We start from the raw sequence: 144,179 nt of genomic DNA, 5'->3' as shown, positions 1-144,179 counted from the left end.
ACTATGAAACAAAATACAAAACATTTCATGAACTTTTGGCATTTCACAAACAATCTTTTTGCATATTCTTTCAAGTGTCCACATTTTATACTCTCACAAGTGTGATCAAGACTTGCAAAAATTAAAAATAAAAACACATAGAATGAATATCAAGTATAGGCCTTGCAACAAATTCCGCACTTTATACATAGACATTTTGGCCTTCATGTTATTGTCACAAAATTACGCATAGTATCGCTTTAATAAAGCGACATGCCACGCATTAGGTAAAGGTCGTCCTTCCACATCTGTGAGCTTATATGAACATGCTGCATTAATTGCCACAATTTGATAAGGACCCTCCCAGTTAGGTCCTAATTTGCCAAGTTTTTCTGCTCTACTTGCATCATTATTTCACAGTACCCACTCGCCTACATCAAAAGATAAAGCGCGCACTCTTTTGTTATAATACTTGGCAATTTGCTGTTTATTATTTGCCTCTCTGGTAGCAGCCATTAACCTTCGCTCTTCAACGAAATTCAAATTCTCGCCCAATGCATCATCGTTTGCTTCTTCCTCAAAGTTAGCGACTCTATGCATTGGCACAAGAATTTCAGCGGGTATTACTGCCTCAGAGCCATACACCAAACTAAAAGGGTGTTTCCCCAGTGCTCTTCTTGAAAGTAGTGCGATGTGCCCATAAAACATTCGGTAATTCATCCTCCCAACCAGTACGCTTTTCGCATAACCTCTTTTTAATACCGCTTACAGTATCACGGTTGGTTACTTCGCATAAGCCATCAGCCTGTGGATGTGCCACTGATGTAAACTTTTGGATTATATTTAAATCAGTGCACCATGTTTTAAAAGGATCTTTCGCTATTTGAGCACCGTTATCGCTAACTAATTCACGAGGAATACCAAATCTGCAAACAATATACTCCCACACAAAATTTCGCACTTGCACACCAGTGATAGTGTGAACCGCCTTAGCTTCAACCCATTTTGTAAAATAGTCAATTGCCACAATCAGGAATTTGACATTACCAGGTCCTGCGGGAAATGGCCCTACAATGTCAATAGCCCACTTGTGAAATGGCTATGGCGAATTAACAGGAATCATATCATGCATTGGCATCCGATTCTGCGGAGCATGCCTTTGGCAGCTTTTACAACGCTTAACAATCTTTGCAACATCACGATATAGGGATGGCTAAAAGTAACCCATCCACATAATTTTTGACGCAATAGTTTTATAGCCCGAATGCATTGCACGAGAACTGTTATGCACTTCATCAACTATCATTTCTGCTTCATTTAGGCCAACACATCGCATCATTGGACCGCAGTATGATTTGCGATATAAAATATCATTTTGAATGATGTACATTGGTGCTCGCTCTCTAACTAACCGAGCTTCGCGCTTATCATCTGGCAAAATATCATTGCGAATATATTGCAAGATTGGTTCCATCCAATTTGGCTGTTCTTCTACAACAGATGCGACCATCAAGTCGTTATCTATTGACTTGCTTGGCAAATCCTCAACCCAAACTTGTTTTTAAAAGTGCGAAAACGTTAAAACAGCCAGCTTACTCAAAGCATCCGCCTTCTTATTTTGACTCCTTGGCACTTGCGCAAGTTCAAAATGCTCAAACTGCACTGCCAATTCTTTCAACAACTACAAATATTTCTGCATTGAGGAATCATGTGCCTCAAAAGAGCCATTAAACTGATTCGCCACTAATTGCGAATCTGTATATGCTCGTAACTTGGTGATATCCATTATCTGCGCAATATTTAAACCAGTAAGCAATGCTTCATATTCCGCTTCATTATTTGTTACATCAAAATTAAAACGTAACGCGTATGTATGCTCTTCACCAATTGGGCTTGCTAACACTAAACCCGCACCAGCACCTTCTACACATGAAGCTCCATCGGTAAATAAATCCCAAGTTTCTCCAACCATTGGTTTTAACTCTGTTGGCTCATTAATCACCTTCAACTCCCCAGTCATTTAAGCGAGATAATCCGCCAAAACCTAGCCCTTTACAGCACTGCGCGGAAGGTAAGAAATTTGATAAGCACCTAACTCTACTGCCCATAATGCAAGTCTACTAGATATCTCTGGTTTTGTTAAGACTTTCTTGATCAGCTTATTAGTTAGCACGTGCACTGGATGCCCTTGAAAATATCTTCTTAACCTTCGCAATGTTAATATTAGCGCATACACAAATTTCTCAATCAGCGCATAGTTTATTTCACTCCCTGTAAGAGCTTTACTGACAAATTACACAGGTTTTTGTATTTTATCCCTTTCTGCAACTAGAACTGAGCCAAAAGCTTCATTTGATACCGATATGTAAAGCTAAAGAATTTTGCCATCAATTGGCGCAGTTAGCGTAGGCAAAGTTTTTAATAACTTCTTCATTTCCTGAAATGCAGTCTCAGCTTCATTTGTCCAAATAAAACTTTTTTGCTTCAAGCAGCCTTTTAAAGTTTTGAAAAACGGTAACTGTCTTTCAGCGGCTTTAGACAAGAAACGAGTTAATGCGGCTAATTTTTCCGTCAAACTTTGCACTTCCTTGACCGTTTTTGGTGCTGTCATATTTTTAATAACCGCAATTTTCTTTGGATTAGCTTGAATACCTTGTTCAGTAACAAGATATCCCAAAAAATTTCCTTCAGTTTCGCCAAAACTACATTTTAGCGGATGAAGCTTCATGTTAATCCTTCGCAATGTGTCAAATGTTTCCCGCATATCATCAACAATTCGCTCTTGTGTTGTGCTTTTAATTACTAAATCATCTACATAAGCTTCAAGATTTAGCCCAATTTGTTTTTCAAACGCAGTTTCAATTAAGCGTTGATATGATGCACCCGCATTGATTAATCCAAAAGGCATCATTATATAAGGGAATATGCCTTTGCCCGTATGAAAAGAGGTTTTATCTGCATCTTCTTTAGCCATTGAGATCTGATGATATCCCCTTGCCGCATCCAAAAAACATTTATATGGAAAAGCATGCAAAGATTCCACTTTCAAATTGATTTCTAGAAGTAGATAGTTATCCTTTGGCCATGATTTATTTAAATCTTTTAAGTAAGTACACATTCTCCATGAGTCATCAGGCTTTTTCACCAAAACTGGATTCGCAATCCATGATTGGTATTGCACTTCGCGCAAAATTCCAGCTCGCACCAATTTCGTTACTTCCTCGCATAGCCACTTAGCGCAGTCTGGGGCCATGCCTCTACGCTTCTGCACTACAGGTTTTAAAGCCGGATTCACATTAAGTCTGTGTTTCTCAATATGGCACGGAACACCAGTCATATCATTTTCACACCAAGCAAAAACATCCTTGTACTGCACAAGCAACTGCACATTTTGTTTCTTGGTATCCGCACTAACATTACATCCTACTTTAATTTTTTGATTGGGATTTAACGACCCGTCCTAATCCATCTGGACGAATACGTTACATTTGGTTACATCGCGAGGTATTTGACCTCTATATGATACATTTTATAAACATTGCATTCGTTTTTAAAAGACAAAATTTCATTACAATGAAAGTTGACGGCATGCATACCATTTCATAATACATTCAACTATAATTGACTTAATAATAATTTTGTTGAACTCAACGACTCGAATACAACGTCTTTTGAAATATGTCATGAATGACTCCAAGTAATATCTCTAAAATGAGCAAATGCACAGCGGAAGATTTCTTTCATACCTGAGAATAAACATGCTTTAAAGTGTCTCGCGATTTTTCATAATGCTTAGCAGAGTAGGTTCGTATCTTTTTCTCCCCCGTAGGTTGTCTCGCGGTTTTTAAATAATCGTGCACATATCTCGTGCACAAAACTAATACACATAACCTGTGTATAAAAATCATTCTCTCGATACATAACATTCATTTCGATTTCATTGATCAACATGGTAGCCAACCTTAACATATAATGCGCATCAATAATATCCCCAAAACAGAACATCTCATCTGTATAATATATAAACTTCGAAGTACTAAACACCACACCTACTAGCTCTTCCGTCTAGTGAACATTCTGGGTGGGGATGTTAAACCCGGTAGCTACCTTTAGGATTCGCGTGAATTAGGGCCATACCCGATTCTAATTCTTAGGTTACCAAGCAATAATAATCAGGGGGAAATATTCACATCAATTGGTGGCAATTATCATGTCTACATAATTCAATAATAATCCACATAACTTCTGTCTGTATAATAATTCATTCGAGGAATGTTTTGCTTGTGTTTATCTCGTCAAACATTTATAAAAGCATTTCATGTATTCGCAATTCAAAATATATTTCAAAAGCATTTAATAAAGCAGTTATAAAAACAGCGCATGCATTCTCAGTCCCAAAAATGTAAAGAGTAAAAGGGAATCAAATGAACTCACTATACTGTATTTCTTAGCAATTATGCATATGACGGCACTGAACAAGTGCTGGGTTAGCCTCGGATTCACGAACCTATATCATTCATTTATATATCAAAACATATACTTGTAATCGAACAAATATACATATTATTATTAATGATATACTTGTTATCAGACAAATATATACATTATTATTAGTGATATATTTTTTTATATTAATAAACTATGTATCTTATTAAGTATATTCATTTTATATATATTAATAAATAAGATATTAATATAGTTTTATGATGTGTATTAAGTATATTGTTATTTGGATATCATTTGTTAGTTAACTTTATGAAAATATTAAAATAAGGGTAATAATACTATTAGATTTGATAATAATAATAATTATGAAAATTTTGTATAAATTGATAATTTTAATGACACTTATAATGTTAATAATAATGGTACTTCTAGTATTAATGATAACGGTAATAATACTGATATTAATAATAACTATAAAATAACCATTTCATTACTAAAGATAATAATTTTGGTAGTAGTTCATTAAATGATACTTATATGAATAATAATAATAATAATAATAATAATAATAATAATAATAATAATAATAATAATAATAATAATAATAATAATATCAATAATAATAATAATAATAATAATAACTTGATACTAATACTATTATTAATGATAATAATAATATTTTGCGTTATTTTTGCAATAACAATAATAATAATAATCATATTCATAATAATCACACTTATATCAATGATAATAATAATAATACTATTAATACTTAATGATATTTCATAATAATAACTAAAATGATAATAATAACAAATATCCTAAATAATAATACATGCTAGTGATAATAATATTAGTAATAACCTTGTTAATATTAACTATAATTACTCTAATTATAATAATCATAATAAGTAATAAATAACAATGATAATAATTATAAGTCTAATAATAATAATAATAATAATAATAATAATAATAATAATAATAATAATAATAATAATAATAATAATAATAATAATAATAATAATTATAATAATAATAATAATAATAATAATAATAATAATAATAATAATAATAATAATAATAATAATAATAATAATAATAATAATAATAAAAATTTGGTTATTGAAAAACTACCTTACAAAGGCCAAAATAAAATAGTTACCTGCCACCAGCAGGGATCGAACCCGAGACCCCTTGTAAACTCGAAACATCCTCAAACCATCAAGCCATTTCAATTTTTCTGTTGTATAACCCAGATATAAATATATAACCCATCTACCTATGTTCTTCTTCTTCTTCTTCTTCTTCTTCTTCTTCTTCTTCTTCTTCTTCTTCTTCTTCTTCTTCTTCTTCACTTTAATTCGACCAGAATGAAATCAAACATAAAAATCAATCAACTAAACAATTTTTGATTCTTTAACTGAAACAAAAATAACCAGTATTGGTTGGTTTGGATTAATCAGTGAAAAAGAAAAATAAAAAAATTACAGAAACAAGTTCACGATGAACTTGTGAAACTCAAATATCGATTCAAATATTTAGAATGTTTTAGTTCACGATTACAACATGAAATATGTTTTAAAAGACTCTTAGAAATATTTGAATCCTCAATTGATCCTGAAACATCAAATCGGATTCAAATTTCGCGATGAACAATTTGTTTGACGTTTTGAAATTAAGGTTTGACTCGAAAATTCGAACTCGATACTAAAAATTGAAATCTGAAACTTTCCAGATAGATTGAGTGAGAGATTCCTAACAAAACTGTATTAACACATTTTGAAGTTTGATTTGTAAACGAGGTATTGGAAAATTGAAACAAAAACAGGGGCAGTCGACTGGTTTTTCAAAAAAATTCAGTTTAATTTCAATGTTTTCTTTCGAATTATGTTAGTAGATAGATATATAAAGGGCAAGTGATGTTACCACAATCATAATTACCAGATTAACAATTGTTTTGTAGCTTGATTGGCTCCACATAAAAGAAGATATTCCTTCAGGAACAAAAAAACAAATAAAAATTTCAACTTGATTGGTACGATCGGATGTAAATGTGTAACAAACTTGAGACAGAAACAAAAATTAATATAGTATGGATTGAGATGTGCAACTGAATTGGATTCTAAAGTTGTACGTGTAATTTTATATAATTATTATTAATTAATAATTATATTTATATTAAAGATAATCTAAATACTAATAATAATAATGTTAATAATATTAATAATAATAATAATAATAATAATAATAATAATAATAATAATAATAATAATAATAATAATAATAATAATAATAATAATAATAATAAAAGTAATAATAATAATAATAAAAGTAATAATAATAATGAGTCACAAAAAAATAACGATTTTTAGTAAAATTGATAATATTAACAATATTAATTATAATAATACTAATTATATTAATATTGAGAATCATATTAGTAATAATAATATATATGTATATAAATTCATATCTATATAAAACAATAATATTAATAACACTAGTATTGATATTAATATTAAAAGTAATAGCAATTATTATTATAACAACTATGTTTAATATATTAATATTACATATTTTAGATTATGTAATCTAACTATATAATATATTATATAATAATGCGTATTAAATATAATTTAATAATAATAATAATATCTAATAATAATGAAGATATAACATGTTATATGTTTCCATAACAATATTAATGATATTGATATTAATAATAATAAAAGTAATTATAACAAATATATTTTTAACTTGCAATTACATTTAATCAGTAATAGTACATATGTTGAATATTTATTATTTATACATTTTATATATATTGCCATAATATCATAATTATTAATAAGTATCATATATATATTTATTCATTTTAGTAACATCTTAATTATTCTACATGTTACTTTATATTTACACTTCATCTTATTATATTGTATTATATTAATTCCAATTAATATATACACTTATATTTATATTTACATATTTATTTACTCACACTTGTTTGTGAATCGCCGGGAGTAGTCACAGGTTAAATGACTCCATATAAACAGTTCAAGTTTTTTGAGACTCAACATTATAGACTTTGCTTATCGTGTCGAAATCATAATAAAATTAAGTTTAAATTTGGTCGGAAATTTCCGGATCATCACGGTACCTACCCGTTAAAGAAATTTCGTCCCCGAAATTTGATAGAGATTCTCATGGATAACAATAAGAATGTTTTCATGATGAATATGAGTTGATAAATAGAATTTTATCATCATTGAGTAATATGGATAAAACAATTCGTTTATGTGAAAAGTACGAGTGAAGCTATCACAAAAGAATGAAATGAGTAAATGCAGGTTTGTCTTAACCAATGACGTAATCATGGTTGATTTTCGGAATTCAAGAGATTTAAAGAAAATCTTCGAAATCTAAAAGATTTGATTCTTCAGTGAATAAGGAAATTAAGATCTCTATAATTAAATACGGTGATCTGCCTCGATTACTCTTTCTGATATTTCACTATAAATTCATGCACTTCGTTTCCTTTATATTTTGGATTTCCATACTTTTTTTCTCTTCCCGACTTTAAGTCAAGTGAATAATAGTCCAGAATTCGTAGATATGAAGTTTGGAATGAACATGGCTAAGGTTCTAAGAGAGAGATTGTAATAGTACGATCTTGATTGGTTAAATTACCAGAATTCAAGAGAAAAGATAGAATTATCAGAAAGATATATTCTTGATATGTTTATAGATTAGATAGAATGTAAGAGTCGTGTAACATGGCACATGATGACGTTATAGTCTGTGAATCATCATGTTCCATTAGAATCTCAGCATGACTTACTGTAATATAATCACGTTGATCAAGTGTCATTATATTATACTAACTCATGCTTCAATTCCCAACACTACTTCAAAAACATTCATAATTTAAATTTGAATCTTTCAGAATTTAGAAACTAAAACAGTTTCTTTTCTGATGTAATACTGATATTGCGAAGAGATTAAATGATTTCATATAATAATAGTTATGAAAATATCTTCAGAAATATCGAGGATATTTTTAATGAAAGATACGTTGATATCTTAGAATTTCTAATATCAAAGGATGATGATGAATATTTGTCCGTGAAAGTATAGAGTCAGGAGCAAGGTATTCGTTAATGACTTCGGCAAATACTGAATCATTTGGATTCCTTAAAGGCAGGTTTAGTCTTTGTAATTTGTCCACCGCTTCCTTCATGGTTTGTTCAATCCATTTTCCAGTTCCAACTTTTCTGAGCTTTGCCAACATACTATTCTTTATCATCAAATTTCTGATGGTTAAGGTCGTTTACGATTGTCTATAGTTTCTGCTGCTTTATTCAGCTTTTTCAAAAGTTGGAGTTTCGATTCGTAAACTAGGTGCTTTTCAGAAATTCAGAATTGAAGATCATAATTCTAGGAGTTAAATGTTATATGTATACATATAACCGTTGATGTAAAAACGTTGCGAGATTCAAAATACTGTTTGCTAATTTTCGATAATTGGTATGGCAATTCTTGTCACAAGGTGCGGATGAGTACTTGATAAGACTTCAATAGATAAATATGGTGATTTGTCGAAGAGATTTAAGCCAAAGAGCAACGAGGTTGCTGGTACGTCTGTTGGTAATATTGCAGAATATAAAAGGTTCCCCGGTAACAATAAAAGAGCACGCATATATGTCAAGGTTATAATAAGGTTGTTTTGAACAAACAGTCGAAGTTGACTTGCTGAAGCTGTGACAAAACTGGCTATCTCGAACAGGAGTTGCAAAGTTATTTTTGGTAATAATAACGCTAAACGAATTAGCATAGATACGTGTTAAACGTTTCCTCAGGTTCCAAGAGTTTTTCAGGTGCATAACTATATGCATCAATCTTTTCTTCCGTAGATGAAGTGCGGTTGGTTCATCCTCTCGATTGAGGTGTTTTCAAGAATCATGAAAGGTTTGAATGCAGATTGTCATCGTCAAGATACAAATGAGGTTTAAGATGAAATCAAGTGGCAAACTTGAAGAAATGTTTAGTTTTATATGTTATGATCAATATTTTAATTCATTTTAATTGTCCAATATTATTAGTCCACAGTTAGTAGTCCACAATTAGTAGTTCAACAATTCATATATAGTTTAATATATAATATTCGAATTAACTAATACATGTCGTGACCCATTATATACATGTCTCAGACTCGATCACAACTCAAAGTATATATATTATTTAGAATCAACCTCAATCCTGTATAGCTAACTCGATCATTACCACATATAGAGTGTCTATGGTTATTCCAAATAATATATATAGATGCGTCGATATGATATGTCAAAACTTTGTATACGTGTCCCGATATTTAAATGCGTAAATAACAGTATTTAAATGACGATAAATAAAGTGCGTAAAATAAATAAAAGAATTTAAATGACGATAAATAAAATTGTGAGAATTAAAATTGCGATAATTAAATGTAATAAGGAATTAACAATTAGCTAGGAACAGTTAGCTAGAATTTTGTTAGCGTGGTTTCTTAACAAAATTTCTCATAGTTAATTTCTTTGTTTCTAACAAATTTTATTTTTGTCCAATGTTTTCTTCAAAATAAAAAAAAAATTACAGAAACAGGTTCACGATGAACTTGTGAAACTCAAAATCGATTCAAATATTTAGAATGTTTTGGTTCATGATTACAACATGAAATATGTTTTAAATGACTCTTAGAAACTATATAAATCCTCAATTAATCCTGAAACATCAAATCAGATTCAAATTTCGCAATGAACAATTTGTTTGACTTTTTGAAATTAAGGTTTGACTTGAAAATTCGAACTCGATACTAAAAATTGAAAGCTGAAACTTTCCAGATAGATTGAGTGAGAGATTCCTAACAAAACTGTATTAACACATTTTGAAGTTTGATTCGTAAATGAGGTATTGGAAAATTGAAACAAGAACAGGGGAAGTCGACTAGGTTTTCAAAAAAATTCAGTTTAATTTCAATGTTTTCTTTCGAATTATGTTAGTAGATAGATATATAAAGGGTAAGTGATGTTACCACAATCATAATGACCAGATTAACAATTGTTTTGTAGCTAGATTGGCTCCATAGAAAAAAAGATATTCGTTCAAAAACAAAAAAACAAATAAAAATTTCAACTTGATTGGTACGATCAGATGTAAATGTGTAACAAACTTGAGACAGAAATAAAAGTTAATACAGTATGGATTGAGATGTGCAACTGAATTGGATTCCAAAGCTGTACGTGTAATTTTATATAATTATTATTAATTAATAATTATATTTATATTAAAGATAATCTAAATAATAATAATAATAATATTATTATTATTAATAATAATAATGTTAATAATAATAATAATAATAATAATAATAATAATAATAATAATAATAATAATAGTAATAATAATAATGAGTCACAAAAAAAAATAACAATTTTTAGTGAAATTGATAATATTAACAATATTAATTATAATAATACTAATTATATTAATATTGAGAATCATATTAGTAATAATAATATATATGTATATAAATTCATATCTATATAAAATAATAATATTAATAACACTAGTATTGATATTAATATTAAAAGTAATAGCAATTATTATTATAACAACTATGTTTAATATATTAATATTACATATTTTAGATTATGTAATCTAACTATATAATAAATTATATAATAATGAGTATTAAATTCTTATATATTTTAATAATAATACTAATAATATCTAATAATAATGAAGATATAACATGTTATATGTTTCCATAACAATATTAATGATATTGATATTAATAATAATAAAAGTAATTATAACAAATATATTTTTAACTTGTAATTACATTTAATCATTAATAGTACATATGTTGAATATTTATTATTTATACATTTTATATACATTGCCATAATATCATAATTATTAATAAGTATCATATATATATTTATTCATTTTAGTAACAGCTTAATTACTCTGCATGTTACTTTATATTTACAATTCATCTTATTATATTGTATTATATTAATTCCAATTAATATATACACTTATATTTATATTTACATATTTATTTACTCACACTTGTTTGTGAATCGTCAGGAGTAGTGTCATAACCCGACCTTAACCATAAGGACGAATACAATAACATATGATTTCATCGCGAGGTATTGACCTCTATATGCGACATTTTTCAAAAACTGCATTTGTTTTTACAATACAAACCATAGCTTTTATTACAAATACAAGGTTTAAACAACTTAATAATGATTATCGTTTAGCGATAATCTTAGACTTACAAACTTTACATGTGATAATAACAATACGACCTCCAACATATTTTACATTACAAATCCTCCGATATGCAATTTTATTTTTGACACAAATATGCATACTCAAGATCTTGCTTAAATTCAACATGTTGCAGCGGAAGCTTTTAGTTATCACCTGAGAATAAACATGCTTAAAACGTCAACATAAAGTTGGTGAGATATAGGTTTAATGCCGGCAGCGTTATAAATATAGACCACAAGATTTCATATATAAACGTTTCAATAAAAATATTCTAAGTGGTTGAGCACTTGGTAACCATACTTAACATTTAATCACGTCGCATATTCCCTTTATTATGAAATCTTACTACACTGTACCAAGTGTAGTCACCGAAACGAAGTACTGTGCAACCGTTGAATACTGGTCGTCCAGTCCGGTTGGGGTTGTCAGGCCCGATAGATCTATCAACAGGATTCGCGTTTACAATACCGCATGTAAATAGTAGTTACCAAGTTACAGGGAGATATGCCATGTAACATCCCGCATTTTTCCGTTAAATTATTTTTAACGCCGTCTTTTTTTTTTATTTTTTTTTATTTTATTTTATTATTTAATATCCTCAGTATCTTGATTCGTATCCTCCATTAGCTACATTCTTAAAATATTTTCGTTATTGGATTATAACGTCTCCCGTACTCCCGTGTAATTCAAAATATTCGTTCGGTTAATTCCCGCACCCGACTACAAACTAGAGGGACTAGTTTTGCCAAAAAGACAAAGAGGTGACTAGCACTTTGACTAGTCAACCTCCTCCCCATCTTTCTTTTTCATTTCTTTTCCAATTTCTTTTCATACTTCTCCATTTTCTCTCAATCCTTCAAAAAGGAAATCATCATCAATTTCAAATCGATCAAGCTTCAATCCAAACAAATTACATATTTGGAATCCTTGCATCTTCCTCTTCGATTCCATACCGATTTCATCAAATTTGGGTAACTTTCTAAAATCACTAGATTTCTTTAAATTCATGTTCTTGACTTAAAAGTGTGTCAATTAGTGTCTATGGCTCATTGTGATGTCGTGTATGTAATTTGTATGCTCGATTTGTTATTTTTGGTGTAACTAGCTTGAATATAAAAATTACTTGCTAAATCCTTGATTTTGGATGATCAAATGTTGTTAGATTGTTAAAGTGCATGTTTTAAAAGTGTTACTAGTATCATTAGCTTCATTTTGATGTATAGGTTGATTAAGGAAACTCCAAGAACATGATTAGTGATTTTGTGAACTTGGATTAGGGTTTGATAAGCTTTACATGAACTTTTGATGCATCAAATGCTATGATATATTGTTGTTAAGTATTTGGTTGCAATGTGTGTTTGATTACCTTCGAAACGGCATAACATACATGTAAATTGGTTGCCCGAATCATGAAATGCGTTTTTAAACTTGAAACTTTGATTTTGAACATTAATTGCGGTTTTTGGTTGTTATAAGTGTAAATTTGATTGATGATATGTGTTTAGTTGCATTCCTCATCAAAATACCTTTCCAACGATGTATGATAGGCGTTATAAGTGTTTGCGGGTCAAGAGTTGTGTTAGAATTGGTTTTGGTTCGTGACTTGGACCATTTTTCTGCAAACTGCATGATTCCCAGGTATTGCGCGCCGCGCATTTACCCGCGCGCCACGCAGAATCAGAGATCCCAGATGTTTGCCTTCTTGGTTGAGTTCTGACCAGAAATTGCACTTGGGTGCGCGCCGCGCAAAAGCCCCAGGCCACTCTCTTTTGTTTTTAAATGTCACAAAAATGTTTCCGCTTAACTAAAACTCCGTTTAACATGAAACTTGACTATTAGGCTCTTATATGACTTCTCGTCTTGGGAAAATTGTCGGATACCCGACCCGACCCCGTTGACTTTGACTTTGACCAAGTTTGACTTTTAGTCAAACTTAACCAAACGATTATACAATCGTTCTAACATACTTAACTACTTGTATCGTGCATGAAACTTGACAAATTGATTCACATGCTATATTAATCGAGTCGTAATGAGCCATAGGACTAATTGAACATCTTTGACCGTTTTGTGTTTACCGTTATTGATATAACCTATATGTTTAGGTCAAGAATAGCTTTGTCTTTGCACGCGTTTACTCGTTGAAGTACTTTATTAACTCTTGCGCTCAAGGTGAGATCATAGTCCCACCTTTTCAACAACTTTTATACTTTTAAATCGTGGGCTGAGAAAACATATACTTTGTTACATCTTGTACTACTTACTTTTATGTTTTGAACACAAGTGTGAAAACAAACATTCCACGTGCGAGTTAGAACAAAAATGCCTCAATTCGATTATCATTAGTTACACTTGCAGGGTGTAAGCGAGAACTTATATTGTGTGGCCATACGGGTTTAACAAACCCTCATTCGGACGGTTCGCTACCGTTATGCGGATGAAATATATTTTTGTGTTTTAGTGTGGGTTCTAGCACTGTGTGATGGGGTAACGTTGGTTAAGTTTTGATAATTGAGTGCTCGCGTATAACAACACTTTTGGAATGCAAATGATTTGGATAATCTACGTTATGGAAATACAAAATCTTGTGGTTCAAAAACAACGTTTAATACTTACTAAACCTATGATTTCACCAACGTTTTCGTTGACAGATTTCTATATTTTTCTCAGGTCTTGCACGATATGTGATACATGCTTCCGCTCACTTTTTGATACTTGCATTGGATGTCGAGTATACATGCATTACTTGGAGCGTCTTTTGACTTTACTTTAAACCGTGTCGCCTAGATTTCAAATGTACTTATAACCTTGTAACTTAACTTTTGGTTGAACAATTCTTGTAAACTTTGAAAACAATCTTTATTTTGAAATGAGGGTGACATATTTTGGTCAAACATTGTCATAAAGACTTATGACCAGGTGATGGGACCCACGTAGTCAACGCCGTCACTTGACGATTTGTCGGGGTCGTTACAAGTGGTATCAGAGCCTTGGTTGTAGGGATTTAGAGTTCATTTGTGTCCACCCCGAGTCATAGGGTACATAGGTGAATCTAGACTACAACCGGCATATAGACTGAAGTAGGAATTACTTGACTATTTGTGCATTTATACTCGAACTCTTCAATCATATCTAACTCGTATTCGATCTTGATCTTACGTTGATAAATTTTGTTGACACGCCACCTTGACTTTATGAGGTAATGTTAAATGCACATGAGAATCAGGGTAATATAATTTCCGGGATTATATTACGGTGATTCATATGGACATTCCGACATTATGACATAAAGAATTTAAGGCGAGTCAAGGAAAATTTTCTCTACATCATCATTCCCTATCATGATTAGTATTATTGAGAATACTAATCAACGATATTCTTGTGTCTTGAAGGAACAATGCCTCCCCGTCGCGGGCCACGTAATGAAACTTCCGAACAAGCTTTTCAACGCATGATAGCCACCGCCATAGGTGCGGCTATGGCTAGTATCTCCTCCGACATCAATAACAACCATAACCACAACAACCATGGAGCCGGTAATTCAAATGAGGGTTGCTCCTACAAAACTTTCATGGGGTGCAAACCTCACACCTTCGATGGGACCGGAGGACCGGTTGTGCTCACCCGATGGTTTGAGCAAACAGAAGCCGTTTTTAGCATAAGCGGTTGTCGGGACCAAGACAAAGTCAAATATTCCACCCACACTTTTGCCGGTATCGTCCTCACATGGTGGAATACGTATGTGCTGTCGGTGGGTATCGATGAAGCTCACACTCTCTCATGGGCCGACTTAAAGAAAAAGATGATCACCGAATACTTCCCGCGCGAAGAGACCCGTAAGCTCGAACACGAACTAAGAACTTTAAAATCGATCGGGAATGACCTAAAAGCATATAATCAACGATTTTCTGAGCTATCCTTGATGTGCCCAAACCTCGTGACCCCCGAACCTCTAAGGGTTGAACTTTACATGGATGGTCTTCCCAAGAGCATCAAACAAGGAGTAATGTCATCCAAACCCAGTAATCACCAAGAGGCCCTGAATATGGCCCGTCAATTGATCGAAATGGTAGACGAGATTGAAGTGCCGGCACCTAAAGCCGAGGATGAGTCAGGTGACAACAAAAGAAAATGGGAAGCCCCCCAATCGAGTAACTACAACAACAACTTTTCCAAGGAACCTCTCACCCCCGTCGGCAAGAAAAGTTATGCCGGGACACGACCTTTTTGCAACGAATGTCACAAGCATCATTTTGGTGAATGTGGCAAGCTAATTTGCCATCGGTGCCAAGGTAGTGGTCATATTGCCAAGTATTGTGGAAGTACCGCCCCCGTCACTCAAAAGGGGCCCGACGCACCAAAGCCGAGTATTTGCTACAAATGTGGCCAATCGGGTCATTTTAGGAATGAATGCCCAAATAAGAAAATCAACCCCAACGCACGCCGTTGAACTTTCAACATCGACACCTAGGATGCCCGAGACGACGATGGACTAGTCACGGGTAAGTTTCTTCACAACAAACCGTATATTTCATACTTATTCGATTCGTTTACCGCTAGACGTTTATTAACCAAGTCTTTGACTCGTGCTCTTTATATTCCACCTCTTTCCCCCAGATACTACTTAGACGATTTAAGTGACCGACGGAATATATTGTGTGCCTATAAATTTTATCGGAGGATATGCGTTAAGAAATTGGACTCGACACCTATAGAACTAAGGAACTCAAAACCTATTCATTAAGGAGAAATTGTTGCCCTACATTTATGTATGGATTTTTGTGAACTAAGTAACTTTCGGTTGGAAACCAATACTCTCTTCCTCGTATCCATGACCTCATGATTATTTGCGTGAAACTCGTGTGTATTCCAAATCGACCTCCGTTCCAGTTATCACCAATTGGGGGTTAAGGGAGACGATGTCTCCTAAGCCTTTTCCGAACTCGCAACGTTAGTTGTAAATCTCTCTTAGTACCGTTTGATTTATTTAGGACTCCGTCCGTATTCATGAACCTCCTAAATCACGTATGCAACTTATCTAGACAAATCTGTTATCGTATTTATAGATGACATCTTAACTTATTTAAGTAAAGAAGGAAAACGAACAACATCACCATCTTACGCTCGAACTTTTGAGAAAAGAGCAACTTTATACCAAATTCTCCGAGTGAGAATTTCTGTTGAACGAAGTCCAATTTTCTAGACCATGATGTTAATGGTCAAGGCATTACAATCAATCTCGAAATCAAGCCACATGTAATCAGGAAACTCTCCCAACTCAGACTTGTATTCGTAAAATCTTAGATCTCGTCTATTTTTTTTACCGAAGATTCATTTCTGACTTTTCTCGTGTTACACGACTTTTAAACTCGTTAACTCACTAAGGAAAACTTTAAACCTCTCCGTGTTCGAACCTTGAGCGTGATTCTTCACACCAACAATTCTAGTTAAAATCGTATAGCAACAGATGGAACTCAAACATGGAAATATTTCTACTTGAACGCCGAAAGGCATACTCTCTCGTCTCAAAAATCAACATAACTAAAATTCGTTATTTTGCACGAAGAATTCGAATCCTAAATTGTGGATCCGATCAATTTTCTCGTCATCCCGTACCACACTACCTACCTCTATTATTTCACCGTCACCGTCTAATATTACTGGAATTTAAGATAACACACAATCCAACGATACTTCACTCTTCTTTGACTTAACGTCCTTGTGTTTCTGATAATCGGCCAACTATTATTCAACCCCGAACTATACAATTACGTGTACTATCTTGTTTCTCTTCCAGACTTCAATTTTTGACAACTAGAGGCGCGTTATGGCAACCTCGAGATGCAAGCTCATCCTATTCTAAGTCCTCATTTCACTCCTATCTTTATCGCTCGCATTTCCGTTTAAAGAAACTCCTTGTAACATTTCTCCATGGATAGAGAAATTCCTCATATTACATTAGTATTCGCCACGAGGGTGAATAGTCCTAACGAACATTTTTCGAACCCTAACTGACTTATTCAAACATATCTTAAGAGATTCTACACCAACACGGTGTATCTTCGTCATTTATCACGTATCGAAATACTCGTTTCACTTCTAGTTTTGCAAGAAACCTTGGAGACCCGCTTAGACATGAGTACCGCGTACCACCCACAAACCGACGAACCGAGCAAACGAATGATTTACGTCTTGGAAAGACATGTCACAAACTCGTATTGTCACCTTTAGTAGATCACTCTTACAACAGTAGATACCACTCGTGTGTTCACACGCACTTTCCGAAACCCTATATGACCGCTAATGTCATACCCCTGTTCATTTAACCAAAGCATCAACCACCGAAATCTGAACTCCATCAAGAAACAACAATTGAGATCGTTCAAGTCCGAGAAGGGCTTGAGACAACCCATTGTCGCCAGTAGAGTTATACCAAACTTAGATGAAAACCTCACAAATCCCAGTGTGTAATCGCGTAATATTGAGGAACTGCACCTTGGAAAGGTAAAATCCATTTTAGAAAATCGAGAAGGGCTATATCTGCAATATTGAACCTTTTGAAACCTTGGGGCGTATTGGAACCGCTTCCTACCGTTTAGAACTTTCGACTCAATTAAGTTTCCGTTTACCCTACATTTCGTGTAACAAACTTAAAAACGTGTCCTGCGGAACAGGAACGTGCAATCCTGCTAGGTACATCAACTATCGATGACAAACTACTCTTCATAGGAAAACCAGTTGAAACCGGGGATCGTAAAAACCAAACCTTAATACAACGTAAAATCCCGACTATCCGAAATCGTGAAAATGTCCAAGGACGTATCCTCACTTACTTATAGCACTGACAACGAAAGGTCTCGAGCAAGAGACATCGACTATTACTTCCAACTAAATTTCGGGACGAAATTTCTTTTGAGGTGTGGATAATGTAACATCCCGCATTTTTCCGTTAAATTATTTTTAACGCCGTCTTTTTTTTTTATTTTTTTTTTTATTTTATTTTATTATTTAATATCCTCAGTATCTCGATTCGTATCCTCCATTAGCTACATTCTTAAAATATTTTCGTTATTGGATTATAACGTCTCCCGTACTCCCGTGTAATTCAAAATATTCGTTCGGTTAATTCCCGCACCCGACTACAAACTAGAGGGACTAGTTTTGCCAAAAAGACAAAGAGGTGACTAGCACTTTGACTAGTCAACCTCCTCCCCATCTTTCTTTTTCATTTCTTTTCCAATTTCTTTTCATACTTCTCCATTTTCTCTCAATCCTTCAAAAAGGAAATCATCATCCATTTCAAATCGATCAAGCTTCAATCCAAACAAATTACATATTTGGAATCCTTGCATCTTCCTCTTCGATTCCATACCGATTTCATCAAATTTGGGTAACTTTCTAAAATCACTAGATTTCTTTAAATTCATGTTCTTGACTTAAAAGTGTGTCAATTAGTGTCTATGGCTCATTGTGATGTCGTGTATGTAATTTGTATGCTCGATTTGTTGTTTTTGGTGTAACTAGCTTGAATATAAAAATTACTTGCTAAATCCTTGATTTTGGATGATCAAATGTTGTTAGATTGTTAAAGTGCATGTTTTAAAAGTGTTACTAGTATCATTAGCTTCATTTTGATGTATAGGTTGATTAAGGAAACTCCAAGAACATGATTAGTGATTTTGTGAACTTGGATTAGGGTTTGATAAGCTTTACATGAACTTTTGATGCATCAAATGCTATGATATATTGTTGTTAAGTATTTGGTTGCAATGTGTGTTTGATTACCTTCGAAACGGCATAACATACATGTAAATTGGTTGCCCGAATCATGAAATGCGTTTTTAAACTTGAAACTTTGATTTTGAACATTAATTGCGGTTTTTGGTTGTTATAAGTGGAAGTTTGATTGATGATATGTGTTTAGTTGCATTCCTCATCAAAATACCTTTCCAACGATGTATGATAGGCGTTATAAGTGTTTGCGGGTCAAGAGTTGTGTTAGAATTGGTTTTGGTTCGTGACTTGGACCATTTTTCTGCAAACTGCATGATTCCCAGGTATTGCGCGCCGCACATTTACCCGCGCGCCGCGCAGAATCAGAGATCCCAGATGTTTGCCTTCTTGGTTGAGTTCTGACCAGAAATTGCACTTGGGTGCGCGCCGCGCAACCCAGTGCGCGCCGCGCAAAAGCCCCAGGCCACTCTCTTTTGTTTTTAAATGTCACAAAAATGTTTCCGCTTAACTAAAACTCCGTTTAACATGAAACTTGACTATTAGGCTCTTATATGACTTCTCGTCTTGGGAAAATTGTCGGATACCCGACCCGACCCCGTTGACTTTGACTTTGACCAAGTTTGACTTTTAGTCAAACTTAACCAAACGATTATACAATCGTTCTAACATACTTAACTACTTGTATCGTGCATGAAACTTGACAAATTGATTCACATGCTATATTAATCGAGTCGTAACGAGCCATAGGACTAATTGGACATCTTTGACCGTTTTGTGTTTACCGTTATTGATATAACCTATATGTTTAGGTCAAGACTAGCTTTGTCTTTGCACGCGTTTACTCGTTGAAGTACTTTATTAACTCTTGCGCTCAAGGTGAGATCATAGTCCCACCTTTTCAACAACTTTTATACTTTTAAATCGTGGGCTGAGAAAACATATACTTTGTTACATCTTGTACTACTTACTTTTATGTTTTGAACACAAGTGTGAAAACAAACATTCCACGTGCGAGTTAGAACAAAAATGCCTCAATTCGATTATCATTAGTTACACTTGCAGGGTGTAAGCGAGAACTTATATTGTGTGGCCATACGGGTTTAACAAACCCTCATTCGGACTGTTCGCTACCGTTATGCGGATGAAATATATTTTTGTGTTTTAGTGTGGGTTCTAGCACTGTGTGATGGGGTAACGTTGGTTAAGTTTTGATAATTGAGTGCTCGCGTATAACAACACTTTTGGAATGCAAATGATTTGGATAATCTACGTTATGGAAATACAAAATCTTGTGGTTCAAAAACAACGTTTAATACTTACTAAACCTATGATTTCACCAACGTTTTCGTTGACAGATTTCTATATTTTTCTCAGGTCTTGCACGATATGTGATACATGCTTCCGCTCACTTTTTGATACTTGCATTGGATGTCGAGTATACATGCATTACTTGGAGCGTCTTTTGACTTTACTTTAAACCGTGTCGCCTAGATTTCAAATGTACTTATAACCTTGTAACTTAACTTTTGGTTGAACAATTCTTGTAAACTTTGAAAACAATCTTTATTTTGAAATGAGGGTGACATATTTTGGTCAAACATTGTCATAAAGACTTATGACCAGGTGATGGGACCCACGTAGTCGACGCCGTCACTTGACGATTTATCGGGGTCGTTACATGCCAGTGGTACAACTCAACGTAGAATATATTTTTAAGTACTTGTGTCTATAACGTAAATCATAAAATGCATGTATTCTCATCCCGAAATATTTAGAGTTTAAAAGTGGGACTATATACTCACCTTTTCCTTGAAGGTATTTAACTCGACTTGGTCTCTGATAGATATCACGAACCTAACCATATATATGATATATCAACATATTTTCTTTTTAAGAAATAAACGTTTCATATATATACTTTTAATACTTTTAATAATTTCTTAGTGCGTAGTTAGCAGTCCGATGTTAGTAGTCCACAATTAGTTGCTAAAAAAAATAAAGACCCCATCGTATTCATGTTGATCGGAATTAATCTTGACCCACGGTACCGTGTTGTCAAATGACGTGTTGCGTACATAAAGTACCGTGTTGTCAAATGACGTGTTGCGTACGTACATGAGGTCTTATGATTAATCTTCTCGTGTTGTTTACGGGTGGTCCTGAAATATATAAAATTAAATCATGAGTAAATATATATGAAATATCATATTAATTAGGAAAGATATGATTTATTTAATTTTTCTCCAATTATTTTCGTTGTTAAACAAGCTTTGGATACCCGATCTTATTTTAGTAGTAGTTTCTTCGTTACAACTCCGTTTTTGTTGATTCAACTTGCCACTTCCTTGGATCGAGTCAAATTTTAAGAATATGAACTGTAAATACCTTGGTTTACATTCGGAATCACAGGTTATAATCCAAACTCTAGGTGAATCTTATGAAAGTAATCATTTTTGTCATAAAAACAACATTTAATGGTCATTTTTCTAAAAATACTCATACTTTGAATTAAATCATGAAATTTTTATGTGTTAACATATTCATAGTAAATATCAATTTTCCAGAAAATAAGCCTCCAATTCAAAGTTCAAGATGGTTTTTAATTATCCAACCCAAAACAGCCCCCGGTTGTACTCCGACGACGTAAATTCAGTTTTTAAGGTGATCTTTGAAAAACCAAGTTATACCTTGTTAAATTAGCATATATTTATGATATATTACAGGTCTTGAAGTATTTTAAAAGTTAAGTTAGAAGGATCTATTTAGTTTGCAAACAAGTTTGAAATCATTCAAACTATGTTTTTGTTGTTAAAATTGTATACCATAAAATAAGATAACTATATATATATGAATCGAATAAGGTTATGAACAAAGTTACTACCTCAAGTTACTTGGACAAGATTGCTGTAAAAGAGGAGTAAAAACCTAGAACCAAAAGAGTGATGGAGTTGGATGAAAGATTGGAAGTAAAATTGTGTTCTTGGAAGGATTCTTGAAGTGTTTTTGTAAGGGTTTTCTTATGGTGATTAAGTGATGTTTTTGAAGCTAGATATTCATGGTAACTTTGCTGAATTGATTAAGGGTTTAAGGCTTATAAGTGTGTGGGTGTTTAACTAAGAAATGAAGATAGAATTTGAATCAAATGATGATCCCCCCCATGGTCTTAAAAACGTGAATCAAAGGAGACAAAGACAAGTTTTCATGTTGTATTTTTATGTAATTAGTCAAGCAATCATACAAAAGTAATTACCTTATACATAAGGCATAAACAAGGGCTGGTTGGTGGTGATTTGATGTGTATATACCAATAGTAAATACGTATAGAAGCTAGGTATGATACGAGTACATATACTCTAAATATACGTATAGAAATCTTGTGAAAACGGAACGAGGATTCAAATATAGTTATCTTTTGTGAATATACTTATATTGTTTTATGTATTTAAGTCCTTAAAAAGTGATTAAATACATTACATATACGATATATGTATAAACATTATAGGTTATAAGTATTTATATAAAAAAAAAACGTTACTTAAGGTTATCGTTTTGAAAACTTAAGTTAGTAGTTTCAAAATATACTTATAACTTATTGTTATTAATACAAAATGAGATATTAAAATATCCTTAGATCATGTTAAATATGTATATATACATATATATACAAAAACGTATAATTATCATATGTTATATAGTTCGTGATATCATCGGTCAAACTAGACGGTCAAACGTTGTGTAAAACTCTTTTCGAAAACATAAATCTCAACAATTTGGATTGCTTATCATGTTGGTAAGGTTTAATTTATGTAAATATTAATCTTATAAGTATAGAACGATCGAAAAAGTGCGGGTCATTACAGTACCTACCCGTTAAATAAATTTCGTCCCGAAATTTTAAAATCGTACCTATTTTGCGTCATCGGGAAACAAATGCGGGAATTTTTGTTTCATTTGATCCTCTCGCTCCCAAGTAAACTCGGGACCTCTTCGTGCATTCCAACGAACTTTAACGATCGGTATGTTGCTCTGCTTGAGCCGTTTAACTTCACGGTCCATGATCTCGATTGGTTCTTCTATGAATTGTAGTTTCTCGTCAACTTGAATTTCTTCAAGAGGAATGGTGAGGTCTTCCTTTGCAAGACACTTTTTAAGGTTCGAGACGTGAAATGTATTATGTACTCCGGCAAGTTGTTGCGGTAACTCGAGTCGATAAGCTACCGGTCTGATGCGTTCGATAATTTTGAACGGGCCTACATACCTTGGGTTTAGTTTACCCCTTTTTCCAAAACGTATTACACCTTTCCAAGGTGACACCTTTAACATAACCATGTCACCGATCTGAAACTCTAATGGTTTCCTTCGGACATCAGCGTAGCTCTTTTGGCGACTACGGGCTGTTTTCAATTTCTCCTTAATTTGTACTATCTTCTCGGTCGTTTCGTGTATGATCTCGGGACCAGTTAATTGTCGATCTCCTACTTCGTTCCAACAGATAGGGGATCTACACTTCCTTCCATACAGTGCTTCGAATGGTGCAGCTTTAATGCTCGCATGATAACTATTATTATACGAGAATTTTGCTAATGGTAGATATTTATCCCATCCGTTTCCAAAATCGATCACACATGCCCTAAGCATGTCTTCAAGAGTCTGAATTGTTCTTTCACTCTGCCCGTCAGTTTGCGGATGATATGCGGTACTCATATCCAAACGAGTTCCTAGGGCCTCCTGTAGTGATTGCCAGAACTTTGATGTAAATCTACTATCACGATCGGATATAATGGAAATAGGTATTCCATGCCTTGAAACAATTTCCTTTATGTATAATCGTAATAGTTTCTCCATTCTATCCGTTTCCTTTATAGGCAAGAAATGTGCAGATTTGGTGAGACGATCAACTATTACCCAAATGGTGTGATAACCCCAGGCAGTCTTAGGTAATTTTGTGATGAAATCCATGGTAATACCATCCCATTTCCATTCTGGGATTTCTGGTTGTTGAAGTAATCCTGACGGCTTCTGGTGTTCCGCTTTGACTTTGGAACAAGTTAAACATTCCCCAACATATGTTGCAACGTCTGTCTTCAAATTAGGCCACCAATAATGCGTCTTAAGATCTTGATACATCTTTCCAACTCCAGGATGTATTGAGTATCTTGTCTTATGTGCCTCATTCAATATTAACTTCCTTAATCCACCCAACTTTGGTACCCAAATACGGTTTGCAAAATATCGAATTCCATCTTCCCGCATAATGAGTTGTTTCCCATACTTCTTCATTATTTCATTTCCTATGTTTTCTTTAGTAAGAGCTTCTCGTTGAGCCTCTTTGATTTGTGAGTTGAGATTCATGAGAATTTTTATGTTCATTACTCGTACTCGAATTGGTTCTCGTTCCTTTCTACTTAAAGCGTCGGCCACTACATTCGCTTTCCCGGGATGATAGCGAATCTCACAATCGTAGTCGTTTATCAGCTCGACCCACCTACGTTGCCTCATGTTCAGCTGTTTCTAATCGAAAATATGTTGAAGACTTTTATGATCAGTAAACACAGTGCATCTAACCCCATATAAGTAGTGTCTCCATATCTTCAACGCAAACACGACTGCTCCCAGTTCTAGATCATGCGTCGTATAATTCCGCTTGTGAATCTTCAATTGTCGGGATGCGTATGCAATAACTTTCTTTCGTTGCATAAGAACACAACCAAAACCTTGTCGCGAAGCGTCACAATATATTTCAAAATCATCGTTCCCTTCAGGTAACGATAAAATAGGCGCCGTAGTTAACTTCTTCTTCAGTAATTGAAATGCGTTCTCCTGCTCCGAGGTCCATTCGTATTTCTTCCCTTTTTGCGTTAATGCTGTCAACGGCTTAGCTATTCGGGAAAAATCTTGAATAAACCTTCTATAATAACCGGCTAAACCCAAAAATTGGCGTATCTGCATTGGTGTTTTAGGAGTCTCCCATTTTTCAATGGCCTCAATTTTAGCTGGATCAACCTGAATTCCTTTGCTACTAACAATGTGACCAAGAAATTGCACTTCTTTCAACCAGAAAGCACACTTAGAAAATTTAGCGTATAGCTGTTCTTTTCTCAACAACTCTAATATTAACCTTAAATGCTGCTCATGCTCTTGCTCACTCTTAGAATAGATAAGAATGTCATCAATGAAAACAATAACAAACTTATCTAAATATGGACTACAAACTCGATTCATGAGGTCCATGAATACAGCTGGCGCATTCGTCAATCCAAACGGCATGACCAAAAATTCGTAATGACCATAACGTGTCCGAAAAGCAGTTTTCGGTATATCTTCTTCTTTGACGCGTAATTGATGATAGCCCGATCTTAGGTCAATTTTCGAGTACACACATGATCCTTGGAGTTGATCAAATAAGTCGTCAATTCTCGGTAGTGGATACCGATTTTTGATAGTTAACTTATTTAATTCACGATAATCTATACACATCCTAAAAGATCCATCTTTCTTTTTAACAAATAGAATCGGAGCTCCCCATGGTGAAGTACTTGGTCGTATGAATCCACGATCCAGTAATTATTTTAACTGACTCTGAAGTTCTTTTAACTCGGACGGTGCAAGTCTATATGGAGCACGGGCAACTGGTGCAGCTCCTGGTACTAAATCTATTTGAAATTCTACAGATCTAAATGGAGGTAATCCCGGCAACTCTTCCAGAAAAACTTCAGGAAAATCTCTTGCCACAGACACGTCGTTGATGCACTTCTCTTTTTCTTTCTTTTCGACTTTATTAACATGTGCTAGAATAGCATAACATCCCTTTTCTAAACACTTCTTGGCTTTTAAACAGTTAATGAGTTTTAGCTTTGAGTTACCCTTCTCTCCATAAATCATCACCGGCATTTTATCCTTACAAGGTATGCGAATTGCCTTCTTGGCACACACAACTTCAGCTCCTACTTTGGACATCCAGTCCATGCCGACTATTACATCAAAACTTCCTAATTCTACGGGTATCAAGTCAATTTTAAACGTTTCTCAGGCTAAATTTATTTTACAATCACGACAAATTTTATCGGCTTTAATTAGTTTACCATTAGCTAACTCAATCATGTACTTAGCATCTAGAGGTAATGATGAACAATTCAATTTAGTGTAAAAATTTCTACACACGTAACTTCTATCGGCACCAGTATCAAATATAATAGATGCTGATAAGTTATTAATGGTAAACGTACCCGTAACAAGCTCCGGGTCTTCACATGCCTCTCTAGCATTAATAATAAATGCTCTCCCACGTGCAGGTCCGATATTCTTCTCAGGATTCGGGCACTGGCTCTTATAGTGACCTTGTTTTCCACACCCATAACAAGTAATGGTAGCCAAAGCAGTTCTATTTGCATTGGTGGCAGGAGTCTTGGTACCATTTGTATTTGTAACGAGAGCCCTACAATCTTCAGCAAGATGACCCTTTCGATTACATTTGTTGCATACCACATTACAGTAGCCAGAGTGATGTTTGTGGCATCGGTTACATAAAGGATTTTGTCCTTTGTAACCAAAGCTTAAACCACTACCCGCACCTTGCGTGATTTCTTGTTTCTTAAAAGATTGTTGTTGGTTACCTCGATCATAATTTCCATTCCACTTTCTTTTGTTACCTGATACCTTCACATCAGTATTGGATACTTTCTTATCCATGATGACCTGATCCATTAGCTCGTTTGCCATGGTTATAGCTTCATGAATTGTCTTAGGTTTCGATGCTGTAACATTTGCCTTGACCTTTTTGGGCAAACCATCTTTGTACATTTCAATCTTCCGTTCTTCGGTTGGAACCAATTCAGGACATAGCAAAACTAATTTCATGAATCGCTGATTGTAGTTGGTGATTTCAGTACCAACAACCTTCAGGCTTCGTAATTCATCTTCCAACTTCCTAACCTCATTCCTTGGACAATACTCGTTGATTAACATTATTTTGAATTCTTCCCATGGAGTATCATAAGCTACATCTCCTCCTACAGCCTTCACATAATTTTTCCACCACGTGAGTGCACTATCTTGTAAAGTGCACGATGCATACTTGGTCATGTCCTTTTCAACACAACCACTGATTTTAAACACAGTCTCCATCTTTTCTATCCACCGGGTTAAACCGATCGGTCCTTCTGCTCCACTGAATGATGAGGGCTTGCAAGCTTGAAAAGTTTTGTAGGTGCATCCTACATGAGGATTTGGGTTAACTGCAGCAGCTCTTGCAGCCTCGACCCATAACATTCTGTCGTTCACTCGCTGGTTGATGAATTCCTCGACTTCTTGTTCCGTCATTCGATTCAATCGCGCCATATTCTTCTATAAGAATGAAAAGAAAATAATTATTCACATGGAATATTATAGATGTAGTGTATATTTATAGTACATTATAGCTTATTAATAATATGAACCAGGTATTATTATAAAAACCTTTTCTTCTTATTAGCGTTTTATAATTATATCTAGGGTAGTACCTACCCGTTAATGTCCATACTTAATAGCTTAGTACAGAACCAATTACTACCATCTAAATAATACTTAACCATGGAAAATTATTGCATTTCATACTTCACTATTTTACATATGCTTATCTTACATCGAACATTAAGCAAACCACACTAATAATATTATACAAAACATTATATGATCACATGGTTTAATACGGCAGCGCATCGTTTGGTCTATTTTCTAGGACGTTTAGGTTCAAAGAATCGCTTAACGCTTATCCTGGCTGTCTGCCTATATTATGGCTGTGGGGCTGAAGAACTGGATGCCGGGATAGAACGAATAGGAATAGTTGGAATAGGGGTGGTAGTGTCTAGTGGAGTTGGTGCCACATCATCCTCACTAAACTCGGGATTTGAATTTTCTAATTCATTAGCCTTTCGTTTCTTTCCTAGTTCAAATTTGTCTTTTGTAATTTCCTGTATTTCTTCCTCGGGTTCACTTTCCTCCTCGGGTTCACTTTCCTCCTCGGGTTCACTTTCCGGGTTCTCTATAGTCGGTTCATCCGGAATTTGTGAGTCTTCCCCAAAGATATTATTTTCGTCATCGGATAGGTTAATGACTGGAACACCATCTGAAGATTCTGGTTCGGAGTCGCTGAATGTGATAACAAGTTTTGAGCCCGACATCTATCACACAACAACTAACCCATTAGTACTACATAATATTTACATATAAATTTTAACCAACAATGATAAGCAATGGTTTTTAAATCAGACCCGGTCAAAGTCCAGACTTACTAATGTATCCTAACGACTTATCAGTTAGACACACTAATGCAAACCTGGTTCGCTAAGACCACCGCTCTAATACCACATGTCATAACCCGACCTTAACCATAAGGACGAATACAATAACATATGATTTCATCGCGAGGTATTGACCTCTATATGCGACATTTTTCAAAAACTGCATTTGTTTTTACAATACAAACCATAGCTTTTATTACAAATACAAGGTTTAAATAACTTAATAATGATTATCGTTTAGCGATAATCTTAGACTTACAAACTTTACATGTGATAATAACAATACGACCTCCAACATATTTTACATTACAAATCCTCCGATATGCAGTTTTATTTTTGACACAAATATGCATACTCAAGATCTTGCTTAAATTCAACATGTTGCAGCGGAAGCTTTTAGTTATCACCTGAGAATAAACATGCTTAAAACGTCAACATAAAGTTGGTGAGATATAGGTTTAATGCCGGCAGCGTTATAAATATAGACCACAAGATTTCATATATAAACGTTTCAATAAAAATATTCTAAGTGGTTGAGCACTTGGTAACCATACTTAACATTTAATCACGTCGCATATTCCCTTTATTATGAAATCTTACTACACCGTACCAAGTGTAGTCACCGAAACGAAGTACTGTGCAACCGTTGAATACTGGTCGTCCAGTCCGGCTGGGGTTGTCAGGCCCGATAGATCTATCAACAGGATTCGCGTTTACAATACCGCATGTAAATAGTAGTTACCAAGTTACAGGGAGATATGCCAGTGGTACAACTCAACGTAGAATATATTTTTAAGTACTTGTGTCTATAACGTAAATCATAAAATGCATGTATTCTCATCCCGAAATATTTAGAGTTTAAAAGTGGGACTATATACTCACCTTTTCCTTGAAGGTATTTAACTCTACTTGGTCTCCGATAGATATCACGAACCTAACCATATATATGATATATCAACATATTTTCTTTTTAAGAAATAAACGTTTCATATATATACTTTTAATACTTTTAATAATTTCTTAGTCCGTAGTTAGCAGTCCGATGTTAGTAGTCCACAATTAGTTGCTAAAAAAAATAAAGACCCCATCGTATTCATGTTGATCGGAATTAATCTTGACCCACGGTACCGTGTTGTCAAATGACGTGTTGCGTACATAAAGTACCGTGTTGTCAAATGACGTGTTGCGTACGTACATGAGGTCTTATGATTAATCTTCTCGTGTTGTTTACGGGTGGTCCTGAAATATATAAAATTAAATCATGAGTAAATATATATGAAATATCATATTAATTATGAAAGATATGATTTATTTAATTTTTCTCCAATTATTTTCGTTGTTAAACAAGCTTTGGATACCCGATCTTATTTTAGTCGTAGTTTCTTCGTTACAACTCCGTTTTTGTTGATTCAACTTGCCACTTCCTTGGATCGAGTCAAATTTTAAGAATATGAACTGTCAATACCTTGGTTTACATTCGGAATCACAGGTTATAATCCAAACTCTAGGTGAATCTTATGAAAGTAATCATTTTTGTCATAAAAACAACATTTAATGGTCATTTTTCTAAAAATACTCATACTTTGAATTAAATCATGAAATTTTTATGTGTTAACATATACATAGTAAATATCAATTTTCCAGAAAATAAGCCTCCAATTCAAAGTTCAAGATGGTTTTTAATTATCCAACCCAAAACAGCCCCCGGTTGTACTCCGACGACGTAAATTCAGTTTTTAAGGTGATCTTTGAAAAACCAAGTTATACCTTGTTAAATTAGCATATATTTATGATATATTACAGGTCTTGAAGTATTTTAAAAGTTAAGTTAGAAGGATCTATTTAGTTTGCAAACAAGTTTGAAATCATTCAAACTATGTTTTTGTTGTTAAAATTGTATACCATAAAATAAGATAACTATATATATATGAATCGAATAAGGTTATGAACAAAGTTACTACCTCAAGTTACTTGGACAAGATTGCTGTAAAAGAGGAGTAAAAACCTAGAACCAAAAGAGTGATGGAGTTGGATGAAAGATTGGAAGTAAACTTGTGTTCTTGAAAGGATTCTTGAAGTGTTTTTGTAAGGGTTTTCTTATGGTGATTAAGTGATGTTTTTGAAGCTAGATCTTCATGGTAACTTTGCTGAATTGATTAAGGGTTTAAGGCTTATAAGTGTGTGGGTGTTTAACTAAGAAATGAAGATAGAATTTGAATCAAATGATGATCCCCCCCATGGTCTTAAAAACGTGAATCAAAGGAGACAAAGACAAGTTTTCATGTTGTATTTTTATGTAATTAGTCAAGCAATCATACAAAAGTAATTACCTTATACATAAGGCATGAACAAGGGCTGGTTGGTGGTGATTTGATGTGTATATACCAATAGTAAATACGTATAGAAGCTAGGTATGATACGAGTACATATACTCTAAATATACGTATAGAAATCTTGTGAAAACGGAACGAGGATTCAAATATAGTTATCTTTTGTGAATATACTTATATTGTTTTATGTATTTAAGTCCTTAAAAAGTGATTAAATACATTACATATACGATATATGTATAAACATTATAGGTTATAAGTATTTATATAAAAAAAAACGTTACTTAAGGTTATCGTTTTGAAAACTTAAGTTAGTAGTTTCAAAATATACTTATAACTTATTGTTATTAATACAAAATGAGATATTAAAATATCCTTAGATCATGTTAACTATGTATATATACATATATATACAAAAACGTATAATTATCATATGTTATATAGTTCGTGATATCATCGGTCAAACTAGACGGTCAAACGTTGTGTAAAACTCTTTTCGAAAACATAAATCTCAACAATTTGGATTGCTTATCATGTTGGTAAGGTTTAATTTATGTAAATATTAATCTTATAAGTATAGAACGATCGAAAAAGTGCGGGTCATTACAAGTAGTCACAGGTTAAATGATTCCATATAAACAGTTCAAGATTTTTGAGACTCAACATTATAGACTTTGCTTATCGTGTCGAAATCATAATAAAATTAAGTTTAAATTTGGTCAAAAATTTCCGGGTCATCACACGGGATACACAGGATTAACCACTACCATGTTGTCTGTGACATCAGCGGTTTTTTGAACTGTACTTTTCATATTAACAGGCGCACAAATAGGTATGATGCTTGCGGAATTTATCGTTGCAACACCATTACACGTTGCGAATTTAATCATACCATGAATGGTAGATGGAACAATTCCGAATTTTCCCAAGGCAGTTCTTCCTAACAACATGTTATAACGAGATGAAGTACGCATAACATAAAAATCTAACCGCGCTCGCCGCACTAAACTATCATCATATTCATCAATTAGCTCAACATCTAAAGGCAATACGCCCATAGGCAATGAGGTTTCTCCCGCAAAACCGGTTAGCGAGGCTGCAGTTGGTTGTAAAGTTGCTCTAATACTCTCCGGCAGTTGAACAAAACATTGTTCATAAACAATGTCAACACTACTGCCATTATCAACATGAACTTTCATGATTGTGATTCCAGTTTTCGCGACTTTGCATGATACTGCTATCGGCATTTCAGAGAAATCATCGCTCTGCATTTTTGGAAAATTAATTGGCGCAAACTGCCAATTTTGAAACATTCTTGCTGACTTTCACTTTCTTCCTCTTTTTTGGGCATTTGCTTGCACATCGACATCAATACCACTATCAATTCCGATATTGCTCATTATTTCAATTAATCAAGCAATTTACCGCCAATTAAAAACGTATTCGCCTGTGAATCATCAAAATAACACACGATTAGAATTAAACAAGCCAATTAATCGTTTGATAGCACGAAACAAAAAATTTCAAGTTTAATTCTCTAAACGTGTCCCACGGATGGCGCCAATTAATCAATCCCTAATTAATAAGTTACTTAATTATGGATTGAGTGCAATAAGATTGAGATGATGGATGAGATGTTTAATGATTATTTTGGACCCTGATGATCGTCTTTCACTTTAACTATCAAGTGATCAACCTCCCCGACCCGGTCTTGATTGTTAATTAGCATGATTCACCTTGACACGATGTAGGCGAGACCACAAGAGAAAATTACAAAGGTTCAGGCAAATGGCAAAGAATCAACAACTTATAAATGAGAGGCTATGCTCCTTATTTACAGTACTCGAAATATCCGCGATATGTGAATTGTTCTACTATCCGCGGAAACTTAGCGGAGTAAACCACGATATTTTATTTACGCGGAAAATGACCCGCTATCTTTAATTTCAGCGAATATTCCAAGGCTTTCGAATATACTTCGCGTACCTTCTGTTTTTAGCCTTAAACGAATAAAATATACATATACAATGCTATGTATATGATCATTATTGGTACTGGTTTTGTTTATTTTTTGATATAAAATGTAATGTATTATGATATTATATAAGCTTACTTTATTTTCTAAAATTTGTATATATGTTCGATTATATATATTATTTTAGTATGATACTTACAAAGTTAATAATATAATGTTTATTTATATCGTGAGAAAAAAAAATCGATGTGGAAGTTAATTTGGTTTTAACCGAAACCGAACCGAATTAAAATTTGGATTTCGGTTCGGTGTGGTTTTGATATTTGAATTTGGTTTTGTTTTGGTTTTGGTTTTTAATTTTTAGAATTTCAAAACCGAAAAAACCGAAACGAAAAAACTGAAAACCGAACCGATGAACACCCCTATGTAATTATTAATTGATAATGATTAATGTATTGATAATCTTGTGACTTCTATAAAATACTTTACTAGTATTGTTTATGTTCATTATAAATTATAATTATAATTATAATTTTAGTTATACAAAACAAATATTCCCTCGGTCCTTAATCTATTGTCTAATATTCTATTTTGAAATGTCTCAAATTGATCGTCTATTTTCATAAATAAAACCGAATAAGAAGTTTAAGTTCTATAATGCCTCTAATATATGTAGATAAAATTAAGGGAGAAAGAAAATTTAAGGGTAAAACTCTTTTATTTGCACATGTTCATATCATGATATGCATATATGCACAGTTGAAAATCAAGTCAAACTCTTTTATGTTCATATGTGTACAAGTTAGTAAAATTTCTATGATGTCTGAGAAACTTGAGTTCACTAAAATAATACGGAGTAATACATACATTCATGTCACACACCAACAAAACCCATGTCAATCAATACTAAACTCATCAATAATTTTAATGACTAAATAATGCTTGTCATGCATGAAAGAAGCTGTGAATACCATGTGCACTTGTGCACAAATGCTTTAGTGTACACCGGTACACGTGAACAATTAGTGAATACTAGTGAACAAGTTAGTAAACCAATTAGTGAACAAATAGACAACTTTTTTATTTCAACGAAAAAACGGATAAACTTATATAAAAAAAAAGGTTCATCAATAAATGAAACCTCCCTACTGATCATATACATAGCATTGTATATGTATTTTAACTGCTAAAGGCTAAAAACAGAAGTTACGCGAAGTGTGCTTAAAGGATTTGGAAGATTCGCTGAAAGTTAAGTTCACGGATAAGTTTGCGCATTTTTAAAGACTGCGGATTCTTTCCGCTATAATAATGCGGACATTAGATAAATTCGCACATCGCAAATATTCTAAAAACTATAAATAGGGAGCTTGGCCTCTCATTTATAGGTTGTTGATTCTATGCCATTTGCCCAGACCTTTGTAATTTTCACTTGTGACTTTGTCCAAGGAACTTTTACATTGTGTTAAGGTGAATCATGCTAATTAACAATCAAGACCGGGTCGGGGTGGTTGATCACTTGATTGATAAAGTGAAAAACGATCATCAGGGCCCAAAACTGAAATGTCCCGTTCTTATTGATTAAAAACGTTCCATATTAATTGATTTCGTTGCGAGGTTTTGACCTCTATATGAGACGTTTTTCAAAGACTGCATTCATTTTTAAAACAAACCATGACCTTTATTTCATAAATAAAGGTTTAAAAAGCTTTACGTAGATTATCAAATAATGATAATCTAAAATATCCTGTTTACACACGACCATTACATAATGGTTTACAATACAAATATGTTACATCGAAATCAGTTTCTTGAATGCAGTTTTTACACAATATCATACAAACATGGACTCCAAATCTTGTCCTTATTTTAGTATGCAACAGCGGAAGCTCTTAATATTCACCTGAGAATAAACATGCTTTAAACGTCAACAAAAAAAGTTGGTGAGTTATAGGTTTAACCTATATATATCAAATCGTAACAATAGACCACAAGATTTCATATTTCAATACACATCCCATACATAGAGATAAAAATCATTCATATGGTGAACACCTGGTAACCGACATTAACAAGATGCATATATAAGAATATCCCCATCATTCCGGGACACCCTTCGGATATGATATAAATTTCGAAGTACTAAAGCATCCGGTACTTTGGATGGGGTTTGTTAAGCCCAATAGATCTATCTTTATGATTCGCGTCAATTAGGGTGTCTGTTCCCTAATTCTTAGATTACCAGACTTAATAAAAAGGGGCATATTCGATTTCGATAATTCAACCATAGAATGTAGTTTCACGTACTTGTGTCTATTTTGTAAATCATTTATAAAACCTGCATGTATTCTCATCCCAAAAATATTAGATTTTAAAAGTGGGACTATAACTCACTTTCACAGATTTTTACTTCGTCGAGAAGTAAGACTTGGCCACTGTTGATTCACGAACCTATAACAATATATACATGTATATTAAAGTATGTTCAAAATATATTTACAACACTTTTAATATATTTTGATGTTTTAAGTTTATTAAGTCAGCTGTCCTCGTTAGTAACCTACAACTAGTTGTCCACAGTTAGATGTACAGAAATAAATCGATAAATATTATCTTGAATCAATCCACGACCCAGTGTATACGTATCTCAGTATTGATCACAACTCAAACTATATATATTATTTTGGAATCAACCTCAACCCTGTATAGCTAACTCCCACATTACTGCATATAGAGTGTCTATGGTTGTTCCAAAATATATTATATAGATGGGTCGACATGATAGGTCGAAACATTGTATACGTGTCTATGGTATCTCAAGATTACATAATATACAATACAAGTTGATTAAGTTATGGTTGGAATAGATTTGTTATCAACTTTCACGTAGCTAAAATGAGAAAAATTATCCAATCTTGTTTTACCCATAACTTCTTCATTTTAAATCCGTTTTGAGTGAATCAAATTGCTATGATTTCATATTGAACTCTATTTTATGAATCTAAACAGAAAAAGTATAGGTTTATAGTCAGAAAAATAAGTTACAAGTCGTTTTTGTAAAGGTAGTCATTTCAGTCGAAAGAACGACGTCTAGATGACCATTTTAGAAAACATACTTCCACTTTGAGTTTAACCATAATTTTTGGATATAGTTTCATGTTCATAATAAAAATCATTTTCTCAGAATAACAACTTTTAAATCAAAGTTTATCATAGTTTTTAATTAACTAACCCAAAACAGCCCGCGGTGTTACTACGACGGCGTAAATCCGGTTTTACGGTGTTTTTCGTGTTTCTAGGTTTTAAATCATTAAGTTAGCATATCATATAGATATAGAACATGTGTTTAGTTAATTTTAAAAGTCAAGTTAGAAGGATTAACTTTTGTTTGCGAACAAGTTTAGAATTAACTAAACTATGTTCTAGTGATTATGAGTTTAAACCTTCGAATAAGATAGTTTTATATATATGAATCGAATGATGTTATGAACATCATTACTACCTCAAGTTTAGTAGGTAAACCTACTGGAAGTGACAAGAAATGATCTAGCTTCAAAGGATCTTGGATGGCTTGAAAGTTCTTGAAGTAGGATCATGACACAAAAACAAGTTCAAGTAAGATTTTTACTCGAATTAAGATAGTTTATAGTTATAGAAATTGAATCAAAGTTTGAATATGAATATTACCTTGAATAAGAAAGATAACCTACTGTATATAACAAAGGTTTCTTGATCTTAGATGATTACTTGGAATGGATTAGAAAGCTTGGAAGTAAATTAGTAAACTTGAAGGGATTTTTGAAGTATTCTTGAAGTGTTCTTCCTATGATGATTATAGCTTGATTCTTGAAGTGATTTTTGATGAAGATGATGATTAACTACTGGAAAAATACGTTCATAATAGTGTGGGTGTGTTGAGAGAGAATTAGAAAGAGATTTGGAAGTGAAATGGAGTGAATGATGAGTGTTAATTGGTGAGTGGTGAGTGGGGTTAAAAGGAGTTCTAGTTAGTTGACTAGCTCATGGTAGAAGTTAAAATTGATTAGTCATACATGACATAATCAAGAGTGGAATCCCATGCTAGTTCCTATTGGTATATACCCATAGTAAGTACGTTTTGAAGCTGTGTATAATACGGGTAAGAATACGACTAGAATTCTTGATGAAAGAAAAGAATGGGAAAGTAACTGTAACCATTTTCGTTAAGTATGAGTGTTTTGATATATGTCTTGAAGTCTTCCAAAAGTATTTTAATACATCTAAATACACTACATGTATATACATTTTAACGGAGTCGTTAAGTCATCGTTAGTCGTTACATGTAAGTGTTGTTTTGAAACCTTTAAGTTAACGATCTCAATTAATGTTGTTAACCCATTGTTTATTATATCTAATGAGATGTTAAATTATCATATTATCATGATATTATGATATATTAATATATCTTAATATGATATATATACATTTAAATGTCGTTACAACGATAATCGTTACATATATGTCTCGTTTCGAAATCCTTAAGTTAGTAGTCTTGTTTATATGTATATAACTCATTGTTATTATACTTATGGAGATACTTACTTATCATAATCTCATGTTAACCATATGTATATCCATATATATATCGTCAAGTCGTTTTTACAAGTTTTAACGTTCGTGAATCGCCGGTCAACTTGGGTGGTCAATTGTCTATATGAAACATATTTCAATTAATCAAGTCTTAACAAGTTTGATTGCTTAACATGTTGGAAACATTTAATCATGTAAATATCAATCTCAATTAATATATATAAACATGGAAAAGTTCGGGTCACTACAGTACCTACCCGTTAACTAAATTTCGTCCCGAAATTTTAAGCTGTTGAAGGTGTTGACGAATCTTCTGGAAATAGATGCGGGTATTTCTTCTTCATCTGATCTTCACGCTCCCAGGTGAACTCGGGTCCTCTACGAGCATTCCATCGAACCTTAACAATTGGTATCTTGTTTTGCTTAAGTCTTTTAACCTCACGATCCATTATTTCGACGGGTTCTTCGATGAATTGGAGTTTTTCATTGATTTGGATTTCATCTAACGGAATAGTGAGATCTTCTTTAGCAAAACATTTCTTCAAATTCGAGACGTGGAAAGTGTTATGTACAGCCGCGAGTTGTTGAGGTAACTCAAGTCGGTAAGCTACTGGTCCGACACGATCAATAATCTTGAATGGTCCAATATACCTTGGATTTAATTTCCCTCGTTTACCAAATCGAACAACGCCTTTCCAAGGTGCAACTTTAAGCATGACCATCTCTCCAATTTCAAATTCTATATCTTTTCTTTTAATGTCAGCGTAGCTCTTTTGTCGACTTTGGGCGGTTTTCAACCGTTGTTGAATTTGGATGATCTTCTCGGTAGTTTCTTGTATAATCTCCGGACCCGTAATCTGTCTATCCCCCACTTCACTCCAACAAATCGGAGACCTACACTTTCTACCATAAAGTGCTTCAAACGGCGCCATCTCAATGCTTGAATGGTAGCTGTTGTTGTAGGAAAATTCTGCTAACGGTAGATGTCGATCCCAACTGTTTCCGAAATCAATAACACATGCTCGTAGCATGTCTTCAAGCGTTTGTATCGTCCTTTCACTCTGCCCATCAGTTTGTGGATGATAGGCAGTACTCATGTCTAGACGAGTTCCTAATGCTTGCTGTAATGTCTGCCAGAATCTTGAAATAAATCTGCCATCCCTATCAGAGATAATAGAGATTGGTATTCCATGTCTGGAGATGACTTCCTTCAAATACAGTCGTGCTAACTTCTCCATCTTGTCATCTTCTCTTATTGGTAGGAAGTGTGCTGATTTGGTGAGACGATCAACTATTACCCAAATAGTATCAAAACCACTTGCAGTCCTTGGCAATTTAGTGATGAAATCCATGGTAATGTTTTCCCATTTCCATTCCGGGATTTCGGGTTGTTGAAGTAGACCTGATGGTTTCTGATGCTCAGCTTTGACCTTAGAACACGTCAAACATTCTCCTACATATTTAGCAACATCGGCTTTCATACCCGGCCACCAAAAATGTTTCTTGAGATCCTTGTACATCTTCCCCGTTCCAGGATGTATTGAGTATCTGGTTTTATGAGCTTCTCTAAGTACCATTTCTCTCATATCTCCAAATCTTGGTACCCAAATCCTTTCAGCCCTATACCGGGTTCCGTCTTCCCGAATATTAAGATGCTTCTCCGATCCTTTGGGTATTTCATCCTTTAAATTTCCTTCTTTTAAAACTCCTTGTTGCGCCTCCTTTATTTGAGTAGTAAGGTTATTATGAATCATTATATTCATAGATTTTACTCGAATGGGTTCTCTGTCCTTCCTGCTCAAGGCATCGGCTACCACATTTGCTTTTCCCGGGTGGTAACGAATCTCAAAGTCGTAATCATTCAATAATTCAATCCACCTACGCTGCCTCATATTCAGTTGTTTCTGATTAAATATGTGTTGAAGACTTTTGTGGTCGGTATATATAATACTTTTGACCCCATATAAGTAGTGCCTCCAAGTCTTTAATGCAAAAACAACCGCGCCTAATTCCAAATCATGCGTCGTATAATTTTGTTCGTGAATCTTCAATTGTCTAGACGCATAAGCAATCACCTTCGTTCGTTGCATTAATACACAACCGAGACCTTGCTTTGATGCGTCACAATAAATCACAAAATCATCATTCCCTTCAGGCAATGACAATATAGGTGCCGTAGTTAGCTTTTTCTTCAATAACTGAAACGCTTTCTCTTGTTCATCATTCCATTCAAATTTCTTCCCTTTATGCGTTAATGCAGTCAAGGGTTTTGCTATTCTGGAAAAGTCTTGGATGAACCTTCTGTAGTAACCAGCTAGTCCTAAAAACTGGCGTATGTGTTTCGGAGTTTTCGGGGTTTCCCACTTTTCAACAGTTTCTATCTTTGCCGGATCCACCTTAATACCTTCTTTGTTCACTATGTGACCGAGGAATTGAACTTCTTCCAACCAAAATGCACACTTTGAAAACTTAGCGTACAATTCTTCCTTCCTCAATACTTCTAACACCTTTCTCAAATGTTCACCGTGTTCTTGGTCATTCTTTGAGTAAATAAGTATGTCATCAATGAAAACAATGACAAACTTGTCAAGGTATGGTCCACACACTCGGTTCATAAGGTCCATGAACACAGCTGGTGCATTAGTTAAACCAAACGGCATGACCATAAACTCGTAATGACCGTAACGTGTTCTGAAAGCAGTCTTTGGAATATCATCTTCTTTCACCCGCATTTGATGATACCCGGAACGTAAGTCAATCTTTGAATAAACAGACGAGCCTTGTAGTTGATCAAATAAGTCGTCGATTCTCGGTAGTGGGTAGCGGTTCTTGATGGTAAGTTTGTTCAACTCTCGGTAGTCGATACACAACCTGAATGTACCATCTTTCTTCTTGACAAACAAAACAGGAGCTCCCCACGGTGATGTGCTTGGTCGAATGAAACCACGCTCTAAAAGTTCTTGTAATTGGCTTTGCAGTTCTTTCATCTCGCTGGGTGCGAGTCTGTAAGGAGCACGAGCTATTGGTGCAGCTCCTGGTACAAGATCTATTTGAAATTCCACGGATCGATGTGGGGGTAATCCCGGTAATTCTTTCGGAAATACATCGGGAAATTCTTTTGCAATGGGAACATCATTGATGCTCTTTTCTTCAGTTTGTACTTTCTCGACGTGTGCTAGAACAGCATAGCAACCTTTTCTTATTAGTTTTTGTGCCTTCAAATTACTAATAAGATGTAGCTTCGTGTTGCCCTTTTCTCCGTACACCATTAAGGGTTTTCCTTTTTCTCGTATAATGCGAATTGCATTTTTGTAACAAACGATCTCCGCTTTCACTTCTTTCAACCAGTCCATACCGATTATCACATCAAAACTCCCTAACTCTACTGGTATCAAATCAATCTTAAATGTTTCGCTAACCAGTTTAATTTCTCGATTCCGACATATATTATCTGCTGAAATTAATTTACCATTTGCTAATTCGAGTAAAAATTTACTATCCAAAGGCGTCAATGGACAACTTAATTTAGCACAAAAATCTCTACTCATATAGCTTCTATCCGCACCCGAATCAAATAAAACGTAAGCAGATTTATTGTCAATAAGAAACGTACCCGTAACAAGCTCCGGGTCTTCCTGTGCCTCTACCGCATTAATATTGAAAACTCTTCCACGGCCTTGTCCATTCGTGTTCTCCTGGTTCGGGCAATTTCTAATAATGTGGCCTGGTTTTCCACATTTATAACAAACTACATTGGCATAACTTGCTCCGACACTACTTGCTCCGCCATTACTCGTTCCGACACCATTTGTTCCTTTCGTTCTATTAACCCCTGGTCCGTAGACCTCACACTTCGCCGCGCTATGACCATTTCTTTTACACTTGTTGCAAAATTTGGTGCAGAACCCCGAGTGATTCTTTTCACACCTTTGGCATAGCTGCTTCTGATTGTTGTTGTTGTTGCGGTTATTATTGTTGTTGGGATGATTGTTGTAGTTGTTGTTGTTGTTGTTGTTGTTGTTGTTGTTGTTGTTGTTGGGCCGTTTGTTGTAGTTGCGATTGATGTTGCGATTGTTGGGATAATTGTTGCGATTATTGTTGTAATTGCTGTTGTTGTATTGGTGATTCTTATCACCGTTTTCCTCCCACTTTCTTTTGACTTGCTTCACATTGGCCTCTTCAGCAGTCTGTTCTTTAATTCTTTCTTCAATCTGGTTCACTAGTTTGTGAGCCATTCTACATGCCTGTTGTATGGAGGCGGGCTCGTGTGAACTTATATCTTCTTGGATTCTTTCCGGTAATCCTTTCACAAACGCGTCGATCTTCTCTTCCTCATCTTCGAATGCTCCCGGACACAATAGGCACAATTCTGTGAATCGTCTTTCGTACGTGGTAATATCAAATCCTTGGGTTCGTAACCCTCTAAGTTCTGTCTTGAGCTTATTGACCTCGGTTCTGGGACGGTATTTCTCGTTCATCAAGTGCTTGAATGCTGACCACGGTAGTGCGTACGCATCATCTTGTCCCACTTGCTCTAGATAGGTATTCCACCATGTTAACGCAGAACCTGTGAAGGTATGCGTAGCGTACTTCACTTTGTCCTCTTCAGTACACTTACTTATGGCAAACACCGATTCAACCTTCTCGGTCCACCGTTTCAATCCGATCGGTCCTTCGGTTCCATCAAATTCCAAAGGTTTGCAGGCAGTGAATTCTTTGTAGGTGCATCCTACACGATTTCCTGTACTGCCAGATCCAAGGTTATTGTTGGTATATAGCGCAGCCTGTACTGCGGCTATGTTTGAAGCTAGAAAAGTACGGAATTCCTCTTCATTCATATTCACGGTGTGTCGAGTAGTCGGTGCCATTTCCTTCAAAATAGTTAAATGGAACAAGTTAATCATACAGAATATTAAGAGTAGTTAATAGTATTTCGTAGCATAATATGAACTCATTTATAAAAGCTTTTTCTTCATATTAGCATTTTATAAGTTTAAATTCGGGTAGTACCTACCCGTTAAGTTCATACTTAGTAGCTAATATACAATTCAACTACTACAATTCTATATGAAAAACTGATTGTAATAATATTTCGCGTTCAAACTTTTATACAATATTTTACAAACTTACAATACCGTTTATTTTACATAAAGCATGAAATATAGCACACAATAACTTTGATACAACATAGTTGTGAAGACAATTCTAGCTAGTACACAAGTCGTTCAGCAAAGGCAATAAAGACACGTAATTCATACGTCCAGAAACAAGTCATGCATTCTGGTTTTACTAGGATTACTTCCCATCCTTGGTCTTGTGGAACATAACCGTTATGGCCGTTGATAAGACAGCGTGTTGTAACGTCGTCAAAGGGACGAGGGTTACGTAATGACCAACAGTCTCGTAATAACCTAAAAACCTCATTTCTTACCCCAATTACCGACTCCGTCACTTGAGGGAACGTTTTGTTTAATAGTTGTAGCCCGATGTTCTTGTTCTCACTTTGGTGAGAAGCGAACATTACTAACCCGTAAGCATAACATGCTTCTTTATGTTGCATGTTAGCCGCTTTTTCTAAATCACGAAGTCCTATATTTGGATATACTGAGTCAAAATAATTTCTTAACCCGTTGCGTAAAATAGCATTTGGGTTCCCCGCAATATATGCGTCAAAGTAAACACATCGTAACTTATGGATTTCCCAATGTGATATCCCCCATCTTCCGAACGAAAGCCTTTTATAAACCAAATCATTCTTGGAACGTTCTTCGAATGTCTTACAAACTGATCTCGCCTTAAATAGTTGTGCCGAGGAATTCTGACCGACTCTAGACAAGATTTCATCAATCATGTCTCCGGGTAGGTCTCTTAAAATATTGGGTTGTCTATCCATTTTGTGTTTTTATACTGTAAAATAGACAAGAGTTAGATTCATAAAAAAATACTTATTAATACAAACAATTTTTACATATATCATAAAGCATAAGCACACTATATTACATATATCACACCACACGAATACAACTATCTTATTCCGACTCGCTTGTTTCTTCTTCTTTGGTTTTGGTTCGTTTTCCCAAGTTTCTAGGGATATATGATGTTCCCCTAATACGAGCCGTTATTTTCCACATTGGTTTAGAAAAACCTGGTGGTTTAGAGGTTCCCGGGTCATTGTTACAACTTAAGGACTTCGGGGGTTGACGATACATATAAAGTTCATCGGGGTTGGAATTAGATTTCTCTATTTTTATGCCCTTTCCCTTATTATTTTCTTTTGCCTTTTTAAATTCAGTTGGGGTAATTTCTATAACATCATCGGAATTCTCGTCGGAATCCGATTCATCGGAGAATTGGTAGTCCTCCCAATATTTTGCTTCCTTAGCGGAAACACCATTGACCATAATTAACCTTGGTCGGTTGGTTGAGGATTTTCTTTTACTTAACCGTTTTATTATTTCCCCCACCGGTTCTATTTCTTCATCCGGTTCCGATTCTTCTTCCGGTTCCGATTCTTCTTCTGGTTCCGACTCTTCTTCCGGTTCCTCTTCGGGAACTTGTGAATCAGTCCACGAATCATTCCAATTTACATTTGACTCTTCATTATTATTAGGTGAGTCAATGGGACTTGTTCTAGAGGTAGACATCTATCACATAATATCAAACGCGTTAAGAGATTAATATATCACATAATATTCACATGTTAAAAATATATAGTTTCCAACAAAATTTGTTAAGCAATCATTTTTCAAATAAACACGGTCGAAGTCCAGACTCACTAATGCATCCTAACAAACTACATAAGACACACTAATGCAAAATTCTGGTTCTCTAAGACCAACGCTCTGATACCAACTGAAATGTCCCGTTCTTATTGATTAAAAACGTTCCATATTAATTGATTTCGTTGCGAGGTTTTGACCTCTATATGAGACGTTTTTCAAAGACTGCATTCATTTTTAAAACAAACCATGACCTTTATTTCATAAATAAAGGTTTAAAAAGCTTTACGTAGATTATCAAATAATGATAATCTAAAATATCCTGTTTACACACGACCATTACATAATGGTTTACAATACAAATATGTTACATCGAAATCAGTTTCTTGAATGCAGTTTTTACACAATATCATACAAACATGGACTCCAAATCTTGTCCTTATTTTAGTATGCAACAGCGGAAGCTCTTAATATTCACCTGAGAATAAACATGCTTTAAACGTCAACAAAAAAAGTTGGTGAGTTATAGGTTTAACCTATATATATCAAATCGTAACAATAGACCACAAGATTTCATATTTCAATACACATCCCATACATAGAGATAAAAATCATTCATATGGTGAACACCTGGTAACCGACATTAACAAGATGCATATATAAGAATATCCCCATCATTCCGGGACACCCTTCGGATATGATATAAATTTCGAAGTACTAAAGCATCCGGTACTTTGGATGGGGTTTGTTAAGCCCAATAGATCTATCTTTATGATTCGCGTCAATTAGGGTGTCTGTTCCCTAATTCTTAGATTACCAGACTTAATAAAAAGGGGCATATTCGATTTCGATAATTCAACCATAGAATGTAGTTTCACGTACTTGTGTCTATTTTGTAAATCATTTATAAAACCTGCATGTATTCTCATCCCAAAAATATTAGATTTTAAAAGTGGGACTATAACTCACTTTCACAGATTTTTACTTCGTCGAGAAGTAAGACTTGGCCACTGTTGATTCACGAACCTATAACAATATATACATGTATATTAAAGTATGTTCAAAATATATTTACAACACTTTTAATATATTTTGATGTTTTAAGTTTATTAAGTCAGCTGTCCTCGTTAGTAACCTACAACTAGTTGTCCACAGTTAGATGTACAGAAATAAATCGATAAATATTATCTTGAATCAATCCACGACCCAGTGTATACGTATCTCAGTATTGATCACAACTCAAACTATATATATTATTTTGGAATCAACCTCAACCCTGTATAGCTAACTCCCACATTACTGCATATAGAGTGTCTATGGTTGTTCCAAAATATATTATATAGATGGGTCGACATGATAGGTCGAAACATTGTATACGTGTCTATGGTATCTCAAGATTACATAATATACAATACAAGTTGATTAAGTTATGGTTGGAATAGATTTGTTATCAACTTTCACGTAGCTAAAATGAGAAAAATTATCCAATCTTGTTTTACCCATAACTTCTTCATTTTAAATCCGTTTTGAGTGAATCAAATTGCTATGATTTCATATTGAACTCTATTTTATGAATCTAAACAGAAAAAGTATAGGTTTATAGTCAGAAAAATAAGTTACAAGTCGTTTTTGTAAAGGTAGTCATTTCAGTCGAAAGAACGACGTCTAGATGACCATTTTAGAAAACATACTTCCACTTTGAGTTTAACCATAATTTTTGGATATAGTTTCATGTTCATAATAAAAATCATTTTCTCAGAATAACAACTTTTAAATCAAAGTTTATCATAGTTTTTAATTAACTAACCCAAAACAGCCCGCGGTGTTACTACGACGGCGTAAATCCGGTTTTACGGTGTTTTTCGTGTTTCTAGGTTTTAAATCATTAAGTTAGCATATCATATAGATATAGAACATGTGTTTAGTTAATTTTAAAAGTCAAGTTAGAAGGATTAACTTTTGTTTGCGAACAAGTTTAGAATTAACTAAACTATGTTCTAGTGATTATGAGTTTAAACCTTCGAATAAGATAGTTTTATATATATGAATCGAATGATGTTATGAACATCATTACTACCTCAAGTTTAGTAGGTAAACCTACTGGAAGTGACAAGAAATGATCTAGCTTCAAAGGATCTTGGATGGCTTGAAAGTTCTTGAAGTAGGATCATGACACAAAAACAAGTTCAAGTAAGATTTTTACTCGAATTAAGATAGTTTATAGTTATAGAAATTGAATCAAAGTTTGAATATGAATATTACCTTGAATAAGAAAGATAACCTACTGTATATAACAAAGGTTTCTTGATCTTAGATGATTACTTGGAATGGATTAGAAAGCTTGGAAGTAAATTAGTAAACTTGAAGGGATTTTTGAAGTATTCTTGAAGTGTTCTTCCTATGATGATTATAGCTTGATTCTTGAAGTGATTTTTGATGAAGATGATGATTAACTACTGGAAAAATACGTTCATAATAGTGTGGGTGTGTTGAGAGAGAATTAGAAAGAGATTTGGAAGTGAAATGGAGTGAATGATGAGTGTTAATTGGTGAGTGGTGAGTGGGGTTAAAAGGAGTTCTAGTTAGTTGACTAGCTCATGGTAGAAGTTAAAATTGATTAGTCATACATGACATAATCAAGAGTGGAATCCCATGCTAGTTCCTATTGGTATATACCCATAGTAAGTACGTTTTGAAGCTGTGTATAATACGGGTAAGAATACGACTAGAATTCTTGATGAAAGAAAAGAATGGGAAAGTAACTGTAACCATTTTCGTTAAGTATGAGTGTTTTGATATATGTCTTGAAGTCTTCCAAAAGTATTTTAATACATCTAAATACACTACATGTATATACATTTTAACGGAGTCGTTAAGTCATCGTTAGTCGTTACATGTAAGTGTTGTTTTGAAACCTTTAAGTTAACGATCTCAATTAATGTTGTTAACCCATTGTTTATTATATCTAATGAGATGTTAAATTATCATATTATCATGATATTATGATATATTAATATATCTTAATATGATATATATACATTTAAATGTCGTTACAACGATAATCGTTACATATATGTCTCGTTTCGAAATCCTTAAGTTAGTAGTCTTGTTTATATGTATATAACTCATTGTTATTATACTTATGGAGATACTTACTTATCATAATCTCATGTTAACCATATGTATATCCATATATATATCGTCAAGTCGTTTTTACAAGTTTTAACGTTCGTGAATCGCCGGTCAACTTGGGTGGTCAATTGTCTATATGAAACATATTTCAATTAATCAAGTCTTAACAAGTTTGATTGCTTAACATGTTGGAAACATTTAATCATGTAAATATCAATCTCAATTAATATATATAAACATGGAAAAGTTCGGGTCACTACAAAAACAATCATCAAACATCCCATTTCACAATCTTAATCTCATTGAGTCCTAGATTAAAGATACTTAATTAACAATCAAGACCAGGTCGGGGTGGTTGATCACTTGATTGATAAAGTGAAAAACAATCATCAGGGCCCAAAACAATCATCAAACATCTCATTCCACAATCTTAATCTCATTGCACTCAATCCTTAATTAAGTATCTTTAATCTAGGATTGATCAATTGGAGCCATCCATGGGACACGTTCAAGATTAAACTCAGAATTTGTTATTTTGTGCTATCAAACAATAAATTGGCTTGTTTAGTTATGATTGTGTATTGTTTTTATGAGTCACAGGTTAATACGTTCGAAATTTGCAGCTTTTTGATTATTCGTGGAAATGACGAATAATAATGCAAACGTCTGTGATACTGCTGTCACTATACAAACAAATGCTCAAAAGAGGGGAAGAAAGCGAAAATTGGTAAAAATGCTTCAGAAATGGTAGTTCGCGCCAATAAGTTTTCCCAAAATGCAAAGCGAAGACTTCTCTGAGATGCCAATAGTAATATCATGCAAAATCGCGCAGACTGGAATCACAATTATGAAAGTTCATGTCGATAATGGCAGTAGTGTTGACATTGTTTATGAGCAATGTTTTGTTCAATTGCCGGAGAGTATTAGGGCAAACTTAAAACCTACCACAGCCTCGCTAACCGGTTTTGCGGGAGAATCTTCCTGGTCTATAGGGCTATTATCTTTAAATATTGAGCTAGTTGATGAAAATGATGCTAATTTAGTGCACCAAGCACAACTAGATTTCTATATTATGCGGACTTCTTCTCGCTACAACATGTTGTTGGGCAGATCCGCGTTGGATAAATTCGAAATTGTTCCATCTACAATTCATGGTATGATTAAATTTTTAACGCGTAAAGGTATTGCAACGATTAGCTCGGCAAGTGTCATCCCTATTTGTGAGGCTGTTAATATGAAAAGTGCAGTTAAAGAAAGCGTTGATGCTGTGGATAATATGGTAGTGGTGAATCTTGATTATCCTAATCAAAAAATTAAAGTTGGCCTCAATATTAGTGCTGATACAAAAAACCAGATTGTGCAGTTACTCATGGAGTACATGGATGTTTTTGCTTGATGTGAAAATGATATGACTGGCGTTCCGCATCATATTGCGGAACACAATCTCAATGTCAATCCTGCCTTAAAGCCTGTAGTTCAAAAGCGCAGGGGTATGGCCCTAGATCACACTAAATGGCTGTGTGAGGAGGTTACAAAGCTAGTGGCAGCAGGTATTTTGTGCAGAGTTCAATATCAATCATGGATTGCTAACCCAGTTTTGGTGAAAAAACCTGATGGCTCATGGAGAATGTGCATTGATTTCAAAGACCTAAATAAAGAATGCCCTAATGATAATTATCCACTTCCAGAAATTGATTTGAAGGTGGAATCATTGCATGCCTTTCCGTACAAATGTGTTTTAGCTGTCGCGAGGGGATATCATCATATCCCAATGGCTAGGGAAGATGCAGATAAAAATGCTTTCCATACAGGCAAGGGTATATTTTCTTATGTAATGATGCCTTTTGGTGTAATCAATGCGGGTGCAACATACCAACGGCTAATTGACACTGCGTTTGAAACCTAAATTGGGTGCAATCTTGAGGCTTATGTGGATGATTTAGTAATTAAAAGCACAACGTAAGCGCTTATTTTAGATGATATGCGGGAAACATTTGATACATTGCGCAGAATAAATATGAAGCTCAATCCGTCAAAGTGTAGTTTCGGCGAAACAGAAGGAAAATTTTTGGGCTATCTCGTTACTGAGCAGGGTATTCAAGCTAACCCAAAGAAGATAGCGACCATTGAGAATATGACTGCGCCAAAGACAGTTAAAGGAGTGCAAAATTTGACGGGTAAGTTAGCCGCGTTAACGCGTTTTTTGTCCAAAGCCACTGAAAGGCAATTACCATTTTTGAAAACCTTGAAAGGTTGTCTAAAGTAAAAGAGTTTTTTATGGGCAAGTGAGGCTGAAACCGCGTTTCAGGAAGTGAAGAAGTTGTTGAAAAATTTACCTACGTTAACAGTACCAATTAAAGGCAAAATTCTTTACCTCTATATATTAGTGGCAAATGAAGCTTTTGGTCCAGTTTTAGTGGCGGAAAGGGATAAAATACAAAAGCCATTGTATTTTTTCATCAAAGCTCTCGCGGGGAGTGAAATAAACTATGCACCCATTGAAAAATTTGTGTACGCGCTAATATTAACATCGCGAAGGTTGAGGAGATATTTTTAAGGGCACCCAGTACATGTGCTAACTAACATTCCAATCAAGCAAGTTTAATGAAACCATAAATATCTGGTAGGCTCGCATTGTGGGCAGTGGAGTTAGGTGCTTATGAAATCTCTTACCTTCTGCGCAATGCTATAAAAGGCCAGGTTCTAGCAGATTACCTTGTGGAAATGTCTAGTGACCTGAAGGTAATTAATGAACGAACAGAGTTAAAGCCGGTGCAGGGCGAAACATGGGATTTATTTATCGATGGAGCCTCATGAGTAGAAGGTCCTGGTGCAGGCCTAGTGTTAGCAAGCCCAAGTGGTGAGGAGCACACGTAAGCGCTACGTTTCAATTTTGAAGTTTTAAATAATGAAGCTGAATATGAAGCGTTGCTCGCTGGTTTAAATATCGTGCATAAAATGCATGTCACCAAGTTGCACGCTTTTACATATTCACAGCTAGTGGCAAATCAGTTTAATGGCTCTTTTGACGCACATGAACTTTCAATGCAAAAGTATTTGAAGTTGTTGTAAGAATCAGTTTTGTGGTTTGAGCATTTTGAACTCGCACAAGTATCAAGAAGTCAAAATAAGAAAGCGGATGGATTAAGCAAGTTGGCTAAGTTAACATTTTTGCACTTTAAAAAGTAAGTTTGGGTGGAGGAGTTACCAAGCAAGTCAATTGGTAATGGTTTAATGGTCGCGTCGGTTGAGGAAGCACAACCAAACTGGATGGAACCAATTACTCAGTACATCCGCAATAATTTTCTGCCGAATGACAAACGCGAAGCTCTTTTAGTTCATGAGCGGGCACCAATGTACATCATTCAAAATGATATTTTATACCGTAAGTCATATTACGGTCCAATGATGCGGTGTGTTGGCCCAATTGAAGCTGAAATGATAGTGGATGAAGTACACAATGGTTCCTGCGCATTGCATTCAGGTTATAAAACCATTGTGGCTAAAATTATGCGAATGGGTTATTTTTGGCCATCTTTATATCGATATGTTGCAAAGATTGTTAAGCGTTGCAAAAGTTGCCAAAGGTATGCGCCGCAGAATAGGATGCCAAGGCACGATATGATTCCTATTAACTCGCCATGGCCGTTTCACAAATGGGCTATTGACGTTGTGGAGCCATTTCCTACAGGTCCTATCAATGTCAAATTCTTAATTGTGGGAATTTGATTATTTTACAAAATGGGTTGAGGCGAAGGCAGTTCACACTATCACTTGAGTGCAAGTGCATAATTTTGTTTGGGAATATATTGTGTGCAGATTTGGGATTATGCGAGAGTTGGTTAGCGATAATGGGGCTCAAATAGGGAAAGACCCGTTCAAAACATGGTGCACCGATTTAAATATAATCCATAAGTTTACGTCGGTGGCACATCCGCAAGCTAATGGCTTATGCGAAGTAACTAATCGTGACATTGTAAGCGGTATTAAAAAGTGGTTATATGAAAAACGTACTAGTTGGGTGGACGAGCTACCAAATGTATTATGGGTGCATCGCACTACTTTCAAGAAAAGTACAGGTAAAACACCCTTTAGTTTAGTATATGGCTCTGAAGCAGTAATACCCGCTGAAATTCTTGTGCCAATGTATAGAATTGTTAACTTTGATGAAGAAACAAATAGCGAAGCTCTATGTGAAAACTTGAATTTAATAGAAGAGCGAAGGTTAATGGCTGCTATCAGGGAGGCAAATAACAAATAGCAAATTGCCAAGTATTACAACAAAACAGTGCGTACATTGTCCTTTGATGTAGGCGAATGGGTACTGTAGAATAATGATGCGAGTCGAGTAGAAAAACTTGGTATGTTGGGACCTAACTGGGAGGGTCCTTATCAAGTTATTGCTATTAATGCGGCATGATCGTATAAACTCGTAGACATAGAAGGGAGAAATCTCCCTAATGCGTGGCATGCTGCTTTGTTAATGCGATATTATGCATAAATTTGTAAAAATAAAGTGTTGAGCAATGCACATATGTAATCGAAGTGAAAAATGAAATATAAAAAAAGCGCACTTGTTATTTTTCTATGTGTTTTTTTATTTTTGCAAGTCTTGATCATAGTTATAAGAATATACTGAATAAACACGTGAAAAGATTGCTTATATTGGTAATATTAATAAGACTTTGCAGCATATTTACAGTTCATGAAATTTTCTATAAAATTTGGTTTCAATATACTGATATGTTTCGCGAAAGCTAAGTCGTGTAGTGATGACATTGCCCACTTACAGAAACTATTTATCGCGAAAGGATGATAATTTCCTAAGTTTTTTATTCTGCGATACTTAGATGCTTCGCGGTGCTAATTAATTGCCTAAGGATCGTTTTGGCGGACTTGGAAGATTCATAACGTATAAATATATACAAATGCAGATTGTTTCGCAAAAGTACATACTTATTATGTGCACAATAATAAAAGTTGGAAATTGCAAAAGGCAAGTCCATGTTATGAATGTTGATGATGAAAGCGCTATATAAATAAAAGTACTTGCAAAAAATTCGAACTCCGCGGAGGATTTAGCGGCTAGCATATAATGAAATTTTTTTGGAAACGGGATGAGAGATGAGCACTTTTCTTGACAACTCAGGCAAATGTTGGCGGAGCTTTATAAATTCGAACTCTGCGGAGGATTTAGCGGCTAGAGAGTTGTCCCGCTCTGATGTCAGTTTGGCAACATCCTCCGTTAAAGCTTTAACGGTTGCTTGAAAATTGTTTTCCTTAACCGCTGCTACAGAAAGTTGCTGCTTTAATTCTTTAGTAACAGCTTTTGCTGTGGCGACTTCTGCAGAAAAACCAGAACAACGCTTTTTGCTGTCTGCAACTTTGGCCTTTTTAGTATAATACTTGGCATTCTCAGATTTAAGAACATTGAAAAACTGCTCTTGGCGGCACATCATGTCATAGGCAGAGTTAAATGCCATATAGAAGTTCTCCACCAAGAAATTGTGTGCTTTTGCTGCAAGAACCTTCATGAATTCATGGCGAAGCTCGTCAGATATCGCCAACTTCATTTGATGGCGTTGGTCTAACGCCGCATAAGAGGAAGTGCAGGTATACCCTGACAATCCGTCAACTCTTACCCCATAGGATTCGGGTGGAGTGCGGAATAGCTCAGTAGTCTGGTCGACGGTGCCAGGACTTGGGAAGATTGGGTCACCAGTTGACTAACCTGCGATAAAAATAATTTCGCGAATTAGCGAAGAAGCATAATAGGTGCAAATGTTATGATAAAGGGGTAATATTTTTGGCTTACCCATCTGTTGCTCAGACTCATACTCAGATATCACCAGATTATCAAAAAGAGTAGTTTCCCACTGCTTTAATTTCTTGCTCTACGATGATGGAGGAGTCTCATATGGTCGTTTGGCGGTGCCTGGTTTGGTGAGTGGGGATTTTGTTGTTAAGTCGATAACTGGAATCGATTGCCTCTCCTTACCAGACGATGCTGTCGATTTTGACTCCGGACTTGTTAATAGCTTTGTAATCAGGGTTTTGGGGTTTACTTTGCTATCAAATTCGTCGATTCTCATTTTGATGATAAAGGAGTTGTGAGTAATGTAAGGATTGTGAAGATTGATTGAGAATTTTATTAATTGCAAGTGTTTTGGGTTAACGGGTAAGGATTTTGTGATTGATGATACCGATGTATATATAGGAGGATTGAGAATGTTAATCGATTATGATTAAGTATCAATCATGTTGATTTAAAGGTAATATTTCTCGCCAATGGATAGAAATGGTACTTTGATTAATTTAACGGTAACAAAGGCATAGCGAAATGATTCAATGCCGTACGCAGTCATAAATAATTGCGAAATTTTATTTTTAGAGTTTATCATGATACATTTTTTATGCAAAATGTACCATACTAAACTGGGGGGACTTGATCATATACATAGCATTGTATATGTATTTTAAGTGATAAAGGCTAAAAACAGAAGTTACGCGAAGTGTGCTTAAAGGATTTGGAAGATCCGCTGAAAGTTAAGTACATGGATAAGTTTGCGCTTTAATAAAATACTGCGGATTCTTTCCGCTAAATTAATGCGGACGGTAGATAAATTCGTACACCGCGAATATTCTAAGAACTATAAATAGGGACCTTGGCCTCTCATTTATAGGTTGTTGATTCTATGCCATTTGCCTAGACGTTTGTAATTTTCACTTGTGACTTTGCCCAAGGAACTTTTGCATTGTGTTAAGGTGAATCATGCTAATTAACAATTAAGACCGGGTTGGGGTGGTTGATGTAGCGACCCGACAAAATCGTCATTGACGGTGCCGTCTACTTAGGTCCCATTACGTGGTCATAAGTCTTTAAAACAACGTTTGACCAAAATATGTCGCATTCATTTCATATGTAAAGATGTTTCAAAGTTTAAAAAGTAGTTCAACGACTAATACGATACAACGTTTTTAAGTGCAAATGAAACCTATGCGACACAATTTATTGTAAAGTCAAAAGACGCTCCATGTATGCAAGTATACTCGACATCCAAGCAAGTATCAAAAATAAAGTGCGAAAGCATGTAACACATATCGTTCAAGGACCTGAGAAAAACATATAGAAAATTGTCAACGAAAAACGTTGGTGAAATCATAGGTTTAATAAGTGAATACGTAAGAAAGTAATTTAAACCACAAGATTTTATAACGTTGGAGTAATAGTATGATCATTCTAAAAGTGGTTATCACGAGCACCCAATTATCAACGCTTAACTAACGTTACCCCATCACATAGTGTTAGAACATACACTTATTCTCGAAAGTATATTTCATCCGCATAACGGTAGCGAACCGTCCGAATGAGGGTTTGACAAACCCATATGGCCATACAACATAAGTTCTCGCTTACACTCGGCAAGTGTAACTAATGATAATCGAATTGAGGATTTTTGTTCTAACTCGTACGTAGAATGTTTGTTTCCATACTTGTATTCACTTTGTAAAAGGAAACGTTTATGTTTTCTCATCCCAAATGTAAGTTTAAAATAATAAAAGTGGGACTATGATCTCACCTTGATTGCACGAATACAAATGTACTTCACAAAGTAACGTGTGCAAGAACGAATGCTAGTCTTGACCTAAAAAAATAGGTTGTCTTAATATCGGTAAACACGGTCAGTCAAAGTGTTCATTTAGTCCTATGGCTCGTTATGACTCAATTTCGTAGCATGTGAATCACGTTGTCAAGTTTCATGTAAGATACAAGTATAAAAGTACGCTAGAAAGATTGCATAAATATTTGATTAAGTTTGGATGAAAGTCAACTTTGGTCAAGTCAAAGTCAACGAAAAAGTCAACACGTTCGGGTCGGGTCTCGAACAATTTTTCTGAGTTTTATAATCATATATGAGCATGTTAGAATAAGTTACATGTTAATCGGAGGTTCATAGCATAGTTAGAATTAAACGGTAATTAACCAAACAAAGCAGAATTTGATAGTTCATTTGAACGGCGTCCAGATTGGCTGGTGTAGAGACCTGTCCTAATCCATCCGGACGAAGTCCATATCGATTATAAACGATTCACAACAGTTGATTACATCGCGAGATACTTGATCTCTATATGATACATTTTACAAACATTGCGTTCGTTTTTGAAAAGACAATCTTTCATTACATCGAAAGTTGACGGCATGCATACCATTTTATAATATATCTATCTATAATTGACTTAATATTAATCTTGATGAACTCAATGACTCGAATGCAACTTCTTTTGAAATATGTCATGAATGACTCCAAGTATTATCTTTATAATGAGCAATTGCACAGCGTAAGACTTCTTTCATACCTGAGAATAAACATGCTTTAAAGTGTCAACCAAAAGGTTGGTGAGTTTATTAGTTTTACATAAATAATCATTTCATAATTTTAATAGACCACAATATCTCATATTTCCATTTCTCATAAACATACGTCCCATGCATAGAGATAAAAATATCATTCATATGGATTTAATACCTGGTAACCGACATTCACAATATGCATATTAGAATATCCCCATCATTCTGGGATCCTCCTTCAGACATGATATAAATTTTCAAGTACTAAAGCATCCGGTACTTTGGATGGGGCTTGTTGGGCCCGATAGATCTATCTTTAGGATTCGCGTCAATTAGGGTGTCTGTTCCCTAATTCTTAGATTACCAGACTTAATAAAAAGGGGCATATTCGATTTCGATCATTCAACCATATAATGTAGTTTTGATTACTTGTGTCTATTTTGTAAAAACATTTATAAAAATTCCGCATGTATTCTCAGCCCAAAAATATAAAGGGTAAAAAGGTAAATGAAACTCACCTAATGTATTTTGTAGTAAAAATACATATGACGTCATTTAACAAGTGTAGGGTTGACCTCAGATTCACGAAAATATATTATTCATATATTTATTAAAATGCATAGTTGTAATCGAACAATATATAAATTTTATTAATTATATACTTTTTATATTAATAATATATATATGTTTCATATATTTATTTTGTTATATAAAATATTATTTTTCGTTATGTTATATGTATTAAATATATTTTTATATATGTATATATCATTTGTTTGTTAAAAATAGTAATTTTAATAATACTGTGATAAAAATGATACTAATCATAATACTTAATATTACTAAAATAAGGTATTATTGTTAATAATTATAATTATATTAATGATATTAATAATGATATTTATAACAGTAAAACATAGATTTTTCGGTTAATGATACTTGTAATAATGTTTTTAGCAATTGCATTTTTGTAACACTCATTATAATAAAAATATTCATACTTATATTGATAATAATAATAATAATAATAATAATAATAATAATAATAATAATAATAATAATAATAATAATAATAATAATAATAATAATGATTATGATACTTTTAATGATACTTGTATTACTACTTATAATTATAATGCTAGTAATAATACTAATAATATTATTATTATTCATAAAATGGTACAAGTATTAATTTTTAATGATAAAAATACTAATGATAATAATATTTATAAGGCTAGTAATAAGAATGCTAATAGTGTATACTAGTAATAATGATAATGATAATAATAATTATATTAAGGATAATCATAATATTAATGTTATTAATAGTATTACTTATCATAACAATAACATTAACATTAATAATAACAATAACACGATAATACAAGATTATAATAATAATAATAATAATAATAATAATAATAATAATAATAATAATAATAATAATAATAATAATAATAATAATAATAATAACAGAAATTAAATACTACCTTAAAGTATTTTCCTAAAAAAGATGCCAGACAAGGTTTGAACCCAAGACCTCTTGATAGCCCTTAAGCACTTAAACCCACTCATCCATTTCGGTTTTTGTGATTTAATGCGAACCCGTTTATATATATTCTATTCTCTACGGCCCAATATACAAAATGAACTAGCCTGCGGCCCATACAGCATCCCACCAATTTAAATGTTTTAATTTGTAGGGTTCAGTTGGTAAAGGAAAACCATACCCGATGGTTTTGTTATTCGATTGGCAACATCTCACTGTAACAGAAACGGTATTTGCACAAGTATTCTCATCATCGTTAAACATCATTAACATCAACGAACATCGATCATCATCATCTTTCTCAACATCGAATCAACATCATCATAATCATCTTCAACAGCGAGAACCATCAATGATGTATTAGTCATCCCATGATCTATGATCCTAATCTTTACGTACACATCATAAAAAAAATGACAAAATGTCATTTTATGTGACTAAGTTTTGGTCGGCCATTAACCTTTTATTGGATCCACTTGCAATTTGATATTGTTGTAATATTCCATAGATATATTTTCATATTCATTATTATGATTCATCCTTAACTTTATTAAAGCATTACCGAATACATCATACTAGTGGACCAGGCGGATTCGTTCTTTACTTGTTGTAAATCATCATTCTCCTCTTTCTTGAAAGGGATTTCGATGGCTCTACAATACTCCAACAAGTCACGGCCAAAAAGCATGCAAAATTGGAGGTTGGTTTACTTGCAAGTGGAGTGTTTGAATAATGGTTGTCTGGCATTACTTATTTTTTTTATATATCCTATATATCCTAGTTGAGAATCTTTGTATTGTGAACATATCATACAATCTTTCTTGGTGCTCGTCGACTGAAAATAAGCCCAAAGGGTACGGCTGTTACAGGTGTATTACAACAGAAGGTTGGTGCAGTAGGAAGAAATAAAAAGGTTATAGTGGTGGTGGTTTGCCGTGAAAGAAAACAAAATTATAGAAGTGAGTTTTCGTTAAAATAAGAACAATTAATATCGTATCTCATTTGCAGGTTTTCGAGTATTAATAGTGATAAGTGGCGGTGGTAAACGGTGGTGATCAAGCATGAAACAGATTTGATATTGGAGAAAGATGGTATTAAGAATGGTGTTGTGATTATGGTGTTGTAAAGATGGTGCTTTATGTAACAAAATAGGACGTAACCGGTAGTGGTTAATCGTTTGTGATTGATGATTGATGATGTAACTCGTTTTTGGTCTAATACCATGGGCAAATTTATGGTATTATCACAAAGGGACTCGACAGACTCGTCAATCAGACACAGCAAAAGAAAGAAGAAAACAAAATAAATAATAAAAAAAATGATTGAAAGTAAAATCTAACTGCTTTTGTATCTGTTATGAATCGAATTTTGTTGTGTTGTTAAGATTTGAGACAACAATATATGGATCGATGGTGATGTAACACAGATCCGAATAATTAAATTTTATAGATTATAATCCATTAATATAAATAATTACATAAGATATTTATATAAATTTTTAATAATGTTTATAATGATTAATAATAATATAAATACTGATATTAACATTTATTAATAATATTGTTCTTAGTGATGTTTTTAAAAAAATAATAGTCATTTTGATGATAAAATATTAATACTAACATTAATAGGATTAATAATAATATTGAAATAATACTTAGTGTTAATATTTAGTGATACAATACTAATACTAATTATAATAATAATCATATTTTAATGTTGTTTATAAAAAGAATAGCAATAATTTTTATCAATCAATTTGATACTAATGATAACAATAATAATAGTTATACTAATAATAATATTGATGATGTTATAAAGATGCTAATAATAATAGTATTTATAATCATATCAAAATAATACTTATTAATAATAAGTATTATGATAAGAGTAATAATAATAAGCCATACTAATAACAATTTTTGTGAAATTGACCATAATAGGATTATTAATGATATGTATAATGATAATACTAGTTATTGATAATAATACTAGTAATAATAATATTTGTTATATATATTAAATTTCATTATTCATATATATATATATATATATATATATATATATATATATATATATATATATATATATATATATATTAAATTAGACATAATATTATTAATAATACAATTATTAGTGTTCTATTAGTAAGAATAATGAAAGTAATGATCATAATATAACATTTATACCTTAACTTATGATTACATTTTATTATTTCCATTTATTATATATATACATTACATTTATATATAGATATATGTATTGTTATAAATTAATGGTTCGTGAATCGTCAGAACAGTCAAAGGGTAATTGCATAAATGAAAACACTTCAAAATATTTGAGATTCAACATTACAGGCTTTGCTTATTGTGTCGAAATCATGTAGAGGTTAAGTTTAAATTTGGTCGGAAATATCCGGGTCGTCACAGTACATACCCGTTAAAGAAATTTCGTCCCGAAATTTGAGTGAGGTGGTCATGGATAACAATAAAAATGTTTTCATGACAAATATGAGTTGATAAATAGAGTGTTATCATTATTGACTAATATAGATAAAACAATTCGATTATGCGGAGCGTACGAGTGAAGCTATCACAAAAGATTGAAATAGGAAAAGTAAAGATTCGCCTTAACTTTTGGCAGAGTCAGGGTTGAATTTAGAAAATAAGGTTCGTCTTAACTTTTGAAGTTGTCTCGGTTAAATTCCGGAATTCAAGGGATTTAAAGAAAATCTTCGAAATCTAAAAGAATTGATTCTTCGGTGAATGAGGAAATTAAGATCTCTATAATTAAATATGATGATCTGCTTTGATTACTCTGTCTGGCATTTCCATTATAAATTTACCTCTTCCGTTTTATTATTCTCACAATTCCTATACTTTCTTTTCTTAATCCATACTTTTAAATATTGTATAAATGCTTAATCCAGTTCTAATCCTTGTCCTCATCCTTACTATCACAACAATCATTCTCCTTTTCCAACTTCCACCAGAGGAATCTGCTTTCTTCTACTTCGCCCTTGGTGTTATAATGTTTTTGATTCTCCTCTTTATGTTGCGATAAACATTGATATACACGGTTTGTAATTTATGTGTTGTTATTGGGCTTTATATTTTCTCTTATATTTTGGAGCTCTTTACCTTTTGATTATCTTCTCGGCCTCTAGTAGAGCGAGTAACAGTCCAGAATCTGTAAGTATGGAGTTTCGAATGAACTTAATGTTCTAATCCAGAAAGAACGTAATAGCACGATTTGATTTTGTCAAATTACCAGAATCCCTGAGGATGGAACTATCAAGAATATATTTTCTTGATATGTTCAGAGGTTAAGTAGAATGAAAGAGTTGTGTAACATAACACATGACGATGTTATGATCTACTGTGAACCATCATCACGTTTCATTAGAAACTCAACATGACTTAATGTAATATAATCACGTTGGCCGGGCGTCATTATATTATACTAACCCATGCTTCAATTTCCAACACTTCTCCATAATTCATTCATAATTTATATTTAGATTTTACAGAAGTTTCCAATATAATGGAATACAGAAAACACGAAGAGGTAGATAATTTCGAACAAGAATATTTATGAAAATATCCTCAGAAATATCGAAGATATTTATAATGATATTTTGGAGTTTCTAAGTTCGAAGCTTGATGAAGAAAAATTTTTCGCAAGATTTTAACATGACTTCGGAGCAAGATATTCTCTAAAGATTTCTCGGATCCAGAATTACCTGAATTCTTTGAATATATGGTTCGGTCCTTGTATTTGTCCTTGGTCTCCTTCATGGTTAGCTTAATCCGTTTTTCAGTATCAAATTTTCTAGCGAGCGTTCCCAACACTCCATTCTTTACCATCAAACTCTTGGCCATTTAGGCCATCTACAATTTTACTGTTTCCTCTGCATTTAATGCAGCCATATCTGAATCACCGGTTATCAATCCGAGGTGGTTTCAAGAGAATTATATTTTTAGATGAGTAAACGCTGATGGTAATATGGTGGAATATAAAAGGTTCCCCGGTAACAATAAAAGAGCACGCATATATTTCAAGGTTTTAATAAGGTTGTTTCGAACGAAGACTAGAAATTAACTTGCTGGAGCTGTGACAAAATTTGCTACCTTGAAAGGGATTACAAAGTTATTTTGGGTAATAATAACACTAAGAAATTTGCATAGCTATGTTTTAAACGTTTACTCAGTTGCCGAGAGTTTCTCAGGTGAAAAGTTATATGCATCAATCTTTTCTTTCGTAGATGAAATGCGGTTGGTTTATCCTCTTGATTGAGGTATTTTCAAGAATTACGAAAGGTTTGGACACAGATTGTAATCGTCAAGATACAAATGAGGTTTTAGGGTGAAATCAAGTGGCAAACTTGAAGATTTGTTTAGTTTCATATGTTATAATCAATATTTTAATTCACTTTAATTGTCCAATGTTGATAGTCCTCTATTGATAGTCCACCGTTAGCAATTCAACAATTCATATATAATTTAAAATATAATATTCGAATTAATTAATACGTATTGTGACCCGTATTCGTCTCAGACTCGATCACAACTCAAATTATATATATTATTATAGAATCAACCTCAACCCTGTATAGAGAACTCGATCATTACTTCATATAGAGTGTCTATGGTGATTCCAAATAATATATATAAATGCGTCGATATGATTTGTCAAAACCTTGTATACGTGTCCCGATATTTAAAGTGCGTAAAATAAATAACAGAAATTAAATGACGATAAATAAAATTGCGAGAATTAAAATTGCGATAATTAAATTGCGATAAATAAATTGCGATAAATAAAAAGTAATACGGAATTAACAGTTAGCTAGGAACAGTTAGTTAGGAACAGTTAGCGTGGATTCTTAACAAAATTTTTCATAGTTAATTTGTTTATTTCTAACAAATTTTATTTTGTCCAAAGTTTTCTTCATTATGCCACTTTTTGAATTCTGATAAGTCAAAATCCAAATATGAAATTGAATGAAAATAGTTAATCTGTGGTGAACGAATACGTATTTCTGTAGATATAAGTAGGATTTTAAATGACCGTTGAATCAGACTCGTAGAATGTACAGTATAACATGTTAATATGAAAGTTAAATATTTCCTCGGGTGTTACCTACCCGTTAAAATATTTTCACCATTAACAGTTTGTACGAAAGAATTTTTCAATTACAATTATTATGAAAATATATATACATATATATTTTCTTCAGATGTAATTATGAATTTAATGAGTCAATATGATATTAATCTCATTTGCTTTTCGGTTTGAGCCAGAATGAGTAATCTCTATAGCAATTAGGAACCACATATTCTTCGCGGAACATTAATGAAGTTATGGATCAAAACGTCATTGTTATTTGTTGTTGGTACTCCTTGGTATCTATGGTGCGCATGATATTGATGTTCGAGATAAAGATTGTGATGTTGAGGTGTGGGATGCGGATGTTGATGGTAGTGGTGATGGTACTGTTGATGTTGTTGATGGTGGTACCGTTTATGCTGTCGGTGCGGCTTCTGGTGTTTGTAACCTTCGCACCATATTCTCTAAAGCCGTTACCCGAGCGCGAAGTTTGTTGACTTCTTCTATTACACCGGGGTGATTTTCGGTTCGGACTAGTGGATAGATATAATCTAGAATTTGGTATAGTATATAATCGTGGTGAGATACTCTGGAGATGAGAGAAAAGATGGTGTTTCGGACAGGTTCGCCGGTAAGTGCTTCAGGTTCTTGGCCAAGAGGGCAATGTGGCGGATGGAAAGGATCACCTTCTTCTTGTCTCCAATGATCGAGGAGGCTTGGACCCAACCCCAATTCATCCAGAATAGATGATGGCTGATTGGTTGATCCATTCCGGTTACACTGCTTTCGGAGCTAGAATGGGATTCCATTTCGGAATCCGAGGATATTGAACTAATGACGAATTCCATTTCGTATGATTGAATGAAGGACTTTAGATATGAAATGATTTTCTGGCTAACGGATGGTATTCTAATTGCATAGAATATCCATATATATAGTACAAAAGGTTTCTTAGATTACGGAGGTATTTACGGAATATGACAGGTAAAGTTTACAGTAATAGATAGGATAAGATATGATTTAACAGATACGCTAAGATATGAATTTTTGTCTATACACTATTCATGCCTTCAATACAGCAAGACGTGTCTAGACTAAGAATGATAAGCAGGTAATTTTCGACACAAATTTATAAGCAAAACTTTTTGACATGCAGACCAGGTTCAAGCCCAGACTTATTAATATCACCTAACAAATACTAGGTCGAAGTCCAGACTTACTAATGCATCCTAATGACTTATCAGTTAGACACACTAATGCAGACCCGGTTCTCTAAGACCACCGCTCTGATACCAACTGTAGAGACCCGTCCTAATCCATCCGGACGAAGTCCATATCGATTATAAATGATTCACAACAGTTGATTACATCGCGAGGTACTTGACCTCTATATGATATATTTTACAAACATTGCATTCGTTTTTGAAAAGACAATCTTTCATTACATCGAAAGTTGACGGCATGCATACCATTTTATAATATATCTATCTATAATTGACTTAATATTAATCTTGATGAACTCAATGACTCGAATGCAACGTCTTTTGAAATATGTCATGAATGACTCCAAGTATTATCTTTATAATGAGCAATTGCACAGCAGAAGACTTCTTTCATACCTGAGAATAAACATGCTTTAAAGTGTCAACCAAATGGTTGGTGAGTTTATTATTTTAACATAAATAATCATTTCATAATTTTAATAGACCACAAGATCTCATATTTCCATTACTCATAAACATACGTCCCATGCATAGAGATAAAAATATCATTCATATGGATTGAACACCTGGTAACCGACATTCACAATATGCATATTAGAATATCCCCATCATTCTGGGATCTTCCTTCGGACATGATATAAATTTTGAAGTCCTAAAGCATCCGGTACTTTGGATGAGGCTTGTTGGGCCCGATAGATCTATCTTTAGGATTCGCGTCAATTAGGGTGTCTGTTCCCTAATTCTTAGATTACCAGACTTAATAAAAAGGGGCATATTCGATTTCGATCATTCAACCATATAATGTAGTTTTGATTACTTGTGTCTATTTCTTAAAAACATTTATAAAAATTGCGCATGTATTCTCAGCCCAAAAATATAAAGGGTAAAAAGGTAAATGAAACTCACCTAATGTATTTTGTAGTAAAAATACATATGACGTCATTTAACAAGTGTAGGATGTAACATCCTGCATTTTTTCGTTAAATTTATTTTTAACACCGTCTTTTTTTAGATTATATCTTTCGTTATCTAAATTTGTATCTTTCGTTAACTAAAGTTCTTAATATTCCCGTTATTTAATTATAACATCGCTCGTTAATTTGCATTTTAAAAATATTCGTTCGGTAAAATCCCGCACCCGCTTTTAAACTCGAGGGACCGGAGTTGCCAAGTGGGCAAACTAGTTGACTAGGTCAACTAGTCAACCCACTTTCTACCATTCATTCATTTTCATCATCTCCCTCATCTCTTTTTCTCTCCATCTCAAGAACATACAAACACCCAATTCAATCATTCATCATCTAAATTCGATCTAGGAGGCTTACAACAAAACAAATTACATATTTGGAATCCTCTCTTCATCCTCTACAATTTGATACCAACTTCATCTCGTTTGGGTAACGTTTCTAAAATACTTGATTTCTCTAAATTCGTTTTATATACTTGAAATGGTGTTAGTTAGTGTCTATGGCTCGTGTCTAGCATGAATATACGTTTTGTTTGCTCGATTTGTTGTTTTTGGTGTAACTATCTTGAACATGAAAAGTGCTTGCTTAATCTTTGATTTTGGATGAGTTAATGTTGTTTAAATGTTAAAGTTCATGTATTAAAAGTGTTACTAGCATCATTAGCTTCAAATTGATGTGTAGGTTGATTTAGAAAAGCTTCATTTACAAAATTATTGAATTCATGATTTTGGTTAGGGTTTGATGAACTTTAAAACGGGATTTTGATGCATTGAATGCTTGTTAATGTTGTTAGTAAGTGTTTAATTGTATTTTATGTTTCATTACCTTCAAAACGATGTATCGTATGTGTAAATTGGATTCCCGAGTCAAGAAATGCGTTTTGTGAACTTGAAACTTTGATTTTGAACGTTTAATGATCATTTGATGAGGTTTTCATTGTTGTTAATGATGGATTTGATTCATGAAATGTATTTAGTTGTATTCCTCTTTAAATTACCTTTCCAACGATATAAGATACGTGTTTTGAATGTTAACGAGTCAAAAGTTATGATCGTTTGAAGTTGAAATCGTATAAGTGAAAACTGCCCCAGAATTTGCTGATACAGCTGCAGATGCGGCGCATCTGCCTCAGATGCGGCGCATCTGAGGCAGACTGCCCAAAAAAGTCAATTTTCGCTTAATTCTAAGTATGCTACGCACCCTCGATCAATATGAAACTTGGCCAACATGCTTATACATGACTTCTAAGCTCAGGAAAATAGTTCGGGACCCGACCCGACCCCGTTGACTTTTTTGTTGACTTTGACCAAGTTTGACTTTTAGTCAAACTTAACAAAACACTTATGCAATCGTTCTAATCTTATTTTATACTTGATTCTTGCATGAAACTTGACAACGTGATTCACATGCTATATAATCGAGTCGTAACGAGCCATAGGACTAATTGAACACATTTCGACCGACCTTGTGTCGTAACCGATTAATTGATACAACTTACTTGTTTAGGTCAAGACTAAGCAACTTTCATGCACACGTTTACTTTGTGAAGTACATTTATACTCGTGCACTCGAGGTGAGATCATAGTCCCACATTTTCAACAACTTTTTATACTTTTAAATTGTGGGCTGAGAAACATATACTTTGTTACATTTTAACCTACTTACTTTTATACTTTGAACACAAGTACAAGGAAAACAAACATTCCACAGCGAGTTAGAACAAAAATCCTCAATTCGATTATCATTAGTTACACTTGCAGGGTGTAAGCGAGAACTTATATTGTGTGGCCATACGGGTTTGACAAACCCTCATTACGGACGGTTCGCTACCGTCTACGGATGAAATATATTTTCGAGAAACAGTGTATGTTCTAACACTATTGTGATGGGGTTCTATGGAAGGAAACGTTAAGTCTTGATAATTGGGTGCTCGCGAACAATACTTTTGGAATGCAAACGATTTTGATAATCAACTATGGGAATACTAAATCTTGTGGTTCAAAAACAACGTTTACAAATACACCTATGATTTCACCAACGTTTTTCATTGACAGTTTTCTATATGTTTCTCAGGTTAATACTCAGCTACTTGATACATGCTTCCGCACACTTTGATTACTTGCTTGAGGTCAAGCATACATGCATACGCTAGTGATAGCACTTTTGGATTCAAACTTAAAGCATACATACTTACGCTATTTATAGCAACTGTGATTTTCAACTTATATTATGTCGCAAGTTATTTCATTTATACTTTACAATTTTTGTAATCTTAAACTTGTTGTCGAATTGTTTATAAACTAAACTTTGCAAGTCTTGTACATTTCAAATGAATGCGACATAATTTTGGTCAAATGAGTCTCATATAGGGACTATGACCACACAACGGGACCTAAGTAGTCGGCGCCGTCAATGACGATTTTGTCGGGTCGCTACAGATGGTATCAGAGCTGGTTTAACCTTAGCCGTAAAGGTAGTCACGCGCGCCGGCTGTCAGGCCGGGCACTCATACGGACTATGCTTTTTGGCGGGTTAATCGTAGAGGGGGTTCTCACAGTGTTACCTGTGACGAAGCATTGGCTCTTACCCCTTGCAATCCCTTGGAATTTGAGGGTTGGCAGTTTGGCAGAAATGCGGGCTGTAAAATCAGTGTCTGAGGTACACTCAGTGGTCACCAAGCGGTTAGCTGGATAGGCACTGGGTGGGTTTCTACCCCATCTGTAGCTACCTGTCGGGTCGCTACAGATGGTATCAGAGCGTTGGTTGTAGGGAACTAGGATGTGCATTAGTGTGTCTGACAGAGTCGTTAGGACGCATTAGTGAATCTAGACTACAACCGGATAGTAAATCATTGCATTCTGACATACATTAGCTATAGATAGCACTTACTTGACTATTTGTGCATTATACTTGAATCATTCTTAGGCAAACTTCTTAATGGTACCAAGTTTTCATCATACGAATCCGTATTCTGCCACTTTCTGGTAACACACGTAAATTCAAGATTCATACGCGTAAGGATGACGACGACTACATTAGTCACAGTTGTTCGGGAACTCTGTCTCCCAGATTGTTATTCGCCATCGTTTCAACTTACTATCGGTGTCACACCGGTGTTCCTTACTATCTACCACTTCGTGTTACTACCATCACTACTCTAGGTGAGTATCGTCATCAATACTTATCACTACGGTTGCGTACTATTCGTTATCATGATTCGTTACCCTTTTCGTACTGAAATACATTATTGTTTGACTTGAACCGCATTGACGTGAACAATCATTTATACACTTCCCTCTGGGAACGCTTCTTTAGAGTTGCACTAATTCTTTTGATTCAATGCGAGTCACGTTAGAGACGCCGTTACACGTTGTTTATTTTAAAACTTCACGATTACACGAACTTGAATCTATGGAGTGATGTGAGAATGGAGGTATGAGTTAGCGTAATATAACGACACTCGATCAACGTAGTTATATTACGGTAAGTCATACCAAAGTTCTAATGACTCATGATGGTGATTGGACTCGATCAACCTAATCACCACCATGTGCCATGTACATGACTTCATCTTTCTTGTTGGATATCCGAAAACTCCGAGAATATTGATAACAACCATACCAAGGACACATCGTCGATTATTATCGAACCATACTTATGCTTCCGAACGGATGACAAATTCTTTCAACTTCAAACATATGTTACACTTGTATACTATCTCGTTTTCTTACGATTTTATCGACGAACTACAATATGCTTGTTATGCTCACATCGAGGCGGAAACTTCTCTCGCCTTACACTCGTATTTCCGTTTACGGAAATCTTTATTCTAAATTCTCAATGGAGAGAGAGACTCTTCACATTATACTAGTGTTCGCCACGAGGGTGAATAGTGTAGTGACCCGAACTTTTCCATGTATATATATATTAATTGAGATTGATATTTACATGATTAAATGTTTCCAACATGTTAAGCAATCAAACTTGTTAAGACTTGATTAATTGAAATATGTTTCATATAGACAATTGACCACCCAAGTTGACCGGTGATTCACGAACGTTAAAACTTGTAAAAACTATATGATGACATATATATGGATATATATATAGTTAACATGATACTATGATAAGTAAACATATCATTAAGTATATTAACAATGAACTACATATGTAAAAACAAGACTACTAACTTAATGATTTTTAAACGAGACATATATGTAACGATTATCGTTGTAAAGACATTTAATGTATATATATCATATTAAGAGATATTCATACATGATAATATCATGATAATATAATAATTTAAAATCTCATTTGATATTATAAACATTGGGTTAACAACATTTAACAAGATCGTTAACCTAAAGGTTTCAAAACAACACTTACATGTAACGACTAACGATGACTTAACGACTCAGTTAAAATGTATATACATGTAGAGTTTTAATATGTATTTATACACTTTTGAAAGACTTCAATACACTTATCAAAATACTTCTACTTAACAAAAATGCTTACAATTACATCCTCGTTCAGTTTCATCAACAATTCTACTCGTATGCACCCGTATTCGTACTCGTACAATACACAGCTTTTAGATGTATGTACTATTGGTATATACACTCCAATGATCAGCTCTTAGCAGCCCATGTGAGTCACCTAACACATGTGGAAACCATCATTTGGCAACTAGCATGAAATATCTCATAAAATTACAAAAATATGAGTAATCATTCATGACTTATTTACATGAAAACAAAATTACATATCCTTTATATCTAATCCATACACCAACGACCAAAAACACCTACAAACACTTTCATTCTTCAAATCTAATTGATCTCTCTCAAGTTCTATCTTCAAGTTCTAAGTGTTCTTCATATATTCTACAAGTTCTAGTTACATAAAATCAAGAATACTTTCAAGTTTGCTAGCTCACTTCCAATCTTGTAAGGTGATCATCCAACCTCAAGAAATATTTGTTTCTTACAGTAGGTTATCATTCTAATACAAGGTAATAATCATATTCAAACTTTGGTTCAATTTCTATAACTATAACAATCTTATTTCAAGTGATGATCTTACTTGAACTTGTTTTCGTGTCATGATTCTGCTTCAAGAACTTCGAGCCATCCAAGGATCCGTTGAAGCTAGATCCATTTTTCTCTTTTCCAGTAGGTTTATCCAAGGAAATTAAGGTAGTAATGATGTTCATAACATCATTCGATTCATACATATAAAGCTATCTTATTCGAAGGTTTAAACTTGTAATCACTAGAACATAGTTTAGTTAATTCTAAACTTGTTCGCAAACAAAAGTTAATCCTTCTAACTTGACTTTTAAAATAAACTAAACACATGTTCTATATCTATATGATATGCTAACTTAATGATTTAAAACCTGGAAACACGAAAAACACCGTAAAACCGGATTTACGCTGTCGTAGTAACACCGCGGGCTGTTTTGGGTTAGTTAATTAAAAACTATGATAAACTTTGATTTAAAAGTTGTTATTCTGAGAAAATGATTTTTATTATGAACATGAAACTATATCCAAAAATTATGGTTAAACTCAAAGTGGAAGTATGTTTTCTAAAATGGTCATCTAGACGTCGTTCTTTCGACTGAAATGACTACCTTTACAAAAACAACTTGTAACTTATTTTTCCGACTATAAACCTATACCTTTTCTGTTTAGATTCATAAAATAGAGTTCGATATGAAACCATAGCAATTTGATTCACTCAAAACGGATTTAAAATGAAGAAGTTATGGGTAAAACAAGATTGGATAATTTTTTCTCATTTTAGCTACGTGAAAATTGGTAACAAATATATTCCAACCATAACTTAATCAACTTGTATTGTATATTATGTAATCTTGAGATACCATAGACACGTATACAATGTTTTGACCTATCATGTCGACACATCTATATATATTTCGGAACAACCATAGACACTCTATATGTGAATGTTGGAGTTAGCTATACAGGGTTGAGGTTGATTCCAAAATATGTATAGTTTGAGTTGTGATCAATACTGAGATACGTATACACTGGGTCGTGGATTGATTCAAGATATTATTTATCGATTTATTTATGTATATCTAACTGTGGACAACTAGTTATAGGTTACTAACGAGGACAACTGACTTAATAAACTTAAAACATCAAAATATATTAAAAGTGTTGTAAATATATTTTGAATATACTTTGATATATATGTATATATTGTTATAGGTTCGTGAATCAACCAGTGGCCAAGTCTTACTTCCCGACGAAGTAAAAATCTGTGAAAGTGAGTTATAGTCCCACTTTTAAAATCTAATATTTTTGGGATGAGAATACATGCAGGTTTTATAAATGATTTACAAAATAGACACAAGTACGTGAAACTACATTCTATGGTTGAATTATCGAAATCGAATATGCCCCTTTTTATTAAGTCTGGTAATCTAAGAATTAGGGAACAGACACCCTAATTGACGCGAATCCTAAAGATAGATCTATTGGGCCTAACAAACCCCATCCAAAGTACCGGATGCTTTAGTACTTTGAAATTTATATCATATCCGAAGGGTGTCCCGGAATGATGGGGATATTCTTATATATGCATCTTGTTATTGTCGGTTACCAGGTGTTCACCATATGAATGATTTTTATCTCTATGTATGGGATGTGTATTGAAATATGAAATCTTGTGGTCTATTGTTACGATTTGATATATATAGGTTAAACCTATAACTCACCAACATTTTTGTTGACGTTTAAAGCATGTTTATTCTCAGGTGAATATTAAGAGCTTCCGCTGTTGCATACTAAAATAAGGACAAGATTTGGAGTCCATGTTTGTATGATATTGTGTAAAAACTGCATTCAAGAAACTGATTTCGATGTAACATATTTGTATTGTAAACCATTATGTAATGGTCGTGTGTAAACAGGATATTTTAGATTATCATTATTTGATAATCTACGTAAAGCTTTTTAGACCTTTATTTATGAAATAAAGGTTATGGTTTGTTTTAAAAATGAAGGCAGTCTTTGAAAAACGTCTCATATAGAGGTCAAAACCTCGCAATGAAATCAATTAATATGGAACGTTTTTAATCAATAAGAACGGGACATTTCAGTTGGTATCAGAGCGTTGGTCTTAGAGAACCAGAATTTTGCATTAGTGTGTCTTATCGAGTTTGTTAGGATGCATTAGTGAGTCTGGACTTCGACCGTGTTTACTTGAAAAATGATTGCTTAACAAATTTTGTTGGAAACTATATATTTTTAACATGTGAATATTATGTGATATATTAATCTCTTAACGCGTTTGATATTATGTGATAGATGTCTACCTCTAGAACAAGTCCCATCGACTCACCTAATAATAATGAAGAGTCAAATGTAAATTGGAATGATTCGTGGACTGATTCACAAGTTCCCGAAGAGGAACCGGAAGAAGAGTTGGAACCGGAAGAAGAATCGGAACCGGAAGAAGAATCGGAACCGGATGAAGAAATAGAACCGGTGGGGGAAATAATAAAACGGTTAAGAAAAAGAAAATCCTCAACCAACCGACCAAGGTTAATTATGGTCAATGGTGTTTCCGCCAAGGAAGCAAAATATTGGGAGGATTACCAATTCTCCGATGAATCGGATTCCGACGAGAATTCCGATGATGTTATAGAAATTACCCCAACTGAATTTAAAAAGGCAAAAGAAAATAATAAGGGAAAGGGCATAAAAATAGAGAAATCTAATTCCAACCCCGATGAACTTTATATGTATCGTCAACCCCCGAAGTCCTTAAGTTGTAACAATGACCCGGGAACCTCTAAACCACCAGGTTTTTCTAAACCAATGTGGATCACGATGGCTCCTATTAGGGGAACATCATATATCCCTAGAAACTTGGCAAAATGAACCAAAACCGAAGAAGAAGAAACAAGCGAGTCGGAATAAGATAGTTGTATTCGTGTGGTGTAATATATGTAATATAGTGTTCTTATGCTTTATGATATATGTAAAAATTGCTTGTATTAATAAGTATTTTTTTATGAATCTAACTCTTGTCTATTTTACAGTTTAAAAACACAAAATGGATAGACAACCCAATATTTTAAGAGACCTACCCGGAGACATGATTGATGAAATCTTGTCTAGAGTCGGCCAGAATTCCTCGGCACAACTATTTAAGGCGAGATCAGTTTGTAAGACATTCGAAGAACGTTCCAAGAATGTCTTGGTTTATAAGAGACTTTCGTTTTAAGAAATTATTTTGACTCAATATATCCGAATATTAGACTTCGTGATTTAGAAAAAGCGGCTAACATGCAACATAAAGAAGCATGTTATGCTTACGGATTAGTAATGTTCGCTTCTCACCAAAGTGAGAACAAGAACATCGGGCTACAACTATTAAACAAAACGTTCCCACAAGTGACGGAGTCGGTAATTAGGGTAAGAAATGAGGTTTTTAGATTGTTACGGGACTGTTGGACATTACGTAACCCTCGTCCCTTTGACGACGTTACAACACGCTGTCTTATCAACGGCCATAACGGTTATGTTGCACAAGACCAAGGATGGGAAGTAGTCCTAGTAAAACCAGAATGCATGACTTGTTTCTGGACGTATGAATTACGTGTCTTTATTGCCTTTGCTGAACGACTTGTGTACTAGCTAGAATTATCTTCACAACTATCTTGTATCAAAGTTATTGTGTGCTATATTTCATGCTTTATGTAAAATAAGCGGTATTGTAAGTTTGTAAAATATTGTATAAAAGTTTGAACGCGAAATATTATTATAATCAGTTTTTCATATAGAATTGTAGTAGTTGAATTGTATATTAGCTACTAAGTATGAACTTAACGGGTAGGTACTACCCGAATTTAAACTTATAAAACGCTAATATGAAGAAAAAGCTTTTATAAATGAGTTCATACTATGCTACGAAATACTATTAACTACTCTTAATATTATGTATGATTAACTTGTTCCATTTGACTATTTTGAAGGAAATGGCACCGACTACTCGACACACCGTGAATATGAATGAAGAGGAATTCCGTACTTTTCTAGCTTCAAACATAGCGGCACTACAGGCTGCGCTACATACCAACAATAACCTTGGATCTAGCAGTACAGGAAATCGTGTCGGATGCACCTACAAAGAATTCACTGCCTGCAAACCTTTGGAATTTGATGGAACCGAAGGACCGATCGGATTGAAACGGTGGACCGAGAAGGTCGAATCGGTGTTTGCCATAAGTAAGTGTACTGAAGAGGACAAAGTGAAGTATGCTACGCATACCTTTACAGGTTCTGCGTTAACATGGTGGAATACCTATCTAGAGCAAGTGGGACAAGACGATGCGTACGCACTACCGTGGTCAGCATTCAAGCACTTGATGAACGAGAAGTACCGTCCCAGAACCCAGGTCAATAAGCTCAAGACAGAACTTAGAGGGTTACGAACCCAAGGATTTGATATTACCACGTACGAAAGACGATTCACAGAATTGTGCCTATTGTGTCCGGGAGCATTCGAAGATGAGGAAGAGAAGATCGACGCATTTGTGAAAGGATTACCGGAAAGAATCCAAGAAGATATAAGTTCACACGAGCCCGCCTCCATACAACAGGCATGTAGAATGGCTCACAAACTAGTGAACTAGATTGAAGAAAGAATTAAAGAACAGACTGCTGAAGAGGCCAATGTGAAGCAAGTCAAAAGAAAGTGGGAGGAAAACGGTGATAAGAATCACCAATACAACAACAACAGCAATCGCAACAATTATCCCAACAATCGCAACATCAATCGCAACTACAACAAACGGCCCAACAACAACAACAACAACAACAACAGCAACAGCAACTACAACAATCATCTCAACAACAATAATAACCGCAACAACAACAACAATCAGAAGCAGCTATGCCAAAGGTGTGAAAAGTATCACTCGGGGTTCTGCACCAAATTTTGCAACAAGTGTAAAAGAAATGGTCATAGCGTGGCGAAGTGTGAGGTCTACGGACCAGGGGTTAATAGAACGAAAGGAACAAATGGTGTCGGAATGAGTAATGGCGGAGCAAGTAGTGTCGGAGCAAGTTATGCCAATGTAGTTTGTTATAAATGTGGAAAACCGGGCCACATTATTAGAAATTGCCCGAACCAGGAGAACACGAATGGACAAGGCCGCGGAAGAGTTTTCAATATTAATGCGGCAGAGGCACAGGAAGACCCGGAGCTTGTTATGGGTACGTTTCTTATTGACAATAAATCTGCTTACGTTTTATTTGATTCGGGTGCGGATAGAAGCTATATGAGTAGAGATTTTTGTGCTAAATTAAGTTGTCCATTGATGCCTTTGGATAGTAAATTTTTACTCGAATTAGCAAATGGTAAATTAATTTCAGCAGATAATATATGTCGGAATCGAGAAATTAAACTGGTTAGCGAAACATTTAAGATTGATTTGATACCAGTAGAGTTAGGGAGTTTTGATGTGATAATCGGTATGGACTGGTTGAAAGAAGTGAAAGCAGAGATCGTCTGTTACAAAAATGCAATTCGCATTATACGAGAAAAAGGAAAACCCTTAATGGTGTACGGAGAAAAGGGCAACACGAAGCTACATCTTATTAGTAATTTGAAGGCACAAAAACTAATAAGAAAAGGTTGCTATGCTGTTCTAGCACACGTCGAGAAAGTACAAACTGAAGAAAAGAGCATCAATGATGTTCCCATTGCAAAAGAATTTCCCGATGTATTTCCGAAAGAATTACCGGGATTACCCCCCCATCGATCCGTTGAATTTCAAATAGATCTTGTACCAGGAGCTGCACCAATAGCTCGTGCTCCTTACAGACTCGCACCCAGCAAGATGAAAGAACTGCAAAGCCAATTACAAGAACTTTTAGAGCGTGGTTTCATTCGACCAAGCACATCACCGTGGGGAGCTCCTGTTTTGTTTGTCAAGAAGAAAGATGGTACATTCAGGTTGTGTATCGACTACCGAGAGTTGAACAAACTTACCATCAAGAACCGCTACCCACTACCAAGAATCGACGACTTATTTGATCAACTACAAGGCTCGTCTGTTTATTCAAAGATTGACTTACGTTCCGGGTATCATCAAATGCGGGTGAAAGAAGATGATATTCCAAAGACTGCTTTCAGAACACGTTATGGTCATTACGAGTTTATGGTCATGCCGTTTGGTTTAACTAATGCACCAGCTGTGTTCATGGACCTTATGAACCGAGTGTGTGGACCATACCTTGACAAGTTTGTCATTGTTTTCATTGATGACATACTTATTTACTCAAAGAATGACCAAGAACACGGTGAACATTTGAGAAAGGTGTTAGAAGTATTGAGGAAGGAAGAATTGTACGCTAAGTTTTCAAAGTGTGCATTTTGGTTGGAAGAAGTTCAATTCCTCGGTCACATAGTGAACAAAGAAGGTATTAAGGTGGATCCGGCAAAGATAGAAACTGTTGAAAAGTGGGAAACCCCGAAAACTCCGAAACACATACGCCAGTTTTTAGGACTAGCTGGTTACTACAGAAGGTTCATCCAAGACTTTTCCAGAATAGCAAAACCCTTGACTGCATTAACGCATAAAGGGAAGAAATTTGAATGGAATGATGAACAAGAGAAAGCGTTTCAGTTATTGAAGAAAAAGCTAACTACGTCACCTGTATTGTCATTGCCTGAAGGGAATGATGATTTTGTGATTTATTGTGATGCATCAAAGTAAGGTCTCGGTTGTGTATTAATGCAACGAACGAAGGTGATTGCTTATGCGTCTAGACAATTGAAGATTCACGAACAAAATTATACGACGCATGATTTGGAATTAGGCGCGGTTGTTTTTGCATTAAAGACTTGGAGGCACTACTTATATGGGGTCAAAAGTATTATATATACCGACCACAAAAGTCTTCAACACATATTTAATCAGAAACAACTGAATATGAGGCAGCGTAGGTGGATTGAATTATTGAATGATTACGACTTTGAGATTCGTTACCACCCGGGGAAGGCAAATGTGGTAGCCGATGCCTTGAGCAGGAAGGACAGAGAACCCATTCGAGTAAAATCTATGAATATAATGATTCATAATAACCTTACTACTCAAATAAAGGAGGCGCAACAAGGAGTTTTAAAAGAGGGAAATTTAAAGGATGAAATACCCAAAGGATCGGAGAAGCATCTTAATATTCGGGAAGACGGAACCCGGTATAGGGCTGAAAGGATTTGGGTACCAAAATTTGGAGATATGAGAGAAATGGTACTTAGAGAAGCTCATAAAACCAGATACTCAATACATCCTGGAACGGGGAAGATGTACAAGGATCTCAAGAAACATTTTTAGTGGCCGGGTATGAAAGCCGATGTTGCTAAATACGTAGGAGAATGTTTGACGTGTTCTAAGGTTAAAGCTGAGCATCAGAAACCATCAGGTCTACTTCAACAACCCGAAATCCCGGAATGGAAATGGGAAAACATTACCATGGATTTCATCACTAAATTGCCAAGGACTGCAAGTGGTTTTGATACTATTTGGGTAATAGTTGATCGTCTCACCAAATCAGCACATTTCCTGCCAATAAGAGAAGATGACAAGATGGAGAAGTTAGCATGACTGTATTTGAAGGAAGTCGTCTCCAGACATGGAATACCAATCTCTATTATCTCTGATAGGGATGGCAGATTTATTTCAAGATTCTGGCAGACATTACAGCAAGCATTAGGAACTCGTCTAGACATGAGTACTGCCTATCATCCACAAACTGATGGGCAGAGCAAAAGGACGATACAAACGCTTGAAGACATGCTACGAGCATGTGTTATTGATTTCGGAAACAGTTGGGATCGACATCTACCGTTAGCAGAATTTTCCTACAACAACAGCTACCATTCAAGCATTGAGATGGCGCCGTTTGAAGCACTTTATGGTAGAAAGTGCAGGTCTCCGATTTGTTGGAGTGAAGTGGGGGATAGACAGATTACGGGTCCGGAGATTATACAAGAAACTACCGAGAAGATCATCCAAATTCAACAACGGTTGAAAACCGCCCAAAGTCGACAAAAGAGCTACGCTGACATTAAAAGAAAAGATATAGAATTTGAAATTGGAGAGATGGTCATGCTTAAAGTTGCACCTTGGAAAGGCGTTGTTCGATTTGGTAAACGAGGGAAATTAAATCCAAGGTATATTGGACCATTCAAGATTATTGATCGTGTCGGACCAGTAGCTTACCGACTTGAGTTACCTCAACAACTCGCGGCTGTACATAACACTTTCCACGTCTCGAATTTGAAGAAATGTTTTGCTAAAGAAGATCTCACTCTTCCGTTAGATGAAATCCAAATCAACGAAAAACTTCAATTCATCGAAGAACCCGTCGAAATAATGGATCGTGAGGTTAAAAGACTTAAGCAAAACAAGATACCAATTGTTAAGGTTCGATGGAATGCTCGTAGAGGACCCGAGTTTACCTGGGAGCGTGAAGATCAGATGAAGAAGAAATACCCGCATCTATTTCCAGAAGATTCATCAACACCTTCAACAGCTTAAAATTTCGGGACGAAATTTATTTAACGGGTAGGTACTGTAGTGACCCGAACTTTTCCATGTATATATATATTAATTGAGATTTATATTTACATGATTAAATGTTTCCAACATGTTAAGCAATCAAACTTGTTAAGACTTGATTAATTGAAATATGTTTCATATAGACAATTGACCACCCAAGTTGACCGGTGATTCACGAACGTTAAAACTTGTAAAAACTATATGATGACATATATATGGATATATATATAGTTAACATGATACTATGATAAGTACACATATCATTAAGTATATTAACAATGAACTACATATGTAAAAACAAGACTACTAACTTAATGATTTTTAAACGAGACATATATGTAACGATTATCGTTGTAAAGACATTTAATGTATATATATCATATTAAGAGATATTCATACATGATAATATCATGATAATATAATAATTTAAAATCTCATTTGATATTATAAACATTGGGTTAACAACATTTAACAAGATCGTTAACCTAAAGGTTTCAAAACAACACTTACATGTAACGACTAACGATGACTTAACGACTCAGTTAAAATGTATATACATGTAGTGTTTTAATATGTATTTATACACTTTTGAAAGACTTCAATACACTTATCAAAATACTTCTACTTAACAAAAATGCTTACAATTACATCCTCGTTCAGTTTCATCAACAATTCTACTCGTATGCACCCGTATTCGTACTCGTACAATACACAGCTTTTAGATGTATGTACTATTGGTATATACACTCCAATGATCAGCTCTTAGCAGCCCATGTGAGTCACCTAACACATGTGGGAACCATCATTTGGCAACTAGCATGAAATATCTCATAAAATTACAAAAATATGAGTAATCATTCATGACTTATTTACATGAAAACAAAATTACATATCCTTTATATCTAATCCATACACCAACGACCAAAAACACCTACAAACACTTTCATTCTTCAATTTTCTTCATCTAATTGATCTCTCTCAAGTTCTATATTCAAGTTCTAAGTGTTCTTCATATATTCTACAAGTTCTAGTTACATAAAATCAAGAATACTTTCAAGTTTGCTAGCTCACTTCCAATCTTGTAAGGTGATCATCCAACCTCAAGAAATATTTGTTTCTTACAGTAGGTTATCATTCTAATACAAGGTAATAATCATATTCAAACTTTGGTTCAATTTCTATAACTATAACAATCTTATTTCAAGTGATGATCTTACTTGAACTTGTTTTCGTGTCATGATTCTGCTTCAATAACTTCGAGCCATCCAAGGATCCGTTGAAGCTAGATCCATTTTTCTCTTTTCCAGTAGGTTTATCCAAGGAACTTAAGGTAGTAATGATGTTCATAACATCATTCGATTCATACATATAAAGCTATCTTATTCGAAGGTTTAAACTTGTAATCACTAGAACATAGTTTAGTTAATTCTAAACTTGTTCGCAAACAAAAGTTAATTCTTCTAACTTGACTTTTAAAATAAACTAAACACATGTTCTATATCTATATGATATGCTAACTTAATGATTTAAAACCTGGAAACACGAAAAACACCGTAAAACCGGATTTACGCCGTCGTAGTAACACCGCGGGCTGTTTTGGGTTAGTTAATTAAAAACTATGATAAACTTTGATTTAAAAGTTGTTATTCTGAGAAAATTATTTTTATTATGAACATGAAACTATATCCAAAAATTATGGTTAAACTCAAAGTGGAAGTATGTTTTCTAAAATGGTCATCTAGACGTCGTTCTTTCGACTGAAATGACTACTTTTACAAAAACGACTTGTAACTTATTTTTCCGACTATAAACCTATACCTTTTCTGTTTAGATTCATAAAATAGAGTTCAATATGAAACCATAGCAATTTGATTCACTCAAAACTTATTTAAAATGAAGAAGTTATGGGTAAAACAAGATTGGATAATTTTTTCTCATTTTAGCTACGTGAAAATTGGTAACAAATATATTCCAACCATAACTTAATCAACTTGTATTGTATATTATGTAATCTTGAGATACCATAGACACGTATACAATGTTTCGACCTATCATGTCGACACATCTATATATATTTCGGAACAACCATAGACACTCTATATGTGAATGTTGGAGTTAGCTATACAGGGTTGAGGTTGATTCCAAAATATGTATAGTTTGAGTTGTGATCAATACTGAGATACGTATACACTGGGTCGTGGATTGATTCAAGATATTATTTATCGATTTATTTATGTATATCTAACTGTGGACAACTAGTTATAGGTTACTAACGAGGACAACTGACTTAATAAACTTAAAACATCAAAATATATTAAAAGTGTTGTAAATATATTTTGAATATACTTTGATATATATGTATATATTGTTATAGGTTCGTGAATCAACCAGTGGCCAAGTCTTACTTCCCGACGAAGTAAAAATCTGTGAAAGTGAGTTATAGTCCCACTTTTAAAATCTAATATTTTTGGGATGAGAATACATGCAGGTTTTATAAATGATTTACAAAATAGACACAAGTACGTGAAACTACATTCTATGGTTGAATTATCGAAATCGAATATGCCCCTTTTTATTAAGTCTGGTAATCTAAGAATTAGGGAACAGACACCCTAATTGACGCGAATCCTAAAGATAGATCTATTGGGCCTAACAAACCCCATCCAAAGTACCGGATGCTTTAGTACTTCGAAATTTATATCATATCCGAAGGGTGTCCCGGAATGATGGGGATATTCTTATATATGCATCTTGTTATTGTCGGTTACCAGGTGTTCACCATATGAATGATTTTTATCTCTATGTATGGGATGTGTATTGAAATATGAAATCTTGTGGTCTATTGTTACGATTTGATATATATAGGTTAAACCTATAACTCACCAACATTTTTGTTGACGTTTAAAGCATGTTTATTCTCAGGTGAATATTAAGAGCTTCCGCTGTTGCATACTAAAATAAGGACAAGATTTGGAGTCCATGTTTGTATGATATTGTGTAAAAACTGCATTCAAGAAACTGATTTCGATGTAACATATTTGTATTGTAAACCATTATGTAATGGTCGTGTGTAAACAGGATATTTTAGATTATCATTATTTGATAATCTACGTAAAGCTTTTTAGACCTTTATTTATGAAATAAAGGTTATGGTTTGTTTTAAAAATGAATGCAGTCTTTGAAAAACGTCTCATATAGAGGTTAAAACCTCGCAACGAAATCAATTAATATGGAACGTTTTTAATCAATAAGAACGGGACATTTCAAATAGTCCTAACGAACGTTTTCGGAAACCGATAAATCTTTCGCGGCGCGAAATTCTTGAAAAAAAAAACAAAAAAAAAACTTGTTCAAATATATCTTGAGGAAATGTACCTCGTCTCGGATCGAGATTCTCGTTTCACTTCTAAATTTCAGTGTACCTTACAAAAAGCCTCGGGACCGCGTATAAATATGGGTACCGCGTATCATCCACGCACCGACGAATAAAGCAAATGTACGATTTGAACCTGGGAAACCATAATACGAATTTGTGTTATCAACTTCATAATTTCTTGAGAAAAGTCTTTGCCTTTAACCAAATTCTCTTACAACGATGGTTATCGTTCAAGTCTTAACATCACACCTTTTGAAATCTTATATGACCGGAAACGTCATTCTCCTTTTGTAGAACCAAGTAAATGATAATCAAGTCACCGAACCTGGACTCATTCATGGTGTAACCGTTAAAATCCTTCCAATCCGAGAAAGGCTCGAGACGGCCCGTAGTCGCCAAAGGAGCTATGCCAATGTTAGATGTATACCTTTCGAATTCCATGTGGGAAACCGCGTAACGTTAAAAGTCGCACCTTGAAAAGGTGTAGTTCATTTCGGAAACGTAGAAAGCTAAATCCGTGATATTTTTAATCCTTTTGAAATCTTGGGGCGTGTTGTGCCCATTGCTTACCGTTTTGAACTTCCGACTCAAACAAATTCCGTTCATCCTACATTCTGTGTATCAAACTTAAATGTGTGTCTTGCGAAAAAAGAACTTGTTATCCTCTTTGATGAACTTACTATCAACGATAAACTTCACTTCCTAGGAGAACCGGTTGAAATTTTGAATCTTGAAACCAAACTTTGAAACAACATAAAATCCCGACCGTCAAGGTTCGTTGGAATGTCCAAGGAAGTACCTTCACTTATTCGTGGAATTGGCAACGCAAGATCTCGAGGGAGAAACAATGACTACTACTTCTAACTAAATTTCGGGACGAAATTTCTTTTAAGGTGTAGGTAATGTAACATCCTGCATTTTTCCGTTAAATTTATTTTTAACACCGTCTTTTTTTTAGATTATATCTTTCGTTATCTAAATTTGTATCTTTCGTTAACTAACGTTCTTAATATTCCCGTTATTTAATTATAACATCGCTCGTTAATTTGCATTTTTAAAATATTCGTTCGGTAAAATCCCGCACCCGCTTTTAAACTCGAGGGACCGGAGTTGCCAAGTGGGCAAACTAGTTGACTAGGTCAACTAGTCAACCCACTTTCTACCATTCATTCATTTTCATCATCTCCCTCATCTCTTTTTCTCTCCATCTCAAGAACACACAAACACCCAATTCAATCATTCATCATCTAAATTCGATCTAGGAGGCTTACAACAAAACAAATTACATATTTGGAATCCTCTCTTCATCCTATACAATTTGATACCAACTTCATCTCGTTTGGGTAACGTTTCTAAAACACTAGATTTCTCTAAATTCGGTTTATATACTTGAAATGGTGTTAGTTAGTGTCTATGGGTCGTGTCTAGCATGAATATACGTTTTGTTTGCTCGATTTGTTGTTTTTGGTGTAACTATCTTGAACATGAAAAGTGCTTGCTTAATCTTTGATTTTGGATGAGTTAATGTTGTTTAAATGTTAAAGTTCATGTATTAAAAGTGTTACTAGCATCATTAGCTTCAAATTGATGTGTAGGTTGATTTAGAAAAGCTTCATTTACAAAATTGTTGAATTCATGATTTTGGTTAGGGTTTGATGAACTTTAAAACAGGATTTTGATGCATTGAATGCTTGTTAATGTTGTTAGTAAGTGTTTAATTGTATTTTATGTTTCATTACCTTCAAAACGATGTATCGTATGTGTAAATTGGATTCCCGAGTCAAGAAATGCGTTTTGTGAACTTGAAACTTTGATTTTGAACGTTTAATGATCATTTGATGAGGTTTTCATTGTTGTTAATGATGGATTTGATTCATGAAATGTATTTAGTTGTATTCCTCTTTAAATTACCTTTCCAACGATATAAGATACGTGTTTTGAATGTTAACGAGTCAAAAGTTATGATCGTTTGAAGTTGAAATCGTATAAGTAAAAACTGCCCCAGAATTTGCTAATACAGCTGCAGATGCGGCGCATCTGCCTCAGATGCGGCGCATCTGAGGCAGACTGCCCAAAAAAGTCAATTTTCGCTTAATTCTAAGTATGCTACGCACCCCCGATCAATATGAAACTTGGCCAACATGCTTATACATGACATCTAAGCTCAGGAAAATAGTTCGGGACCCGACCCGACCCCGTTGACTTTTTTGTTGACTTTGACCAAGTTTGACTTTTAGTCAAACTTAACAAAACACTTATGCAATCGTTCTAATCTTATTTTATACTTGATTCTTGCATGAAACTTGACAACGTGATTCACATGCTATATAATCGAGTCGTAACGAGCCATAGGACTAATTGAACACATTTCGACCGACCTTGTGTCGTAACCGGTTAATTGATACAACTTACTTGTTTAGGTCAAGACTAAGCAACTTTCATGCACACGTTTACTTTGTGAAGTACATTTATACTCGTGCACTCGAAGTGAGATCATAGTCCCACATTTTCAACAACTTTTTATACTTTTAAATTGTGGGCTGAGAAACATATACTTTGTTACATTTTGTAATACTTACTTTTATACTTTGAACACAAGTACAAGGAAAACAAACATTCCACAGCGAGTTAGAACAAAAATCTTCAATTCGATTATCATTAGTTACACTTGCAGGGTGTAAGCGAGAACTTATATTGTGTGGCCATACGGGTTTGACAAACCCTCATTACGGACGGTTCGCTACCGTCTACGGATGAAATATATTTTCGAGAAACAGTGTATGTTCTAGCACTATTGTGATGGGGTTCTATGGAAGGAAACGTTAAGTCTTGATAATTGGGTGCTCGCGAACAATACTTTTGGAATGCAAACGATTTTGATAATCAACTATGGGAATACTAAATCTTGTGGTTCAAAAACAACGTTTACAAATACACCTATGATTTCACCAACGTTTTTCGTTGACAGTTTTCTATATGTTTCTCAGGTTAATACTCGGCTACTTGATACATGCTTCCGCACACTTTGATTACTTGCTTGAGGTCAAGCATACATGCATACGCTAGTGATAGCACTTTTGGATTCAAACTTAAAGCATACATACTTACGCTATTTATAGCAACTGTGATTTTCAACTTATATTATGTCGCAAGTTATTTCATTTATACTTTACAATTTTTGTAATCTTAAACTTGTTATCGAATTGTTTGTAAACTAAACTTTGCAAGTCTTGTACGTTTCAAATGAATGCGACATAATTTTGGTCAAACGAGTCTCATATAGGGACTATGACCACGCAACGGGACCTAAGTAGTCGGCGCCGTCAATGACGATTTTGTCGGGTCGCTACATAGGATTGACCTCGGATTCACGAACCTATATTATTCATATATTTATTAAAAGGCATAGTTTTAATCGAACAATATATAAATTTTATTAATTATATACTTTTTATATTAATAATATATATATGTTTCATATATTTATTTTGTTATATAAAATATTATTTTTCATTATGTTATATGTATTAAATATATTTTTATATATGTATATATCATTTGTTTGTTAAAAATAATAATTTTAATAATACTGTGATAAAAATGATACTAATCATAATACTTAATATTACTAAAATAAGGTATTATTGTTAATAATTATAATTATATTAATGATATTAATGATGATATTTATAACAGTAAAACATAGATTTTTCGGTTAATGATACTTGTAATAATGTTTTTAGTAATTGCATTTTTGTAACACTCATTATAATAAAAATATTCATACTTATATTGATAATAATAATAATAATAATTATGATACTTTTAATGATACTTGTATTACTACTTATAATTATAATGCTAGTAATAATACTAATAATATTATTATTGTTCATAAAATGGTACAAGTATTAATTTTTAATGATAAAAATACTAATGATAATAATATTTACAAGGCTAGTAATAATAATGCCAATAGTGTATACTAGTAATAATGATAATGATAATAATAATTATATTAAGGATAATCATAATATTAATGTTATTAATAGTATTACTTATCATAACAATAACATTAACATTAATAATAACAATAACACAATAATACAAGATAATAATAATAATAATAATAATAATAATAATAATAATAATAATAATAATAATAATAATAATAATAATAATAATAATAATAATAATAATAATAATAATAATAATAATAATAATAATAACAGAAATTAAATACTACCTTAAAGTATTTTCCTAAAAAGATGCCCCAGACAAGGTTTGAACCCAAGACCTCTCGATAGCCCTTAAGCACTTAAACCCAGTCTTCCATTTCGGTTTTTGTGATTTAATGCGAACCCATTTATATATAATCTATTCTCTACGGCCCAATATACAAAATGAACTAGCCTGCGGCCCATACAGCAGCCCACCAATTTAAATGTTTTAATTTGTAGGGTTCGGTTGGTAAAGGAAAACCATACCCGATGGTTTTGTTATTCAATTGGCAACATCTCACTGTAACAGAAACGGTATTTGCACAAGTATTCTCATCATCGTTAAACATCATTATGATCAACGAACATCGATCATCATCATCTTTCTCAACATCGAATCAACATCATCATAATCATCTTCAACAGCGAGAACCATCAATGATGTATTATGAAATGTCCCGTTCTTATTGATTAAAAACGTTCCATATTAATTGATTTCGTTGCGAGGTTTTTGACCTCTATATGAGACGTTTTTCAAAGACTGCATTCATTTTAAAACAAACCATAACCTTTATTTCATCAATAAAGGTTTAAAAACTTTACGTAGATTATCAAATAATTATAATCTAAAATATCCTGTTTACACACGAACATTACATAATGGTTTACAATACAAATATGTTACAACAAAATAAGTTTCTTGAATGCAGTTTTTACACAATATCATACAAGCATGGACTCCAAATCTCGTCCTTATTTAAGTATGCGACAGTGGAAGCGCTTAATAATCTCCTGAGAATAAACATGCTTAAAACGTCAACAAAAATGTTGGTGAGTTATAGGTTTAACCTATATATATCAAATCATAATAATAGACCACAAGATTTCATATTTCAATACAAATCCCATACATAGAGATAAAAATCATTCATATGGTGAACACCTGGTAACCGACATTAACAAGATGCATATAAAAGAATATCCCTATCATTCCGGGACACCCTTTGGATACGATATAAATTTCGAAGTACTAAAGCATCCGGTACTTTGGATGGGGTTTGTTAGGCCCAATAGATCTATCTTTAGGATTCACGTCAATTAGGGTGTCTGTTCCCTAATTCTTAGATTACCAGACTTAATAAAAAGGGGCATATTCGATTTCGATAATTCAACCATAGAATGTAGTTTCACGTACTTGTGTCTATTTTGTAAATCATTTATAAAACCTGCATGTATTCTCATCCCAAAAATATTAGATTTTAAAAGTGGGACTATAACTCACTTTCACAGATTTTTACTTCGTCGGGAAGTAAGACTTGGCCACTGGTTGATTCACGAACCTATAACAATATATACATATATATCAAAGTATGTTCAAAATATATTTACAACACTTTTAATATATTTTGATGTTTTAAGTTTATTAAGTCAGCTGTCCTCGTTAGTAACCTACAACTAGTTGTCCACAGTTAGATGTACAGAAATAAATCGATAAATATTATCTTGAATCAATCCACGACCCAGTGTATACGTATCTCAGTATTGATCACAACTCAAACTATATATATTTTGGAATCAACCTCAACCCTGTATAGCTAACTCCAACATTCACATATAGAGTGTCTATGGTTGTTCCGAAATATATATAGATGTGTCGACATGATAGGTCGAAACATTGTATACGTGTCTATGATATCTCAAGATTACATAATATACAATACAAGTTGATTAAGTTATGGTTGGAATAGATTTGTTACCAATTTTCACGTAGCTAAAATGAGAAAAATTATCCAATCTTGTTTTACCCATAACTTCTTCATTTTAAATCCGTTTTGAGTGAATCAAATTGCTATGGTTTCATATTGAACTCTATTTTATGAATCTAAACAGAAAAAGTATAGGTTTATAGTCGGAAAAATAAGTTACAAGTCATTTTTGTAAAGGTAGTCATTTCAGTCGAAAGAACGACGTCTAGATGACCATTTTAGAAAACATACTTCCACTTTGAGTTTAACCATAATTTTTGGATATAGTTTCATGTTCATAATAAAAATCATTTTCTCAGAATAACAACTTTTAAATCAAAGTTTATCATAGTTTTTAATTAACTAACCCAAAACAGCCCGCGGTGTTACTACGACGGCGTAAATCCGGTTTTACGGTGTTTTTCGTGTTTCCAGGTTTTAAATTATTAAGTTAGCATATCATATAGATATAGAACATGTGTTTAGTTGATTTTAAAAGTCAAGTTAGAAGGATTAACTTTTGTTTGCAAACAAGTTTAGAATTAACTAAACTATGTTCTAGTGATTACAAGTTTAAACCTTCGAATAAGATAGCTTTATATGTATGAATCGAATGATGTTATGAACATCATTACTACCTTAAGTTCCTTGGATAAACCTACTGGAAAAGAGAAAAATGGATCTAGCTTCAACGGATCCTTGGATGGCTCGAAGTTCTTGAAGCAGAATCATGACACGAAAACAAGTTCAAGTAAGATCATCACTTGAAATAAGATTGTTATAGTTATAGAAATTGAACCAAAGTTTGAATATAATTATTACCTTGTATTAGAATGATAACCTAATGTAAGAAACAAAGATTTCTTGAGGTTGGATGATCACCTTACAAGATTGGAAGTGAGCTAGCAAACTTGAAAGTATTCTTGATTTTATGTAACTAGAACTTGTAGAATATATGAAGAACACTTAGAACTTGAAGATAGAACTTGAGAGAGATCAATTAGATCAAGAAAATTGAAGAATGAAAGTGTTTGTAGGTGTTTTTGGTCGTTGGTGTATGGATTAGATATAAAGGATATGTAATTTTGTTTTCATGTAAATAAGTCATGAATGATTACTCATATTTTTGTAATTTTATGAGATATTTCATGCTAGTTGCCAAATGATGGTTCCCACATGTGTTAGGTGACTCACATGGGCTGCTAAGAGCTGATCATTAGAGTGTATATACCAATAGTACATACATCTAAAAGCTGTGTATTGTACGAGTACGAATACGGGTGCATACGAGTAGAATTGTTGATGAAACTGAACGAGGATGTAATTGTAAGCATTTTTGTTAAGTAGAAGTATTTTGATAAGTGTATTGAAGTCTTTCAAAAGTGTATAAATACATATTAAAACACTACATGTATATACATTTTAACTGAGTCGTTAAGTCATCGTTAGTCGTTACATGTAAGTGTTGTTTTGAAACCTTTAGGTTAACGATCTTGTTAAATGTTGTTAACCCAATGTTTATAATATCAAATGAGATTTTAAATTATTATATTATCATGATATTATCATGTATGAATATCTCTTAATATGATATATATACATTAAATGTCTTTACAACGATAATCGTTACATATATGTCTCGTTTAAAAATCATTAAGTTAGTAGTCTTGTTTTTACATATGTAGTTCATTGTTAATATACTTAATGATATGTTTACTTATCATAGTATCATGTTAACTATATATATATCCATATATATGTCATCATATAGTTTTTACAAGTTTTAACGTTCGTGAATCACCGGTCAACTTGGGTGGTCAATTGTCTATATGAAACATATTTCAATTAATCAAGTCTTAACAAGTTTGATTGCTTAACATGTTGGAAACATTTAATCATGTAAATATCAATCTCAATTAATATATATAAACATGGAAAAGTTCAGGTCACTACAGTACCTACCCGTTAAATAAATTTCGTCCCGAAATTTTAAGCTGTTGAAGGTGTTGACGAATCTTCGGGAAATAGATGTGGGTATTTCTTCTTCATCTGATCTTCACGCTCCCAGGTGAACTCTGAAATGTCCCGTTCTTATTGATTAAAAACGTTCCATATTAATTGATTTCGTTGCGAGGTTTTGACCTCTATATGAGACTTTTTTCAAAGACTGCATTCATTTTAAAATAAACCATAACCTTTATTTCATCAATAAAGGTTTAAAAAGCTTTACGTAGATTATCAAATAATGATAAGCTAAAATATCCTGTTTACACACGACCATTACATAATGGTTTACAATACAAATATGTTACAACAAAATAAGTTTCTTGAAAGCAGTTTTTACACAATATCATACAAGCATGGACTCCAAATCTCGTCCTTATTTAAGTATGTGACAGTGGAAGCTCTTAATAATCACCTGAGAATAAACATGCTTAAAACATCAACAAAAAATGTTGGTGAGTTATAGGTATAACCTATATATATCAAATCATAATAATAGACCACAAGATTTCATATTTCAATACACATCACATACATAGAGATAAAAATCATTCATATGGTGAACACCTGGTAACCGACATTAACAAGATGCATATATAAGAATATCCCCATCATTCCGGGACACCCTTCGGATATGATATAAATTTCGAAGTACTAAAGCATCTGGTACTTTGGATGGGGTTTGTTAGGCCCAATAGATCTATCTTTAGGATTCGCGTCAATTAGGGTGTCTGTTCCCTAATTCTTAGATTACCAGACTTAATAAAAAGGGGCATATTCGATTTCGATAATTCAACCATAGAATGTAGTTTCACGTACTTGTGTCTATTTTGTAAATCATTTATAAAACCTGCATGTATTCTCATCCCAAAAATATTACATTTTAAAAGTGGGACTATAACTCACTTTCACAGATTTTTACTTCGTCGGGAAGTAAGACTTGGCCACTGGTTGATTCACGAACCTATAACAATATATACATATATATCAAAGTATGTTCAAAATATATTTACAACACTTTTAATATATTTTGATGTTTTAAGTTTATTAAGTCAGCTGTCCTCGTTAGTAACCTACAACTAGTTGTCCACAGTTAGATGTACAGAAATAAATCGATAAATATTATCTTGAATCAATCCACGACCCAGTGTATACGTATCTCAGTATTTATCACAACTTAAACTATATATATTTTGGAATCAACCTCAACCCTGTATAGCTAACTCCAACATTCACATATAAAGTGTCTATGGTTGTTCCGAAATATATATAGATGTGTCGACATGATAGGTCGAAACATTGTATACGTGTCTATGGTATCTCAAGATTACATAATATACAATACAAGTTGATTAAGTTATGGTTGGAATAGATTTGTTACCAATTTTCACGTAGCTAAAATGAGAAAAATTATCCAATCTTGTTTTACCCATAACTTCTTCATTTTAAATCCGTTTTGAGTGAATCAAATTGCTATGGTTTCATATTGAACTCTATTTTATGAATCTAAACAGAAAAAGTATAGGTTTATAGTTGGAAAAATAAGTTACAAGTCATTTTTGTAAAGGTAGTCATTTCAGTCGAAAGAACGACGTCTAGATGACCATTTTAGAAAACATACTTCCACTTTGAGTTTAACCATAATTTTTGGATATAGTTTCATGTTCATAATAAAAATCATTTTCTCAGAATAACAACTTTTAAATCAAATTTTATCATAGTTTTTAATTAACTAACCAAAAACAGCCCGCGGTGTTACTACGACGGCGTAAATCCGGTTTTACGGTGTTTTTCGTGTTTCCAGGTTTTAAATCATTAAGTTAGCATATCGTATAGATATAGAACATGTGTTTAGTTGATTTTAAAAGTCAAGTTAGAAGGATTAACTTTTGTTTGCGAACAAGTTTAGAATTAACTAAACTATGTTCTAGTGATTACAAGTTTAAACCTTCGAATAAGATAGCTTTATATTTATGAATCGAATGATGTTATGAACATCATTACTACCTTAAGTTCCTTGGATAAACCTACTGGAAAATAGAAAAATGGATCTAGCTTCAACGGATCCTTGGATGGCTCGAAGTTCTTGAAGCAGAATCATGACACGAAAACAAGTTCAAGTAAGATCATCACTTGAAATAAGATTGTTATAGTTATAGAAATTGAACCAAAGTTTGAATATGATTATTACCTTGTATTAGAATGATAACCTACTGTAAGAAACAAAGATTTCTTGAGGTTGGATGATCACCTTACAAGATTGGAAGTGAGCTAGCAAACTTGAAAGTATTCTTGATTTTATGTAACTAGAACTTGTAGAATATATGAAGAACACTTAGAACTTGAAGATAGAACTTGAGAGACATCAATTAGATGAAGAAAATTGAAGAATGAAAGTGTTTATAGGTGTTTTTGGTCGTTGGTGTATGGATTAGATATAAAGGATATGTAATTTTGTTTTCATGTAAATAAGTCATGAATGATTACTCATATTTTTGTAATTTTATGAGATATTTCATGCTAGTTGCCAAATGATGGTTCCCACATGTGTTAGGTGACTCACATGGGCTTCTAAGAGCTGATCATTAGAGTGTATATACCAATAGTACATACATCTAAAAGCTGTGTATTGTACGAGTACGAATACGGGTGCATACGAGTAGAATTGTTGATGAAACTGAACGAGGATGTAATTGTTAGCATTTATGTTAAGTAGAAGTATTTTGATAAGTGTATTGAAGTCTTTAAAAAGTGTATAAATACATATTAAAACACTACATGTATATACATTTTAACTGAGTCGTTAAGTCATCGTTAGTCGTTACATGTAAGTGTTGTTTTGAAACCTTTAGGTTAACGATCTTGTTAAATGTTGTTAACCCAATGTTTATAATATCAAATGAGATTTTAAATTATTATATTATCATGATATTATCATGTATGAATATCTCTTAATATGATATATATACATTAAATGTCTTTACAACGATAATCGTTACATATATGTTTCGTTTAATAATCATTAAGTTAGTAGTCTTGTTTTTACATATGTTGTAGTGACCCGAACTTTTCCATGTTTATATATATTAATTGAGATTGATATTTACATGATTAAATGTTTACAACATGTTAAGCAATCAAACTTGTTAAGACTTGATTAATTGAAATAGGTTTCATATAGACAATTGACCACCCAAGTTGACCGGTGATTCACGAACGTTAAAACTTGTAAAAAACTATATGATGACATATATATGGTTATATATATAGTTAACATGATATTATGATAAGTAAACATATCATTAATTATATTAACAATGAACTACATATGTAAAAACAAGACTACTAACTTAATGATTTTGAAACGAGACATATATGTAACGTTTATCGTTGTAACGACATTTAATGTATATATATCATATTAAGAGATATTCGTACATCATAATATCATGATAATATAATAATTTAAAATCTCTTTTGTTATTATAAACATTGGGTTAACAACATTTAACAAGATCGTTAACCTAAAGGTTTCAAAACAACACTTACATGTAACGACTAACGATGACTTAACGACTCAGTTAAAATGTATATACATGTAGTGTTTTAATATGTATTTATACACTTTTGAAAGACTTCAATATACTTATCAAAATACTTCTACTTAACAAAAATGCTTACAATTACATTCTCGTTCAGTTTCATCAACAATTCTACTCGTATGCACCCGTATTCGTACTCGTACAATACACAGCTTTTAGATGTATGTACTATTGGTATATACACTCCAATGATCAGCTCTTAGCAGCCCATGTGAGTCACCTAACACATGTGGGAACCATCATTTGGCAACTAGCATGAAATATCTCATAAGATTACAAAAATATGAGTAATCATTCATGACTTATTTACATGAAAACAAAATTACATATCCTTTATATCTAATCCATACACCAACGACCAAAAACACCTACAAACACTTTCATTCTTCAATTTTCTTCATCTAATTGAACTCTCTCAAGTTCTATCTTCAAGTTCTAAGTGTTCTTCATAAATTCCAAAAGTTCTAGTTTCATAAAATCAAGAATACTTTCAAGTTTGCTAGCTCACTTCCAATCTTGTAAGGTGATCATCCAACCTCAAGAAATCTTTGTTTCTTACAGTAGGTTATCATTCTAATACAAGGTAATAATCATATTCAAACTTTGGTTCAATTTCTATAACTATAACAATCTTATTTCAAGTGATGATCTTACTTGAACTTGTTTTCGTGTCATGATTTTGCTTCAAGAACTTTGAGCCATCCAAGGATCCATTGAAGCTAGATCCATTTTTCTCTTTTCCAGTAGGTTCATCCAAGGAACTTAAGGTAGTAATGATGTTCATAACATCATTCGATTCATACATATAAAGCTATCTTATTCGAAGGTTTAAACTTGTAATCACTAGAACATAGTTTAGTTAATTCTAAACTTGTTCGCAAACAAAAGTTAATCCTTCTAACTTGACTTTTAAAATCAACTAAACACATGTTCTATATCTATATGATATGCTAACTTAATGATTTAAAACCTGGAAACACGAAAAACACCGTAAAACCGGATTTACGCCGTCGTAGTAACACCGCGGGCTGTTTTGGGTTAGTTAATTAAAAACTATGATAAACTTTGATTTAAAAGTTGTTATTCTGAGAAAATGATTTTTATTATGAACATGAAACTATATCCAAAAATTATGGTTAAACTCAAAGTGGAAGTATGTTTTCTAAAATGGTCATCTAGACGTCGTTCTTTCGACTGAAATGACTATCTTTACAAAAACGACTTGTAACTTATTTTTCCGACTAGAAACCTATATTTTTTTTGTTTAGATTCATAAAATAGAGTTCAATATGAAACCATAGCAATTTGATTCACTCAAAACGGATTTAAAATGAAGAAGTTATGGGTAAAACAAGATTGGATAATTTTTCTCATTTTAGCTACGTGAAAATTGGTAACAAATCTATTCCAACCATAACTTAATCAACTTGTATTATATATTATGTAATCTTGAGATACCATAGACACGTATACAATGTTTCGACCTATCATGTCGACACATCTATATATATTTCGGAACAACCATAGACACTCTATATGTGAATGTTGGAGTTAGCTATACAGGGTTGAGGTTGATTCCAAAATATATATAGTTTGAGTTGTGATCAATACTGAGATACGTATACACTGGATCGTGGATTGATTCAAGATAATATTTATCGATTTATTTCTGTACATCTAACTGTGGACAACTAGTTGTAGGTTACTAACGAGGACAACTGACTTAATAAACTTAAAACATCAAAATATATTAAAAGTGTTGTAAATATATTTTGAACATACTTTGATATATATGTATATATTGTTATAGGTTCGTGAATCAACCAGTGGCCAAGTCTTACTTCCCGACGAAGTAAAAATCTGTGAAAGTGAGTTATAGTCCCACTTTTAAAATCTAATATTTTTGGGATGAGAATACATGCAGGTTTTATAAATGATTTACAAAATAGACACAAGTACGTGAAACTACATTCTATGGTTGAATTATCGAAATCGAATATGCCCCTTTTTATTAAGTCTGGTAATCTAAGAATTAGGGAACAGACACCCTAATTGACGCGAATCCTAAAGATAGATCTATTGGGCCTAACAAACCCCATCCAAAGTACCGGATGCTTTAGTACTTCGAAATTTATATCATATCCGAAGGGTGTCCCGGAATGATGGGGATATTCTTATATATGCATCTTGTTATTGTCGGTTACCAGGTGTTCACCATATGAATGATTTTTATCTCTATGTATGGGATGTGTATTGAAATATGAAATCTTGTGGTCTATTGTTACGATTTGATATATATAGGTTAAACCTATAACTCACCAACATTTTTGTTGACGTTTTAAGCATGTTTATTCTCAGGTGATTATTAAGAGCTTCCGCTGTCGCATACTTAAATAAGGACAAGATTTGGAGTCCATGCTTGTATGATATTGTGTAAAAACTGCATTCAAGAAACTTATTTTGTTGTAACATATTTGTATTGTAAACCATTATGTAATGGTCGTGTGTAAACAGGATATTTTAGATTATCATTATTTTGATAATCTACGTAAAGCTTTTTAAACCTTTATTGATGAAATAAAGGTTATGGTTTGTTTAAAAATGAATGCAGTCTTTGAAAAACGTCTCATATAGAGGTCAAAACCTCGCAACGAAATCAATTAATATGGAACGTTTTTAATCAATAAGAACGGGACATTTCAGTTGGTATCAGAGCTGGTATAACGCCGTCCATGTGTGGTGGGTTAGTCGTAAAGGAGGTTCTCACAGTGTTACCTGTGACGAAGCATTGGCTCTTACTCCTTGCGATCCCTTACGAGGGTTGGCAGTAGCTGAGAGGCAGGCCCTAAAATCAGTATCTGAGGTACACTCAGTGGTCACCAGGCGGTTAGCTGGGAAGGCACTGGGTGGGACGGTGGTTGTCCCCAACTGTATTTCAGTTGGTATCCGAGCGTTGGTCTTAGAGAACCAGAATTTTTCATTAGTGTGTCTTATCGAGTTTGTTAGGATGCATTAGTGAGTCTGGACTTCGACCGTGTTTACTTGAAAAATGATTGCTTAACAAATTTTGTTGGAAACTATATATTTTTAACATGTGAATATTATGTGATATATTAATCTCTTAACGCGTTTGATATTATGTGATAGATGTCTACCTCTAGAACAAGTCCCATTGACTCACCTAATAATAATGAAGAGTTAAATGTAAATTGGAATGATTCGTGGACTGATTCACAAGTTCCCGAAGAGGAACCGGAAGAAGAGTCGGAACCGGAAGAAGAATCGGAACCGGAAGAAGAATCGGAACCGGATGAAGAAATAGAACCGGTGGGGGAAATAATAAAACGGTTAAGTAAAAGAAAATCCTCAACCAACCGACCAAGGTTAATTATGGTCAATGGTGTTTCCGCCAAGGAAGCAAAATATTGGGAGGATTACCAATTCTCCGATGAATCGGATTCCGACGAGAATTCCGATGATGTTATAGAAATTACCCCAACTGAATTTAAAAAGGCAAAAGAAAATAATAAGGGAAAGGGCATAAAAATAGTGAAATCTAATTCCAACCCCGATGAACTTTATATGTATCGTCAACCCCCGAAGTCCTTAAGTTGTAACAATGACCCGGGAACCTCTAAACCACCAGGTTTTTCTAAACCAATGTGGACAACGACGGCTCGTATTAGGGGAACATCATATATCCCTAGAAACTTGGCAAAACGAACCAAAACCGAAGAAGAAGAAACGAGCGAGTCGGAATAAGATAGTTGTATTCGTGTGGTGTAATATATGGAATATAGTGTTCTTATGCTTTATGATATATGTAAAAATTGCTTGTATTAATAAGTATTTTTTTATGAATCTAACTCTTGTCTATTTTACAGTTTAAAAACACAAAATGGATAGACAACCCAATATTTTAAGAGACCTACCCGGAGACATGATTGATGAAATCTTGTCTAGAGTCGGCCAGAATTCTTCGGCACAACTATTTAAGGCGAGATCAGTTTGTAAGACATTCGAAGAACGTTCCAAGAATGTCTTGGTTTATAAGAGACTTTCGTTTGAAAGATGGGGGATATCACATTGGGAAACCCATAAGTTACGATGTGTTTACTTTGACGCATATATTGCGGGGAACCCAAATGCTATTTTACGCAACGGGTTAAGAAATTATTTTGACTCAATATATCCGAATATTGGACTTCGTGATTTAGAAAAAGCGGCTAACATGCAACATAAAGAAGCATGTTATGCTTACGGATTAGTAATGTTCGCTTCTCACCAAAGTGAGAACAAGAACATCGGGCTACAACTATTAAACAAAACGTTTCCACAAGTGACGGAGTCGGTAATTGGGGTAAGAAATGAGGTTTTTAGGTTATTACGAGACTGTTGGACATTACGTAACCCTCGTCCCTTTGACGATGTTACAAGACGCTGTCTTATCAACGGCCATAACGGTTATGTTGCACAAGACCAAGGATGGGAAGTAGTCCTAGTAAAACCAGAATGCATGACTTGTTTCTGGACGTATGAATTACGTGTCTTTATTGCCTTTGCTGAACGACTTGTGTACTAGCTAGAATTGTCTTCACAAGTATCTTGTATCAAAGTTATTGTGTGCTATATTTCATGCTTTATGTAAAATAAGCGGTATTGTAAGTTTGTAAAATATTGTATAAAAGTTTGAACGCGAAATATTATTATAATCAGTTTTTCATATAGAATTGTAGTAGTTGAATTGTATATTAGCTACTAAGTATGAACTTAACGGGTAGGTACTACCCGAATTTAAACTTATAAAACGCTAATATGAAGAAAAAGCTTTTATAAATGAGTTCATATTATGCTACGAAATACTATTAACTACTCTTAATATTCTGTATGATTAACTTGTTCCATTTAACTATTTTGAAGGAAATGGCACCGACTACTCGACACACCGTGAATATGAATGAAGAGGAATTCCGTACTTTTCTAGCTTCAAACATAGCCGCAGTACAGGCTGCGCTACATACCAACAATAACCTTGGATCTAGCAGTACAGGAAATCGTGTAGGATGCACCTACAAAGAATTCACTGCCTGCAAACCTTTGGAATTTGATGGAACCGAAGGACCGATCGGATTGAAACGGTGGACCGAGAAGGTTGAATCGGTGTTTGCCATAAGTAAGTGTACTGAAGAGGACAAAGTGAAGTACGCTACGCATACCTTCACAGGTTCTGCGTTAACATGGTGGAATACCTATCTAGAGCAAGTGGGACAAGACGATGCGTATGCACTACCGTGGTCAGCATTCAAGCACTTGATGAACGAGAAGTACCGTCCGAGAACCGAGGTCAATAAGCTCAAGACAGAACTTAGAGGGTTACGAACCCAAGGATTTGATATTACCACGTACGAAAGACGATTCACAGAATTGTGCCTATTGTGTCCGGGAGCATTCGAAGATGAGGAAGAGAAGATCGACGCATTTGTGAAAGGATTACCGGAAAGAATCCAAGAAGATATAAGTTCACACGAGCCCGCCTCCATACAACAGGCATGTAGAATGGCTCACAAACTCGTGAACCAGATTGAAGAAAGAATTAAAGAACAGACTGCTGAAGAGGCCAATGTGAAGCAAGTCAAAAGAAAGTGGGAGGAAAACGGTGATAAGAATCACCAATACAACAACAACAGCAATTACAACAATAATCGCAACAATTATCCCAACAATCGCAACATCAATCGCAACTACAACAAACGGCCCAACAACAACAACAATAATAACAACAGCAACTACAACAATCATCCCAACAACAATAATAACCGCAACAACAACAACAATCAGAAGCAGCTATGCCAAAGGTGTGAAAAGAATCACTCGGGGTTCTGCACCAAATTTTGCAACAAGTGTAAAAGAAATGGTCATAGCGCGACGAAGTGTGAGGTCTACGGACCAGGGGTTAATAGAACGAAAGGAACAAATGGTGTCGGAACGAGTAATGGCGGAGCAAGTAGTGTCGGAGCAAGTTATGCCAATGTAGTTTGTTATAAATGTGGAAAACCAGGCCACATTATTAGAAATTGCCCGAACCAGGAGAACACGAATGGACAAGGCCGTGGAAGAGTTTTCAATATTAATGCGGTAGAGGCACAGGAAGACCCGGAGCTTGTTACGGGTACGTTTCTTATTGACAATAAATCTGCTTACGTTTTATTTGATTCGGGTGCGGATAGAAGCTATATGAGTAGAGATTTTTGTGCTAAATTAAGTTGTCCATTGACGCCTTTGGATAGTAAATTTTTACTCGAATTAGCAAATGGTAAATTAATTTCAGCAGATAATATATGTCGGAATCGAGAAATTAAACTGGTTAGCGAAACATTTAAGATTGATTTGATACCAGTAGAGTTAGGGAGTTTTGATGTGATAATCGGTATGGACTGGTTGAAAGAAGTGAAAGCGGAGATCGTTTGTTACAAAAATGCAATTCGCATTATACGAGAAAAAGGAAAACCCTTAATGGTGTACGGAGAAAAGGGCAACACGAAGCTACATCTTATTAGTAATTTGAAGGCACAAAAACTAATAAGAAAAGGTTGCTATGCTGTTCTAGCACACGTCGAGAAAGTACAAACTGAAGAAAAGAGCATCAATGATGTTCCCATTGCAAAAGAATTTCCCGATGTATTTCCGAAAGAATTACCGGGATTACCCCCACATCGATCCGTTGAATTTCAAATAGATCTTGTACCAGGAGCTGCACCAATAGCTCGTGCTCCTTACAGACTCGCACCCAGCGAGATGAAAGAACTGCAAAGCCAATTACAAGAACTTTTAGAGCGTGGTTTCATTCGACCAAGCACATCACCGTGGGGAGCTCCTGTTTTGTTTGTCAAGAAGAAAGATGGTACATTCAGGTTGTGTATCGACTACCGAGAGTTGAACAAACTTACCATCAAGAACCGCTACCCACTACCGAGAATCGACGACTTATTTGATCAACTACAAGGCTCGTCTGTTTATTCAAAGATTGACTTACGTTCCGGGTATCATCAAATGCGAGTGAAAGAAGATGATATTCCAAAGACTGCTTTCAGAACACGTTACGGTCATTACGAGTTTATGGTCATGCCGTTTGGTTTAACTAATGCACCAGCTGTGTTCATGGACCTTATGAACCGAGTGTGTGGACCATACCTTGACAAGTTTGTCATTGTTTTCATTGATGACATACTTATTTACTCAAAGAATGACCAAGAACACGGTGAACATTTGAGAAAGGTGTTAGAAGTATTGAGGAAGGAAGAATTGTACGCTAAGTTTTCAAAGTGTGCATTTTGGTTGGAAGAAGTTCAATTCCTCGGTCACATAGTGAACAAAGAAGGTATTAAGGTGGATCCGGCAAAGATAGAAACTGTTGAAAAGTGGGAAACCCCGAAAACTCCGAAATACATACGCCAGTTTTTAGGACTAGCTGGTTACTACAGAAGGTTCATCCAAGACTTTTCTAGAATAGCAAAACCCTTGACTGCATTAACGCATAAAGGGAAGAAATTTGAATGGAATGATGAACAAGAGAAAGCATTTCAGTTATTGAAGAAAAAGCTAACTACTGCACCTATATTGTCATTGCCTGAAGGGAATGATGATTTTGTGATTTATTGTGATGCATCAAAGCAAGGTCTCGGTTGTGTATTAATGCAACGGACGAAGGTGATTGCTTATGCGTCTAGACAATTGAAGATTCACGAGCAAAATTATACGACGCATGATTTGGAATTAGGCGCGGTTGTTTTTGCATTAAAGACTTGGAGGCACTACTTATATGGGGTCAAAAGTATTATATATACCGACCACAAAAGTCTTCAACACATATTTAATCAGAAACAACTGAATATGAGGCAGCGTAGGTGGATTGAATTGTTGAATGATTACGACTTTGAGATTCGTTACCACCCGGGGAAGGCAAATGTGGTAGCCGATGCCTTGAGCAGGAAGGACAGAGAACTCATTCGAGTAAAATCTATGAATATAATGATTCATAATAACCTTACTACTCAAATAAAGGAGGCGCAACAAGGAGTTTTAAAAGAGAGAAATTTAAAGGATGAAATACCCAAGGGATCGGAGAAGCATCTTAATATTCGGGAAGACGGAACCAGGTATAGGGCTGAAAGGATTTGGGCACCAAAATTTGGAGATATGAGAGAAATGGTACTTAGAGAAGCTCATAAAACCAGATACTCAATACATCCTGGAACGGGGAAGATGTACAAGGATCTCAAGAAACATTTTTGGTGGCCGGGTATGAAAGCCGATGTTGCTAAATACGTAGGAGAATGTTTGACGTGTTCTAAGGTCAAAGCTGAGCATCAGAAACCATCAGGTCTACTTCAACAACCCGAAATCCCGGAATGGAAATGGGAAAACATTACCATGGATTTCATCACTAAATTGCCAAGGACTGCAAGTGGTTTTGATACTATTTGGGTAATAGTTGATCGTCTCACCAAATCAGCACACTTCCTACCAATAAGAGAAGATGACAAGATGGAGAAGTTAGCACGACTGTATTTGAAGGAAGTCGTCTCCAGACATGGAATACCAATCTCTATTATCTCTGATAGGGATGGCAGATTTATTTCAAGATTCTGGCAGACATTACAGCAAGCATTAGGAACTCGTCTAGACATGAGTACTGCCTATCATCCACAAACTGATGGGCAGAGCGAAAGGACGATACAAACGCTTGAAGACATGCTACGAGCATGTGTTATTGATTTCAGAAACAGTTGGGATCGACATCTACCGTTAGCAGAATTTTCCTACAACAACAGCTACCATTCAAGCATTGAGATGGCGCCGTTTGAAGCACTTTATGGTAGAAAGTGCAGGTCTCCGATTTGTTGGAGTGAGGTGGGGGATAGACAGATTACGGGTCCGAAGATTATACAAGAAACTACCGAGAAGATCATCCAAATTCAACAACGGTTGAAAACCACCCAAAGTCGACAAAAGAGCTACGCTGACATTAAAAGAAAAGATATAGAATTTGAAATTGGATAGATGGTCATGCTTAAAGTTGCACCTTGGAAAGGCGTTGTTCGATTTGGTAAACGAGGGAAATTAAATCCAAGGTATATTGGACCATTCAAGATTATTGATCGTGTCGGACCAGTAGCTTACCGACTTGAGTTACCTCAACAACTCGCGGCTGTACATAACACTTTCCACGTCTCGAATTTGAAGAAATGTTTTGCTAAAGAAGATCTCACTATTCCGTTAGATGAAATCCAAATCAACAAAAAACTTCAATTCATCGAAGAACCCGTCGAAATAATGGATCGTGAGGTTAAAAGACTTAAGCAAAACAAGATACCAATTGTTAAGGTTCGATGGAATGCTCGTAGAGGACCCGAGTTCACCTGGGAGCGTGAAGATCAGATGAAGAAGAAATACCCGCATCTATTTCCAGAAGATTCGTCAACACCTTCAACAGCTTAAAATTTCGGGACGAAATTTATTTAACGGGTAGGTACTGTAGTGACCCGAACTTTTCCATGTTTATATATATTAATTGAGATTGATATTTACATGATTAAATGTTTCCAACATGTTAAGCAATCAAACTTGTTAAGACTTGATTAATTGAAATAGGTTTCATATAGACAATTGACCACCCAAGTTGACCGGTGATTCACGAACGTTAAAACTTGTAAAAAACTATATGATGACATATATATGGTTATATATATAGTTAACATGATATTATGATAAGTAAACATATCATTAATTATATTAACAATGAACTACATATGTAAAAACAAGACTACTAACTTAATGATTTTGAAACGAGACATATATGTAACGTTTATCGTTGTAACGACATTTAATGTATATATATCATATTAAGAGATATTCGTACATCATAATATCATGATAATATAATAATTTAAAATCTCTTTTGTTATTATAAACATTGGGTTAACAACATTTAACAAGATCGTTAACCTAAAGGTTTCAAAACAACACTTACATGTAACGACTAACGATGACTTAACGACTCAGTTAAAATGTATATACATGTAGTGTTTTAATATGTATTTATACACTTTTGAAAGACTTCAATATACTTATCAAAATACTTCTACTTAACAAAAATGCTTACAATTACATTCTCGTTCAGTTTCATCAACAATTCTACTCGTATGCACCCGTATTCGTACTCGTACAATACACAGCTTTTAGATGTATGTACTATTGGTATATACACTCCAATGATCAGCTCTTAGCAGCCCATGTGAGTCACCTAACACATGTGGGAACCATCATTTGGCAACTAGCATGAAATATCTCATAAGATTACAAAAATATGAGTAATCATTCATGACTTATTTACATGAAAACAAAATTACATATCCTTTATATCTAATCCATACACCAACGACCAAAAACACCTACAAACACTTTCATTCTTCAATTTTCTTCATCTAATTGAACTCTCTCAAGTTCTATCTTCAAGTTCTAAGTGTTCTTCATAAATTCCAAAAGTTCTAGTTTCATAAAATCAAGAATACTTTCAAGTTTGCTAGCTCACTTCCAATCTTGTAAGGTGATCATCCAACCTCAAGAAATCTTTGTTTCTTACAGTAGGTTATCATTCTAATACAAGGTAATAATCATATTCAAACTTTGGTTCAATTTCTATAACTATAACAATCTTATTTCAAGTGATGATCTTACTTGAACTTGTTTTCGTGTCATGATTTTGCTTCAAGAACTTTGAGCCATCCAAGGATCCATTGAAGCTAGATCCATTTTTCTCTTTTCCAGTAGGTTCATCCAAGGAACTTAAGGTAGTAATGATGTTCATAACATCATTCGATTCATACATATAAAGCTATCTTATTCGAAGGTTTAAACTTGTAATCACTAGAACATAGTTTAGTTAATTCTAAACTTGTTCGCAAACAAAAGTTAATCCTTCTAACTTGACTTTTAAAATCAACTAAACACATGTTCTATATCTATATGATATGCTAACTTAATGATTTAAAACCTGGAAACACGAAAAACACCGTAAAACCGGATTTACGCCGTCGTAGTAACACCGCGGGCTGTTTTGGGTTAGTTAATTAAAAACTATGATAAACTTTGATTTAAAAGTTTTTATTCTGAGAAAATGATTTTTATTATGAACATGAAACTATATCCAAAAATTATGGTTAAACTCAAAGTGGAAGTATGTTTTCTAAAATGGTCATCTAGACGTCGTTCTTTCGACTGAAATGACTATCTTTACAAAAACGACTTGTAACTTATTTTTCCGACTAGAAACCTATATTTTTTTTTGTTTAGATTCATAAAATAGAGTTCAATATGAAACCATAGCAATTTGATTCACTCAAAACGGATTTAAAATGAAGAAGTTATGGGTAAAACAAGATTGGATAATTTTTCTCATTTTAGCTACGTGAAAATTGGTAACAAATCTATTCCAACCATAACTTAATCAACTTGTATTATATATTATGTAATCTTGAGATACCATAGACACGTATACAATGTTTCGACCTATCATGTCGACACATCTATATATATTTCGGAACAACCATAGACACTCTATATGTGAATGTTGGAGTTAGCTATACAGGGTTGAGGTTGATTCCAAAATATATATAGTTTGAGTTGTGATCAATACTGAGATACGTATACACTGGATCGTGGATTGATTCAAGATAATATTTATCGATTTATTTCTGTACATCTAACTGTGGACAACTAGTTGTAGGTTACTAACGAGGACAACTGACTTAATAAACTTAAAACATCAAAATATATTAAAAGTGTTGTAAATATATTTTGAACATACTTTGATATATATGTATATATTGTTATAGGTTCGTGAATCAACCAGTGGCCAAGTCTTACTTCCCGACGAAGTAAAAATCTGTGAAAGTGAGTTATAGTCCCACTTTTAAAATCTAATATTTTTGGGATGAGAATACATGCAGGTTTTATAAATGATTTACAAAATAGACACAAGTACGTGAAACTACATTCTATGGTTGAATTATCGAAATCGAATATGCCCCTTTTTATTAAGTCTGGTAATCTAAGAATTAGGGAACAGACACCCTAATTGACGCGAATCCTAAAGATAGATCTATTGGGCCTAACAAACCCCATCCAAAGTACCGGATGCTTTAGTACTTCGAAATTTATATCATATCCGAAGGGTGTCCCGGAATGATGGGGATATTCTTATATATGCATCTTGTTATTGTCGGTTACCAGGTGTTCACCATATGAATGATTTTTATCTCTATGTATGGGATGTGTATTGAAATATGAAATCTTGTGGTCTATTGTTACGATTTGATATATATAGGTTAAACCTATAACTCACCAACATTTTTGTTGACGTTTTAAGCATGTTTATTCTCAGGTGATTATTAAGAGCTTCCGCTGTCGCATACTTAAATAAGGACAAGATTTGGAGTCCATGCTTGTATGATATTGTGTAAAAACTGCATTCAAGAAACTTATTTTGTTGTAACATATTTGTATTGTAAACCATTATGTAATGGTCGTGTGTAAACAGGATATTTTAGATTATCATTATTTGATAATCTACGTAAAGCTTTTTAAACCTTTATTGATGAAATAAAGGTTATGGTTTGTTTAAAAATGAATGCAGTCTTTGAAAAACGTCTCATATAGAGGTCAAAACCTCGCAACGAAATCAATTAATATGGAACGTTTTTAATCAATAAGAACGGGACATTTCAGTTGGTATCAGAGCTGGTATAACGCCGTCCATGTGTGGTGGGTTAGTCGTAAAGGAGGTTCTCACAGTGTTACCTGTGACGAAGCATTGGCTCTTACTCCTTGCGATCCCTTACGAGGGTTGGCAGTAGCTGAGAGGCAGGCCCTAAAATCAGTATCTGAGGTACACTCAGTGGTCACCAGGCGGTTAGCTGGGAAGGCACTGGGTGGGACGGTGGTTGTCCCCAACTGTATTTCAGTTGGTATCCGAGCGTTGGTCTTAGAGAACCAGAATTTTTCATTAGTGTGTCTTATCGAGTTTGTTAGGATGCATTAGTGAGTCTGGACTTCGACCGTGTTTACTTGAAAAATGATTGCTTAACAAATTTTGTTGGAAACTATATATTTTTAACATGTGAATATTATGTGATATATTAATCTCTTAACGCGTTTGATATTATGTGATAGATGTCTACCTCTAGAACAAGTCCCATTGACTCACCTAATAATAATGAAGAGTTAAATGTAAATTGGAATGATTCGTGGACTGATTCACAAGTTCCCGAAGAGGAACCGGAAGAAGAGTCGGAACCGGAAGAAGAATCGGAACCGGAAGAAGAATCGGAACCGGATGAAGAAATAGAACCGGTGGGGGAAATAATAAAACGGTTAAGTAAAAGAAAATCCTCAACCAACCGACCAAGGTTAATTATGGTCAATGGTGTTTCCGCCAAGGAAGCAAAATATTGGGAGGATTACCAATTCTCCGATGAATCGGATTCCGACGAGAATTCCGATGATGTTATAGAAATTACCCCAACTGAATTTAAAAAGGCAAAAGAAAATAATAAGGGAAAGGGCATAAAAATAGTGAAATCTAATTCCAACCCCGATGAACTTTATATGTATCGTCAACCCCCGAAGTCCTTAAGTTGTAACAATGACCCGGGAACCTCTAAACCACCAGGTTTTTCTAAACCAATGTGGACAACGACGGCTCGTATTAGGGGAACATCATATATCCCTAGAAACTTGGCAAAACGAACCAAAACCGAAGAAGAAGAAACGAGCGAGTCGGAATAAGATAGTTGTATTCGTGTGGTGTAATATATGGAATATAGTGTTCTTATGCTTTATGATATATGTAAAAATTGCTTGTATTAATAAGTATTTTTTTATGAATCTAACTCTTGTCTATTTTACAGTTTAAAAACACAAAATGGATAGACAACCCAATATTTTAAGAGACCTACCCGGAGACATGATTGATGAAATCTTGTCTAGAGTCGGCCAGAATTCTTCGGCACAACTATTTAAGGCGAGATCAGTTTGTAAGACATTCGAAGAACGTTCCAAGAATGTCTTGGTTTATAAGAGACTTTCGTTTGAAAGATGGGGGATATCACATTGGGAAACCCATAAGTTACGATGTGTTTACTTTGACGCATATATTGCGGGGAACCCAAATGCTATTTTACGCAACGGGTTAAGAAATTATTTTGACTCAATATATCCGAATATTGGACTTCGTGATTTAGAAAAAGCGGCTAACATGCAACATAAAGAAGCATGTTATGCTTACGGATTAGTAATGTTCGCTTCTCACCAAAGTGAGAACAAGAACATCGGGCTACAACTATTAAACAAAACGTTTCCACAAGTGACGGAGTCGGTAATTGGGGTAAGAAATGAGGTTTTTAGGTTATTACGAGACTGTTGGACATTACGTAACCCTCGTCCCTTTGACGATGTTACAACACGCTGTCTTATCAACGGCCATAACGGTTATGTTGCACAAGACCAAGGATGGGAAGTAGTCCTAGTAAAACCAGAATGCATGACTTGTTTCTGGACGTATGAATTACGTGTCTTTATTGCCTTTGCTGAACGACTTGTGTACTAGCTAGAATTGTCTTCACAAGTATCTTGTATCAAAGTTATTGTGTGCTATATTTCATGCTTTATGTAAAATAAGCGGTATTGTAAGTTTGTAAAATATTGTATAAAAGTTTGAACGCGAAATATTATTATAATCAGTTTTTCATATAGAATTGTAGTAGTTGAATTGTATATTAGCTACTAAGTATGAACTTAACGGGTAGGTACTACCCGAATTTAAACTTATAAAACGCTAATATGAAGAAAAAGCTTTTATAAATGAGTTCATATTATGCTACGAAATACTATTAACTACTCTTAATATTCTGTATGATTAACTTGTTCCATTTAACTATTTTGAAGGAAATGGCACCGACTACTCGACACACCGTGAATATGAATGAAGAGGAATTCCGTACTTTTCTAGCTTCAAACATAGCCGCAGTACAGGCTGCGCTACATACCAACAATAACCTTGGATCTAGCAGTACAGGAAATCGTGTAGGATGCACCTACAAAGAATTCACTGCCTGCAAACCTTTGGAATTTGATGGAACCGAAGGACCGATCGGATTGAAACGGTGGACCGAGAAGGTTGAATCGGTGTTTGCCATAAGTAAGTGTACTGAAGAGGACAAAGTGAAGTACGCTACGCATACCTTCACAGGTTCTGCGTTAACATGGTGGAATACCTATCTAGAGCAAGTGGGACAAGACGATGCGTACGCACTACCGTGGTCAGCATTCAAGCACTTGATGAACGAGAAGTACCGTCCGAGAACCGAGGTCAATAAGCTCAAGACAGAACTTAGAGGGTTACGAACCCAAGGATTTGATATTACCACGTACGAAAGACGATTCACAGAATTGTGCCTATTGTGTCCGGGAGCATTCGAAGATGAGGAAGAGAAGATCGACGCATTTGTGAAAGGATTACCGGAAAGAATCCAAGAAGATATAAGTTCACACGAGCCCGCCTCCATACAACAGGCATGTAGAATGGCTCACAAACTCGTGAACCAGATTGAAGAAAGAATTAAAGAACAGACTGCTGAAGAGGCCAATGTGAAGCAAGTCAAAAGAAAGTGGGAGGAAAACGGTGATAAGAATCACCAATACAACAACAACAGCAATTACAACAATAATCGCAACAATTATCCCAACAATCGCAACATCAATCGCAACTACAACAAACGGCCCAACAACAACAACAATAATAACAACAGCAACTACAACAATCATCCCAACAACAATAATAACCGCAACAACAACAACAATCAGAAGCAGCTATGCCAAAGGTGTGAAAAGAATCACTCGGGGTTCTGCACCAAATTTTGCAACAAGTGTAAAAGAAATGGTCATAGCGCGACGAAGTGTGAGGTCTACGGACCAGGGGTTAATAGAACGAAAGGAACAAATGGTGTCGGAACGAGTAATGGCGGAGCAAGTAGTGTCGGAGCAAGTTATGCCAATGTAGTTTGTTATAAATGTGGAAAACCAGGCCACATTATTAGAAATTGCCCGAACCAGGAGAACACGAATGGACAAGGCCGTGGAAGAGTTTTCAATATTAATGCGGTAGAGGCACAGGAAGACCCGGAGCTTGTTACGGGTACGTTTCTTATTGACAATAAATCTGCTTACGTTTTATTTGATTCGGGTGCGGATAGAAGCTATATGAGTAGAGATTTTTGTGCTAAATTAAGTTGTCCATTGACGCCTTTGGATAGTAAATTTTTACTCGAATTAGCAAATGGTAAATTAATTTCAGCAGATAATATATGTCGGAATCGAGAAATTAAACTGGTTAGCGAAACATTTAAGATTGATTTGATACCAGTAGAGTTAGGGAGTTTTGATGTGATAATCGGTATGGACTGGTTGAAAGAAGTGAAAGCGGAGATCGTTTGTTACAAAAATGCAATTCGCATTATACGAGAAAAAGGAAAACCCTTAATGGTGTACGGAGAAAAGGGCAACACGAAGCTACATCTTATTAGTAATTTGAAGGCACAAAAACTAATAAGAAAAGGTTGCTATGCTGTTCTAGCACACGTCGAGAAAGTACAAACTGAAGAAAAGAGCATCAATGATGTTCCCATTGCAAAAGAATTTCCCGATGTATTTCCGAAAGAATTACCGGGATTACCCCCACATCGATCCGTTGAATTTCAAATAGATCTTGTACCAGGAGCTGCACCAATAGCTCGTGCTCCTTACAGACTCGCACCCAGCGAGATGAAAGAACTGCAAAGCCAATTACAAGAACTTTTAGAGCGTGGTTTCATTCGACCAAGCACATCACCGTGGGGAGCTCCTGTTTTGTTTGTCAAGAAGAAAGATGGTACATTCAGGTTGTGTATCGACTACCGAGAGTTGAACAAACTTACCATCAAGAACCGCTACCCACTACCGAGAATCGACGACTTATTTGATCAACTACAAGGCTCGTCTGTTTATTCAAAGATTGACTTACGTTCCGGGTATCATCAAATGCGAGTGAAAGAAGATGATATTCCAAAGACTGCTTTCAGAACACGTTACGGTCATTACGAGTTTATGGTCATGCCGTTTGGTTTAACTAATGCACCAGCTGTGTTCATGGACCTTATGAACCGAGTGTGTGGACCATACCTTGACAAGTTTGTCATTGTTTTCATTGATGACATACTTATTTACTCAAAGAATGACCAAGAACACGGTGAACATTTGAGAAAGGTGTTAGAAGTATTGAGGAAGGAAGAATTGTACGCTAATTTTTCAAAGTGTGCATTTTGGTTGGAAGAAGTTCAATTCCTCGGTCACATAGTGAACAAAGAAGGTATTAAGGTGGATCCGGCAAAGATAGAAACTGTTGAAAAGTGGGAAACCCCGAAAACTCCGAAACACATACGCCAGTTTTTAGGACTAGCTGGTTACTACAGAAGGTTCATCCAAGACTTTTCCAGAATAGCAAAACCCTTGACTGCATTAACGCATAAAGGGAAGAAATTTGAATGGAATGATGAACAAGAGAAAGCATTTCAGTTATTGAAGAAAAAGCTAACTACTGCACCTATATTGTCATTGCCTGAAGGGAATGATGATTTTGTGATTTATTGTGATGCATCAAAGCAAGGTCTCGGTTGTGTATTAATGCAACGGACGAAGGTGATTGCTTATGCGTCTAGACAATTGAAGATTCACGAGCAAAATTATACGACGCATGATTTGGAATTAGGCGCGGTTGTTTTTGCATTAAAGACTTGGAGGCACTACTTATATGGGGTCAAAAGTATTATATATACCGACCACAAAAGTCTTCAACACATATTTAATCAGAAACAACTGAATATGAGGCAGCGTAGGTGGATTGAATTGTTGAATGATTACGACTTTGAGATTCGTTACCACCCGGGGAAGGCAAATGTGGTAGCCGATGCCTTGAGCAGGAAGGACAGAGAACTCATTCGAGTAAAATCTATGAATATAATGATTCATAATAACCTTACTACTCAAATAAAGGAGGCGCAACAAGGAGTTTTAAAAGAGAGAAATTTAAAGGATGAAATACCCAAGGGATCGGAGAAGCATCTTAATATTCGGGAAGACGGAACCAGGTATAGGGCTGAAAGGATTTGGGCACCAAAATTTGGAGATATGAGAGAAATGGTACTTAGAGAAGCTCATAAAACCAGATACTCAATACATCCTGGAACGGGGAAGATGTACAAGGATCTCAAGAAACATTTTTGGTGGCCGGGTATGAAAGCCGATGTTGCTAAATACGTAGGAGAATGTTTGACGTGTTCTAAGGTCAAAGCTGAGCATCAGAAACCATCAGGTCTACTTCAACAACCCGAAATCCCGGAATGGAAATGGGAAAACATTACCATGGATTTCATCACTAAATTGCCAAGGACTGCAAGTGGTTTTGATACTATTTGGGTAATAGTTGATCGTCTCACCAAATCAGCACACTTCCTACCAATAAGAGAAGATGACAAGATGGAGAAGTTAGCACGACTGTATTTGAAGGAAGTCGTCTCCAGACATGGAATACCAATCTCTATTATCTCTGATAGGGATGGCAGATTTATTTCAAGATTCTGGCAGACATTACAGCAAGCATTAGGAACTCGTCTAGACATGAGTACTGCCTATCATCCACAAACTGATGGGCAGAGCGAAAGGACGATACAAACGCTTGAAGACATGCTACGAGCATGTGTTATTGATTTCGGAAACAGTTGGGATCGACATCTACCGTTAGCAGAATTTTCCTACAACAACAGCTACCATTCAAGCATTGAGATGGCGCCGTTTGAAGCACTTTATGGTAGAAAGTGCAGGTCTCCGATTTTTTGGAGTGAGGTGGGGGATAGACAGATTACGGGTCCGAAGATTATACAAGAAACTACCGAGAAGATCATCCAAATTCAACAACGGTTGAAAACCACCCAAAGTCGACAAAAGAGCTACGCTGACATTAAAAGAAAAGATATAGAATTTGAAATTGGATAGATGGTCATGCTTAAAGTTGCACCTTGGAAAGGCGTTGTTCAATTTGGTAAACGAGGGAAATTAAATCCAAGGTATATTGGACCATTCAAGATTATTGATCGTGTCGGACCAGTAGCTTACCGACTTGAGTTACCTCAACAACTCGCGGCTGTACATAACACTTTCCACGTCTCGAATTTGAAGAAATGTTTTGCTAAAGAAGATCTCACTATTCCGTTAGATGAAATCCAAATCAACGAAAAACTTCAATTCATCGAAGAACCCGTCGAAATAATGGATCGTGAGGTTAAAAGACTTAAGCAAAACAAGATACCAATTGTTAAGGTTCGATGGAATGCTCGTAGAGGACCCGAGTTCACCTGGGAGCGTGAAGATCAGATGAAGAAGAAATACCCGCATCTATTTCCAGAAGATTCGTCAACACCTTCAACAGCTTAAAATTTCGGGACGAAATTTATTTAACGGGTAGGTACTGTAGTGACCCGAACTTTTCCATGTTTATATATATTAATTGAGATTGATATTTACATGATTAAATGTTTCCAACATGTTAAGCAATCAAACTTGTTAAGACTTGATTAATTGAAATAGGTTTCATATAGACAATTGACCACCCAAGTTGACCGGTGATTCACGAACGTTAAAACTTGTAAAAAACTATATGATGACATATATATGGTTATATATATAGTTAACATGATATTATGATAAGTAAACATATCATTAATTATATTAACAATGAACTACATATGTAAAAACAAGACTACTAACTTAATGATTTTGAAACGAGACATATATGTAACGTTTATCGTTGTAACGACATTTAATGTATATATATCATATTAAGAGATATTCGTACATCATAATATCATGATAATATAATAATTTAAAATCTCTTTTGTTATTATAAACATTGGGTTAACAACATTTAACAAGATCGTTAACCTAAAGGTTTCAAAACAACACTTACATGTAACGACTAACGATGACTTAACGACTCAGTTAAAATGTATATACATGTAGTGTTTTAATATGTATTTATACACTTTTGAAAGACTTCAATATACTTATCAAAATACTTCTACTTAACAAAAATGCTTACAATTACATTCTCGTTCAGTTTCATCAACAATTCTACTCGTATGCACCCGTATTCGTACTCGTACAATACACAGCTTTTAGATGTATGTACTATTGGTATATACACTCCAATGATCAGCTCTTAGCAGCCCATGTGAGTCACCTAACACATGTGGGAACCATCATTTGGCAACTAGCATGAAATATCTCATAAGATTACAAAAATATGAGTAATCATTCATGACTTATTTACATGAAAACAAAATTACATATCCTTTATATCTAATCCATACACCAACGACCAAAAACACCTACAAACACTTTCATTCTTCAATTTTCTTCATCTAATTGAACTCTCTCAAGTTCTATCTTCAAGTTCTAAGTGTTCTTCATAAATTCCAAAAGTTCTAGTTTCATAAAATCAAGAATACTTTCAAGTTTGCTAGCTCACTTCCAATCTTGTAAGGTGATCATCCAACCTCAAGAAATCTTTGTTTCTTACAGTAGGTTATCATTCTAATACAAGGTAATAATCATATTCAAACTTTGGTTCAATTTCTATAACTATAACAATCTTATTTCAAGTGATGATCTTACTTGAACTTGTTTTCGTGTCATGATTTTGCTTCAAGAACTTTGAGCCATCCAAGGATCCATTGAAGCTAGATCCATTTTTCTCTTTTCCAGTAGGTTCATCCAAGGAACTTAAGGTAGTAATGATGTTCATAACATCATTCGATTCATACATATAAAGCTATCTTATTCGAAGGTTTAAACTTGTAATCACTAGAACATAGTTTAGTTAATTCTAAACTTGTTCGCAAACAAAAGTTAATCCTTCTAACTTGACTTTTAAAATCAACTAAACACATGTTCTATATCTATATGATATGCTAACTTAATGATTTAAAACCTGGAAACACGAAAAACACCGTAAAACCGGATTTACGCCGTCGTAGTAACACCGCGGGCTGTTTTGGGTTAGTTAATTAAAAACTATGATAAACTTTGATTTAAAAGTTGTTATTCTGAGAAAATGATTTTTATTATGAACATGAAACTATATCCAAAAATTATGGTTAAACTCAAAGTGGAAGTATGTTTTCTAAAATGGTCATCTAGACGTCGTTCTTTCGACTGAAATGACTATCTTTACAAAAACGACTTGTAACTTATTTTTCCGACTAGAAACCTATATTTTTTTTGTTTAGATTCATAAAATAGAGTTCAATATGAAACCATAGCAATTTGATTCACTCAAAACGGATTTAAAATGAAGAAGTTATGGGTAAAACAAGATTGGATAATTTTTCTCATTTTAGCTACGTGAAAATTGGTAACAAATCTATTCCAACCATAACTTAATCAACTTGTATTATATATTATGTAATCTTGAGATACCATAGACACGTATACAATGTTTCGACCTATCATGTCGACACATCTATATATATTTCGGAACAACCATAGACACTCTATATGTGAATGTTGGAGTTAGCTATACAGGGTTGAGGTTGATTCCAAAATATATATAGTTTGAGTTGTGATCAATACTGAGATACGTATACACTGGATCGTGGATTGATTCAAGATAATATTTATCGATTTATTTCTGTACATCTAACTGTGGACAACTAGTTGTAGGTTACTAACGAGGACAACTGACTTAATAAACTTAAAACATCAAAATATATTAAAAGTGTTGTAAATATATTTTGAACATACTTTGATATATATATGTATATATTGTTATAGGTTCGTGAATCAACCAGTGGCCAAGTCTTACTTCCCGACGAAGTAAAAATCTGTGAAAGTGAGTTATAGTCCCACTTTTAAAATCTAATATTTTTGGGATGAGAATACATGCAGGTTTTATAAATGATTTACAAAATAGACACAAGTACGTGAAACTACATTCTATGGTTGAATTATCGAAATCGAATATGCCCCTTTTTATTAAGTTTGGTAATCTAAGAATTAGGGAACAGACACCCTAATTGACGCGAATCCTAAAGATAGATCTATTGGGCCTAACAAACCCCATCCAAAGTACCGGATGCTTTAGTACTTCGAAATTTATATCATATCCGAAGGGTGTCCCGGAATGATGGGGATATTCTTATATATGCATCTTGTTATTGTCGGTTACCAGGTGTTCACCATATGAATGATTTTTATCTCTATGTATGGGATGTGTATTGAAATATGAAATCTTGTGGTCTATTGTTACGATTTGATATATATAGGTTAAACCTATAACTCACCAACATTTTTGTTGACGTTTTAAGCATGTTTATTCTCAGGTGATTATTAAGAGCTTCCGCTGTCGCATACTTAAATAAGGACAAGATTTGGAGTCCATGCTTGTATGATATTGTGTAAAAACTGCATTCAAGAAACTTATTTTGTTGTAACATATTTGTATTGTAAACCATTATGTAATGGTCGTGTGTAAACAGGATATTTTAGATTATCATTATTTGATAATCTACGTAAAGCTTTTTAAACCTTTATTGATGAAATAAAGGTTATGGTTTGTTTAAAAATGAATGCAGTCTTTGAAAAACGTCTCATATAGAGGTCAAAACCTCGCAACGAAATCAATTAATATGGAACGTTTTTAATCAATAAGAACGGGACATTTCATATGTAGTTCATTGTTAATATACTTAATGATATGTTTACTTATCATAGTATCATGTTAACTATATATAGATCCATATATATGTCATCATATAGTTTTTACAAGTTTTAACGTTCGTGAATCACCGGTCAACTTGGGTGGTCAATTGTCTATATGAAACATATTTCAATTAATCAAGTCTTAACAAGTTTGATTGCTTAATATATTGGAAACATTTAATCATGTAAATATCAATCTCAATTAATATATATAAACATGGAAAAGTTTGGGTCACTACAGTACCTACCCGTTAAATAAATTTCGTCCCGAAATTTTAAGCTGTTGAAGGTGTTGACGAATCTTCTGGAAAGAGATGCGGGTATTTCTTCTTCATCTGATCTTCAAGCTCCCAGGTGAACTCAGGTCCTCTACGAGCATTCCATCGAACCTTAACAATTGGTATCTTGTTTTGCTTAAGTCTTTTAACCTCACGATCCATTATTTCGACGGGTTCTTCGATGAATTGAAGTTTTTCGTTGATTTGGATTTCATCTAACGGAATAGTGAGATCTTCTTTAGCAAAACATTTCTTCAAATTGGAGACGTGGAAAGTGTTATGTACAGCCGCGAGTTGTTGAGGTAACTCAAGTCGGTAAGCTACAGGTCCGACACGATCAATAATCTTGAATGATCCAATATACCTTGGATTTAATTTCCCTCGTTTACCAAATCGAACAACGCCTTTCCAAGGTGCAACTTTAAGCATGACCATCTCTCCAATTTCAAATTCTATGTCTTTTCTTTTAATGTCAGCGTAGCTCTTTTGTCGACTTTGGGCGATTTTCAACCGTTGTTGAATTTGGATGATCTTCTCGGTAGTTTCTTGTATAATCTCTGGACCCGTAATCTGTCTATCCCCCACTTCACTCCAAAAAATCGGAGACCTGCACTTTCTACCATAAAGTGCTTCAAGCGGTGCCATCTCAATGCTTGAATGGTAGCTGTTGTTGTAGGAAAATTCTGCTAACGGTAGATGTCGATCCCAACTGTTTCCGAAATCAATAACACATGCTCGTAGCATGTCTTCAAGCGTTTGTATCGTCCTTTCGCTCTGCCTATCAGTTTGTTGATGATAGGCAGTACTCATGTCTAGACGAGTTCCTAATGCTTGCTGTAATGTCTGCCAGAATCTTGAAATAAATCTGCCATCCCTATCAGAGATAATAGAGATTGGTATTCCATGTCTGGAGACGACTTCCTTCAAATACAGTCGTGCTAACTTCTCCATCTTGTCATCTTCTCTTATTGGCAGGAAGTGTGCTGATTTGGTGAGACGATCAACTATTACCCAAATAGTATCAAAACCACTTGCAGTCCTTGGCAATTTAGTGATGAAATCCATGGTAATGTTTTCCCATTTCCATTCCGGGATTTCGGGTTGTTGAAGTAGACCTGATGGTTTCTGATGCTCAGCTTTGACCTTTGAACACGTCAAACATTCTCCTACGTATTTAGCAACATCGGCTTTCATACCCGGCCACCAAAAATGTTTCTTGAGATCCTTGTACATCTTCCCCGTTCCAGGATGTATTGAGTATCTAGTTTTATGAGCTTCTCTATGTACCATTTCTCTCATATCTTCAAATTTTGGTACCCAAATCCTTTCAGCCCTATACCGGGTTCCGTCTTCCCGAATATTAAGATGATTCTTCGATCCTTTGGGTATTTCATCCTTTAAATTTCCCTCTTTTAAAACTCCTTGTTGCGCCTCCTTTATTTGAGTAGTAAGGTTATTATGAATCATTATATTCATAGATTTTACTCGAATGGGTTCTCTGTCCTTCATGCTCAAGGCATCTGCTACCACATTTGCCTTCCCCGGGTGGTAACGAATCTCAAAGTCATAATCATTCAATAATTCAATCCACCTACGCTGCCTCATATTCAGTTGTTTCTGATTAAATATGTGTTGATGACTTTTGTCGGTATATATAATACTTTTGACCCCATATAAGTAGTGCCTCCAAGTCTTTAATGCAAAAACAACCGCGCCTAATTCCAAATCATGCGTCGTATAATTTTGTTCGTGAATCTTCAATTGTCTAGACGCATAAGCAATCACCTTCGTTCGTTGCATTAATACACAACCGAGACCTTGCTTTGATGCATCACAATAAATCACAAAATCATCATTCCCTTCAAGCAATGACAATATAGGTGCCGTAGTTAGCTTTTTCTTCAATAACTGAAACGCTTTCTCTTGTTCATCATTCCATTCAAATTTCTTCCCTTTATGCGTTAATGCAGTCAAGGGTTTTGCTATTCTGGAAAAGACTTGGAAGAACCTTCTGTAGTAACCAGCTAGTCCTAAAAACTGGCGTATGTGTTTCGGAGTTTTCGGGGTTTCCCACTTTTCAACAGTTTCTATCTTTGCCGGATCCACCTTAATACCTTCTTTGTTCACTATGTGACCGAGGAATTGAACTTCTTCCAACCAAAATGCACACTTTGAAAACTTAGCGTACAATTCTTCCTTCCTCAATACTTCTAACACCTTTCTTAAATGTTCACCATGTTCTTGGTCATTCTTTGAGTAAATAAGTATGTCATCAATGAAAACAATGACAAACTTGTCAATGTATGGTCCACACACTTGGTTCATAAGGTCCATGAACACAGCTGGTGCATTAGTTAAACCAAACGGCATGACCATAAACTCGTAATGACCATAACGTGTCCTAAAAGCAGTTTTTGGAATATCATCCTCCTTTATTCGCATTTGATGATATCCAGAACGTAAATTGATCTTCGAATAAACCGACGAGCCTTGTAGTTGATCAAATAAGTCGTCAATTCTCGGCAGTGGATAACGGTTTTTGATGGTAAGTTTGTTCAACTCTATGTAGTCAATACACAACCTAAATGTACCATCCTTCTTCTTGACAAACAAAACAGGAGCTCCCCATGGTGATGTGCTTGGTCGAATGAAACCACGTTCTAATAGTTCTTGCAGTTGGCTTTACAGTTCTTTCATCTCGATGGGTGCAAGTCTATAAGGAGCACGAGCTATTGGTGCAGCTCCTGGTACAAGATCTATTTGAAATTTAACAGATCGATGTGGAGGTAGTCCCGGTAATTCTTTCGAAAATACATCGGGAAATTCTTTTGCGACGGGAACATCATTGATGCTCTTTTCTTCAGTTTGTACTTTCTCGACATGTGCTAGAACAGCATAGCAACCTTTTCTTATTAGTTTTTGTGCCTTCAAATTACTAATAAGATGTAGCTTCATGTTGCCCTTTTCTCCGTACACCATTAAGGGTTTTCCTTTTTCTCGTATAATACGAATTGCATTTTTGTAACAAATGATCTCTGCTTTCACTTCTTTCAACCAGTCCATACCGATTATCACATCAAAACTCCCTAACTCTACTGGTATCAAATCAATCTTAAATATTTCGCTAACCAGTTTAATTTCTCGATTCCGGCATATATTATCTGCTGAAATTAATTTACCGTTTGCTAATTCGAGTAAAAATTTACTACACAATGGCGTCAATGGACAACTTAATTTAGCACAAAAATCTCTACTCATATAGCTTCTATCCGCACCCGAATCAAATAAAACGTAAGCAGATTTATTGTCAATAAGAAACGTACCCGTAACAAGCTCCGGGTCTTCCTGTGCCTCTGCCGCATTAATATTGAAAACTCTTCCGCAGCCTTGTCCATTCGTGTTCTCCTGGTTCGGGCAATTTCTAATAATGTGGCCCGATTTTCCACATTTATAACAAACTACATTGGCATAACTTGCTCCGACACTACTTGCTCTGCCATTACTCGTTCCGACACCATTTGTTCCTTTCGTTCTATTAACCCCTGCTCCGTAGACCTCACACTTCGCTGCGCTATGACCATTTCTTTTACACTTGTTGCAAAATTTGGTGCAGAACCCCGAGTGATACTTTTCACACCTTTGGCATAGCTGCTTCTGATTGTTGTTGTTGTTGTGGTTGTTATTATTGTTGGGATGATTGTTGTAGTTGCTGTTGTTGTTGTTGTTGTTGTTGTTGTTGTTGTTGTTGTTGGGCCATTTGTTGTAGTTGCGATTGATGTTGTGATTGTTGGGATAATTGTTGCGATTATTATTGTAATTGCTGTTGTTGTTGTATTGGTGATTCTTATCACCGTTTTCCTCCCACTTTCTTTTGACTTGCTTCACATTGGCCTCTTCAGCCGTCTGTTCTTTAATTCTTTCCTCAATCTGGTTCACTAGTTTGTGAGCCATTCTACATGCCTGATGTATGGAGGTGGGCTCGTGTGAACTTATATCTTCTTGGATTCTTTCCGGTAATCCTTTCACAAACGCGTCGATCTTCTCTTCCTCATCTTCGAACGCTCCCGGACACAATAGGCACAATTCTGTGAATCGTCTTTCGTACGTGGTAATATCAAATCCTTGGGTTCGTAACCCTCTAAGTTCTATCTTGAGCTTATTGACCTCGGTTCTGGGACGGTACTTCTCGTTCATCAAGTGCTTGAATGCTGACCACGGTAGTGCGTACGCATCATCTTGTCCCACTTGCTCTAGATAGGTATTCCACCATGTTAACGCAGAACATGTGAAGGTATGCGTAGCGTACTTCACTTTGTCCTCTTCAGTACACTTACTTATGGCAAACATCGATTCGACCTTCTCGGTCCACCGTTTCAATCCGATCGGTCCTTCAGTTCCATCAAATTCTAAAGGTTTGCAGGCAGTGAATTATTTGTAGGTGCATCCTACACGATTTCCTGTACTGCTAGATCCAAGGTTATTGTTGGTATGTAGCGCAGCCTGTACTGCGGCTATGTTTGAAGGTAGAAAAGTACGGAATTCCTCTTCATTCATATTCACGGTATGTCTAGTAGTCGGTGCCATTTCCTTCAAAATAGTCAAAATGGAACAAGTTAATCATATAGAATATTAAGAGTAGTTAATAGTATTTCGTAGCATAATATGAACTCATTTATAAAAGCTTTTTCTTCATATTAGCATTTTATAAGTTTAAATTCGGGTAGTATCTACCCGTTAAGTTCATACTTAGTAGCTAATATACAATTCAACTACTACAATTCTATATGAAAAACTGATTATAATAATATTTCGCGTTCAAACTTTTATACAATATTTTACAAACTTACAATACCGCTTATTTTACATAAAGCATGAAATATAGCACACAATAACTTTGATACAAGATAGTTGTCAAGAAAATTCTAGCTAGTACACAAGTCGTTCAGCAAAGCCAATAAAGACATGTAATTCATACGTCCAGAAACAAGTCATGCATTCTGGTTTTACTAGGACTACTTCCCATCCTTGGTCTTGTGGAACATAACCGTTATGGCCGTTGATAAGACAGCGTGTTGTAACGTCATCAAAGGGACGAGGGTTACGTAATGACCAACAGTCTCGTAATAACCTAAAAACCTCATTTCTTACCCCAATTACCGACTCCGTCACTTGTGGGAACGTTTTGTTTAATAGTTGTAGCCCGATATTCTTTTTCTCACTTTGGTGAGAAGCGAACATTACTAACCCGTAAGCATAGCATGTTTCTTTATGTTGCATGTTAGCCGCTTTTTCTAAATCATGAAGTCCTATATTCGGATACATTGAGTCAAAATAATTTCTTAACCCGTTGCGTAAAATAGCATTTGGGTTCCACGCAATATATGCGTCAAAGTAAACACATCGTAACTTATGGGTTTCCCAATGTGATATCCCCCATCTTTCAAATGAAAGTCTCTTATAAACCAAGACATTCTTGGAACGTTCTTCGAATGTCTTACAAACTGATTTCGCCGTAAATAGTTGTGCCGAAGAATTCTGACCGACTCTAGACAAGATTTCATCAATCATGTCTCCGGGTAGGTCTCTTAAAATATTGGGTTATCTATCCATTTTGTGTTTTTATACTGTAAAATAGACAAGAGTTAGATTCATAAAAAAAAAATACTTATTAATACAAGCAATTTTTACATATATCATAAAGCATAAGCACACTATATTACATATATTACACCACACGAATACAACTATCTTATTCTGACTCGCTCGTTTCTTCTTCTTCTTCGGTTTTGGTTCGTTTTGCCAAGTTTCTAGGGATATATGATGTTCTCCTAATACGAGCTGTCTTTTTCCACAACGGTTTATAAAAACCTTGTGGTTTAGAGGTTCCCGGGTCATTGTTACAACTTAAAGGCTTCGGGGGTTGACGATACATATAAAGTTCATCGGGGTTGGAATTAGATTTCTCTATTTTTATGCCCTTTCCCTTATTATTTTCTTTTGCCTTTTTAAATTCAGTTGGGGTAATTTCTATAACATCATCGGAATTCTCTTCAGAATCCGATTCATCGGAGAATTGGTAATCCTCCCAATATTTTGCTTCCTTGGCAGAAACACCATTGACCATAATTAACCTTGGTCGGTTGGTTGAGGATTTTCTTTTACTTAACCGTTTTATTATTTCCCCCACCGGTTCTATTTCCTCCTCCGGTTCCTCCTCTTCCGGTTCTGATTCTTCTTCCGGTTCTGATTCTTCTTCTGGTTCTTCTTCGGGAACTTGTGAATCAGTCCAATATATATTCGACTCTTCGTTATTATTAGGTGAGTCAATGGGATTTGTGCTAGAGGTAGACATCTATCACACAATATCAAACATGTTAAGAGATTAATATATCACATAATATATACATGTTAATAATATATAGTTTCCAACAAAAATGTTAAGCAATCATTTTTAAAGAAAACACGGTCAAAGTCCAGACTCACTAATGCATCCTAACAAACTCGATAAGACACACTAATGCAAATTTTCTGGTTCTCTAAGACCAACGCTCGGATACCAACTGAAATGTCCCGTTCTTATTGATTAAAAACGTTCCATATTAATTGATTTCGTTGCGAGGTTTTTGACCTCTATATGAGACGTTTTTCAAAGACTGCATTCATTTTAAAACAAACCATAACCTTTATTTCATCAATAAAGGTTTAAAAAGCTTTACGTAGATTATCAAATAATGATAATCTAAAATATCCTGTTTACACACGACCATTACATAATGGTTTACAATACAAATATGTTACAACAAAATAAGTTTCTTGAATGCAATTTTTACACAATATCATACAAGCATGGACTCCAAATCTCGTCCTTATTTAAGTATGCGACAGCGGAAGCTCTTAATAATCACCTCAGAATAAACATGCTTAAAACGTCAACAAAAATATTGGTGAGTTATAGGTTTAACCTATATATATCAAATCATAATAATAGACCACAAGATTTCATATTTTAATACACATCTCATACATAGAGATAAAAATCATTCATATGGTGAACACCTGGTAACCTACATTAACAAGATGCATATAAAAGAATATCCCCATCATTCCGGGACACCCTTCGGATATGATATAAATTTCGAAGTACTAAAGCATCCGGTACTTTAGATGGGGTTTGTTAGGCCCAATAGATCTATCTTTAGGATTCGCATCAATTAGGGTGTCTGTTCCCTAATTCTTAGATTACCAGACTTAATAAAAAGGGGCATATTCGATTTCGATAATTCAACCATAGAATGTAGTTTCACGTACTTGTGTCTATTTTGTAAATCATTTATAAAACCTGCATGTATTCTCATCCCAAAAATATTAGATTTTAAAAGTGGGACTATAACTCACTTTCACAGATTTTAACTTCGTCGGGAAGTAAGACTTGGCCACTGGTTGATTCACGAACCTATAACAATATATACATATATATCAAAGTATGTTCAAAATATATTTACAACACTTTTAATATATTTTGATGTTTTAAGTTTATTAAGTCAGCTGTCCTCGTTAGTAACCTACAACTAGTTGTCCACAGTTAGATGTACAGAAATAAATTGATAAATATTATCTTGAATCAATCCACGACCCAGTGTATACGTATCTCAGTATTGATCACAACTCAAACTATATATATTTTGGAATCAACCTCAACCCTGTATAGCTAACTCCAACATTCACATATAGAGTGTCTATGGTTGTTCCGAAATATATATAGATGTGTCGACATGATAGGTCGAAACATTGTATACGTGTCTATGGTATCTCAAGATTACATAATATACAATACAAGTTGATTAAGTTATGGTTGGAATAGATTTGTTACCAATTTTCACGTAGCTAAAATGAGAAAAATTATCCAATCTTGTTTTACCCATAACTTCTTCATTTTAAATCAGTTTTGAGTGAATCAAATTGCTATGGTTTCATATTGAACTCTATTTTATGAATCTAAACAGAAAAAGTATAGGTTTATAGTCGGAAAAATAAGTTACAAGTCGTTTTTGTAAAGGTAATCATTTCAGTCGAAAGAACGACGTCTAGATGACCATTTTAAAAAACATACTTCCAATTTGAGTTTAACCATAATTTTTGGATATAGTTTCATGTTCATAATAAAAATCATTTTCTCAGAATAACAACTTTTAAATCAAAGTTTATCATAGTTTTTAATTAACTAACCCAAAACAGCCCGCGGTGTTACTACGACGGCGTAAATCCGGTTTTACGGTGTTTTTCATGTTTCCAGGTTTTAAATCGTTAAGTTAGCATATCATATAGATATAGAACATGTGTTTAGTTGATTTTAAAAGTCAAGTTAGAAGGATTAACTTTTGTTTGCGAACAAGTTTAGAATTAACTAAACTATGTTCTAGTGATTACAAGTTTAAACCTTCGAATAAGATAGCTTTATATGTATGAATCGAATGATGTTATGAACATCATTACTACCTTAAGTTCCTTGGATAAACCTACTAGAAAATAGAAAAATGGATCTAGCTTCAACGGATCCTTGGATGGCTCGAAGTTCTTGAAGCAGAATCATGACACGAAAACAAGTTCAAGTAAGATCATCACTTGAAATAAGATTGTTATAGTTATAGAAATTGAACCAAAGTTTGAATATGATTATTACCTTGTATTAGAATGATAACCTACTGTAAGAAACAAAGATTTCTTGAGGTTGGATGATCACCTTACAAGATTGGAAGTGAGCTAGCAAACTTGAAAGTATTCTTGATTTTATGTAACTAGAACTTGTAGAATATATGAAGAACACTTAGAACTTGAAGATAGAACTTGAGAGAGATCAATTAGATCAAGAAAATTGAAGAACGAAAGTGTTTGTAGGTGTTTTTGGTCGTTGGTGTATGGATTAGATATAAAGGATATGTAATTTTGTTTTCATGTAAATAAGTCATGAATGATTACTCATATTTTTTTAATTTTATGAGATATTTCATGCTAGTTGCCAAATGATGGTTCCCACATGTGTTAGGTGACTCACATGGGCTGCTAAGAGCTAATCATTGGAGTGTATATACCAATAGTACATACATCTAAAAGCTGTGTATTGTACGAGTACGAATACGGGTGCATACGAGTAGAATTGTTGATGAAACTGAACGAGGATGTAATTGTAAGAATTTTTGTTAAGTAGAAGTATTTTGATAAGTGTATTGAAGTCTTTAAAAAGTGTATAAATACATATTAAAACACTACATGTATATACATTTTAACTGAGTCGTTAAGTCATCGTTAGTCGTTACATGTAAGTGTTGTTTTGAAACCTTTAGGTTAACGATCTTGTTAAATGTTGTTAACCCAATGTTTATAATATCAAATGAGATTTTAAATTATTATATTATCATGTATGAATATCTCTTAATATGATATATATACATTAAATGTCTTTAGAACGATAATCGTTACATATATGTCTCGTTTAAAAATCATTAAGTTAGTAGTCTTGTTTTTACATATGTAGTTCATTGTTAATATACTTAATGATATGTTTACTTATCATAGTATCATGTTAACTATATATATATCCATATATATGTCATCATATAGTTTTTACAAGTTTTAACGTTCGTGAATCACCGGTCAACTTGGGTGTTCAATTGTCTATATGAAACATATTTCAATTAATCAAGTCTTAACAAGTTTGATTGCTTAACATGTTGGAAACATTTAATCATGTAAATATCAATCTCAATTAATATATATAAACATGGAAAAGTTCGGGTCACTACATATTAGTCATCCCATGATCTATGATCCTAATCTTTACGTACACATCATAAAAAAAATGACAAAATGTCATTTTATGTGACTAAGTTTTGGTCGGCCATTAACCTTTTATTGGATCCACTTGCAATTTGATAGTGTTGTAATATTCCATAGATATATTTTCATATTCATTATTATGATTCATCCTTAACTTTATTAAAGCATTATCGAATACATCATACTAGTGGACCAGGCGGATTCGTTCTTTACTTGCTGTAAATCATCATTCTCCTCTTTCTTGAAAGGGATTTCGATGGCTCCACAATACTCCAACAAGTCATGGCCAAAAAGCATGCAAAATTGGAGGTTGGTTTACTTGCAAGTGGAGTGTTTGAATAATGGTTTTCTGCCATTACTTATTTTTTTTATATATCCTATATATCCTAGTTGAGAATCTTTGTATTGTGAACATATCATACAATCTTTCTTGGTGCTCGTCAACTGAAAATAAGCCCAAAGGGTACGGCTGTTGCAGGTGTATTACAACAGAAGGTCGGTGCTGTAGGAAGAAATACAAAGGTTATAGTGGTGGTGGTTTGCCGTGAAAGAAAACAGAATTATAGAAGTGAGTTTTCGTTAAAATAAGAACAATTAATATCGTATCTCATTTGTAGGTTTTCGAGTATTAATAGTGATAAGTGGCGGTGGTAAACGGTGGTGATCAAGCATGAAACAGATTTGATATTGGAGAAAGATGGTATTAAGAATGGTGTTGTGATTATGGTGTTGTAAAGATGGTGCTTTATGTAACAAAATAGGACATAACCGGTAGTGGTTAATCGTTTGTGATTGATGATGTAACTCGTTTTTGGTCTAATACCATGGGCAAATTTATGGTATTATCACAAAGGGACTCGACAGACTCGTCAATCAGACGCAGCAAAAGAAAGAAGAAAACAAAATAAATAATAAAAAAATTGATTGAAAGTAAAATCTAACTGCTTTTGTATCTGTTATGAATCGAATTTTGTTGTGTTGTTAAGATTTGAGACAACAATATATGGATCGATGGTGATGTAACACAGATCCGAATAATTCAATTTTATAGATTATAATCCATTAATATAAATAATTACATAAGATATTTATATAAATTTTTAATAATGTTTATAATGATTAATAATAATATAAATACTGATATTAACATTTATTAATAATATTGTTCTAAGTGATGTTTTTTAAAAAATAATAGTCATTTTGATGATAAAATATTAATACTAACAATAATAGGATTAATAATAATATTGAAATAATACTTAGTGTTAATATTTATTGATACAATACTAATACTAATTATAATAATAATCATATTTTAATGTTGTTTATAAAAAGAATAGTAATAATTTTTATCAATCAATTTGATACTAATGATAACAATAATAATAGTTATACTAATAATAATATTGATGATGTTATAAAGATGCTAATAATAATAGTATTTATAATCATATCAAAATAATACTTATTAATAATAAGTATTATGATAAGAGTAATAATAATAAGCCATACTAATAATAATTTTTGTGAAATTGACCATAATAGGATTATTAATGATATGTATAATGATAATACTAGTTATTGATAATAATACTAGTAATAGTAATATTTGGTATATATATTAAATTTCATTATTCATATATATATATATATGTATATATATTAAATTAGACATAATATTATTAATAATACAATTATTAGTGTTCTATTAGTAAGAATAATGAAAGTAATGATCATAATATAACATTTATACCTTAACTTATGATTACATTTTATTATTTCCATTTATTATATATATACATTACATTTATATATAGATATATGTATTTTTGTAAATTAATGGTTCGTGAATCGTCAGAACAGTCAAAGGGTAATTGCATAAATGAAAACACTTCAAAATATTTGAGATTCAACATTACAGGCTTTGCTTATTGTGTCGAAATCATGTAGAGGTTAAGTTTAAATTTGGTCGAAAATTTCCGGGTCATCACAGCTGGAAGGCATCTAGATGTGAAGGGCTGGATGGCGTCCCAAATTTTTGGACGGCATCCAAACACCTGATCAGTTGCAGCTGCTGAATCTTCACAAGTGCACGAACCATATTTTTAATCAAACACATTTTATGATCTGAAAACATTCAAAACATGCATCTTATATCACCGGAAAGGTATTTTGATGAGGAATGCAACTAAACACATTTCATCAATCAATTCGACATTTATAACAACCAAAACCCGCATTAAATGTTCATCATTAACTACGTTCAAGTTCATAAATGCACATTGATGATTTGGGAATTGAATGCACACATATAATACGCCGTTTCGTAGGTAATTACGCATACAATACAACTAAACACTTACAAACAACATTGTCAAGCATTTAATGCATCGAAAGTTCATAATTAAGTCTATCAAACCCTAACCAAAATCACCAAATCAATAATCATGTTAGTGATGTTTTCTTAATCAACCTACACATCAAAATAAAGCTAGTGATGCTAGTATCACATTTAACACATGAACTTTATTATAACAACAATATTTAATCATCCAAAAGTCAAGATTAAACACACACTTTTCAAGTTCGTGCTAGTTACACTAAAACAACGAGATCGAGCATACAAATCATATATTCATGTTAGACTCGAGCCATAGACACTAACTAACACTTTTATAAGTCTAATACATCAAGAACATAAAATCTAGTGTTTTTAGAAAGTTACCCAAAGGATATGAAGTTGGTATGGATTCGAAGAGGAAGTTGCAAGGATTCCAAATATGTAATTTGTTTTGATGAACACTTGCTAGATCGAATTTAGATGATGAATTTGTGTATTGGGTGTTTGAGAGAAAAAGTTGAAGTATTAGATTTAGAGGAGGTGAATGAATGGATGAGGAAGAAGTTGACCATTTGACCTAGTCACTCTTTGGTCACTTGGCAACATTGGTCCCTCAAGTTTAAAGCGGGTGCGTGAATTACCTAAACGAAATATTTTAAAATGCGTATTAACGGAAGATGTTATAATTATATAACGGGCTTTAAATTAAATAGATGGAAAGTAAACGGAAAAAGGCGGGATATTACTACCTACTCCTTAAAAGAAATTTCGTCCCGAAATTTAAGTAGGCGTAGTAGTCGTTGTTTCTTCCTCGAGATCTTGTGTTTCCAAATCCAAGAATAAATTGTAACATCCCGCATTTTTCCGTTAAATTATTTTAACGCCCGTCTTTTTATTTTAATAATATCCTCAGTATCTCGATTCGTATCCTCCATTAGCTTACATTTTTAAAATATTTTCGTCATTTGGATTATAACATCTCTCGTTCTCTCGTGTAATTTAAAAATATTCGTTCGGTTAATTCCCGCACCCGATTACAAACTTGAGGGACTAAACTTGTCAAAGTGTCAAAGATTTGACTAGGTCAAAGGAGTCAAACACCACCTCCTCCATTCATTATTTTCATTTTCATTTTCATTTTCATTTTCTTCTCATACTTTCACATTTTCTCTAAATTCTCCAAACAAAGAATTCATCATCCATTCATGATCTAGCAAGTGTTTCACAAAACAAATTACATATTTGGAATCCTCCCTTCATCCTCTTCGACTTGATACTAATTTTAACTCATTTGGGTAACTTTCTAAAATCACTAGATTTTGTGTTCTTGATGTTTTTGAATTATAAAAGTGTTAATTAGTGTCTATGGCTCGTGTATAACATGAATATATGTTTTGTTTGTTCGATTTGTTGATTTGAGTAACTAGTTTGAACACTTGAAAATGGGTTTTCTTAATCTTTGATTTTGGAAGATTAAATGTTGTTAAATTGTTAAAGTTCATGTTTTAATTGTGTTACTAGTATCACTAGCTTCGTTATGATGCGTAGGTTGATTAAGAAAACTTCAAATACATGATTTGTGATTTTTGTGAATTTTGATTAGGGTTTGATGAACTTGAAATGAACTTTTGATACTTTGGATGCCATGAAATGTTGTTAGTAAGTGTTTAGTTGTATTACATGAGTAATTACCTTTGAAACGGCATATCATATGTGTGGATTGGATTCCCGAATCATGTAATGCATTTCAAGAACTTGAAACTTTGAAAATGGACCTTGAATGACCACTTGGTGAGAAATCGGTTATTGTAAATGATGTTTTCGCTTGATGAAAAGTAGTTAGTTGTGTTCCTTGTCAAAATACCTTTCCGATGATATAAGATACATGTTTTGGTTGTTTGCGGGTCATAAATGGTGATTGTTTGAAGTTAGGTTCGTGCATAAAACTTAAAAACTACCAGAATTCTCTGCACAGGTAATGGCGCGGTGCGCCATATACCCGCGCGACGCGCCAAAGTGGGCTGTCCAATTTTGTCAATTTTCGAATAATGATTGCCATGCTACGGACCTCCGATTCACATGAGACTTGTTCTAACATGCTTATACATGAATAAAAACATCAGAAAAATAGTTCGGGACCCGACCCGAACGTGTTGACTTTTTCGTTGACTTTGACCGACCAAAGTTTGACTTTTTGTCAAACTTAAACAAATGATTATGCAATCTTTCTAACATGATTCTTTACTTGTATCTTGCATGAAACTTGACAATTTGATTCACATGCTTTATAATCGAGTCGTAACGAGCCATAGGACTAATTGAACATCATTGACCGATCGTGTTTACCGTTATTGATACAACCCTAATTGTTTAGGTCAAGACTAGCGTTCGTACTTTGCACGTTACTTGTTGAAGTACCTTTTTACTCTCGCACTCCAGGTGAGATCATAGTCCCACTTTTACTTTTTTGAACTTGTATTTGGGATGAGAAAACATAAACGTTTTTTTTTAACTAAGTGAACACAAGTACCGGAAAACAAACATTCTACATACGAGTTTAGAACGAAATCCTTAATTCGATTATCATTAGTTATACTTGCAGGGTGTAAGTGTAGGCGTGAACTTATGTTGTATGGCCATATGGGTTTGACAAACCCTCATCTCGGACGGTTCGCTACCGTCTATGGATGAAATATATTTTCGAGAAACAGTGTTGTTCTAGCACTATTATGGTGGGGTTCAACGGACGGAATGTTAAGCCTTGATAATTGGGTGCTCGTGAATATTAACTTTTAGAATGTACTATTATTTTATCAATATTGCAAATCTTGTGGTTCGACTTACTTTTACTCACTTACTTACTTAAACCTATGATTTCACCAACGTTTTCGTTGACAGATTTCTATGTTTTTCTCAGGTCTTTGAACGATATGCAAAACATGCTTCCGATCATTATTTGATACTTGCTTTGGATGTTGAGTATACATGCATTTCATGGAGCGTCTTTTGACTTTCTTTAAAACTATGTCACATATGTTTCACATGTAACTATAAACTTGTAACGAAACTTTTGGATGAACAACTCTTGTAAACTTTGAAACAAATCTTTATTTTTGAAAGGAATGCGACATATCTTTGGTCAATCGTCACGTTAAAGACCTATGACCACGCAACGTGACCCAAGTAGTCGACGCCGTTAATTGACGATTTGTCTGGGTCGTTACAAGTGGTATCAGAGCTTTAGTTGTAGGGATTTAGAGTTCATTGGTGTCAACCCCGAGTCATAGGGTACATTAGTGAATCTAGAATACAACCGGCATATAGACTGAATTAGGAATTACTTGATTATTTGTGCATTATACTCGAACTCTTTTATCATATCTAACTCGTATTCGATCTTGATCTTACGTTGACAAATTTTGTTGACGCGCCACCTTGACTTTATGAAGTAATGTTAAATGCACATGTGAATCAGGGTAATATAATTTTCTGGATTATATTACGGTGATTCACATGAACGTTCCGACATTATGACAAAGAATTTAAGGCGAGTCAAGGAAAATTTTTCTCTCTATCCTTTTTCCGTATCACGGTTAGTATTGTTGAAAATACTAATCAACGATATTCTTGTGTCATGAAGGAACAATGGCTCACCAAGGTCAACACAATACTCCTCCCGAAACTCTAGAACAAGCTCTCCAACAAATGATAACCACCGCCGTAGGTGCGGCCGTGGCCGATCACTTTTCCAACAACAACAATCGTGGGGTCGGTAATTCAAACGAAGGTTGCTCCTACAAAAACTTTATGAAGTACAATCCTCCCACTTTCGATGGAACCGGGGGATCAGTTGCTCTCACCCGATGGTTCAATCAAACGGAATCCGTTTTTAGCATAAGCGGTTGTCGAGACCGAGATAAGGTCAAATTCCCCACCCTCACTTTCACCGGTGTTGCTCTCTCATGGTGGAACACGCATGTACAATCGGTGGGTATCGATGAAGCCCACACACTCTCTTGGACAGAATTAAGAGAAAGAATGATCACCGAATACTTCCCGCACGACGAGACTCGAAGGCTCGAACAAGGGCTATGAAATTTAAAAACGGTCGGGAATGACCTCGAAGCTTATAATCAACGGTTTACCGAACTAGTCTTAATGTGTCCAAATCTCATGACTCCCGAGTCCCTAAGAGTTGAACTTTACATGGATGGCCTCCCTAAGAGCATTCAACACGGGGTAATGTCATCCAAACCCACTAACCTACAAGAGGCTTTAGCGATGGCCCGCCAATCTATAAAAACGGTGAATGAAATTGAAGCGCCGGCACCAACGGCCGAGGACCAACCGGGTAACAACAAAAGAAAATGGGAAGCCTCTCCATCAAGCAACCACAACCACAACAACTTCGCCAAGAAGCCTTTCACCCCCGGTGGCAAGAAGGGGTATGCCGGAAACCTACCTTATTGTAACAAGTGCCACAAACATCATTTGGGCGAATGTGGTAAACCATTTTGTATCAGGTGTCAAAGAAGTGGTCATGTGGCCCATATTTGTAAAAGTGCCGCCCCCGTTGCTAAAAAGGGGCCCAATGTACCAAAAACAAGTGTTTGTTTCGAATGTGGCCAACCGGGTCATTTTAGGAATGCATGTCCAACGAAGAAACCAACCCCAACGCACGCCGTTGAACTTTCAACATCGACACCTAGGATGCCCGAGACGATGATGGACTAGTCATGGGTACGTTTCTTCACAAGAACCTGCATATTTCATACTTATTCGATTCGGTTACCGTTAGATGTTTTATAACCAAGGCTTTGACTCGTACTCTTTGCACTCCACCTTTTTCCTTTAGATATTACTTAGGCAATTCAAGTGACCAACGGAAAATATTGTGTACCTATAAATTTTATCGGAGGATATACGTTAATCTTATTGGGTGGATAATTTAAATTTTGACTTGACACCTATAGAACTAAGGAGCTCAAAACCTATTCGTTAAGGAGAAATGTTTCCCGGAAATTATGTATAGATTATTGCAAACTAAGTAATTTCTGGTTAAGAACCGATATCCTTTTCCCCGTATCAATAACCTCTTGAGCCGTTACAAGGATCTCGCGTGTATTCCAAAATCGACCTTCATTCTGGTTATCATCAATTGAGGGTTAAGGGAGACGATGTCTCACAACTCACTTTCCGAACTCGATACAATAGTTATAAATTTCTTTTAGTGCCGTTCAGTTTATCTAAGGCTCCGTCTATATTCATAGACCTCCGGCACCGCGTATGCAAACTTATCTAAGACAAAAATCATTACCGTACTTATAATTGATGTTCTAAACCTATTAAAACGAAAAAGAAAACGAACAATGTCTCCGACTTACGCTCGAACACTTGAGAAAAGAGCAACTCTATACCAAATTCTCCAAGTGAGAATTTTGATTAAACGAAGTTCAATTTTTAGACCATGTTGTTAGTGGTCAAAGTATCTCAATACATCTCGCAATCAGAACCACACGTAATCGGTAAACCCTCATGACTCAGACTTGTATTCGTAAAATCTTAGATCTCGCCGGTTATTACTGAAGATTCATTTCCGACTTTTCTTGTGTTGCACGACCTTTAAACTCGTTAACTCACTGAGGGAAAATTTAAACCTCTCTGTGTCCGAACTTTGAACATGATCTTTCACACAAACCTTACTAGCTAAATTCGTTTAGCATACTGGAACTCAAATATTGAAGTATTTCTACTTGAACGCCCGAAAGGCATACTCTCTCGACTCGAAATCAAGGAAACTGAAATTCGTTAATTTGCTCAAAAAATTTGAATACTTAATCATGGACCCGATCAACTTTCTCATCAACACGTGCCACGTTACATAGCTCTGTTATTTCACCATTTTCCGCCTGATATTACTGGAACTTGAGATAACACCCAATCCAAGAATACTTCAGTCGTCTTTAACTTATCATACAACTACGTGTGCTATCTCGTTATCCCACCAAGCCTCAACATTCGACCACTAAGTGCGCGACATGGCTACCTCAGGATGTGAGCTCATCCTATTCTAAGTTCTCATTTCACCCCTGTCTTATCGCTCACACTTCCGTGTAAGGAAACTTTTTATAAAACTTCTCAATGGAGAGAGAAACTCTTCACATTATATTAGTATTTGCCACGATGGTGAATAGTCCTAACAACCATTTTCGGGAACCGATGGATCTTCCGTGGTGCGGACCTCTTGAGAAACAAAACCTATTCAAACGTGTATTAAAGAAAATTCTAGCTCGGCACGGCGTACCATCTCCATTAAAATTTCAGATCGGGATGCCTTACAAGGAACCTTAGGGACACGTTTAAACATGAGTGCCGTGTATCATCCACAACCAATGGACCAAACAAACGTACGTTTCACATCTTGGAAAGACATGTTACAAACTTGTATTGTTGCCTTTAGTTGTCTCCTCTCACACAGCAGTTACCATTCGTGTATTAACACCGCACTTCCGAAACCCTATATGACCGCAAATGTCATACCCCTATTCGTTGGACCAAAGCATGTGGCAAGCAAATCACCGGATCTGAACTCATTCAAGAAATAACAGTTGAGATCGTACAAGTCCGAGAAGGACTCAAGACGACCCGTAGTCGCCAAAAGGGCTATACCGATATTCGACGTAAACCTCTCGAATCCCAAGTCAGTAACCGTGTAATATTGAGAACTCGCACCTTGGGAAGGTGTAATCCGTTTCGAGAATCAGGGAAAGTTAAAACCGCGATATATTAATCCTTTTGAAACCTTGGGGCGTATTGGAACTGCTCCTACCGTTTAGAACTTCCGACTCAATTAAGTTTCCGTTTACCCTACGTTCCATGCAACAAACTTAGAGACGTGTCCTATGGAACAGGAACGTGCTACTCTCCTAGATAAACTTACTATTGATGACAAACTCCCCTTCATGGGAAACTGTTGAAATTGTGGATCGTAAAACCAAGTCTTAATACAAACTGAGATCTCGACTGTCAAAATTTGTGGGAATGCCCAAGGACGTATCTTCACTTATTCATAGCATTGACAACACTAGGTTTCGAGTAAGAAACAACGACTATTGCTTCCAACTAAATTTCGGGACGAAATTTCTTTTAAGGTGTGGGTAATGTAACATCCCGCATTTTTCGTTAAATTATTTTAACGCCCATCTTTTTATTTTAATAATATCCTCAGTATCTCGATTCGTATCCTCCATTAGCTTACATTCTTAAAATATTTTTGTCATTTGGATTATAACATCTCTCGTTCTCTCGTGTAATTTAAAAATATTCCTTCGGTTAATTCCCGCACCCGATTACAAACTTGAGGGACTAAACTTGCCAAAGTGTCAAAGATTTGACTAGGTCAAAGGAGTCAAACACCACCTCCTCCATTCATTATTTTCATTTTCATTTTCATTTTCTTCTCATACTTTCATATTTTCTCTAAATTCTCCAAACAAAGAATTCATCATCCATTCATGATCTAGCAAGTGTTTCACAAAACAAATTACATATTTGGAATCCTCCCTTCATCCGCTTCGACTTGATACCAATTTCATCTCATTTGGGTAACTTTCTAAAATCACTAGATTTTGTGTTCTTGATGTTTTTGAATTATAAAAGTGTTAATTAGTGTCTATGGATCGTGTATAACATGAATATATGTTTTGTTTGTTCGATTTGTTGATTTGAGTAACTAGTTCGAACACTTGAAAATGGGTTTGCTTAATCTTTGATTTTGGAAGATTAAATGTTGTTAAATTGTTAAAGTTCATGTTTTAATTGTGTTACTAGTATCACTAGCTTCGTTATGATGCGTAGGTTGATTAAGAAAACTTCAAATACATGATTTGTGATTTTTGTGAATTTTGATTAGGGTTTAATGAACTTGAAATGAACTTTTGATACTTTGGATGCCATCAAATGTTGTTAGTAAGTGTTTAGTTGTATTGCATGAGTAATTACCTTCGAAACGGCATATCATATGTGTGGATTGGATTTTCGAATCATGTAATGCATTTCAAGAACTTGAAACTTTGAAAATGGACCTTGAAGGACCACTTGGCGAGAAATCGGTTATTGTAAATGATGTTTTCGCTTGATGAAAAGTAGTTAGTTGTGTTCCTTGTCAAAATACCTTTCTGATGATATAAGATACATGTTTTGGTTGTTTGCGGGTCATAAATGGTGATTGTTTGAAGTTAGGTTCGTGCATAAAACTTAAAAACTGCCAGAATTCTCTGCACAGGTAATGGCGCGGCGCGCCATATACCCGCGCGGCGCGCCAAAGTGGGCTGTCCAATTTTGTCAATTTTCGAATAATGTTTGCCATGCTACGGACCTCCGATTCACATGAGACTTGTTCTAATATGCTTATACATGAATAAAAATATCAGAAAAATAGTTCGGGACCCGACCCGAACGTGTTGAATTTTTCGTTGACTTTGACCAACCAAAGTTTGACTTTTTGTCAAACTTAAACAAATGATTATGCAATCTTTCTAACATGATTCTTTACTTGTATCTTGCATGAAACTTGACAATTTGATTCACATGCTTTATAATCGAGTCGTAACGAGCCATAGGACTAATTGAACATCTTTGACCGATCGTGTTTACCGTTATTGATACAACCCTAATTGTTTAGGTCAAGAGTAGCGTTCGTACTTTGCACGTTACTTGTTGAAGTACCTTTTTACTCTCACACTCCAGGTGAGATCATAGTCCCACTTTTACTTTTTGAACTTGTATTTGGGATGAGAAAACATAAACGTTTCTTTTTAACTAAGTGAACACAAGTACCGGAAAACAAACATTCTACATACGAGTTTAGAACGAAATCCTCAATTCGATTATCATTAGTTATACTTGCAGGGTGTAAGTGTAGGCGTGAACTTATGTTGTATGGCCATATGGGTTTGACAAACCCTCATCTCGGACGGTTCGCTACCGTCTATGGATGAAATATATTTTCGAGAAACAGTGTTGTTCTAGCACTATTATGATGGGGTTCAACAGACGGAATGTTAAGCCTTGATAATTGGGTGCTCGTGAATATTAACTTTTAGAATGTACTATTATTTTATCAATGTTGCAAATCTTGTGGTTCGACTTACTTTTACTCACTTACTTACTTAAACCTATGATTTCACCAACATTTTCGTTGATAGATTTCTATGTTTTTCTCAGGTCTTTGAATGATATGTGAAACATGCTTCCGCTCATTATTTGATACTTTCTTTGGATGTCGAGTATACATGCATTTCATGGAGTGTCTTTTGACTTTCTTTAAAACTGTGTCGCATATGTTTCACATGTAACTGTAAACTTGTAACGAAACTTTTAGATGAACAACTCTTGTAAACTTTGAAACAAATCTTTATTTTTGAAAGGAATACGACATATCTTTGGTCAAACGTCACGTTAAAGACCTATGACCACGCAACGGGACCCAAGTAGTCGACGCCGTCAATTGACGATTTGTCGGGGTCGCTACATTTAGAGGGTACTTCATTTTCATTTGATCTTGTATTTTCCAAGTAAACTTGGGTCCTCTCTTGGCGTTCCAACGGACTTTGACAATCGGAATTCGGCTTTGTTTTAGCGTTTTGACGGAGTGGTCCACAATTTCAACCGGTTCTTCCACAAAATGAAGTTTTTCATCAATAGTAAGCTCCTCGATAGGGATGACGAGTTCGGGTTCGGCAAAACACTTCTTCAAATTTGATACATGGAAAGTAGGATGAACGGAGCTCAGTTGAGGCGGAAGATCTAAACGATAAGCAACGGTTCCAACACGCTCTAAGATTTCGAAAGGACCAATATACTACGGGTTTAACTTTCCATGTTTCCCGAAATGGATTACACCTTTCTAAGGTGCGACTTTTAACATTACGCGGTCACCGACTTGGAATTCGAGGTCGTTGCATCTAATGTCGGTATAGCTCTTTTGACGACTACGGGCCGTCCTAAGCCTATCTCGGATTTGAATAATCTTCTCGGTTGTTTCATGAATGAGTTTGGGTCCGGTGATTTGTGTGTCACCTACTTCGGCCCAACAAAGAGGTGAAAGATATTTGCAGCCATATAATACTTCGAATGGTGCGACGTTAATACTCGCGTGATAACAATTGTTGTAAGAGAATTCGGCGAGAGGTAAGTGCTTGTCCCAAGCTTTTCTAAATTCAATAATGCAAGCTCGTAACATGTCTTCCAAGGTTTGAATTGTGCGTTCGCTTTATCCATCGGTTTGCGGATGGTATGTGGTGCTCATTTCTGATCGTGTCCCTAATGCTTCGTGTAAAGTACGCCAAAATCTAGAAACAAAACGGCCATCTCGGTCGAAAATAATCGATAATGGTACACCGTGATGGGCTACGATCTATTTAATGTAAAGTTGTGCAAGTTTCTCCATTTTGTCGGTTTCCTTCATGGCTAGGAAGTGGGCGGATTTGGTGAGACGGTCTACAATAACCCAAATAGTATCATAACCGCTCGTCGTTCTTGGTAGTTCTGTGATAAAATCCATTGTTATTCTCTCCCACTTCCATTGTGGGATTTTGGGTTGTTGAAGTAGTCCGGACGGTCTTTGGTGTTCGGCTTTGAGTTTGGAGCAAGTTAGGCATTTTTCAACATAAGTAGCAACGCCCTTTTTAATGTTCGGCCACCAATATTGTTCCTTGAGGTCGTGGTACATCTTATTGGCACCGGGGTGAATCGAATACCTTGACTTTTGGGCTTCGTCTAGAATAAGGCTTCGCAAGTCCCCATAACTAGGCACCCAAATTCTTTCGGTGAAATATCGAAGTCCGGTCTCCTTGACTTCGAATTGATAGGCGAGGACGTTCAAGCGTTCGAGAGAGATGTTTTCATCCTTGAGAGCCTCGTCTTGGGCTACACGAATTTGATTATTGAGATTGGTGTTGATGGTGATGTTTAAAGATCGGACACGAAGAGGCACCACTCTTACTTTTTGACTTAAGGCATCGGCTACTACATTTGCCTTCCCGGGATGGTAACGAAGCTAACAATCGTAATCGTTCAAAGTTTCAATGCACCATCGTTATCTCATGTTTAGTTGTTTTTGATCAAAGATGTGTTGATGGCTTTTGTGATCGGTGAAGATAGTACTCTTGGTTCCATAAAGATAGTGTCTCCACATTTTGAGTGCAAAGGCAATGGCTCTGAGTTCGAGATCATGTGTCATGTAGTTCCGTTCATGAATTTTTAGTTGTCGAGAGGCATAAGCAATGACCTTCTTTCGTTGCATCAATACACACCCAAAACCATGTTTCGAGGCATCGCAATATACAACAAAATCATCATTGCCTTCGGAAAGTGACAAGATAGGAGCGGTGGTTAGCTTTGTCTTCAAGACTTAAAACGCGGTGAAAGGATCCGTTCATATACATTATAAACGATTCACAATAGTTAATTACATCGCGAGGTATTTGACCTCTATATGATACATTTTACAAACATTGCATTCGTTTTTAAAAGACAAACTTTCATTACATCAAAAATTGACGGCATGCATACCATTTCATATTACATGCAACTATAATTGACTTAATATTAATCTTGATGAACTCAACGACTCAAATACAACGTCTTTCAAAGTATGTCATGAATGACTCCAGGTAATATCCTTAAAATGAGCTAATGCACAGCGGAAGATTTCTTTAATACCTGAGAATAAACATGCTTAAAAGTGTCAACCAAAAGGTTGGTGAGTTCATAGGTTTATCATATCAATCATTTCAATATTTTAATAGACCACAAGATTTCCGTTTATAAATATATATGCACTCGCAAGTGTATAAAAGTATTCTATAAGTTTTAGGCACCCGGTAACAAGCCTTAACGTTCATGTTTTACCCTCTGAAGTACACCAGATCAGGTGTGTTTAAAATAACCTCGAAGTACTAAAGCATCCCATAGTCAGGATGAGGTTTGTCAGGCCCAATAGATCTATCTTTAGGATTCGCGCCTACCGTACATAGACAAGTAGTTTAATGTTACCAAGCTAAGGGTATATTTCTGGTTTAAACCCACATAGAATTAGTTTTAGTACTTGTGCCTATTTCGTAAATTATTTATAAAACAACGCATGTATTCTCAGCCCAAAAATATATATAAAAAGGGAGTAATGAAACTCACAATACTGTATTTCGTAGCAATTATGTATATGACGGCACTGAACAAGTGCAGGGTTTATCTCGGATTCACGAACGTATCAATATTGTGATTCAATATTGCAGGAAAGTACGTAGACGCAACGAAAATGATAAACGTTAGGTTGACCTCACGAGCAATACCATCGATCAATACCCATAACCTCCATAGCTATAACCCATAATTTCCTTAGCTCTATCCCGTTTGAAAACTTATTTTGAAATCGTCTGAATATAACTCCGTCGTAGTATTATATGTATACTAATAATATCTTGAAATAATACAAAGAAAATATATATATGTAATTCGATTAAGAGAGTTTAGAGAAATATATTTTCAAGTTTCTATGAAATAATGAAACCTATTGAATTCTATTTATAATAGATTTTTGAATTATTAAAGTGAATTATTAAAGTATGAATTATTAAAGTGAATTATTAAAGTATGAATTATTAAAGTGAATTATTAAAGTATGAATTATTAAAGTATGAATTATTAAAGTGAATTATTAAAGTAAATTATTAAAGTATGAATTATTAAAGTGAATTATTAAAGTATGAATTATTAAAGTTAAAGTAAAGTAAAAGTAAAGTAAAGGTAAAGTTAAAGTATAGTAAAAGTATAAAACTATGTACGTATAATACGCGTATAAATATATATAATATTAATTTAAATCGTTATATATATTTAATAAAATAAAATATAAATATCGTTATCTTTATCATACTGGTTAAGTAATGAGTTGTCAAAAGTGGTTCTAAATATTTATAAAAGATATATACGTTTTGAAATGTCCCGTTCTTATTGATTAAAAACGTTCCATATTAATTGATTTCGTTGCGAGGTTTTGACCTCTATATGAGACGTTTTTCAAAGACTGCATTCATTTTAAAACAAACCATAACCTTTATTTCATCAATAAAGGTTTAAAAAGCTTTACGTAGATTATCAAATAATGATAATCTAAAATATCCTGTTTACACACGACCATTACATAATGGTTTACAATACAAATATGTTACAACAAAATAAGTTTCTTGAATGCAGTTTTTACACAATATCATACAAGTATGGACTCCAAATCTCGTCCTTATTTAAGTATGCGACAGCGGAAGCTCTTAATAATCACCTGAGAATAAACATGCTTAAAACGTCAACAAAAATGTTGGTAAGTTATAGGTTTAACCTATATATATCAAATCATAATAATAGACCACAAGATTTCATATTTCAATACACATCCCATACATAGAGATAAAAATCATTCATATGGTGAACACCTGGTAACCGACAATAACAAGATGCATATATAAGAATATCCCCATCATTCCGGGACACCCTTCGGATATGATATAAATTTCGAAGTACTAAAGCATCCGGTACTTTGGATGGGGTTTGTTAAGCCCAATAGATCTATCTTTAGGATTCGCGTCAATTAGGGTGTCTGTTCCCTAATTCTTAGATTACCAGACTTAATAAAAAGGGGCATATTCGATTTCGATAATTCAACCATAGAATGTAGTTTCATGTACTTGTGTCTATTTTGTAAATCATTTATAAAACCTGCATGTATTCTCATCCCAAAAATATTAGATTTTAAAAGTGGGACTATAACTCACATTCACAGATTTTTACTTCGTCGGGAAGTAAGACTTGGCCACTGGTTGATTCACGAACCTATAACAATATATACATATATATCAAAGTATGTTCAAAATATATTTACAACACTTTTAATATATTTTGATGTTTTAAGTTTATTAAGTCAGCTGTCCTCGTTAGTAACCTATAACTAGTTGTCCACAGTTAGATGTACAGAAATAAATCGATAAATATTATCTTGAATCAATCCACGACCCAGTGTATACGTATCTCAGTATTGATCACAACTCAAACTATATATATTTTGGAATCAACCTCAACCCTGTATAGCTAACTCCAACATTCACATATAGAGTGTCTATGGTTGTTCCGAAATATATATAGATGTGTCGACATGATAGGTCGAAACATTGTATACGTGTCTATGGTATCTCAAGATTACATAATATACAATACAAGTTGATTAAGTTATGGTTGGAATAGATTTGTTACCAATTTTCACGTAGCTAAAATGAGAAAAATTATCCAATCTTGTTTTACCCATAACTTCTTCATTTTAAATCCGTTTTGAGTGAATCAAATTGCTATGGTTTCATATTGAACTCTATTTTATGAATCTAAACAGAAAAAGTATAGGTTTATAGTCGGAAAAATAAGTTACAAGTCGTTTTTGTAAAGGTAGTCATTTCAGTCGAAAGAACGACGTCTAGATGACCATTTTAGAAAACATACTTCCACTTTGAGTTTAACCATAATTTTTGGATATAGTTTCATGTTCATAATAAAAATCATTTTCTCAGAATAACAACTTTTAAATCAAAGTTTATCATAGTTTTTAATTAACTAACCCAAAACAGCCCGCGGTGTTACTACGACGGCGTAAATCCGGTTTTACGGTGTTTTTCGTGTTTCCAGGTTTTAAATCATTAAGTTAGCATATCATATAGATATAGAACATGTGTTTAGTTGATTTTAAAAGTCAAGTTAGAAGGATTAACTTTTGTTTGCGAACAAGTTTAGAATTAACTAAACTATGTTCTAGTGATTACAAGTTTAAACCTTCGAATAAGATAGCTTTATATGTATGAATCGAATGATGTTATGAACATCATTACTACCTTAATTTCCTTGGATAAACCTACTGGAAAAGAGAAAAATGGATCTAGCTTCAATGGATCCTTGGATGGCTCGAAGTTCTTGAAGCAGAATCATGACACGAAAACAAGTTCAAGTAAGATCATCACTTGAAATAAGATTGTTATAGTTATAGAAATTGAACCAAAGTTTGAATATGATTATTACCTTGTATTAGAATGATAACCTACTGTAAGAAACAAAGATTTCTTGAGATTGGATGATCACCTTACAAGATTGGAAGTGAGCTAGCAAACTTGAAAGTATTCTTGATTTTATGAAACTAGAACTTTTGGAATTTATGAAGAACACTTAGAACTTGAAGATAGAACTTGAGAGAGTTCAATTAGATGAATAAAATTGAAGAATGAAAGTGTTTGTAGGTGTTTTTGGTCGTTGGTGTATGGATTAGATATAAAGGATATGTAATTTTGTTTTCATGTAAATAAGTCATGAATGATTACTCATATTTTTGTAATCTTATGAGATATTTCATGCTAGTTGCCAAATGATGGTTCCCACATGTGTTAGGTGACTCACATGGGCTGCTAAGAGCTGATCATTGGAGTGTATATACCAATAGTACATACATCTAAAAGCTGTGTATTGTACGAGTACGAATACGGGTGCATACG

The 144,179-nt window shown here is 34.4% G+C and overlaps 1 protein-coding gene across 1 annotated transcript; it reads left to right on the top strand.

Annotated features, from left to right (window-relative positions):
- Nucleotides 1-50,716: 50,716 nt before the first annotated feature.
- On the top strand, nucleotides 50,717-51,743 carry LOC139870664 (uncharacterized). The gene is made up of 2 exons (XM_071858445.1): nucleotides 50,717-51,069; nucleotides 51,302-51,743. The coding sequence occupies exons 1-2, from the start codon at nucleotides 50,717-50,719 to the stop codon at nucleotides 51,741-51,743; spliced, it is 795 nt and encodes a 264-aa protein (XP_071714546.1).
- Nucleotides 51,744-144,179: the final 92,436 nt, after the last annotated feature.

The sequence above is a fragment of the Rutidosis leptorrhynchoides genome, chromosome 10 (genome assembly GCF_046630445.1).
Source record: "Rutidosis leptorrhynchoides isolate AG116_Rl617_1_P2 chromosome 10, CSIRO_AGI_Rlap_v1, whole genome shotgun sequence".
Taxonomy (NCBI): domain Eukaryota; kingdom Viridiplantae; phylum Streptophyta; class Magnoliopsida; order Asterales; family Asteraceae; genus Rutidosis; species Rutidosis leptorrhynchoides.
Note: the sequence above shows the minus strand (reverse complement) of the source record. Positions and strands in the feature narration are given on the sequence as shown.

Excerpts from the sequence above, each read along its gene's own strand:
- LOC139870664 (XM_071858445.1), top strand. The coding sequence starts at position 50,717 with ATGGTCGCGTCGGTTGAGGAAGCACAACCAAACTGGATGGAACCAATT. Across the intron at positions 51,070-51,301 it reads CGTTGCAAAAGTTGCCAAAG|ATTTGGGATTATGCGAGAGT; the intron begins GTATGCGCCGCA and ends TATTGTGTGCAG.